This window comes from Tachypleus tridentatus, chromosome 6 (genome assembly GCF_004210375.1).
Source record: "Tachypleus tridentatus isolate NWPU-2018 chromosome 6, ASM421037v1, whole genome shotgun sequence".
In the NCBI taxonomy this organism is placed as follows: Eukaryota; Metazoa; Arthropoda; class Merostomata; order Xiphosura; family Limulidae; genus Tachypleus; species Tachypleus tridentatus.
The window spans coordinates 165618495-165751066 of record NC_134830.1 but is presented as its reverse complement, the minus strand read 5'-3'; the positions used below and the strand labels follow the sequence as shown (position 1 = coordinate 165751066).

General features: G+C 32.2%; 2 protein-coding genes and 1 pseudogene across 9 annotated transcripts; 2 read left to right on the top strand and 1 right to left on the bottom strand.

Moving 5' to 3' along the window:
- The first annotated feature begins 21665 nt into the window (after window positions 1–21665).
- LOC143254372 (uncharacterized) lies at window positions 21666–33753 on the top strand. The gene is made up of 4 exons (XM_076509446.1): window positions 21666–22480; window positions 24279–24612; window positions 26130–26546; window positions 30522–33753. Exons 1-4 carry the CDS (start codon window positions 22148–22150, stop codon window positions 30857–30859), a joined length of 1422 nt encoding a protein of 473 aa, XP_076365561.1. The 5' UTR covers window positions 21666–22147; the 3' UTR covers window positions 30860–33753.
- Window positions 33754–77226: 43473 nt separating this feature from the next.
- On the top strand, window positions 77227–104478 carry LOC143254369 (uncharacterized). 7 transcript variants are annotated; one of them, XM_076509444.1, is made up of 13 exons: window positions 77227–77412; window positions 85336–85450; window positions 85645–85683; window positions 89664–89858; window positions 90134–90184; window positions 94065–94280; window positions 96334–96387; window positions 96696–96923; window positions 97442–97477; window positions 98646–98775; window positions 99144–99419; window positions 101854–102002; window positions 104111–104478. In XM_076509444.1, the coding sequence occupies exons 1-13, from the start codon at window positions 77338–77340 to the stop codon at window positions 104191–104193; spliced, it is 1647 nt and encodes a 548-aa protein (XP_076365559.1). In that variant the 5' UTR covers window positions 77227–77337; the 3' UTR covers window positions 104194–104478. The 7 variants fall into 7 exon arrangements, with proteins under 7 accessions (XP_076365559.1, XP_076365558.1, XP_076365557.1 ...); XM_076509443.1 differs by having other exon boundaries at window positions 77234–77412; window positions 96337–96387; window positions 96702–96923; XM_076509442.1 differs by having other exon boundaries at window positions 77234–77412; window positions 96337–96387; window positions 96699–96923.
- Window positions 104479–104586: 108 nt separating this feature from the next.
- LOC143254370 (alcohol dehydrogenase class-3-like) lies at window positions 104587–129945 on the bottom strand (annotated as a pseudogene). Its single transcript, XR_013030158.1, has 10 exons — window positions 129847–129945; window positions 125987–126088; window positions 122888–123044; window positions 121378–121465; window positions 113677–113809; window positions 112299–112515; window positions 110700–110830; window positions 110246–110380; window positions 109952–110090; window positions 104587–104758 (listed from the first exon to the last, which is right to left on the bottom strand). The product of XR_013030158.1 is annotated as an alcohol dehydrogenase class-3-like (transcript).
- Window positions 129946–132572: the final 2627 nt, after the last annotated feature.

Below are 132572 nucleotides of genomic sequence, written 5' to 3'. Positions count from 1 at the left end.
TTTCATACAGACATCTGTTTATGCAAAAACTATAATTACTTTACATTTTGAAAATTTAAAATTAAAAGGCAAGCGGTACTTTGCCTATGTATGAATGGTTCAGATTGTTCATCGAAATGGAATTTCAAATACCTCCTTAATAGGCTATCAGAACAAAACAAGAACATACAGTTGTGACAGAAAGTGTTCGTACCACAGCGTCGTGAGTACGTTTTTCCTCATAACTTAAAAAGTATTATGACTAGTAAAACAAAAGTAAAGTATATTATAAATATTATATTAATACACGTCTACACAAATGTTTATGTAAATTGAACGAAAAATAAACTGTTTATAAACAAATAACCAAACATAGGAGAGGAAGAAAATGTTCGTGTGTATATTGTTTCCTTTTATATATTTTTTCTGCTTATTTCTTATCACATAATAATTCAAACACCAAAACAATAGTGTCAACCAATTTCAGTGAGGTGGCGCAGTTTCAAACGAAGTATTCGGTTTTATAAGTTGTAAAGTAGTAATAACAATTTTAATATTTTTTTTTAAATCATAATTCTAGTACAAACGATGTTTTCATCATCTCTTGAAGCTAGCTTTGTTATAGACATTTGGTGGTCTTTAAAAGAACTTATGTACGGGGTGGGACAGAAATCACAGTCAATAACACTATGTAACACAAATTTTATTCCTGGATAGTATGTGTTATTTCTTAATTGCTTATATTGTAAAAGTACAGAAAATGGCCATTATTCCCTTCAAACTTTGCTTTTGTGACCTGGATAGTAAAATTTAAAAATTAACCTATTTTCTACGTAAAAACGAGCAAATTTGCACATTTTCATTTACATAAGGTCCAAATAAAACAACTTATGAATCAAGTTTTGCATGTATTTATTAGAAAATTATATAAAAATGAACATAAATGTTTAGAAGTAAGTAGATTTTCGAGATTTGTGACTGTAATGTAAATCACTTTCACGTATCAACCCCCATATATAGTCTCCCATCATGTTTTCGTTTTACGCTCCCAGGTCTCAAAAGCAAAGTATAAAGAGAAAAATAGGTCTTTTCCATTTACTTTAGGCATAAGCTGTTGGGAAATAAAACTTTCCATAAAAGGAAGTAAATGCAGGGACGGCTAATATTATGTAAGGATGATTCAAATGCCATCCCTACTATGTTATTTATATTGAATAATTGATATTAGCCATCCCTACAGTTATTTTCTTTTCCGAAAATATTTTTCTCTATTTCTTCGTTTGATAATCCGAAGCATTCAGACTGAGTTGAACTTTGAGTCTTTTATTTCACAAATGAGATTGAAAAGTTTAAGACAGCTTCGAATGTATTTTTTCATGTAATATATATAATCTAAGGTTCATTAATTGAAGAAGAAAGATTTCAGGAAGTGGATAGTTTGAGTGGCGTCAGGATCCTGAGAAGCTGTAAAAACAAAAAAAAGCTTTATCAAGTTCTGTGCCACCTGAGTTGAAACACAGCAAAATAAGTGATTCGGTTAATTTCAAGTGATAATTAAAGTGTCTGGCAAGGCTTAAGTTTTTAGTACTTATAAAACTGCACTTTTAATAATTAACACCTGTGTTAAATTATTTATTGTACCTCTTTATATGACCCTGATTTATAAACGTATTTCTTCTTGTGTAACTAATAACGTTCATAGCCTGTCCTGTTTTTAATTATCCCTTTCTATTACTTTAAAGCTAAACAGAAAGTTAATTGTTGCGAATGTTTGAGTTGTTTCAAGCACCTTTATCTTACAATTGATAAGAATTAAAAAACAATTGTCGGTGGGCTATCTGCCCCTAATTTAGCATTGTAAGACTAGAAGGCCTCAGCTAGTCATCACCATCTACCATCAACTCTTAAGCTACTCTTTTACCAACGAAGAGTGAGATTGGCCGTAACATTATAACGCCCCTACGCCTGGAAGAGCAAGCACGTTTGATGGGAAGCGAATTCGAACCTGCGACTCTTTGATTACAAGTCGAGTGCCTTAACCACATGGCCATGCCGGGCCTCAACATTAACTGACTAACCATTCATTTTTTTCAAATAAATTACTGAAAGGTTTGTTAATTTCAAATTTTGCACAAAGCTACACGAGGGCTACCTGCGCTAGTCGTCCCTAATTTAGTAGTGTAAAACTAGAGAAAAATCAGATAGTCATCACCACACTCAGCGAGCGATTAGGAGTTGAGTTATTTAACTACCTGGCCATGCCGGGCCGAGTTCTGAATAAACATTGAAAACGTGTACTTATGAACTGTTAGCTTTAAACGCACTGGTGATCAAATAAGTTTATTTCTAAAATCCCAAATATTTGTGTAGTCTTTCTTTCCTCATCACTAAATCTTAACAAGGTTTCCAAATCTATACGTTAAATTACTTGAAAGCCATTTCTACTTACCTGGATGAAAGTTAATCATGGCCTTTATATTGAAATTTTCCATTTCTTTAGGCACTCTGGTACCAAACTGCGTGCTATACCTTTAACTATAACCGCTTCTTAACTGGCCGTCAAGTCCTGCTCCACTTTCCAACCCACTGGCGAGATCTGCACCACTTCGTGAACCAAAGCCTGTCCTATCACTTCCACTAAGTCCTCCACTACCAACCAACCCACTTCTAAGTCCTGCATCGCCTTCTAATCCATCAAGAGCACCAGGGACAAATCCTTGACCATCATCGATTCCAAATCTGTTTCTATATTCTGGTAATAACTCACTTCTGCGACCTTGACCGTTTCCGACATCTCCACGATAACCAGTGGTCAGGCCATAGTCTAAACCACCCCTATTTCCTAATCGTCTATTAAATCTGTTTCTCAAACTGCTAACAGTATGAGGGTTGAAGTAACGTCCCACACCACCACCATATCCAAACAAGCTACTGTATCCCACTCTTGGTAAAAACCTGTAGCTGCGATCTGCGTCGTTTCTGAAATGTGTACGAAAACCAGTGGCCAAGTGGTAGTCTAAACCACCCCTATTTCCTAATCGTCTATTAAATCTATTTCTCAATCTGCTACCAGTATAAGGGTTGAAGTAACGTCCCACACCACCACCATATCCAAAAAAGCTACTATATCCTCCTCTAGATAATAACCCGTACCTGCGATCTGCGTCGTTTCTGAAATGTGTACGAAAACCAGTGGCCAAGTGGTAGTCTAAACCACCCCTATTTCCTAATCGTCTATTAAATCTATTTCTCAATCTGCTACCAGTATAAGGGTCGAAGTAACGTCCCACACCACCACCAATTCCAAACAAGCTACTATATCCGTCTCTACGCAATAACCTACTTCTACGACCTCCAACGTTTCTGAAGCTCCTAGGAAAACTAGGGTCCAACTCATAATCTAAATCACCCCTACTTCCTGACTGTTTTTTACTTAAGCCATGTTTTATTTTAACGCCGCCATAACCGCTGTAACCTTCTTTTTCATTGTATTTTGCATCATTTTCGTCTTCAATGTAATCACTTTCAAAAACGTCTGGTTTACTTTCTGTAGTGTAGAACGTGACAATCAGAAACAGACCTGCAACCTGAAATAAAATGAAACGTCAGTTTCGTCTTATTTTAAAAGCCATTACAATCGTTTGTTCTGTTCCTTCGGCGAAGAAAATGTGTAGAACATATTGGTTGTTTTTTTTTAATTTCGCGCAAAGCTGCTCGAGGGCTATCTGCGCTAACCGTCCCTAAGTTAGCAGTGTAAGACAAGAGGGAAGGAATCTAATCATCACCAATCACCACCAACTCTTGGGCTACACTTTCACCAGCAAATAGTGGGATTGACCGTCACATTATGACGTTCTCACGGCTGAAAGGGCGAGCATGTTTTGGTGTGACAGAAATTCGAACCCGCCACCCTTTGATTACGAGTCCAACGCTTTAACCCACCTGGCTATGCCGGTCCTGTGCAGAATGTAAAATGAAAGATTCTCGTGTACATTAAAAACACGTGCGTACGTGTATATAACATTTCTGGTTTGTAAGTTTTTTAATATTATTTGTTTAATTTCTATTTTTAAATTTTATCAGATAAGTTGCTTTAAATTTTAAGTAAAAAACTTGTTGCGCTCTGATATAAATCAGTTTAATATACTTGGATTTAACAAGTATTATTGAAATTACACCTGACATGACCGTTAGTTAACTATAATGGTATTCCGAACCTAATTTACTGAGTTTAGTTCATATTAACTTTTTTTTTTTGTTATTGTCGAAGTATATATCATTCAAAGAGTTTTCCTGCAAATTCAACAAATATCAGTATATCTAGTGTTACCGTTTGGCTCGTTACTGGGAAGTCTTTGATCCTAGGCCGGGCATAGCCAGGTGGGTTAAGGCGTCTTTCTCGTAATCTAATGGTCGCGGGTTCGAATTCCCGTCACACCAAACATATTCTCCCTTTCTTACGTGAGTGCGTTATAATGTTTCAGTTAATCCCACTATTCGTTGGTAAAAGAGTAGCCCAAGAGTTGGCGGTGGATGGTGATGACTAGCTTCCTTCCCTCTAGTCTTACACTGCTAAATTACGGACTGCTAGCGCAGATAACCCTCGAGTAACTTTGCGCGATATTCAAAAACAAACAAACATTGACACTAAACACCAATAACGAATTGCTAATTTTAAGTTGAATATCAAATATCTCGAGCTTTTTTAATAAATATTTAATTATACTTTGTTTGATTCACGTCGTTCTACAATTGTGTTAAATTATTTGTAACCACTCATTAATCTAATTACTTAATATCAAATATAATTTTAAACAGGAGGTTAATCATAAGGGTCCATCTAGACGGAGTTATTTGAACTGAGCCTACGGGAAATATCCATACCTGATTTCTAACATATAAAATCTAATCTTCATGACTTAGCCACAGACAGGAAAGTAAATATTGTCTATTATATTGAAGTAATCTCAAGCAACAAATCCAATCTCTTGTCTCTGACGAATTAAACCATAGTTTAGCAATATTATTAAGTCTTAGCATAATCCTTAGAGCACTTACCACTGCCCTCGTATTCATATTCATGCAAAGAAGTAAAGCTGATTCTGGCTGTGAACTAGTTGGTAATGATAAAATGATCAGGAAATGTTCATATTTATATAGCGAAGGTGATATAAACCAGTCATCCTAAAGTGAATATTTGTGAGAAACAGCCATATTATTAAATATGTGTTTTTTCTTTCGTTCTTTTTAATAAAATAAATGAAGTAATATATTAAATTTGTTTTTCCCAGATATTTTGGCAGTCGATAATAAACCAAATCTCTAAACTTATTTTCTTTTTAAATTGGAAAATTCCTAATTAATTTTCTGTAAGAGATTAATTTAAAATTAAAACTTTGATGACATCTGTCGTTTGTGATGCAAGAAAAATTTGCTTTGTTGTAATTCAATTATTTTTAAGACCATATTAATAATCTTAAATCGGTTTCAAAGAAACTAAGTTCAAGATAATTAAAGGAGGCGGTTTAACTAAAAGAAAGTTTGAAAAATCATCTCCTCGATTCTTGGCTAAAATTTACTTATTAGCCAAACACTGGAAATATATGCCAAGAAAAAAACAGTGTTAAACTAATGAGTTACAGCCATCTAGGGTACAAAATAGATAAATTACATCTTATAAAAGTTGGTAATATCAAAAGTATGGAAAATCATAATTTACGTTTCGTTTCTCTTCCGTATTTTTCCTTATTCATAATAACTCAAGCTTTCTATTTTCAAAAATAAAATTTGTTATGTATTTTCATGATAAAAATATTCATTAATTTATTCTTACTTTCCCTCTAGCGAACAGAGTTATTAACATCCTTGATAACGAGAATCCCACTTGAAATAAAAATGTATCTCAGAACGGCTGGTATGGGTATTAACACTTTTATTGATAAGAAGAGAACAACGTTTCGACCTTTCTGGGTCACATTCAAACTTTATTTTTCTAACCTGATGATGACCTAGGAAGGTCGAAACATTGTTCTCTCCTTATCAATAAAAGGGGCCCGGCATGGCCAGGTGGGTAGAGGCGTTCGACTCATAATCCGAGTGTCACGGGTTCGAATCCCCGTCGCACCAAACATGCTCGCCCTTTCAGCCGTTGGTAAAAGAGTAGCCCAAGAGTTGGCGGTACGTGGTGATTACTAGCTACCTTCCCTCTATATTACACTGCTAAATTAGGGACGGCTAGAGCATATAGCCCTCGAGTAACTTTGCGCGACATTCAAAAACAAAACAAAGAGTTGAAATGTTAAATCTGACAGTTCCAGTAAGACATAACTAAAAACACATCTTTAAACATCAGAACCATTATTTCATAAAACAAGAGGGAAACCTAAATAGCCGTGGGCACTTCAAAATCTGTTAAGCAGAATTAGAGTAAATTAATATACGACGCCATTTTTTGATCTTTTTATTTGCTATATTTTCTCACACGAATAATACCAGAGGTGGGGAGTGGGCATATTTTATTCAAGTTTATTATTCATCAGGATTCTTACCGTCCTACCCTCAAATTAAAATTATTTTAGGCAGGATTAGAGTAAATCAATCTATTATACTTTTGGTATAATCGAGTATACCAATCGAAATCAGATATCAAATCGGTCAAGATGTGATGAAGCTATGAGTTAGAAGTTTGTACTTGAAATATAAAAAACAAACAAACAAAATCTTAAAGCCGTTATATAAGCCGCTGTGCCTTAGATAAAAAAAACATTATATATATATATATTTAATAAATTGCCACTTTGTTTTTCATGTAGTTTTGTTAAAGGTACACATTAAAGAATAGTATTAGAACAAATAAACTATTATATGTATATTTCAACTGGTGATTCGTAATATCTCTCTAAACAACTGGAATATCAAATTACGTCAATAATAACACATCCGACTCTTGCAGTTTTCAATAAATTGTATAGAATACACGTATAGTCGGGTCTATTCAAGTTGTTCATTTACATTTAGAAGAGGTTTTCTGGTTTAGTTGTGACATCTTTGACTGAAAACGTATTTACATTTTTTTTTACTTAAGGGCCACATAGTGTAACCTTTTGTTGTTAAATCTTAATCTATGCAGATTCACCTGTTAAAACACGTGATGCAGAAATCTCTACACACTGGCTTGTGATGATATACGTACTTAGAAGGCTCGACATAGCCAGGTGGGTTAAGGCTTTCGACTCGTAATCTAAGGGTCGCGGGTTCGAATTCCGTTCGCACCAAACATTCTCGCCCTTTTGACCGAGGAGAAGTTATAATGTGCGTTCAACCCCACTATTCGTTGGTAAAAGAGTAGCCCAAGAGTTGGCGGTGAGTGGTGATAACTAGCTGCTTTCCCTCCAGTTTTACACTGCAAAATTAGGGACGGCTAGCACAGACAGCCTTCGTGTAGCATTGCGCGAAATTCAAAAACAAACAAACTTATTTAGAACCTGAACTGAGGAGAAAGTTATGAAAATACAACCGAAGTAAATAACATGAGTTATACGGTATTGGCAAAATGCCTCGAATTCAAACGATACGCCAACAAGGAAGTGCAGCAGAAATAAGACAGAAAATCATGATAGTGAAAAATTTTCCAAAATCAAAATAAGTATTTAATTAGAATGACAAACATTATTTTGTTTCATCAGATATAAAAACAAAACACGTTTACTTCAAAGATGTCTTATCTTATAAGTGACTTAGTAAATTGTCACACTTTTATTGCAAATGTTGTGTTACATCACAAGTGTTTTAGAAAATTATCTCACGTTTATTACAAGTACGGGGCCTGGCATGGCCAAGCGCGTAAGGCGTGCGACTCGTAATCCGAGGGGCGCGGGTTCGCGCCCGCGTCGCGCTAAACATGCTCGCCCTCCCAGCCGAGGGGGTGTATAATGTGACGGTCAATCCCACTATTCGTTGGTAAAAGAGTAGCCCAAGAGTTGGCGGTGGGTGGTGATGACTAGCTGCCTTCCCTCTAGTCTTACACTGCTAAATTAGGGACGGCTAGCACAGATAGCCCTCGTGTAGCTTTGTGCGAAATTCCAAAACAAACAAACAAATACAAGTACGGTTTTATGTCATAAATGTTTTAGTTAAATATTATTTCTCTTTGCTTGCCCTTTATGAAAAGGACCTATCTTTACAGTACTACATTAAGAATCGTTAAAACTATCATCCAAAGAAAGCAAAGTTCTGCATTTGTGTATATGGTCTTCATCACCTGTGAGAGTCAGTTTCTAGGAAGACTTCTTCCTTCCTGGTGTACTGCAGGCCACGCATGACAATGTAGTTAGGGCATTCTACTCGCAAATTGAAGGTCAAGGTTTCGAATCCCTATCGCACCAAACATGTTCGTCCTTTCAGCCGTGGGGGTGTTATTATGTGACGGTCAATCTCACTATTCGTTGGTAGAAGAGTAACCCAAGAGTTGGCGGTGGGTGGTGATGAATAACTGTCTTCTCTCTAGTGTTACACTGCTAAATTATGGACGGCTAGCGCAGATAGCCCTCTTGTAGCTTTGCGTGAAATTCCAAAACAACCAACCAATCCTCCCGTACTGGTGTTTATTGAATACTTAATACTTGAATTTTGTAATATGGTTTAGATGGATGCCTATTAGTTTCAGGTTACTATGTTGTTTTTTACAGGGCCAGGGTCGTATCAGTAATCGAGTTATGCTTATTTTGAGGTTAAATTTACTGTACGTTTGTGTTTTGTGGTGTTGGTAGAATAACAAGTAATTGTATCATTTTTATTATTAGTGTGTTCTATTAGTGATATTGGTTTCTGTTTTGTGTTAGAAATTCATAGAAAATGTATTTCGCTGCTTCTGTTATTTTAGTTATAGTTTCATCTTGCTGTTGTCTGCGTTTGTGTATTGTGTGTTATTCTATTGTTTGGGTGTTTCGTGAGTTTGAGTGAGTGTTTTTGTTGGTTGTGCATGAGTTCGTGTTGGAGGTTATTGTTTTGTGATGGTTTATTTTGATCTGGGTGTGGGCAACAAAAGTGTTCTTTGTGTTTTGTCTGCTTCCTATTTTTGTTCGTGTATGTTTCTTGTTTATCTTACTTGGTGTTTTTCTCATATTTATTTTGATGTCCTTTTGGAATAAAGATGTACACCACTTACTTTGTACTGGAATCAGCCAGGTTAATACTCAAAACTACAACTTATATCCAAACAACAATTACGTTAAGTTCGTTAATCCAGTGGTTGCCAGGCTTCAACACTTGTGAAAGTCACTTTAAATTGAACACCCTCTGACGTCATATCCAGTTCAAGGAATAGCAACTTGTTTATTTCAAAAGCAAAAGTTTGAGTGAAGAGGTCATGTGAAATGTCATTACCAAGATAGATGTTTTGGTTTAAAATCAGATGTGGTCAAAGGTTTGGATTTCGCTTCATCTCGTACTTAATTCTTTTGAAGGTTCACGTCGTGTCATGCAACCGACAATAGAAAGAAGCTTTTCGATCAACCTGAATGTCAGAACGAATTATTTAGTACCGAGATGCAGAAATAGCACGAGCTGACACCAGGAAGCATTCACATACCGCTCCAAAAGAAAACCGAAATTAAAACTTTTATTTGCACGTGGTCATGTTATAGAATCATATGAAAAGTCGAAACTAATTTCCTTTTAAGTTTGGCACTGTTCTTTTATCATAAAACTTTATCATAAATTACTTTGCATGGTATTGGGTATTAAGTTTCGATACCGGTTAGTGCATAGCACTGATAGTTTATTATGTTATTTTGAATTTCACAACGTTTCTCTAAAATTTTTATGTCAATTTTTTTTACTTTTCTTTGTTCGTTTGTAAGTAACAACAAAGGTATACAATGAGCTATCTGTGCTCTGCCCACTACGGGTATCAAAACCTGGATTCTAACGTTGTAAATCCGCAGACATACCATTGTGCTACTGTGAGTATGAACTTCAGCGTCACTTTACATGGTATTGCGTATTTAACTGTTTTTGGTCCGTTTATTTATTTGAAACCCAAGAGTACTTGTGATATATTTATAACAAATTTCTTCGTTAGTCTCCACTCGAAAAACCAAAACTTACTGTATTATTGTCATGTAAGTTTTACAAGGAAACTTGTTTATTTTTATTTTAATTAATCTTTTATCATACAGTCATGAGTGGATAATTTCCAGTGCAAACGTAATTCCTTAAATGTCCTAGTAATCTTCTCTGTTATAATTAGTGGAAACAGTTAAGAAAGAACCACACCTTTAATGTATCTTTAATTCATTTTGTACGATTTGTTTACTACACTAACTTTTAAATACAAAAGTTATACATATATTACTCGTAATAAAGTTTATCTTGTTATCTATTCAAGCTCTCTTCAGACTATATTTTCTAAACGTGGATTCCTCATTTTCAAGCTTCTAGTTAATCAGAATGCAAGAACGACTCAGTTTATTCATTCCGGGACTATAATTTCGTGTTTCACCGTAAAGAAAATTCAAATACGAATCCAATGGTGTCGCTGTAATTAGATCTATGATAGTTTATGTTTTACATGTTTTTTATCTGTATACTGTGTAATGAAAGATTTTATTCTATATTAAATACATGCCAAATATGTAACCAAATGAACAGGACAACCGGCATTCCAAACAAAGTAACGTTTATACAACTGCTATTACTTAAAGCTGTGTATAAATGAGCATGGTCCTGATAGGGGTAATATTAAAAGGTAAGTGACTCTGGGTAAGTACAGAACCCTCATTATGAAATGTTTAGCATTTATCAATGTTTTCCAATTTATCGCATTGATCAAAACTAACCAAATAACAACAGTGTTGGAGGAAGGAAGAGCTTTCAATATCACCTGACTCTTCCACGTCCCAATTAAGTTCCGTCTTTGCAGCCTAAGGGAGATTTCGTCTTTGAAAGAACACGAGCATGTTCATCATGTTCTCAAAATGAAAAAAAAACAACAACATTATTTTCGAGTAAGTTTTGTTTGTTTGTTTTGGAATTTCGCACAAAGCTTCTCGAGGGCTATCTGTGCAAGCCGTCCCTAATTTAGCAGTGTAAGACTAGAGGGAAGGCAGCTAGTCATCACCACCCACCACCAACTCTTGGGCTACTCTTTTACCAACGAACAGTGGTATTGACCATTACATTATAATGTCCCCACGGAGGAAAGGTGAGCATGACCTCAGATTACGAGTTTAGTGTCTTAACCACTTGATCAGCTTAGATTTATTTATACAATTTTCAACTTCTTTCAAATGAAAATATCACAAGAATGTAAACATACTCATTCAGAACGTTACTTGTTAATAACACGTTATACCAACGATAACAAACTAGTTAACAAATAACTACCAGTTAATAATAAAAGTACAATTATTGGAAATTGTATTGGTATCTACTTGCCTGTATTTAAAAATAAAAATATCATTAAGAGATAACTATTTAACGAGTTCTAGCACTTGTAGTTAACTTAATATCACAGTAGTCGACACGTCTTAACAATAATTTTTACTGTTTTACCAATCACATTAGATGGCGCCACCATCAACATCTCTCTCTCTCTCTCTCTCGTTATTTGGGTATACCAGGAGGGTCAGGTTCATTTTTCTCCAATTTTTATCAAAATATTTTATTGTACTCTTTAGGAATCTATCTGCTATTGTTTGTGTGTTTGAATATTCAGGCATAAGCTGTGAAGAGGTGATTCTAGGTACTCTATATGCAGTCCTAAGTAGTGTATTTTCTAATAACTGTTATTTGGTTTTCAGTTGTTCTTTACTTAGGTTAATCCATGCTGGATCTGCATAATCTATTACAGGTCTTATATATATGTTTTGTATATTTTAAGGATATTTTCAGGTGTTGCTCCAATGTTTTTACCAGTTACACTCCTAGCATAGTTTGTTCTTCGACTAATTTTAGTTTTTATATTATTTACATGGTTTGTCCATGTACGTTTAGAATCATACGTTAATCCTAGGAATTTTGCAAGTGTAGCAGTCTGTTAAAGTGCTCCATTCATGTAAATCTGTGATTGTGCTTTTTAATGTTTCGTTGATTTTGAAAATATCACTAGTTGTGTTTTTGCTGTGTTTATTTTGATTCTATATTTTTGACAATATTCGCATATTCTGTTTAGTTGTGGTTGTATGTTTGTGGCTACTATTGTTGGTGTTGGGGAACTTTTCCAGATTGCTATATCATCTGCGAACTGTGACGAGTGTCCATGATTTGGATCTTTAAGTGGCATATTATTGACATACATGGTGAAGAGAATATGACTAACCACCCCTCGTTGAGGGACGCCAGCTTCTGGAGTGAAGAACTCCGAGAAAGTTCCATCTAACTTTACTCTACAGTGTCTTTTTTCCAAAATGTTAGAGAGCCAGGGAATAATTCTATGCAATCGTCCCATTTAACTCATACGGAACAGGAGACCAATGTGCCATACAGTGATGAATGCCTTCTCAATGTCGAGGAAGCAAGCGACAGTGCATTCTTTTTTATTAAAGCCATTTATTATTGTTTCAGTTAATCTAACTAAATAATCTGTCGTTTGTCTAAATTTTCTGAATCTGTTTTGTTCCTCAGGTAATTTTGATGTTATCTTCAAATATGTGGAGAGTTCATTACTTATTATTCGTTCAAGAATTTTGCCTACACAGCTGGTCAGGCTGATTGGTCGATAACTGTGTGGTTTATTGACTGGCTTACCTTCGTTATGGAACATTAATATATTAGCTTGCTACCAAGAAACTGGGATGTATCCAGAGTGAAGTGATAAATTAAAGATTGCTAACAGATGATCCAATAATTTCGGATTGCCATTTAGATGAGAATTGCTTGTATGCTGTCATTTCCTGGGGATTTGTTTTTTGAGTTCTTAACTCCTTGTTTGAGTTCTGTTAGGGTGACTTTTGTGATGAGCAATAGATTGCTATAGTCATCTGTGTTAATGGTGTTATTGCTGTTAATATTTACTGGGAAATATGGTTCGTATATCTCTGTGTTATTTGTTACATGATTGTTTACTGTATTATAAAAATATTTTTTCAGTCTGGGACATTATGGTTTAGAAGTGTTTTGTAGTTGTTTGAACTTTGTTAGTGTGCGCTAAGGTGTTATTATGTTCAAGGGTTGGGTGTGACCGAAACATCCTATGTTCGTTTTTTTATTTAGTTGAGAGCAGAAGTTATCTAATTTTTCTTATTTTAACAATTTAATTTCAGTTCTGATTTTATTTGTGATACTGTTTATTTGAGTTTTTTATCTCCTTATCTCTTTTTACCATGAACTGTCTTCTTACTTGTCTTCGTTGTTCTATCAAAGTTATTAGTTGTTTGTTTGGTTTCCATGCGTTATTAATTGTTTTATATTGTTGCTCAGGTATAGTATACGTTGCTGTTTTTTAGTAGGCACTCCGTAATTATTTGACTATAGCTGTCAGTTTCTGATTTATTATTGGTTGTATACTTAATGTTATCTGGTAATATGTTCTCTAATTCTCTTTGATATTCTAGCCAATTGGCTTTTTTGTACTCGAATTTGTCTTGTTTAAAGATTATATCTTTATGGGGAGCGATATCGAAGACACACCATATAGGTAGATGATCACTGTCTAGATCTTTTCCCATATTAAAATTTAATAGCTTTTGCCTGATATTAAAGGAGGTGAGGCAGATATATAAGATATCACTTGTATTTGTTTCATACGAAGTATACGTACGTGTACTTTCATTTAATAGTGCTATGTTATTATCTTCAATGAATTGTAATCGGTGTCTTCCATTTGTGTCTGTGGAATTACATCCAAAGCCTGTTGGTTTGTTTTGAATTTCCCGCTTTGCTAATTATAATATTATAACGCCCCCACTTGCTGAAAAGGCGAACATGTTCAATGGCGGAGTTTCTGTTCCGATCTAGTACATTATGTATTAGTTGAATGCTACCTTTCTATCAGGCCATTCCATGCTTACACGTTTAATAAAATATTTAGTGTTTGTACTTCATGTTGTGTTGTTTTGTTGGTAACTTAAATAAAAGTAGATCAGCCTGGCATGGCACGTGGTTAGGGCGCTCGACTCGTAATCTGAGAGTCAAGGGTTTGAATCCCTGTCACACCAAACATACTCTCTCTTCCAACCCTGGGGTCGTTATAAAGTGACGGTTAATCCCACTATGCGTTGGTATAAGAGTAGCCCAAGAGTTTGTAGTGAGTGGTGATGACTAGCTGCCTTCCCTCTAGTCTTATACTACTAAATTAAAGACGGCTCGCGCAGATAGCCCTTGAGTAGCTTTGCGCGAAATTCAAAATAAACCAAACCTCACACATTCCAAGATTACACTCTCTACTGATATAGATATGTTGATACATATCCAGCTATATAATTCCTCAAAAGTTTTAATATATACATGTCTTACCAACTTGGAAAAAAAAAATTCTTTAATTAAGCCACGTTATGTGTCATCCACATCAATCTCAGGTCGCATTAAGTTGGTTATATGTATAAAGTATTATTTTGGTGAAAATGTCCATTTTTATTATATATTACTAGCTGGAGTAGCTGTACCCTGCATGGAATTGATATAAATTCATAATTAATGAAAGGTTATCTTTAAACATGAAAAGTTGCCTCACATATATGTAAATATTTGAAAACAAAAGCAAAAACACGCATGAAACTGTAATACATAAAATGTGAGACCATAATGTGCATATATCTCTTCATGGACCCAACAAATCTTTATGCAAAATTTGGTAAAGGGGGCAAAGTAGTGGCGATAAACGCTCATAAAAACCGCTGAAGGCAACGTAGAAAGTAGTTACATAAACATATAACAAACGGTACTATTATGTTTCTATAGATAAGTAGTTACATGGATATATAACAAATGGTATTATTATGTTTCTATAGATAAATAGTTACATGGATATACAAGAAATAGAACTATTATATTTGTACAGATCAGTAGTTACATGAGCAGCCAACAAACAGTATTGTTACGTTTATATAGATAAGTAGTTATTGGACATACAATAAACAGAACTATTACGTTTATGTAGATAAGTAGTTACACGGATATACAAAACACAGTACTATTATATTTATATAGATTGTGAAGTGCTTCTCTTGCAATGTGCAAAATATACGTGTGAATCAAGCCCGTATTAAGATTGTTTGAGGTCCTGGTGCAATTTTTTCAGGCCCTTTGAATAGGGTAGAAACAAATTTCAAATCAGTTATAATTAATACACATTAAGTTAATTACAGAATATTAGCTAATTATTCGAAGTAAATTAGAATATAATGCATCTACCTCTTAAGGGTGAGAAATTAAAAGTAAACGATTATAATTATTTACTTGTACAACATGGCAAGTGAGGACAAACTACGTACCTGTATGTCTTTTTATGATAATGCCTCAACTGAGCCATCTGCTGTGTCCTCAGAGTGGAATCAAACTCTGATTTTAGCATTGTAAATTTGACGACTTACAGTTGTCTCTCCGGTTGAAAAATTAGGTACATAAAAACAATATTGTTATTGTACAACATTAGGAAATCATTACCCTAAAATCGATTTTACTTCGTCTTAGATGAAGCAAAACCAATAATTACATCTTCATATTTTATTAATTTAAGCAATGTTCTTTTTATCGAGAGGAAGGAAAGGTCATTTAAGCGTCCATTGAACATCAAAGCAGAGAATTCTTTTTTTTTTTCTAACTTTTAGAAATAGCTGTCTTATATTCGTAATACCACGTCAGCATTACTTTGTTTGTTTTGTTTTCAATTTCGCGCAAAGCAACACGACGAGGGTTATCTGTGCTAGTCGTCTCGAACTTAGCAGTGTAAGATTAGAGGGAAGGCAGCTAGTCATCACCTCTCCACCGCCAATTCTCGGGCTACTCTTTTACTAAAGTACAAGGGAATTGACCGAAACATTATAACAGCCCCACGGTTGAAATGGCGAGAATAATTAGTGGTGATGGGGATTCGAACCCGTTACCCTCAGATTACTTGGCGAGCATCTGAACCAACTGGCCATGCCAAACAATCAGCTATAGTGTATGTGTGTGTGTGTGTGTCTGTTTTCATATAGGAAAGCCACATCAAGTTATCCCCTAAATTTACGAAGGAGAATTCAACCTCTGATTTTAGCGTTGTAAATCCGTAGATTTACCGCTGTACCGGCGGGGTACATCAACATTAATAAAAGCAGATTCGAGTTTGTTTCTTTCGATTACTTTGGTGTATTGTTAGCCGGATGGTATTTCACTATCAAAATATTTGGCAAACTCTATCGTTTTATCGGGAAAACAACTGTCGAGATCTGGAGAAAATACTTCTCCCAATCTTTTAGCTGCCGATTTATCTGATTTTTCAAACATAGTTGAAGTAACTAAAAATGTAAAACTTGTAAACATATAAGTCTGATTAGGTTAAATTTGGTAGCATAAATAAATAATGATAAAAATAATAAACTTTTTTCTACAAGGTAAACTCGCTAGGTCTAACAGCTCACGAGTAGCACGAGCTTTATGTAATTTGGTTATTGTAATATTTCTGTCATTTCACCGCATATTTTATGGCGAGAATTTTTAAAATCTTGGTCCAGATGGTAATAAAACAGTAAAATGCAATTATAAAATATCGTATATCGTTAAGAAGTTTTAAAAAAATTTGGATAAAAAATGCTGTATCCTGCTGCAATTTATAGTGATTGTGGAAAGCAAAAATGATAATTTGGATTTATTTTGTATTTTTGTGTGGTTTTAACAACCACCAGGTGGTTACGGGGTTGGTCAAATTGATGTAGTCTGTATTGAGCGAGATTGGAACAAATATAAGACAAAATTTGAAGATTTATTGAAAGAAAGAGATGTTAAAATGGCAGTCGGTTCGACAGTAGAAGCCCCTCACTCCCTGGTGATTTATGTGTCAGTGACTGCGAGTTTGAAAACTCATAAGCTGAACGTTAATAATAAAGTTCTAAGAGAATTATGTTGTCAGCTTTTCGTCAACTATAAATGTTTTGTTTGTTCGTAGTTAATCATATAGCTACACAGTGGGTGATTTGTGCAGTGCCCACCACACTATGGAAACGTGGTTTCAGGAGTTGAAGGTCCATAGAAATAACGTTGTACCACTTGGTTGGGAGACTATAAATACATTTTCTTGTATTTTTATATTCATTAGAAGCTTCATAAAAAAGTTTATGATACATGTTTTTGTTCCTGAATTTATTTGTTGTATTTTTAAATATTAAAAATAAAAACAAAACAAAAAACATCCTACAAAATATTTCACATTTATTATATCACTTACAAGTCTAACTATCCGTACCCTGGATGGATGTTATCTTAGTGTATTACTTACTAGCTTAACTATTCGTACCCTGGACGGAAGTTTTGCTGGTATATCACTAACCAAAAGATATCTTTGTGCATTAAATGTTAGTTCCTTAAAGTGTAATTGTAACACAATGTCCATAATAAATGGAAAACAGAATACGTGATATCATAACTTTGCATGTATATCAGTGTAGACCTAACACACATTTTTGCAAGGCACAAAACAGTAGTAAAAAACGCCAAAATACCCATAAAAAACCGCAAAATTGAAACTTTTTATGAACCCCGGCATGGACCTAATAAGACTACAAACAATTTTGGTAAAGAACCATCCACATCCCATGAACTAGCTACATGGACACACAACAAAACTAACTACTGTTATGTTTGTACAGATAAGTAATTACGTGGACATACAACAAACACTACTGTTATGTTTGTACAGATAAGTAATTACGTGGACATACAACAAACACTACTGTTATGTTTGTACAGATAAGTAATTACGTGGACATACAACAAACACTACTGTTATGTTTGTACAGAAAAGTAATTACGTGGACATACAACAAACACTACTGTTATGTTTGTACAGAAAAGTAATTACGTGGACATACAACAAACACTACTGTTATGTTTGTACAGATAAGTAGCTACATTGACGCATAAAAAACAGTACTATTACACTTACATAGATAAGTATTCACATGGACATATAATAAACAATGCGCTTATGTTTATATATATAAGTAGTTATATGCACAAACAACAAACAGTGCTATATGTTTATACAGATAAATAGTCACAAGGATATATAAAAAACAGTACTATTGCGTTTCTACAGATAAGTAGAAACACTGACTGACATATAACAGACAGTACCATTGTGTTTCTACAGATAAGTACTGTAGTTACATGGGCATATAACAAACAGTACTATTATATTTATACACGTGAGTAGTCACATGGAGATATACAAATTGTGCTATTATAGTCATATAGATGAGTAGTTACATGGACAAACAACAACAGTATTATTATGTTTATACAGATAAGTAGTCACATGGAGATATAACAAACAGTAATATTTTGTTTGTACAGATAAGTAGGTATATGGACATATATCAAACAGTACTATTATTTTTCAATAGATAAGTAGTTACATGGACGTAGAGCAAACAGTACTATTGTGTTTATTTAGATAAATAGTTACATGAACATACAACAAACAGTACTATTATGTTTATACAGATAAGTAGTCACATGGACATATAACAAACAGTACTATTGTTTCTGTACAGATAAGTAGGTACATAGACATGTAACAAACAGTGCTATTGTTTTTGTACAGATAAGTAGTTACATGGACATATAACAAACAGTACTTTTGTGTTTCGACAGGTAAGTAGTTAAATGAACTTAGAACAAACAGTACTATTATGTTTGTACAGTTAAGTAGCTACAGGGACATATAACAAAGAGCGCTATTATGTTTATATAGATAAATAGTTACATGGACAAACAAGAAACAGTACTATTATGTTTTTTACAGATAAGTAGCTACATGGACATACAACAAAGAGTACTATTATATTTACAAAGATAAACACGCAAACGTCTGAACACTTGTTCTAAATTCTCTATATTTCATGTTCCTGGGCATAATTTTCCCCCTTTACCTCACGCTATATAAACAATCATATTCATGTGCCATGTTCTTTTAATGTGAACGTTTGAAGCTGTCACAGCTGTTTTGAAATGACTGAGATTGTCACGACAAGTTTTAGTAATCCCTAAATGTTCCATGAATTCTTTCTATCTGGTGATATTTTGAATGTCATCAATGTCATTGTTTGTTCTGTTTTTGAATAATTAAAAAACAACGATATTACTACAAGAATATTACTACTTCTTTAGTATTTAAAGTTTGCCTTTTATTTCACAAATTCATAACTTTATTTCGGTATCAGTTGTTTTTACATGAAATCACCTTTTATTTTACTTGACCTTAAAATTCCTGTAATCTAACGTCATCATACTTGTAAAATAATAGTAAACTATTCGAAAGCACTTTTTGGGTCTTTTTTGAAAACCGAAAACCATTATGACTTTTACACGTGGTTCTATGTGTTAACTTTTGAATCAGAATCTACAGACCACAGTTACCTTAGCTAGCCTTTGAAATTGCTATACCATTTTTGAATAGTCCAGTCTTTGCCTTTGAAAACGTCTCTCTCTCTCAAGGATTAAAAAAAAAAATAAGAAGTCCTGAAAGTCTGTATACGATGGTTAGAAACTAAAGTCCTGTTTTGTGAAACTAAGATATTAATCTGTTTCACTTTTATTTCCCAGTAACACGTTAAATACTGGTTTACACGTATACTTGCATCACATTAGAACGCTTTCCTTCATGTCGAGTAGAGTTTTTTCGAACACATGTAAATTAAGTACTATTCGTTTTTTCTAGAAAAAAGTTATGTGTTTCTTAATTGTCAACACGAACCATGATTCATAACATGTGTTTTTACTTTTAGCCTTAAAAAAAGTGAAATACCCAATAATATTTTTTTTATGGTTGTATAACTCATGTTCTAAAAGTTACCTATCAGTAAATGAGAGTGTCCACACTTTGGCTATCAGAGTTTACGGTGCACGTGAAGTCACGCAATGTAAGTAAAGAGTGACATAGTTTTCAAAACGTTAACCTACACTGAATAATTTCGACAAAAATAAGACACAATATTTATATTATAACATAGGTTATTATTGAATACTTTTGTGAAAATATTTAGTTAATCATATTTATTTTCAAGGTTAATATATAAATGTGAGTTTCAAATGACATACGATTATTTTTATACGATTACAACATGAATTTTATTCGTGACAAACAAGTGAGAACAGTAGTTTGGTTAGTTGATTGTTCTTTCTCGAAATTCCAAACAAACCACTTCTCTGTACTTTCATTCGGAAGTTGTTACTAATAATTAGACTACAGTCCTTGTTTCATAAATAAATTTGGCATTTCTAATTGTTTCAAACTTAGGAATGATTTTTCAGGAAGTATTACTGACATTCTGAAAACGGATTTCCTGTCGTATAGTTCCACTCAGTCAACTGAATTATTTTGAAACTATAACTGCTGACATCAACTCCAATGAAAGAGTGAAAGTAATTTATGAACAAAAGCACAATAATTTCATCTGACTACGAAATAACCTTTTTAACAAACACGGTATATTAATGAAATAAAATTCACTTATATATCTGGTTTTAAAACCAAGTTTTTCAAAGCAATCTCAATGATAATTAATAATGTACAAACGGATACATTCACTGTAATAACTGTCAGTCAGTCAACTTATATAGAGATCTAATATGTTATATTTAAATAAATTTGCAGTCTCACAACGTTGTTATATTTTATGTCACAACCCCCATTCTACTTGGTCTGACGTTCCTTATCTTGGCATTAGATCAGCAGGGACAGTTTTCTTTACAAAAGTCTCCATCGAAATGTTATCACGTCTACGTTAATTCTCGTCTCTTGCAAGACACTGGACTTTGCTTTCCTTTATTTGGGGCTCGATTTGCTGCAGCTCTGTTTCTGAATGGTCTGGGTACCTCCAGTTGATCCATATTCTTTTGATTTTTAACATCATTAAGTACAAGATATAGCCCCTTCTTGGAAATTTTAGACTACCAAACTAAACACATTTTTAAAATTTGAGATATGAATATTTGCATTAGAAAAAAATTGCTACACGCATTTTAACCTGCGACAAGTTTTTAGCAGCATCAAAATACTTAAGTAAAGTCAAACAATGTTAACTATAACTCTGATACAGGCCATTCCACTTCGACTTTACATCGGCTGTGGATATCACCAGATGTATTGTGTTGCATATTCGTTTCAATATAATGTTTTCAATCTTTATTATTAGAGAAACAGGAGAGGATGTAATAAGAAAAAAATTGAAAATTTAAAAGATTAATCAGCGAAAAATAAAATTATTTAATATTGTAGTAAAGAAAAACAATATATACATAAAAAGTTAAAGAAAAGTTTTCATTGTTATACAATTCCTACTAACAATAGAATATATCTAGGGTTTTTTTTCCTGTAATTAAACAAATGGAATAAATTCATTTTTAATATATTCAGGTAACTGAGGTTTTTAGGTTGTGTTTACATTGAAAATACATCGTTTTGAAGTGATTGTTTGTTTATCTCGGAATATTCAGGCAAAACAACACATTGTTTTAAAATGATCAAACGAAGGGAAAGACAGCTAGCCAGCAACACAACCCTTAGATTGCATTGGCAAAACATTGGTGTTTGCCAACAGACCCACAACCCCAAATTGCAGTGATTGTTTTATCTTTATTTAGTTTTTCTAGACAACTACGTGAACATTATAACCTCAAGTCTACACTTCATCAGGCTAAACTTTATGCCACGCCCTCTCTGCGCTGAAAAGTGAATCGACATGTGTGATTCGATATTAACAAAGTATTCCAGCCTTTGATCTCCCAAAGCCTTGTTCTGTTGTATACATCATTAGATCACGTGCTATACTTTATAATCTTGCTGGACAAAACATTTAATACGCAGAGATACAAGGCACGCGATCAACAAACATTTCTCACAAAAAAAGCTCTTTAATATTGGAAACTCTAATAAAAGTTGGTTAATGCCTTTAACTTTTACTAGACTTCGAGAAAACCCTATTTTTCAAGGAAGATAATTTACGTGGATCAACCAGTTGGACAAGGTACTATGTTGTCTTTAAGCCACAATGTTCTACATCTGCTTCTACTCTTAAAACTCAGTACTTTTCCCATGGAGATTCGAGGAAACATAAATTTATTAAAAGTAATCCGACAAACAGACATTCCTTCAGACTATGGATTACCAGATGACCATGTTGTTCAAGACGTAACAGTTGAGTCTCTCACACAATGCGTTGTCGTTTGCATGAACAATAGCGAGAACAACTGTCAAGGATTTGATGTTCAAAAACTGAAACCCACTGAGAGAAAATGTCGAATCAGTGCTACAAAACTTATCCCTGAGAACGCTGTGAACATTCCGAATGTTCGATATTATGAGGTAAGAAAGCCTTTTCCATTTTATATTAGTATATTATTTAGTATTTTGACTATCGAACGTTTATAGTTGCCAAACTGATTTCACGAGAGAAGAAACTTTAGAAAAAAACGATCGTCGTAGCTTAATTTTATGGCAACTTGTATACGTGTAACTATGGCTCACCACTCTACCTTATTTTGCTATAATTTGATCATATATGTTTTAAAGTAAAACTCAAACGTGAGGACCTGAGAAATTCTTTTTTGAGAATATTTTATGAGCTGAGCTTTTGGAATTTCGCACAAAGCTACTCGAGGGCTATCTGTGCTAGCCGTCCCTAATTTAGCAGTGCAAGACTAGAGAGAAGGCAGCTAGTCATCACCACCCACCGCCAACTCTTGGGCTACTCTTTTACCAACGAATATTGGGATTGACCGTCATATTATAACGCCGCCACGGCTGGGAGGGCGAGTATATTTGGCGCAACGTGGACGCGAACCCGCGACCCTCGGGTTACGAATCGCACGCCTTACACACTTGGCCATGCCGGGCCCAAATATTTTATGATCAGCAAAGACATCCAGTTTTAAATCAGCTATTTGACTAAACATATTAATATAACTCCCTCTGTATAGAATAAAAGACAACTGTTAACCATAAAAAGCTTTTATTCAGTTTATTTGCTTCTTAGCCATAAAGGTGGTGTACATAATAAAAAGATCCCTATGAATCTAAAATATTAGTTTAACACCTTCTAATAGTTTATTAGTTAAATTGGCTTGGGTTTTAATGCTGTATTTATCCTTACAGAAGCTTTAACGTTGTGTGCTGATAAAATTGTTAAATTTCCACAAATTTCTCAAACCAAACTTCTTCTTTAGAGATTCGATAAGTGAATTTAGTTTGTGTAATTTCCTTAGTGACCTAACGTTCGCCAAGTGATTTACAGCTTGAATGACGGGAATATTATTTTGACACAGTTCAAAAGTCAGTAAAACAATACAATTTAAATACAAACAGATGTATATTGTGACTAGTTTATAGCTATTTCTGATAAACAAATGTAGTTTCAATTATTTCACTTTGAGATCATTCTAAAAAGAAAAAAGGGTGATAATTTTGATTTATTTCGTATTTTTATGATAGTTACAAGGTTGGTCAAATTGCACGATCCTGTTTAGAGTTAGGATGGAAAAATAGCAAAAATACATAAAGTTTTACTAAACGTTTTAAATTTATTTAGTAGATTTCATACTGTAATGTCAATACATCATTACGAATTATGTGAGGTTTGTTGAGGAGGATTTTACAAATGACTCTTAATGGTTACAAAAAAGCTTGTAGAATTTCCTGAAACTACACGAAATATTTTAGAAGTTATGTTATAGAAACTATAAAGGTCAGTTTAGGCCCAGGTGGTTAAGGCCCTCGACTCATAATCTAAGGGTCGCGGGTTCAAATCTCCGTCACACCAAACATGCTCGCCCTTTCAGCCGTGAGGGCGTTATAATGTGACGGTCAATCCCACTATTCGTTGGTAAACGAGTAGCCCAAGAGTTGGCGGTGGGTAGTAATAACTAAGCTACTTTTCCTGTTGTCTTACACTGCAAAATTAGGGACGGCTAGCGGAGATAACCCTGTAGCTTTGCGCAAAATTCAAAACAAACAAACAAAGGTTAGTTTGGGCTCATGAACTCTGCTGATTGATCCGAGACGATAGCTGGAGAAAATACTAACTTACTTTTAAAATATTGTTGTTTAATTTTAATTATAGCTCTATTAACTTCAGGTTGATGCAAAGTATGTGTTCTATAACCAGGTACCAGAATCAATATCAATTAACCAGCCGACAACAGTCACGACACCAGCGTTGGCTCAGCAGTTGTCAACACTTGCTCCAATAGTCGTTAAAACAGGACAAATGTTGGACACAGATATCGATGCTGGGGGTGTTCTAAACATAGGGGGCGTCACGTCATATTTTCTTTTCAGTGGCCTTCATCTCAAGCAGTACACAGGACCTAATTTTTTTGGCCTCATTCCAACGGGTGCAAAAATTTCAGATTTTTTTCAAGGTGTGATAAATCCTTTAAATAACATCCTTTCTCTTCGTGTGTATGAGAATGGCTTGAAATCAATCTTCATATACGACAGTAAGAAAACATTTTATTTTTATATACAGAAATTATTGTTGTTCGCTTTAACTAAAACACGTAAAAAGTTTGAAAAAATAACAATAAATAATGAGTTAATGATGGAACTATTGTTGTTCGCTTTAATTAAAACATTTGAGAAGTTTGAAAGATAACAATATACGAGTTAATAATGGACTTGGTTACCAAACTATTGTTGTTTACTTTAACTAAAATACGTGAGAAGTTTGAGATATAACATTAAATAATGAGTTAATAACGGATTTAGTAACAAAACTATTGCTGTTCACTTTAACTAAAATGCGTGAAAAATTAGAAAGATAACAATAAATAAAGAGTTACTGATGGACTTGGCTACCAAACTATTGTTGTTCACTTTTAACTAAAATGCGTGAGAAGTTTGAAAATTAACACTGTATAACGAAAGATAGGTTATTTTTATTTGGTCGCAAACACGTGAAATATTTTCGTACAAGACTTTCTACAAAAAAAAATACCCTATCTTTTACACAACATAACAGTGAAGGGACAACAATGCTCCATAGATATTGTTTCCTATATGCAATAAAACCTGAGATCCAGCCCTGAATACTTATATCCATCGAGTATCCCCTGAAACTATCGTCATCACATCTGAAAAACTCACAAGTAAAGAAAAACACAACATATTTCTGTTGGTATCTTGTATAATACACTAGTTTCCTATATTATTTCTTGCTATTTCTCGGATATGTAAAATAAATGTTTACTCTGCTTATAGTCAATTGTTCTGTTTTATTTCGTTGTTGCAGAACTTAAAACACTGTTGTCTTTCATCAGTTATAATATTACGTTATCAAATATCTTCAACTACTAGTTTTCTTATCTCAACTCATGGGATTCGTCTGTTTGATAACTCAAAATTCCAGACTTTTTACTCCAACTTATGTTTTTTTTTGTTTAGTTATCAAACACTAAATTATACTTGAGTAGCAAAGCACATTATAGTAATATAACAATAATACTTGGAGAACAGTTTATAAGCACAATGAAAAATACAGACCAATGTTCTGTTGAAACGTGTGGTATTATCCACCATAAAAGAATCGTTTCTGATTACTTATTACCAGAATATTGACAATCATAGTATAAAAATGTTACATGGAAAAAATGTTTGATTTTCTAGGAGTTTATGGTATTAAAAACAATTTTTAAATGAAGACTTTATTTTTTAATATCTTGCAATATCTATTGCATCTTAAAAGTTGATCTGTACGAAACTTATAATTATTCATTATATGAGCATTGAATATTTTTACCGCGTTAAAAATTGGGAGAACATGTTATTTCACCTGATTTAGTTCTATAGAAAATCTTTAACAGCTTTTCCTTGTTTTCAAAGATTTATAAAGAAAAATAGATAACGTTGAGCGTGATTTGGTGCACAAAAACCCATAAATTCCCTTTTTAATAATTCAAAATAACGTAATTCAATTTTTTGTCATTAATCATAGACATTTTTAGATTTTTCTTTTTAGTTTGCCCTGATGGTTATTCGAAATTAGAAGGAAGATGTTACAAGTTATTTTCGGATGTTCCAAAAACATACGAAGACGCTCGACAACATTGCGTGGGGGAGGGCGGGATGTTAGCAGCCATCAGAACCACAACCTTGTTAACTGCACTCTGGTCCAAAACATCATTTAACGAATACTATTGGGTTGGAGTAAGAGATACAAACACCAACAATGTGTGGTACTTTGAAGACGGAACTCCGGTGACTGACAACACAATATGGGCTCTAAGTAAACCAGACAATGGGCTTCAAGAGGACTGCGCAGCCGCAGGGTATAAAGATCCTATTCTGGGAACAAGAAGTATGAATTTGGAAGATCTTTCTTGTTCTAACAACTACAAGTTTTTCTGTGAGACGTCTCAGGGTCCCATAACAAAAAGTAAGATTTATGCATAATTGTTATTAACATAGAAAAATGTAAGTCATTAATGTTCGTTTGTTTGTTTTTTAATTTCGCGCAAAGTTACACGAGGGCTTTCTCCGCTAACCGTCCCTAATTTAGTAGTGTAAGACTAGAGGGAAGGCAGCTAGTTATCACCACCCACCGCCAACTCTTAAGCTACTCTTTTACCAGCGAATAGTGGAATTCACCGTCACATTATAATGCCCCAGGGCTGAAAGGACGAGTATGTTTGGTGCGAAAGGGATGCGAACCCGCCACCCTCAGATTACGAGTCGAACGCCTAAACCCACCTGGCCATGCCGGGCCTAAAGTTAATGAATGCTTAAGTTAATTTTTCTGCTGCCTAAGTACCCTGCTAGGACAGCGGCAAGTCTTCGGATTTATAACACTAAAATTAGAGGTTCGATTCCCCTCAGGGTACACAACAGATGGTCTGATGTGGCTTCGCTATGAGAAAAAAAAACACCCACTTTTCTGACAAAATACACTTTTTCATTACATTTATCAAAAAAAACTTAAAAATAACTCAACTCGTTCTCTCTACCCTCGTTTCATTAATTCAAATATAAGAGACTAGATTTCGTTTCGTTGTATTTGCAGTTTCAAAATTTTACATTTGTTAAAGAGTTATCGCATGTTTATCAATTTTGTAACATGGGTCCATTGTACTAAACAAACGGATTACATGCTAAATTGAAAGTGTAATCAATGTTGAGAATATGGATTTGTGACAGTTGAAAAATAAATACACCATGAATTTCAAGAGTATTTTATTACAGAAGCAACGTTTTATATTATTACACCCCTAACTACGTTTATTACAGAAGCATGGTTCTATTTAATTACACCCTACCTCCAAACGTAACCTGTATAGGACCATGGCTCTGTGGTATCAAATAAATTATTTTATCCTTATTCTAAGAATAAACTAACATTGAAGGATGACTTTATTTTATTGGAAGATCATTCTATCACTGGAATATAATTTCGAAGTGATAAACAAAATGATCTTTACCCTAAACTGAGAGTAATGGATTAATGAAAGCATGGTTCTGTAACTGAAAGAATAATATATATCAGTGAAAGCCTGGTTGTGTGATACTAAGTGAGCTAATTAAATTAGTTGATAAAAGCATTAGCTATAACAAACTATCCATTGCGCTACAACACAGAACGAACAAACCTCGGACTCGTAATTAGCCACTACATCAACATGGATTAAAATTACCTAACTCTGTAAGAAATACCTTGTAGTATTGTGTGGCTGTCAAAATAAGATAACGTTGATAATTTTATAAACTACAGAAAAATACTTAATAGTTTCATGTTGAGCTGACTTACTACAGGTGAGCAGCGTAGAATGAACATTATTTTCGACTTAATCAACCAGCTATACACAGAGCAACAAAATGTCCTAAGCGATAGATGAACGTCCCTATAGCATACCTAACCCTGTCTTAGTTAGTTTCTTGTTCAGTCTATGAAACATTTAAATTTCAATGACGCTCAATCCCCTGTAAAACATATTACGATTGCTTTGGAAAATCACATGATATGAAGTAGCTACGTCACAAATTGTGCTATCTATGCACATTTGGTACCAAAATGTACAACATAGGAGAACCAATGAGATTAAACCAAAATTTATTCTATACTTCTACCTTTCAAGGCAGACATAGACTGTAATATTCTACCATTGTTCTAAAGTTATTCCATTCCAGAAGTGATATGACACATAGTGGCTATCGACAGCAATTACCCCACAGTATATTGACAATTCCCAAATTAACATGTTCAGTTCTTGTCTCTCTTTACTGCATAAATAAACCTAACTTACAATAACTTTGCACTAATTTATTCTTAAGAAATACACCCGTATCACCTGACAACTTGAATCAATATACTTGTAATGTGTATAACAAATGTTCGACACAAACTCTCCAGTACAGATAACGTCAAAATCATAAATAAGAAAGCATATGAACTAATAATTATTTATGTAAAAGTGCATTAATTCGCATTTAATTAACGTACATTTTACAATGACTAATTTGATTTACTGTTCAATGGTCACGATCATTGTTGCTATCATAAGGTACTGAGAACAGTTACGGTTATTGACACATGGCTCATTCCCATGTCCTATACACACGAGGTCATTCAACATCTCAGCTGCTGTCTGACCATCAAAGAATTTTGGATGGAGCACTCCTTCATATGTACACCATCCATGACCTTCTGATGTAGGAACACGAGCCTCTTTCGAAGTCTGTCGCTAGGAGACTAATTATAAGCCCTCTTTTGTTATTACAATATGTATTATAATTTATTCCAAACGAGTGTCCAATTTATTTTTTATGTAATAAAATTTCAGACAGACTTAAATGAGTTAAGTTGTAATTTTGATTTAGCAATTAATTAAATGTCGTTAGGTATCAAATTTATGAAATTTGACAATAGGACTAGTACATGAAATTTTCCCTTAATAAAATACATTTTAATATGCAAACAATAATACATTTTATAGTAACGGTTAGCACAAGTAGTTTTTACAAATAATTCTACCCTTCAGTAGCACAGCGATACATCAGCGTAATCGCACCGCTAGATACTGGGTTTCAATACCCGTGGAGGATAAAGCACAGATAGTCCATTGTGTAGCTTTGGGCTTAATTCTAAACAAACAAATACTGATTTATATATAAACGTTTTCTAAATTTATAAACAACATCAAGTCTTCTATCTCGTCTGAAACCGAATATTTTATCGACGGTTCACGATGAGTGAATGACTTTCGAGTTGAAATCAGTACAGTATAATTAACGAGTGGTTCATTATCCCTTCAAACGTGAGTTTTTTTCCACTGAAGTTATGCAACGTCAGTGCAACGCTAGAATTACTAGCGTTTGAAGCTAATTCACTGAAGTTAAATGGTGTGCAATATTTGAAACCTATAAACGTTCCTGGTCAAGTATCTGTACTTTCCCGATTATTAAGCATAAAATACAGTTATAGCTTCCGAGTTTTATAGTATACTACTGCAGCAAACCAACAATATATACTGTCTCTTCGCGTTGCATTGGTCACTTTTTATAAGTTTGAGAAGAAGTTTTTCTGGAAATTTCAGCTAAGGTAACAACAATGGTATTTTGTATACATACATAGTACATTGTGAATTCCTACACTCAAGAATCTTCTACCAACTTTGTCAGTAGATGGAAATTTCGAAATGCACGTTTAACAGTATGTTAAATGAGTTTCTAAATACATATCTAATTGAAAGAAAGATCATTATTAAAATAAAAATATGTATATTAAAATAAATATAAATAAATATATATGTGCAACTTCAAAAGTAAATCCTTATCAGTTCCCTAACTTAGATATATGATTCTCAATCGAATGCTGATTTAAATACTAAAACCTCCTTTACCGTTAAAACTTCTGTACTTGAGAACGATAGAACCAATGATCTAAACCTACTTTTATAATATTCATCATCACTGTAAAAGTTGTAGCTTGCTGTAAAATAAAAGTTTTTCTGCAAATAGTTTATCGACTACTCAAATATAATTTATTGTTATCCAAAGAAATGTTTAATAAGTGTTTTAAACTTTTGAAGAAAAACAGCTGTTCTTTCAGAATAACGCCCCCTAGTGGCTCAGCGGTATGTCTGTGGACTTACAACGCTAAAAACCGGGCTTCGATACCCGTGTTGGGCAGAACACAGATATCCCATTGTGTAGCTTTGTGCTTAATTCAAAACAACAACAATACCTCAGAATAATAATAATAAAAAACTTTATTAAATTAGTAAAAATATTGTCGATAGGTGTACTACGAAATAACAAAATCAACATAAACTTTAAGATTATTCTTACTGTGTATTTAAAAACTTAGGTACGTATTTTATAAAACACTTAAAAACTGACTTTATTTTTCTCTTCACAGCTGTTTTAGATCTCACAAGTGGGTTTCTTCCCATTTCTTTCCCCACGCTCCCATCTGAGTGTCAGATGAGTGACTCAGTGACTGCTGTCGTGGATTTGTTTCCCACTGAATCTTGCCTCTATTTTACCAAATCTAGTGTCATTCATAATCTTCATGGTGCGCTCTTCAAGTATACAGAGCTTGTTCGGACAGTTCAAGCTTATGTGACCACCAAGACGTTTCCGATTACAGCAGCTATGGGTTATTTAGATTTGACTCTTACAGATCATGTAGTACTTTTTTTTGGGAAAGAGGTAATAACCCTTGACTGGGATAACGATCAGAAAAAGTGGGTATAAACATTTAGGGTTTAAGCTGCTACAAGTCTCCATAAATCTTGAAGATGTCTCAGAAGGAGTAATAATGACACTATACTAAATACACTATAAAAACTTTTTTTTATTATTTGAGTGTTACCATGTAAAAACAGCATTTTAACCTGCAGTAGCGTATACGTATATAAATAATTATAGGCCATTTGTAATTCGTATAAATAAATAAATCTTAAAAATAAGTATGGTTAACTAAATATTTTCGCAAAAGTATTCAATAATAACCTATGTTATAATATAAATATTGTGTCTTACTTTTGTCAAAATTATTTAGTGTAGGTTAACTTTTTGAAAACTGTGTCACTGTTTACTTACATTGCGTGATTTTACGTACACCGTAAACTCTGAAATGTAAATTTTTAGAACATCACTTATACAAACTGAAAATATTGTCGTGTATTTCACTCTTCTTAAGGCTAAAAATAAAAACACGTGTTATGAATCGTGGTTCGTGATGATTATTAAGAAACACTTGTTTTCTAGAAAAACGAATAGCACTTAATTTACGTGTTCCAGGAAACTAGACTCGATATGAAAGAAAGTGTTCTAATTTGATGCAAGTGTACGTGTAATACAGTGTTTAATGTGTTACTGAGAAATAAAACTGTAACAGATTAATATCTTAGTTTCACAAAACAGGACTTTAGTTTCTAACCATTGTATACAGACTTTCAGGACTTCTTTTTTTAATCCTTGAGAGAGAGAGACGTTTTCAAAGGCAAAGACTGCACTATTCAAAAATCGTATCGCAATATCCAAAGGCTAGCTCAGGTAACTGTGGTCTGTAGATTTTGATTAAAAAGTTAGCACATAGGACCACGTGTAAAAGTCGTAATGGTTTTCGGTTTTCAAACAAGACCCCAAAAGCGCTTTCGAATAGTTTACTATTATTTTTCAGGAGAGTGAAGGGTCTGTATATATACATTCGTGACATATTACGATGATGTTAAATTACAGTCGTAAGATGTCCAGTCAAAAACACAAACAATCTCTGAAACAAATGGATGAATGACAAACTCTGGTTTACTCTTATAATAAAAACAAAAGCCGTGAACATAATATTGTTATTTCTAATGGCTCACGCTAAAATCAGGTGTTGGATTCATCTCAGTGGACCCAGCAGCTAGCCTGATGTGGCTTTGCAGTAACAAAACACACAGCTATTTAATGGATCATAAACACAACAGTGAGATATATTTTATCAATAGCCGTCACAATATTGCAATATGGAATAGTTCAAAACTAAAAAAACTTTTTTCGTGAGAGGCATGGTCATTTCAAGGTAGTTGGTATTTATGCTCTTTTGCACGAGGACCGAATAAATAATGAATATTCTTAAGCACGCGTAGCAAACAAACGCCATTGTTAACATTGCGTGACGTAAGGTGGAAAACATTCTGTCACTAGTTTAAAAGAAATAATCAAGTTTTGGCCTCTTTATAATTGATCTGTTAAGATTGAAATGTATAGGAAATGACAAAAATATCTTCAGTGATGACGAGAAAACCCACTTGTAGAAAAATATATATATATGTAAAAACGGCTGGTTTGGGTTGAGAATTTTTTTTATGTAGAGGAGCGAACAACGTTTCGACTTTCTTCGGTCATCGTCAGGTTCACAATGAAAGAAGTTGGCAAAAACTAGTAATAAAATATGACATTCCAGTTAACACCAAATTTATTAAAAACCACGCACAAAACTAAGGTCTATACTGTGTAAAAACTACACAGACAAACACCACACCAACATTATTTACAAAATACAATGTGATAACTGCCACGACTTCTATATTGGAGAAAGAAGTAGAAAAATAGAAACCAGATTCAAAGAACACAGAAAGTCACCTTCACACGTTTTCGAACACTGCAAGTCAAATAAACACAACATAACCATAGAAAACACTCAAATACTAAATAAAGAAACAAACATAAACAAACGTAAAATTAAAGAAGCCTTACTTATACAACAACTCAAGCCCAAAATAAACCAATACAAAGGAACACCTTTACACATATATTAATAAATATAATCAAACATCTAAGCACGCCCTCAACATTCCTATACTCAGTTACACAATCCCCTTCAAACATGTGGTCAGCTATCGGTCAGTTACCTCTTTCTTTCTTTGTAAACCTGACGATGACCGGAAAAGGTCGAAACATTGTTCGCTCCTCTATATAAAAAATTGTTTCAACCCAAACCAACCGTTTTTACATATATATTTTTCTCTTCAAAAATATCTCGTTGAATGTGTTGTGTTTTTCTTCTTTTATTATTGTATTATTTTCGAAAACTAAACATTTATTCTTGTAGAGAAATTAAAATATGAATAACATGTATTCTAATATAATTCACATAATTGTTTTTAATGGAATCATATGTACTTTGATAAAGGATATTTAATAATGAATAGTAAATTATATCTATATACTTTCGTGCCCACTTTCAGCTACCAGTTGCAATATATTGAATGTGAAGTGTTAAGAAATATTTCTTTTTAAGCTTATGAATAACATCCTCAGATATTCCATCGCCCAATGTTATACACATTGCAGGTATTACTCTGAAAATAACAATTTTCTAATACAAAGAGATCGACATTGAAAAGAGTTGTAATTGCAAAGATAATTTTACGTGGCATCATAAGTCAGATTGTCTTCTTATGATGAAAGTTAATTTCAAGTTTTGTAAATATGCAAAATGATATTTTTGTTTTTGTTTCTCATATATACATTCTTAGAGTAAATACGAAGAGTAAAAATTATCACGAAGTTCCTAAAAAACTAGTTTAATGGTTTATTCGATGTTGTTGCTTTTTTCAAGAGTGTTGTTTTCAGAGTTTTATTAATTCTCAATGACATTTTGCAAGTGTGAGATTTTACAATTATCACATCTTATGTTTTCACATTATATATTTTTTAATTTAAATAACATAATGTTATTTTATGCTCTATATACTGTATAAATATTTAGACTGAAAATAAATCTAGTATCTTACACAATTGAATGACCAATATTAAGATAAAGACTTGTTTTCTATTTGTGACTTGTGTTATTTTATTAGAAAATTCTATTAGAATTCTATTATTAACGGTCACCTTGGAGTTTTCAAACTCGCAGTCACTGACACATAAATCACCAGAACGACAGTTGTTATATCATCGATTATCCACAAGAAACACAGGTTTCAGGAACTGGACTGCTTTACTATTGCTGCTTATACCAATCACTAACATTTGGATGCCAAAGTTATGTCGTAAAATCAAAACAAAAACGTTACAATATTGAGTTTTATCCTAGATACTGTAACAAAACGATTGTGGATTGATCTCAAAACGAACGTGGAAGAGAAAACACCGACTTTATGCTCTGTACTATATATAACTGAATTCCTGCAATATACAACAAATAAATATAAATTATACTCCTGCATAACACTAAACATGATGTGAAATCACTCAGAAACCATTAAACGTATCCAGTCTTTCTCATTACCTATCAGACACAGAAGGAAAAGAAGTCACGAATATTTAATAAACAGGACTAAAACATAAGTAATTAAACCTACATTTTTCTAGTTAAGGTTTGTGTGATGTTGTCGTAATTATAATGCTTACATAAAGTTAGTTTTATAATAACGTTGCTATCTCACAGAGTTTACTACCATCGTACCATTTGACTATTATCCAACCAATTAGATAATGCCGCACAAGCATGATGCTTATAAATGTATAGACATGGTACTATTCTCAGCAGTAATGTGGTGAATGGTAGATATAAATATCACATTAAACATGCAAAACTCAAAGTATTCTCTAGTGAGAGAAAAAAAAAAGCTCAAAACTTCATTTTTCATTCAGAGCGATATAGAAATTCGGAGGAAATCTCACTCTTTTAAAAAGTGTTAAGAAACTCAAGGCTTGGTCTTCGCGTGATAAGAGACAAATTATTATAGATATTTCCAATGATCTGTGTGTAAGTACAGGCGTGAATATTACCAGAAAAACAATAACATACATATTAGTAGAAAACGTCTTCTGAATAATGCATAGAGCCTCAACCATCACTGATTAAAATGGTAACCAAAAATGTTTAAACAAGCGTCAGATTTTAAACAGTAGAAGGAACAAAGGATGATGGGTAATGTTATTTATGGATGACTCCAAATTCAACTTGTGAAGCGATAACACAGGTCTGCAAATTTAAGCTCATAAAAGTTGTTTTGATCATATAACGGGTTTTACATAACTCAGCTGCGCAAGTTTTGAAAATAATATATTTTCTGTCATGTAAAAATTTCATACAAAAGGGGAAGAAGAAAAAACTCTTACTTAAATCAAATTTTATTATTTTATTTACTACTAAGAATATTTTTATTATTATGTTTGTTAACAAAAATGCAAACAAATTGAAGAAAAAATTTGTTTGAATTCCGCGCAAAGCTACACGAGGATTATCTGCGCTATCCGTCCCTAAGTTAGCAGTGTAAGACTAAAGGAAAGACAGCTAGTCATCACCACCTATAATCAACTCTGTTTTGTGTGACGGGGATTCGAAACCACCACCCTCTGATTACGAGTCGAACGCCTTAACCCACCTGGCCATGCCGGATCTCAGGGAAACCGTCAATATGGAAGAGTAAAAAATGAACTTTGAAGCTGATGTTGCAACCCTATCTTTGAATTTAACGAGCATGTTATCGATAATTTTTTCGAAATTTGGATTCTTTTTGTTCCGAAACATATGTCAGTAACATCTTTAGAGGAACTTTATGTTTCTTTCCTAATTGTCCTTTCAAACTGTTCATCTGAAGTCAAGTTCCTTATCATCATTTGTACTGACATCAGATTCAGAACCAGATGAAACTGTATCGAGAGTCTTTGGTGAAGCAGATACAGCTACCTCAGGTCTTAGTAATCACGGAATCACTGTAGAACATGTAAAAATTTCAAGACAGTAAAACCATCGCAGACCTGTGTATCAAAATGGTTGTTCGATAGCAGAAGCAAATAGTAACACGGTTAAGATAGAACTTTTACAGTGAAGGATGCTGGGAATTGATATAAATGCGGACTGCATATAACCAGTGATGTTGAAAATTTTACCAAACATGATATTACTATCAGTGTTAACTGGTACTGATATATTCTTATCTATTATGTTTTACCCCAAGAACAAAATATATTTCGTGTTTTATTTAAACAAATAGAAATACCATGTATTCTTCCAGTTATTCATTTTTTATCAATTGTATACAATAATGTATTCGTGATGGTTATTCGGATCCACATTCTTGAGTATTCCATAATTATACTATTGGTCAGTTTTTTACTAAGGTTCTGTTGACTCTAATCTACATTCTTCTGTATTCTGTACATCCATTGTTACTCAGTTTTTATAAAGGTTATAATGACTCTAATCTACATTCTTCTGTATTCTGTACATCTATTGTTACTCAGTTTTCATTAAGGTTATAATGACTCTAATCTACATTCTTCTGTATTCTGTACATCCATTGTTACTCAGTTTTTATAAAGGTTATAATGACTCTAATCTACATTCTTCTGTATTCTGTACATCTATTGTTACTCAGTTTTTATTAAGGTTATATTGACTCTAATCTACATTCTTCTGTATTCTGTACATCTATTGTTACTCAGTTTTTATTAAGGTTATAATCACTCTAATCTCCATTCTTCTGTATTCTGTACATCCATTGTTACTCAGTTTTTATAAAGGTTATAATGACTCTAGTCTACATTCTTCTGTATTCTGTACATCCATTGTTACTCAGTTTTTATAAAGGTTATAATGACTCTAATCTACATTCTTCTGTATTCTGTACATCTATTGTTACTCAGTTTTTATTAAGGTTATATTGACTCCAATCTACATTCTTCTGTATTCTGTACATCTATTGTTACTCAGTTTTTATAAAGGTTATAATGACTCTAATCTACATTCTTCTGTATTCTGTACATCCATTGTTACTCAGTTTTTATAAAGGTTATAATGACTCTAGTCTACATTCTTCTGTATTCTGTACATCCATTGTTACTCAGTTTTTATAAAGCTTATATTGACTCTAATCTACATTCTTTTGTATTCTGTACATCTATTGTTACTCAGTTTTCATAAAGGTTATAATGACTAAAATCTACATTCTTCTGTATTCTGTACATCCATTGTTACGCAGTTTTTATAAAGGTTATATTGACTCTAATCTACATTCTTCATTATTTTGTACATCCATTGTTACTCAGTTTTTGTTAAGGTTATAATGACTCTAATCTACATTCTTCTGTATTCTGTACATCTATTGTTACTCAGTTTTTATAAAGGTTATAATGACTCTAGTCTACATTCTTCTGTATTCTGTACATCTATTGTTACTCAGTTTTTATTAAGGTTATAATGACTCTAATCTACATTCTTCTGTATTCTGTACATCCATTGTTACTCAGTTTTTATAAAGGTTATAATGACTCTAGTCTACATTCTTCTGTATTCTGTACATCCATTGTTACTCAGTTTTATAAAGCTTATATTCACTCTAATCTACATTCTTTTGTATTCTGTACATCTATTGTTACTCAGTTTTCATAAAGTTTATAATGACTCTAATCTACATTCTTCTGTATTCTGTACATCTATTGTTACTCAGTTTTTATTAAGGTTATAATGACTCTAATCTACATTCTTCTGAATTCTGTTCATCTATTGTTACTCAGTTTTTATTAAGGTTATAATGACTCTAATCTACATTCTTCTGTATTCTGTACATCCATTGTTACTCAGTTTTTATAAAGCTTATATTGACTCTAATCTACATTCTTCTGTATTCTGTACATCTATTGTTACTCAGTTTTCATAAAGGTTATAAGACTCTAATCTACATTCTTCTGTATTCTGTACATCCATTGTTACTCAGTTTTTATAAAGGTTATATTGACTCTAATCTACATTCTTCATTATTTTGTACATCCATTGTTACTCAGTTTTTTGTTAAGGTTATAATGACTCTAATCTACATTCTTCTGTATTCTGTACATCTATTGTTACTCAGTTTTTTATAAAGGTTATAATGACTCTAGTCTACATTCTTCTGTATTCTGTACATCCATTGTTACTCAGTTTTTATAAAGCTTATATTGACTCTAATCTACATTCTTCTGTATTCTGTACATCTATTGTTACTCAGTTTTTTATAAAGGTTATAATGACTCTAGTCTACATTCTTCTGTATTCTGTACATCCATTGTTACTCAGTTTTTATAAAGCTTATATTGACTCTAATCTACATTCTTCTGTATTCTGTACATCTATTGTTACTCAGTTTTTATAAAGGTTATAATGACTCTAATCTACATTCTTTTGTATTCTGTACATCTATTGTTACTCAGTTTTCATAAAGGTTATAATGACTAAAATCTACATTCTTCTGTATTCTGTACATCCATTGTTACTCAGTTTTTATAAAGGTTATATTGACTCTAATCTACATTCTTCATTATTCTGTACATCCATTGTTACTCAGTTTTCATAAAGTTTATAATGACTCTAATCTACATTCTTCTGTATTCTGTACATCTATTGTTACTCAGTTTTTTATTAAGGTTATAATGACTCTAATCTACATTCTTCTGAATTCTGTTCATCTATTGTTACTCAGTTTATATTAAGGTTATAATGACTCTAATCTACATTCTTCTGTATTCTGTACATCTATTGTTACTCAGTTGTTATAAAGCTTATATTGACTCTAATCTACATTCTTTTGTATTCTGTACATCTATTGTTACTCAGTTTTCATAAAGGTTATAAGACTAAAATCTACATTCTTCTGTATTCTGTACATCCATTGTTACTCAGTTTTTATAAAGGTTATATTGACTCTAATCTACATTCTTCATTATTTTGTACATCCATTGTTACTCAGTTTTTTGTTAAGGTTATAATGACTCTAATCTACATTCTTCTGTATTCTGTACATCTATTGTTACTCAGTTTTTATAAAGGTTATAATGACTCTAGTCTACATTCTTCTGTATTCTGTACATCCATTGTTACTCAGTTTTTATAAAGCTTATATTGACTCTAATCTACATTCTTCTGTATTCTGTACATCTATTGTTACTCAGTTTTTATAAAGGTTATAATGACTCTAGTCTACATTCTTCTGTATTCTGTACATCTATTGTTACTCAGTTTTTATAAAGCTTATATTGACTCTAATCTACATTCTTCTGTATTCTGTACATCTATTGTTACTCAGTTTTTATAAAGGTTATAATGACTCTAATCTACATTCTTTTGTATTCTGTACATCTATTGTTACTCAGTTTTCATAAAGGTTATAAGACTAAAATCTACATTCTTCTGTATTCTGTACATCCATTGTTACGCAGTTTTTATAAAGGTTATATTGACTCTAATCTACATTCTTCATTATTTTGTACATCCATTGTTACTCAGTTTTCATAAAGTTTATAATGACTCTAATCTACATTCTTCTGTATTCTGTACATCTATTGTTACTCAGTTTTTTTATAATGAGGTTATAATGACTCTAATCTACATTCTTCTGTATTCTGTTCATCTATTGTTACTCAGTTTTTATTAAGGTTATAATGACTCTAATCTACATTCTTCTGTATTCTGTACATCTATTGTTACTCAGTTTTTATAAAGGTTATAATGACTCTAGTCTACATTCTTCTGTATTCTGTACATCCATTGTTACTCAGTTTTTATTAAGGTTAAAATGACTCTAATCTACATTCTCCTGTATTCTGTACATCTATTGTTACTCAGTTTTATAAAGGTTATAATTACTCTAATCTACATTCTTCTGTATTCTGTACATCTATTGTTACTCAGTTTTATAAAGGTTATAATGACTCTAATCTACATTCTTCTGTATTCTGTACATCTATTGTTACTCAGTTTTTATAAAGGTTATATTGACTCTAATCTACATTCTTCTGTATTCTGTACATCTATTGTTACTCAGTTTTTATTAAGGTTATAATGACTCTAATCTACATTCTTCTGTATTCTGTACATCTATTGTTACTCAGTTTTTATTAAGGTTATATTGACTCTAATCTACATTCTTCTGTATTCTGTACATCTATTGTTATTCAGTTTTTATTAAAGGTTATAATGACTCTAATCTACATTCTTCTGTATTCTGTACATCTATTGTTACTCAGTTTTATTAAGGTTATAATGACTCTAATCTACATTCTTCTGTATTCTGTACATCTATTGTTACTCAGTTTTTATTAAGGTTATAATGACTCTAATCTACATTCTTCTGTATTCTGTACATCTATTGTTACTCAGTTTTTATAAAGGTTATAATTACTCTAATCTACATTCTTCTGTATTCTGTACATCTATTGTTACTCAGTTTTTATAAAGGTTATATTGACTCTAATCTACATTCTTCATTATTTTGTACATCCATTGTTACTCAGTTTTTATAAAGGTTATAATGACTCTAATCTACATTCTTCTGTATTCTGTACATCTATTGTTACTCAGTTTTTATTAAGGTTATAATGACTCTAATCTACATTCTTCTGAATTCTGTTCATCTATTGTTACTCAGTTTTTATTAAGGTTATAATGACTCTAATCTACATTCTTCTGTATTCTGTACATCCATTGTTACTCAGTTTTTATAAAGCTTATATTGACTCTAATCTACATTCTTTTGTATTCTGTACATCTATTGTTACTCAGTTTTCATAAAGGTTATAAGACTAAAATCTACATTCTTCTGTATTCTGTACATCCATTGTTACGCAGGTTTTATAAAGGTTATATTGACTCTAATCTACATTCTTCATTATTTTGTACATCCATTGTTACTCAGTTTTTGTTAAGGTTATAATGACTCTAATCTACATTCTTCTGTATTCTGTACATCTATTGTTACTCAGTTTTTATAAAGGTTATAATGACTCTAGTCTACATTCTTCTGTATTCTGTACATCCATTGTTACTCAGTTTTTATAAAGCTTATATTGACTCTAATCTACATTCTTCTGTATTCTGTACATCTATTGTTACTCAGTTTTTATAAAGGTTATAATGACTCTAATCTACATTCTTCTGTATTCTGTACATCCATTGTTACTCAGTTTTTATAAAGCTTATATTGACTCTAATCTACATTCTTCTGTATTCTGTACATCTATTGTTACTCAGTTTTTATAAAGGTTATAATGACTCTAATCTACATTCTTTTGTATTCTGTACATCTATTGTTACTCAGTTTTCATAAAGGTTATAAGACTAAAATCTACATTCTTCTGTATTCTGTACATCCATTGTTACGCAGTTTTTATAAAGGTTATATTGACTCTAATCTACATTCTTCATTATTTTGTACATCCATTGTTACTCAGTTTTCATAAAGTTTATAATGACTCTAATCTACATTCTTCTGTATTCTGTACATCTATTGTTACTCAGTTTTTATTAAGGTTATAACGACTCTAATCTACATTCTTCTGAATTCTGTTCATCTATTGTTACTCAGTTTATATTAAGGTTATAATGACTCTAATCTACATTCTTCTGTATTCTGTACATCTATTGTTACTCAGTTGTTATAAAGCTTATATTGACTCTAATCTACATTCTTTTGTATTCTGTACATCTATTGTTACTCAGTTTTCATAAAGGTTATAAGACTAAAATCTACATTCTTCTGTATTCTGTACATCCATTGTTACGCAGGTTTTATAAAGGTTATATTGACTCTAATCTACATTCTTCATTATTTTGTACATCCATTGTTACTCAGTTTTTGTTAAGGTTATAATGACTCTAATCTACATTCTTCTGTATTCTGTACATCTATTGTTACTCAGTTTTTATAAAGGTTATAATGACTCTAGTCTACATTCTTCTGTATTCTGTACATCCATTGTTACTCAGTTTTTATAAAGCTTATATTGACTCTAATCTACATTCTTCTGTATTCTGTACATCTATTGTTACTCAGTTTTTATAAAGGTTATAATGACTCTAGTCTACATTCTTCTGTATTCTGTACATCCATTGTTACTCAGTTTTTATAAAGGTTATAATGACTCTAATCTACATTCTTCTGTATTCTGTACATCTATTGTTACTCAGTTTTATAAAGGTTATAATGACTCTAATCTACATTCTTTTGTATTCTGTACATCTATTGTTACTCAGTTTTCATAAAGGTTATAAGACTAAAATCTACATTCTTCTGTATTCTGTACATCCATTGTTACTCAGTTTTATAAAGGTTATATTGACTCTAATCTACATTCTTCATTATTTTGTACATCCATTGTTACTCAGTTTTCATAAAGTTTATAATGACTCTAATCTACATTCTTCTGTATTCTGTACATCTATTGTTACTCAGTTTTTATTAAGGTTATAATGACTCTAATCTACATTCTTCTGTATTCTGTACATCTATTGTTACTCAGTTTTTATTAAGGTTATAATGACTCTAATCTACATTCTTCTGTATTCTGTACATCTATTGTTACTCAGTTTTTATAAAGGTTATAATGACTCTAGTCTACATTCTTCTGTATTCTGTACATCCATTGTTACTCAGTTTTTATTAAGGTTAAAATGACTCTAATCTACATTCTCCTGTATTCTGTACATCTATTGTTACTCAGTTTTTATAAAGGTTATAATTACTCTAATCTACATTCTTCTGTATTCTGTACATCTATTGTTACTCAGTTTTTATAAAGGTTATAATGACTCTAATCTACATTCTTCTGAATTCTGTTCATCTATTGTTACTCAGTTTTTATTAAGGTTATAATGACTCTAATCTACATTCTTCTGTATTCTGTACATCTATTGTTACTCAGTTTTTATAAAGGTTATAATGACTCTAATCTACATTCTTCTGTATTCTGTACATCTATTGTTACTCAGTTTTTATAAAGGTTATATTGACTCTAATCTACATTCTTCTGTATTCTGTACATCTATTGTTACTCAGTTTTATTAAGGTTATAATGACTCTAATCTACATTCTTCTGTATTCTGTACATCTATTGTTACTCAGTTTTTATAAAGGTTATAATGACTCTAATCTACATTCTTCTGTATTCTGTACATCTATTGTTACTCAGTTTTTATAAAGGTTATAATGACTCTAATCTACATTCTTCTGTATTCTGTACATCTATTGTTACTCAGTTTTTTAAAAGGTTATAATTGACTCTAATCTACATTCTTCTGTATTCTGTACATCTATTGTTACTCAGTTTTTATAAAGGTTATATTGACTCTAATCTACATTCTTCTGTATTCTGTACATCCATTGTTACTCAGTTTTATATAAAGGTTATAATGACTCTAATCTACATTCTTCTGTATTCTGTACATCCATTGTTACTCAGTTTTTATAAAGTACATTCTTCTGTATTCTGTACATCTATTGTTACTCAGTTTTATAAAGGTTATAAGACTCTAATCTACATTCTTCTGTATTCTGTACATCCATTGTTACTCAGTTTTTATAAAGGTTATATTGACTCTAATCTACATTCTTCATTATTTTGTACATCCATTGTTACTCAGTTTTTTTTAAGGTTATAATGACTCTAATCTACATTCTTCTGTATTCTGTACATCTATTGTTACTCAGTTCTTATAAAGGTTATAATGACTCTAATCTACATTCTTCTGTATTCTGTACATCTATTGTTACTCAGTTTTATAAAGGTTATAATGACTCTAATCTACATTCTTCTGTATTCTGTACATCCATTGTTACTCAGTTTTTATAAAGCTTATATTGACTCTAATCTACATTCTTCTGTATTCTTGTACATCTATTGTTACTCAGTTTTATTAAGGTTATAATGACTCTAGTCTACATTCTTCTGTATTCTGTACATCCATTGTTACTCAGTTTTTATAAAGCTTATATTGACTCTAATCTACATTCTTTTGTATTCTGTACATCTATTGTTACTCAGTTTTCATAAAGGTTATAAGACTAAAATCTACATTCTTCTGTATTCTGTACATCCATTGTTACGCAGTTTTTATAAAGGTTATATTGACTCTAATCTACATTCTTCATTATTTTGTACATCCATTGTTACTCAGTTTTTGTTAAGGTTATAATGACTCTAATCTACATTCTTCTGTATTCTGTACATCTATTGTTACTCAGTTTTTTATAAAGGTTATAATGACTCTAGTCTACATTCTTCTGTATTCTGTACATCCATTGTTACTCAGTTTTTATAAAGCTTATATTGACTCTAATCTACATTCTTCTGTATTCTGTACATCCATTGTTACTCAGTTTTTATAAAGCTTATATTCACTCTAATCTACATTCTTCTGTATTCTGTACATCTATTGTTACTCAGTTTTATTAAGGTTATAATGACTCTAATCTACATTCTTCTGTATTCTGTACATCCATTGTTACTCAGTTTTTATAAAGGTTATAATGACTCTACTCTACATTCTTCTGTATTCTGTACATCCATTGTTACTCAGTTTTTATAAAGCTTATATTGACTCTAATCTACATTCTTTTGTATTCTGTACATCTATTGTTACTCAGTTTTCATAAAGGTTATAAGACTAAAATCTACATTCTTCATTATTTTGTACATCCATTGTTACTCAGTTTTTGTCAAGGTTATAATGACTCTAATCTACATTCTTCTGTATTCTGTACATCTATTGTTACTCAGTTTTATAAAGGTTATAATGACTCTAATCTACATTCTTCTGTATTCTGTACATCCATTGTTACTCAGTTTTTTATAAAGCTTATATTGACTCTAATCTACATTCTTCTGTATTCTGTACATCTATTGTTACTCAGTTTTATTAAGGTTATAATGACTCTAGTCTACATTCTTCTGTATTCTGTACATCCATTGTTACTCAGTTTTATAAAGCTTATATTGACTCTAATCTACATTCTTTTGTATTCTGTACATCTATTGTTACTCAGTTTTCATAAAGGTTATAAGACTAAAATCTACATTCTTCTGTATTCTGTACATCCATTGTTACTCAGTTTTATAAAGGTTATATTGACTCTAATCTACATTCTTCATTATTTCGTACATCCATTGTTACTCAGTTTTTTGTTAAGGTTATAATGACTCTAATCTACATTCTTCTGTATTCTGTACATCTATTGTTACTCAGTTTTTATAAAGGTTATAATGACTCTAGTCTACATTCTTCTGTATTCTGTACATCCATTGTTACTCAGTTTTATAAAGCTTATATTGACTCTAATCTACATTCTTCTGTATTCTGTACATCTATTGTTACTCAGTTTTATTAAGGTTATAATGACTCTAATCTACATTCTTCTGTATTCTGTACATCCATTGTTACTCAGTTTTTATAAAGGTTATAATGACTCTAGTCTACATTCTTCTGTATTCTGTACATCTATTGTTACTCAGTTTTTATAAAGCTTATATTGACTCTAATCTACATTCTTTTGTATTCTGTACATCCATTGTTACTCAGTTTTATAAAGCTTATATTGACTCTAATCTACATTCTTCTGTATTCTGTACATCCATTGTTACTCAGTTTTTATAAAGCTTATATTGACTCTAATCTACATTCTTCTGTATTCTGTACATCTATTGTTACTCAGTTTTATTAAGGTTATAATGACTCTAGTCTACATTCTTCTGTATTCTGTACATCCATTGTTACTCAGTTTTTTATAAAGCTTATATTGACTCTAATCTACATTCTTTTGTATTCTGTACATCTATTGTTACTCAGTTTTCATAAAGGTTATAAGACTAAAATCTACATTCTTCTGTATTCTGTACATCCATTGTTACTCAGTTTTATAAAGGTTATATTGACTCTAATCTACACTCTTCATTATTTTGTACATCCATTGTTACTCAGTTTTGTTAAGGTTATAATGACTCTAATCTACATTCTTCTGTATTCTGTACATCTATTGTTACTCAGTTTTATAAAGGTTATAATGACTCTAGTCTACATTCTTCTGTATTCTGTACATCCATTGTTACTCAGTTTTTATAAAGCTTATATTGACTCTAATCTACATTCTTCTGTATTCTGTACATCCATTGTTACTCAGTTTTTATAAAGCTTATATTCACTCTAATCTACATTCTTCTGAATTCTGTTCATCTATTGTTACTCAGTTTTTATTAAGGTTATAATGACTCTAATCTACATTCTTCTGTATTCTGTACATCCATTGTTACTCAGTTTTTATAAAGGTTATAATGACTCTACTCTACATTCTTCTGTATTCTGTACATCCATTGTTACTCAGTTTTTATAAAGCTTATATTGACTCTAATCTACATTCTTTTGTATTCTGTACATCTATTGTTACTCAGTTTTCATAAAGGTTATAAGACTAAAATCTACATTCTTCATTATTTTGTACATCCATTGTTACTCAGTTTTTATAAAGGTTATAATGACTCTAATCTACATTCTTCTGTATTCTGTACATCCATTGTTACTCAGTTTTTATAAAGCTTATATTGACTCTAATCTACATTCTTCTGTATTCTGTACATCTATTGTTACTCAGTTTTATTAAGGTTATAATGACTCTAGTCTACATTCTTCTGTATTCTGTACATCCATTGTTACTCAGTTTTTATAAAGCTTATATTGACTCTAATCTACATTCTTTTGTATTCTGTACATCTATTGTTACTCAGTTTTCATAAAGGTTATAAGACTAAAATCTACATTCTTCTGTATTCTGTACATCCATTGTTACTCAGTTTTTATAAAGGTTATATTGACTCTAATCTACATTCTTCATTATTTTGTACATCCATTGTTACTCAGTTTTGTTAAGGTTATAATGACTCTAATCTACATTCTTCTGTATTCTGTACATCCATTGTTACTCAGTTTTATTAAGGTTATAATGACTCTAGTCTACATTCTTCTGTATTCTGTACATCTATTGTTACTCAGTTTTATTAAGGTTATAATGACTCTAATCTACATTCTTCTGTATTCTGTACATCCATTGTTACTCAGTTTTATAAAGGTTATAATGACTCTAGTCTACATTCTTCTGTATTCTGTACATCCATTGTTACTCAGTTTTATAAAGCTTATATTGACTCTAATCTACATTCTTTTGTATTCTGTACATCTATTGTTACTCAGTTTTCATAAAGTTTATAATGACTCTAATCTACATTCTTCTGTATTCTGTACATCTATTGTTACTCAGTTTTATAAAGGTTATAAGACTCTAATCTACATTCTTCATTATTTTGTACATCCATTGTTACTCAGTTTTTGTCAAGGTTATAATGACTCTAATCTACATTCTTCTGTATTCTGTACATCTATTGTTACTCAGTTTTTATAAAGGTTATAATGACTCTATTCTACATTCTTCTGTATTCTGTACATCCATTGTTACTCAGTTTTATAAAGCTTATATTGACTCTAATCTACATTCTTCTGTATTCTGTACATCTATTGTTACTCAGTTTTATTAAGGTTATAATGACTCTAATCTACATTCTTCTGTATTCTGTACATCCATTGTTACTCAGTTTTTATAAAGCTTATATTGACTCTAATCTACATTCTTTTGTATTCTGTACATTTGTTACTCTGTTTTCATAAAGGTTATAAGACTAAAATCTACATTCTTCTGTATTCTGTACATCCATTGTTACTCAGTTTTTGTCAAGGTTATAATGACTTTAATCTACATTCTTCTGTATTCTGTACATTTATTGTTACTCAGTTTTTATAAAGGTTATAATGACTCTAATCTACATTCTTCTGTATTCTGTACATCCATTGTTACTCAGTTTTTATAAAGCTTATATTGACTCTAATCTACATTCTTCTGTATTCTGTACATCTATTGTTACTCAGTTTTATTAAGGTTATAATGACTCTAGTCTACATTCTTCTGTATTCTGTACATCCATTGTTACTCAGTTTTTATAAAGCTTATATTGACTCTAATCTACATTCTTTTGTATTCTGTACATCTATTGTTACTCAGTTTTCTAAAGGTTATAATGACTAAAATCTACATTCTTCTGTATTCTGTACATCCATTGTTACTCAGTTTTTATAAAGCTTATATTGACTCTAATCTACATTCTTTTGTATTCTGTACATCTATTGTTACTCAGTTTTCATAAAGGTTATAAGACTAAAATCTACATTCTTCTGTATTCTGTACATCCATTGTTACGCAGTTTTTATAAAGGTTATATTGACTCTAATCTACATTCTTCATTATTTTGTACATCCATTGTTACTCAGTTTTTGTTAAGGTTATAATGACTCTAATCTACATTCTTCTGTATTCTGTACATCTATTGTTACTCAGTTTTTATAAAGGTTATAATGACTCTAGTCTACATTCTTCTGTATTCTGTACATCCATTGTTACTCAGTTTTTATTAAGGTTATAATGACTCTAATCTACATTCTTCTGTATTCTGTACATCCATTGTTACTCAGTTTTTATAAAGGTTATAATGACTCTAGTCTACATTCTTCTGTATTCTGTACATCCATTGTTACTCAGTTTTTATAAAGCTTATATTCACTCTAATCTACATTCTTTTGTATTCTGTACATCTATTGTTACTCAGTTTTCATAAAGTTTATAATGACTCTAATCTACATTCTTCTGTATTCTGTACATCTATTGTTACTCAGTTTTTATTAAGGTTATAATGACTCTAATCTACATTCTTCTGAATTCTGTTCATCTATTGTTACTCAGTTTTTATAAAGGTTATAATGACTCTACTCTACATTCTTCTGTAATCTGTACATCCATTGTTACTCAGTTTTTATAAAGCTTATATTGACTCTAATCTACATTCTTTTGTATTCTGTACATCTATTGTTACTCAGTTTTCATAAAGGTTATATTGACTCTAATCTACATTCTTCATTATTTTGTACATCCATTGTTACTCAGTTTTTGTTAAGGTTATAATGACTCTACTCTACATTCTTCTGTATTCTGTACATCCATTGTTACTCAGTTTTTATAAAGCTTATATTGACTCTAATCTACATTCTTCTGTATTCTGTACATCCATTGTTACGCAGTTTTTATAAAGGTTATATTGACTCTAATCTACATTCTTCATTATTTTGTACATCCATTGTTACTCAGTTTATATTAAGGTTGTAATGACTCTAATCTACATTCTTCTGTATTCTGTACATCTATTGTTACTCAGTTTTTATAAAGGTTATAATGACTCTAGTCTACATTCTTCTGTATTCTGTACATCCATTGTTACTCTGTTTTTATTAAGGTTATAATGACTCTAATCTACATTCTTCTGTATTCTGTACATCCATTGTTACTCAGTTTTTATAAAGGTTATAATGACTCTAGTCTTCATTCTTCTGTATTCTGTACATCCATTGTTACTCAGTTTTTATAAAGCATATATTCACTCTAATCTACATTCTTTTGTATTCTGTACATCTATTGTTACTCAGTTTTCATAAAGTTTATAATGACTCTAATCTACATTCTTCTGTATTCTGTACATCTATTGTTACTCAGTTTTTATTAAGGTTATAATGACTCTAATCTACATTCTTCTGAATTCTGTTCATCTATTGTTACTCAGTTTTTATTAAGGTTATAATGACTCTAATCTACATTCTTCTGTATTCTGTACATCCATTGTTACTCAGTTTTTATAAAGGTTATAATGACTCTACTCTACATTCTTCTGTATTCTATACATCCATTGTTACTCAGTTTTTATAAAGCTTATATTGACTCTAATCTACATTCTTTTGTATTCTGTACATCTATTGTTACTCAGTTTTCATAAAGGTTATAAGACTAAAATCTACATTCTTCATTATTTTGTACATCCATTGTTACTCAGTTTTTGTCAAGGTTATAATGACTCTAATCTACATTCTTCTGTATTCTGTACATCTATTGTTACTCAGTTTTTATAAAGGTTATAATGACTCTAATCTACATTCTTCTGTATTCTGTACATCCATTGTTACTCAGTTTTATAAAGCTTATATTGACTCTAATCTACATTCTTCTGTATTCTGTACATCTATTGTTACTCAGTTTTATTAAGGTTATAATGACTCTAGTCTACATTCTTCTGTATTCTGTACATCCATTGTTACTCAGTTTTTATAAAGCTTATATTGACTCTAATCTACATTCTTTTGTATTCTGTACATCTATTGTTACTCAGTTTTCATAAAGGTTATAAGACTAAAATCTACATTCTTCTGTATTCTGTACATCCATTGTTACGCAGTTTTTATAAAGGTTATATTGACTCTAATCTACACTCTTCATTATTTTGTACATCCATTGTTACTCAGTTTTTGTTAAGGTTATAATGACTCTAATCTACATTCTTCTGTATTCTGTACATCTATTGTTACTCAGTTTTTATAAAGGTTATAATGACTCTAGTCTACATTCTTCTGTATTCTGTACATCCATTGTTACTCAGTTTTTATAAAGCTTATATTGACTCTAATCTACATTCTTCTGTATTCTGTACATCCATTGTTACTCAGTTTTTATAAAGCTTATATTCACTCTAATCTACATTCTTCTGAATTCTGTTCATCTATTGTTACTCAGTTTTTATTAAGGTTATAATGACTCTAATCTACATTCTTCTGTATTCTGTACATCCATTGTTACTCAGTTTTTATAAAGGTTATAATGACTCTACTCTACATTCTTCTGTATTCTGTACATCCATTGTTACTCAGTTTTTATAAAGCTTATATTGACTCTAATCTACATTCTTTTGTATTCTGTACATCTATTGTTACTCAGTTTTCATAAAGGTTATAAGACTAAAATCTACATTCTTCATTATTTTGTACATCCATTGTTACTCAGTTTTTGTCAAGGTTATAATGACTCTAATCTACATTCTTCTGTATTCTGTACATCTATTGTTACTCAGTTTTTATAAAGGTTATAATGACTCTAATCTACATTCTTCTGTATTCTGTACATCCATTGTTACTCAGTTTTTATAAAGCTTATATTGACTCTAATCTACATTCTTCTGTATTCTGTACATCTATTGTTACTCAGTTTTATTAAGGTTATAATGACTCTAGTCTACATTCTTCTGTATTCTGTACATCCATTGTTACTCAGTTTTTATAAAGCTTATATTGACTCTAATCTACATTCGTTTGTATTCTGTACATCTATTGTTACTCTGTTTTCATAAAGGTTATAAGACTAAAATCTACATTCTTCTGTATTCTGTACATCCATTGTTACGCAGTTTCTATAAAGGTTATATTGACTCTAATCTACATTCTTCATTATTTCGTAAATCCATTGTTACTCAGTTTTTGTTAAGGTTATAATGACTCTAATCTACATTCTTCTGTATTCTGTACATCTATTGTTACTCAGTTTTTATAAAGGTTATAATGACTCTAGTCTACATTCTTCTGTATTCTGTACATCCATTGTTACTCAGTTTTTATAAAGCTTATATTGACTCTAATCTACATTCTTCTGTATTCTGTACATCTATTGTTACTCAGTTTTATTAAGGTTATAATGACTCTAATCTACATTCTTCTGTATTCTGTACATCCATTGTTACTCAGTTTTTATAAAGGTTATAATGACTCTAGTCTACATTCTTCTGTATTCTGTACATCTATTGTTACTCAGTTTTTATAAAGCTTATATTGACTCTAATCTACATTCTTTTGTATTCTGTACATCCATTGTTACTCAGTTTTTATAAAGCTTATATTGACTCTAATCTACATTCTTCTGTATTCTGTACATCCATTGTTACTCAGTTTTTATAAAGCTTATATTGACTCTAATCTACATTCTTCTGTATTCTGTACATCTATTGTTACTCAGTTTTATTAAGGTTATAATGACTCTAGTCTACATTCTTCTGTATTCTGTACATCCATTGTTACTCAGTTTTTATAAAGCTTATATTGACTCTAATCTACATTCTTTTGTATTCTGTACATCTATTGTTACTCAGTTTTCATAAAGGTTATAAGACTAAAATCTACATTCTTCTGTATTCTGTACATCCATTGTTACGCAGTTTTTATAAAGGTTATATTGACTCTAATCTACACTCTTCATTATTTTGTACATCCATTGTTACTCAGTTTTTGTTAAGGTTATAATGACTCTAATCTACATTCTTCTGTATTCTGTACATCTATTGTTACTCAGTTCTTATAAAGGTTATAATGACTCTAGTCTACATTCTTCTGTATTCTGTACATCTATTGTTACTCAGTTTTTATAAAGGTTATAATGACTCTAATCTACATTCTTCTGTATTCTGTACATCCATTGTTACTCAGTTTTTATAAAGCTTATATTGACTCTAATCTACATTCTTCTGTATTCTGTACATCTATTGTTACTCAGTTTTATTAAGGTTATAATGACTCTAGTCTACATTCTTCTGTATTCTGTACATCCATTGTTACTCAGTTTTTATAAAGCTTATATTGACTCTAATCTACATTCTTTTGTATTCTGTACATCTATTGTTACTCAGTTTTCATAAAGGTTATAAGACTAAAATCTACATTCTTCTGTATTCTGTACATCCATTGTTACGCAGTTTTTATAAAGGTTATATTGACTCTAATCTACACTCTTCATTATTTTGTACATCCATTGTTACTCAGTTTTTGTTAAGGTTATAATGACTCTAATCTACATTCTTCTGTATTCTGTACATCTATTGTTACTCAGTTTTTATAAAGGTTATAATGACTCTAGTCTACATTCTTCTGTATTCTGTACATCCATTGTTACTCAGTTTTTATAAAGCTTATATTGACTCTAATCTACATTCTTCTGTATTCTGTACATCCATTGTTACTCAGTTTTTATAAAGCTTATATTCACTCTAATCTACATTCTTCTGAATTCTGTTCATCTATTGTTACTCAGTTTTTATTAAGGTTATAATGACTCTAATCTACATTCTTCTGTATTCTGTACATCCATTGTTACTCAGTTTTTATAAAGGTTATAATGACTCTACTCTACATTCTTCTGTATTCTGTACATCCATTGTTACTCAGTTTTATAAAGCTTATATTGACTCTAATCTACATTCTTTTGTATTCTGTACATCTATTGTTACTCAGTTTTCATAAAGGTTATAAGACTAAAATCTACATTCTTCATTATTTTGTACATCCATTGTTACTCAGTTTTTGTCAAGGTTATAATGACTCTAATCTACATTCTTCTGTATTCTGTACATCTATTGTTACTCAGTTTTTATAAAGGTTATAATGACTCTAATCTACATTCTTCTGTATTCTGTACATCCATTGTTACTCAGTTTTTATAAAGCTTATATTGACTCTAATCTACATTCTTCTGTATTCTGTACATCTATTGTTACTCAGTTTTATTAAGGTTATAATGACTCTAGTCTACATTCTTCTGTATTCTGTACATCCATTGTTACTCAGTTTTTATAAAGCTTATATTGACTCTAATCTACATTCGTTTGTATTCTGTACATCTATTGTTACTCTGTTTTCATAAAGGTTATAAGACTAAAATCTACATTCTTCTGTATTCTGTACATCCATTGTTACGCAGTTTCTATAAAGGTTATATTGACTCTAATCTACATTCTTCATTATTTCGTAAATCCATTGTTACTCAGTTTTTGTTAAGGTTATAATGACTCTAATCTACATTCTTCTGTATTCTGTACATCTATTGTTACTCAGTTTTTATAAAGGTTATAATGACTCTAGTCTACATTCTTCTGTATTCTGTACATCCATTGTTACTCAGTTTTTATAAAGCTTATATTGACTCTAATCTACATTCTTCTCTATTCTGTACATCTATTGTTACTCAGTTTTATTAAGGTTATAATGACTCTAATCTACATTCTTCTGTATTCTGTACATCCATTGTTACTCAGTTTTTATAAAGGTTATAATGACTCTAGTCTACATTCTTCTGTATTCTGTACATCTATTGTTACTCAGTTTTTATAAAGCTTATATTGACTCTAATCTACATTCTTTTGTATTCTGTACATCCATTGTTACTCAGTTTTTATAAAGCTTATATTGACTCTAATCTACATTCTTCTGTATTCTGTACATCCATTGTTACTCAGTTTTTATAAAGCTTATATTGACTCTAATCTACATTCTTCATTATTTCGTAAATCCATTGTTACTCAGTTTTTGTTAAGGTTATAATGACTCTAATCTACATTCTTTTGTATTCTGTACATCTATTGTTACTCAGTTTTCATAAAGGTTATAAGACTAAAATCTACATTCTTCTGTATTCTGTACATCCATTGTTACGCAGTTTTTATAAAGGTTATATTGACTCTAATCTACACTCTTCATTATTTTGTACATCCATTGTTACTCAGTTTTTGTTAAGGTTATAATGACTCTAATCTACATTCTTCTGTATTCTGTACATCTATTGTTACTCAGTTTTTATAAAGGTTATAATGACTCTAGTCTACATTCTTCTGTATTCTGTACATCCATTGTTACTCAGTTTTATAAAGCTTATATTGACTCTAATCTACATTCTTCTGTATTCTGTACATCCATTGTTACTCAGTTTTATAAAGCTTATATTGACTCTAATCTACATTCTTCTGTATTCTGTACATCTATTGTTACTCAGTTTTATTAAGGTTATAATGACTCTAATCTACATTCTTCTGTATTCTGTACATCCATTGTTACTCAGTTTTTATAAAGGTTATAATGACTCTACTCTACATTCTTCTGTATTCTGTACATCCATTGTTACTCAGTTTTTATAAAGCTTATATTGACTCTAATCTACATTCTTTTGTATTCTGTACATCTATTGTTACTCAGTTTTCATAAAGGTTATAAGACTAAAATCTACATTCTTCATTATTTTGTACATCCATTGTTACTCAGTTTTTATAAAGGTTATAATGACTCTAATCTACATTCTTCTGTATTCTGTACATCCATTGTTACTCAGTTTTTATAAAGCTTATATTGACTCTAATCTACATTCTTCTGTATTCTGTACATCTATTGTTACTCAGTTTTATTAAGGTTATAATGACTCTAGTCTACATTCTTCTGTATTCTGTACATCCATTGTTACTCAGTTTTTATAAAGCTTATATTGACTCTAATCTACATTCGTTTGTATTCTGTACATCTATTGTTACTCTGTTTTCATAAAGGTTATAAGACTAAAATCTACATTCTTCTGTATTCTGTACATCCATTGTTACGCAGTTTTTATAAAGGTTATATTGACTCTAATCTACATTCTTCATTATTTTGTAAATCCATTGTTACTCAGTTTTTGTTAAGGTTATAATGACTCTAGTCTACATTCTTCTGTATTCTGTACATCCATTGTTACTCAGTTTTATTAAGGTTATAATGACTCTAGTCTATATTCTTCTGTATTCTGTACATCTATTGTTACTCAGTTTTATTAAGGTTATAATGACCCTAATCTACATTCTTCTGTATTCTGTACATCCATTGTTACTCAGTTTTTATAAAGGTTATAATGACTCTAGTCTACATTCTTCTGTATTCTGTACATCCATTGTTACTCAGTTTTTATAAAGCTTATATTGACTCTAATCTACATTCTTTTGTATTCTGTACATCTATTGTTACTCAGTTTTCATAAAGTTTATAATGACTCTAATCTACATTCTTTTGTATTCTGTACATCTATTGTTACTCAGTTTTCATAAAGGTTATAAGACTAAAATCTACATTCTTCATTATTTTGTACATCCATTGTTACTCAGTTTTTGTCAAGGTTATAATGACTCTAATCTACATTCTTCTGTATTCTGTACATCTATTGTTACTCAGTTTTTATAAAGGTTATAATGACTCTATTCTACATTCTTCTGTATTCTGTACATCCATTGTTACTCAGTTTTTATAAAGCTTATATTGACTCTAATCTACATTCTTCTGTATTCTGTACATCTATTGTTACTCAGTTTTATTAAGGTTATAATGACTCTAGTCTACATTCTTCTGTATTCTGTACATCCATTGTTACTCAGTTTTTATAAAGCTTATATTGACTCTAATCTACATTCGTTTGTATTCTGTACATTTATTGTTACTCTGTTTTCATAAAGGTTATAAGACTAAAATCTACATTCTTCTGTATTCTGTACATCCATTGTTACTCAGTTTTTGTCAAGGTTATAATGACTCTAATCTACATTCTTCTGTATTCTGTACATCTATTGTTACTCAGTTTTTATAAAGGTTATAATGACTCTAATCTACATTCTTCTGTATTCTGTACATCCATTGTTACTCAGTTTTTATAAAGCTTATATTGACTCTAATCTACATTCTTCTGTATTCTGTACATCTATTGTTACTCAGTTTTATTAAGGTTATAATGACTCTAGTCTACATTCTTCTGTATTCTGTACATCCATTGTTACTCAGTTTTTATAAAGCTTATATTGACTCTAATCTACATTCTTTTGTATTCTGTACATCTATTGTTACTCAGTTTTCATAAAGGTTATAAGACTAAAATCTACATTCTTCTGTATTCTGTACATCCATTGTTACTCAGTTTTATAAAGGTTATATTGACTCTAATCTACATTCTTCATTGTTTTGTACATCCATTGTTACTCAGTTTTGTTAAAGTTATAATGACTCTAATCTACATTCTTCTGTATTCTGTACATCTATTGTTACTCAGTTTTATAAAGGTTATAATGACTCTAGTCTACATTCTTCTGTATTCTGTACATCCATTGTTACTCAGTTTTTATAAAGCTTATATTGACTCTAATCTACATTCTTCTGTATTCTGTACATCTATTGTTACTCAGTTTTATTAAGGTTATAATGACTCTAATCTACATTCTTCTGTATTCTGTACATCCATTGTTACTCAGTTTTTATAAAGGTTATAATGACTCTAGTCTACATTCTTCTGTATTCTGTACATCCATTGTTACTCAGTTTTTATAAAGGTTATATTGACTCTAATCTACATTCTTTTGTATTCTGTACATCCATTGTTACTCAGTTTTATAAAGCTTATATTGACTCTAATCTACATTCTTCTGTATTCTGTACATCTATTGTTACTCAGTTTTATAAAGGTTATAATGACTCTAATCTACATTCTTTTGTATTCTGTACATCCATTGTTACTCAGTTTTTATAAAGCTTATATTGACTCTAATCTACATTCTTCTGTATTCTGTACATCTATTGTTACTCAGTTTTATTAAGGTTATAATGACTCTAATCTACATTCTTCTGTATTCTGTACATCCATTGTTACTCAGTTTTTATAAAGGTTATAATGACTCTAATCTACATTCTTCTGTATTCTGTACATCCATTGTTACTCAGTTTTTATAAAGCTTATATTGACTCTAATCTACATTCTTTTGTATTCTGTACATCTATTGTTACTCAGTTTTCATAAAGTTTATAATGACTCTAATCTACATTCTTCTGTATTCTGTACATCTATTGTTACTCAGTTTTCATAAAGGTTATAAGACTAATATCTACATTCTTCATTATTCTGTACATCCATTGTTACTCAGTTTTTATAAAGGTTATAATGACTCTAATCTACATTCTTCTTATTCTGTACATCCATTGTTACTCAGTTTTTTATTAAGGTTATAATGACTCTAATCTACATTCTTCTGTATTCTGTACATCTATTGTTACTCAGTTTTATAAAGGTTATAATGACTCTAGTCTACATTCTTCTGTATTCTGTACATCCATTGTTACTCAGTTTTATAAAGCTTATATTGACTCTAATCTACATTCTTCTGTATTCTGTACATCTATTGTTACTCAGTTTTATAAAGGTTATAATGACTCTAATCTACATTCTTCTGTATTCTGTACATCCATTGTTACTCAGTTTTTATAAAGGTTATAATGACTCTAATCTACATTCTTCTGTATTCTGTACATCCATTGTTACTCAGTTTTATAAAGCTTATATTGACTCTAATCTACATTCTTCTGTATTCTGTACATCCATTGTTACTCAGTTTTTATAAAGGTTATATTGACTCTAATCTACATTCTTCTGTATTCTGTACATCTATTGTTACTCAGTTTTATTAAGGTTATAATGACTCTAATCTACATTCTTCTGTATTCTGTACATCCATTGTTACTCAGTTTTTATAAAGGTTATAATGACTCTAATCTACATTCTTCTGTATTCTGTACATCTATTGTTACTCAGTTTTATTAAGGTTATAATGACTCTAATCTACATTCTTCTGTATTCTGTACATCCATTGTTACTCAGTTTTTATAAAGGTTATAATGACTCTAATCTACATTCTTCTGTATTCTGTACATCCATTGTTACTCAGTTTTTATAAAGGTTATAATGACTCTATTACATTATTGTTACTTCATTCTGTACATCTTTGTTACTCAGTTTTACATTCTTCTAATTCTGTACATAGTTTATAATTGACTCTAATCTACATTCTTTTTATTAAGGTTATAATGACTGTATTCTGTACATCTATTGTTACTCAGTTTTATAAAGGTTATATTGTTACTCAGACTCTAATCTACATTCTTCTGTATTCTGTACATCTATTGTATTCTGTACTCTAGTTTTTTTATAAAGGTTATAATGACTCTAATCTACATTCTTCTGTATTCTGTACATCTATTGTTACTCAGTTTTATTAAGGTTATAATGACTCTAATCTACATTCTTCTGTATTCTGTACATCCATCTCAGTTTTATAAAGCTTATCATTCTGTACATCTATTGTTACTCAGTTTTTATTAAGGTTATAATGACTCTAATCTACATTCTTCTGTATTCTGTTTTTATACATCTACATTCTTCTGTTTCTGTACTCAGTTTTTTTATAAAGGTTATATTGACTCTAATCTACATTCTTCTGTATTCTGTACATCTATTGTTACTCAGTTTTTATAAAGGTTATAATGACTCTAATCTACATTCTTCTGTATTCTGTACATCCATTGTTACTCAGTTTTATAAAGGTTATAATGACTCTAATCTACATTCTTCTGTATTCTGTACATCCATTGTTACTCAGTTTTTATAAAGGTTATAATGACTCTAATCTACATTCTTCTGTATTCTGTACATCCATTGTTACTCAGTTTTTATAAAGGTTATAATGACTCTAATCTACATTCTTCTGTATTCTGTACATCTATTGTTACTCAGTTTTATAAAGGTTATATTGACTCTAATCTACATTCTTCTGTATTCTGTACATCTATTGTTACTCAGTTTTATTAAGGTTATAATGACTCTAGTCTACATTCTTCTGTATTCTGTACATCCATTGTTACTCAGTTTTTATAAAGCTTATATTGACTCTAATCTACATTCTTTTGTATTCTGTACATCTATTGTTACTCAGTTTTCATAAAGGTTATAAGACTAAAATCTACATTCTTCTGTATTCTGTACATCCATTGTTACTCAGTTTTATAAAGGTTATATTGACTCTAATCTACATTCTTCATTATTTTGTACATCCATTGTTACTCAGTTTTTGTTAAGGTTATAATGACTCTAATCTACATTCTTCTGTATTCTGTACATCTATTGTTACTCAGTTTTTATAAAGGTTATAATGACTCTAGTCTACATTCTTCTGTATTCTGTACATCCATTGTTACTCAGTTTTTATAAAGCTTATATTGACTCTAATCTACATTCTTCTGTATTCTGTACATCTATTGTTACTCAGTTTTATAAAGGTTATAATGACTCTAATCTACATTCTTCTGTATTCTGTACATCCATTGTTACTCAGTTTTTATAAAGGTTATAATGACTCTAGTCTACATTCTTCTGTATTCTGTACATCCATTGTTACTCAGTTTTTATAAAGCTTATATTGACTCTAATCTACATTCTTTTGTATTCTGTACATCCATTGTTACTCAGTTTTTATAAAGCTTATATTGACTCTAATCTACATTCTTCTGTATTCTGTACATCTATTGTTACTCAGTTTTATTAAGGTTATAATGACTCTAGTCTACATTCTTCTGTATTCTGTACATCCATTGTTACTCAGTTTTTATAAAGCTTATATTGACTCTAATCTATATTCTTCTGTATTCTGTACATCTATTGTTACTCAGTTTTATTAAGGTTATAATGACCCTAATCTACATTCTTCTGTATTCTGTACATCTATTGTTACTCAGTTTTATTAAGGTTATAATGACCCTAATCTACATTCTTCTGTATTCTGTACATCCATTGTTACTCAGTTTTTATAAAGGTTATAATGACTCTAGTCTACATTCTTCTGTATTCTGTACATCCATTGTTACTCAGTTTTTTATAAAGCTTATATTGACTCTAATCTACATTCTTTTGTATTCTGTACATCTATTGTTACTCAGTTTTCATAAAGTTTATAATGACTCTAATCTACATTCTTCTGTATTCTGTACATCTATTGTTACTCAGTTTTTATTAAGGTTATAATGACTCTAATCTACATTCTTCTGAATTCTGTTCATCTATTGTTACTCAGTTTTTATTAAGGTTATAATGACTCTAATCTACATTCTTCTGTATTCTGTACATCTATTGTTACTCAGTTGTTATTAAGGTTATAATGACTCTAATCTACATTCTTTTGTATTCTGTACATCTATTGTTACTCAGTTTTCATAAAGTTTATAATGACTCTAATCTACATTCTTCTGTATTCTGTACATCTATTGTTACTCAGTTTTATTAAAGGTTATAATGACTCTAATCTACATTCTTCTGTATTCTGTACATCTATTGTTACTCAGTTTTTATTAAGGTTATAATGACTCTAATCTACATTCTTCTGTATTCTGTACATCTATTGTTACTCAGTTTTTATAAAGGTTATAATGACTCTAGTCTACATTCTTCTGTATTCTGTACATCCATTGTTACTCAGTTTTTATAAAGCTTATATTGACTCTAATCTACATTCTTCTGTATTCTGTACATCTATTGTAACTCAGTTTTTATAAAGGTTATAATGACTCTAATCTACATTCTTCTGTATTCTGTACATCCATTGTTACTCAGTTTTTATAAAGGTTATAATGACTCTAGTCTACATTCTTCTGTATTCTGTACATCCATTGTTACTCAGTTTTTATAAAGCTTATATTGACTCTAATCTACATTCTTTTGTATTCTGTACATCCATTGTTACTCAGTTTTTATTAAGGTTATAATGACTCTAATCTACATTCTTCTGTATTCTGTACATCTATTGTTACTCAGTTTTTATAAAGGTTATATTGACTCTAATCTACATTCTTCTGTATTCTGTACATCTATTGTTACTCAGTTTTATTAAGGTTATAATGACTCTAGTCTACATTCTTCTGTATTCTGTACATCCATTGTTACTCAGTTTTTATAAAGCTTATATTGATTCTAATCTACATTCTTTTGTATTCTGTACATCTATTGTTACTCAGTTTTCATAAAGGTTATAAGACTAAAATCTACATTCTTCTGTATTCTGTACATCCATTGTTACGCAGTTTTTATAAAGGTTATATTGACTCTAATCTACATTCTTCATTATTTTGTACATCCATTGTTACTCAGTTTTTTATTAAGGTTATAATGACTCTAATCTACATTCTTCTGTATTCTGTACATCTATTGTTACTCAGTTTTTATAAAGGTTATAATGACTCTAGTCTACATTCTTCTGTATTCTGTACATCCATTGTTACTCAGTTTTTATAAAGCTTATATTGACTCTAATCTACATTCTTCTGTATTCTGTACATCTATTGTTACTCAGTTTTTATAAAGGTTATAATGACTCTAATCTACATTCTTCTGTATTCTGTACATCCATTGTTACTCAGTTTTATAAAGGTTATAATGACTCTAGTCTACATTCTTCTGTATTCTGTACATCCATTGTTACTCAGTTTTTATAAAGCTTATATTGACTCTAATCTACATTCTTTTGTATTCTGTACATCCATTGTTACTCAGTTTTTATAAAGCTTATATTGACTCTAATCTACATTCTTCTGTATTCTGTACATCTATTGTTACTCAGTTTTATTAAGGTTATAATGACTCTAGTCTACATTCTTCTGTATTCTGTACATCCATTGTTACTCAGTTTTTATAAAGCTTATATTGACTCTAATCTATATTCTTCTGTATTCTGTACATCTATTGTTACTCAGTTTTATTAAGGTTATAATGACCCTAATCTACATTCTTCTGTATTCTGTACATCCATTGTTACTCAGTTTTTATAAAGGTTATAATGACTCTAGTCTACATTCTTCTGTATTCTGTACATCCATTGTTACTCAGTTTTTATAAAGCTTATATTGACTCTAATCTACATTCTTTTGTATTCTGTACATCTATTGTTACTCAGTTTTCATAAAGTTTATAATGACTCTAATCTACATTCTTCTGTATTCTGTACATCTATTGTTACTCAGTTTTTATTAAGGTTATAATGACTCTAATCTACATTCTTCTGAATTCTGTTCATCTATTGTTACTCAGTTTTTATTAAGGTTATAATGACTCTAATCTACATTCTTCTGTATTCTGTACATCTATTGTTACTCAGTTTTTATTAAGGTTATAATGACTCTAATCTACATTCTTTTGTATTCTGTACATCTATTGTTACTCAGTTTTCATAAAGTTTATAATGACTCTAATCTACATTCTTCTGTATTCTGTACATCTATTGTTACTCAGTTTTTATTAAGGTTATAATGACTCTAATCTACATTCTTCTGTATTCTGTACATCTATTGTTACTCAGTTTTTATTAAGGTTATAATGACTCTAATCTACATTCTTCTGTATTCTGTACATCTATTGTTACTCAGTTTTTATAAAGGTTATAATGACTCTAATCTACATTCTTCTGTATTCTGTACATCCATTGTTACTCAGTTTTTATAAAGCTTATATTGACTCTAATCTACATTCTTCTGTATTCTGTACATCTATTGTTACTCAGTTTTATTAAGGTTATAATGACTCTAGTCTACATTCTTCTGTATTCTGTACATCCATTGTTACTCAGTTTTTATAAAGCTTATATTGACTCTAATCTACATTCTTTTGTATTCTGTACATCTATTGTTACTCAGTTTTCATAAAGGTTATAAGACTAAAATCTACATTCTTCTGTATTCTGTACATCCATTGTTACGCAGTTTTTATAAAGGTTATATTGACTCTAATCTACATTCTTCATTATTTTGTACATCCATTGTTACTCAGTTTTTGTTAAGGTTATAATGACTCTAATCTACATTCTTCTGTATTCTGTACATCTATTGTTACTCAGTTTTTATAAAGGTTATAATGACTCTAGTCTACATTCTTCTGTATTCTGTACATCCATTGTTACTCAGTTTTTTATAAAGCTTATATTGACTCTAATCTACATTCTTCTGTATTCTGTACATCTATTGTTACTCAGTTTTATTAAGGTTATAATGACTCTAATCTACATTCTTCTGTATTCTGTACATCCATTGTTACTCAGTTTTTATAAAGGTTATAATGACTCTAGTCTACATTCTTCTGTATTCTGTACATCCATTGTTACTCAGTTTTTATAAAGCTTATATTGACTCTAATCTACATTCTTTTGTATTCTGTACATCCATTGTTACTCAGTTTTTATTAAGGTTATATTGACTCTAATCTACATTCTTCTGTATTCTGTACATCTATTGTTACTCAGTTTTATTAAGGTTATAATGACTCTAGTCTACATTCTTCTGTATTCTGTACATCCATTGTTACTCAGTTTTTATAAAGCTTATATTGACTCTAATCTACATTCTTCTGTATTCTGTACATCTATTGTTACTCAGTTTTATTAAGGTTATAATGACTCTAATCTACATTCTTCTGTATTCTGTACATCCATTGTTACTCAGTTTTTATAAAGGTTATAATGACTCTAATCTACATTCTTCTGTATTCTGTACATCCATTGTTACTCAGTTTTTATAAAGGTTATAATGACTCTAATCTACATTCTTTTGTATTCTGTACATCTATTGTTACTCAGTTTTCATAAAGTTTATAATGACTCTAATCTACATTCTTCTGTATTCTGTACATCTATTGTTACTCAGTTTTTATAAAGGTTATAATGACTCTAATCTACATTCTTCTGTATTCTGTACATCTATTGTTACTCAGTTTTATTAAGGTTATAATGACTCTAATCTACATTCTTCTGTATTCTGTACATCTATTGTTACTCAGTTTTTATAAAGGTTATAATGACTCTAATCTACATTCTTCTGTATTCTGTACATCCATTGTTACTCAGTTTTTATAAAGCTTATATTGACTCTAATCTACATTCTTCTGTATTCTGTACATCTATTGTTACTCAGTTTTATTAAGGTTATAATGACTCTAATCTACATTCTTCTGTATTCTGTACATCCATTGTTACTCAGTTTTTATAAAGCTTATATTGACTCTAATCTACATTCTTTTGTATTCTGTACATCTATTGTTACTCAGTTTTTATAAAGGTTATAAGACTAAAATCTACATTCTTCTGTATTCTGTACATCCATTGTTACGCAGTTTTTATAAAGGTTATATTGACTCTAATCTACATTCTTCATTATTTTGTACATCCATTGTTACTCAGTTTTTTGTTAAGGTTATAATGACTCTAATCTACATTCTTCTGTATTCTGTACATCTATTGTTACTCAGTTTTTATAAAGGTTATAATGACTCTAGTCTACATTCTTCTGTATTCTGTACATCCATTGTTACTCAGTTTTTATAAAGCTTATATTGACTCTAATCTACATTCTTCTGTATTCTGTACATCTATTGTTACTCAGTTTTTATAAAGGTTATAATGACTCTAATCTACATTCTTCTGTATTCTGTACATCCATTGTTACTCAGTTTTTATTAAGGTTATAATGACTCTAATCTACATTCTTCTGTATTCTGTACATCCATTGTTACTCAGTTTTTATAAAGGTTATATTGACTCTAATCTACATTCTTTTGTATTCTGTACATCCATTGTTACTCAGTTTTTATAAAGCTTATATTGACTCTAATCTACATTCTTCTGTATTCTGTACATCTATTGTTACTCAGTTTTATTAAGGTTATAATGACTCTAATCTACATTCTTCTGTATTCTGTACATCCATTGTTACTCAGTTTTATAAAGCTTATATTGACTCTAATCTACATTCTTTTGTATTCTGTACATCTATTGTTACTCAGTTTTCATAAAGTTTATAATGACTCTAATCTACATTCTTCTGTATTCTGTACATCTATTGTTACTCAGTTTTTATTAAGGTTATAACGACTCTAATCTACATTCTTCTGAATTCTGTTCATCTATTGTTACTCAGTTTTTATTAAGGTTATAATGACTCTAATCTACATTCTTCTGTATTCTGTACATCTATTGTTACTCAGTTTTTATAAAGGTTATAATGACTCTAATCTACATTCTTCTGTATTCTGTACATCCATTGTTACTCAGTTTTTATAAAGTTATATTGACTCTAATCTACATTCTTCTGTATTCTGTACATCTATTGTTACTCAGTTTTATTAAGGTTATAATGACTCTAGTCTACATTCTTCTGTATTCTGTACATCCATTGTTACTCAGTTTTTATTATGCTTATATTGATTCTAATCTACATTCTTTTGTATTCTGTACATCTATTGTTACTCAGTTTTTATAAAGGTTATGAGACTTAAATCTACATTCTTCTGTATTCTGTACATCCATTGTTACGCAGTTTTTATAAAGGTTATATTGACTCTAATCTACATTCTTCATTATTTTGTACATCCATTGTTACTCAGTTTTTGTTAAGGTTATAATGACTCTAATCTACATTCTTCTGTATTCTGTACATCTATTGTTACTCAGTTTTCATAAAGGTTATAATGACTCTAGTCTACATTCTTCTGTATTCTGTACATCCATTGTTACTCAGTTTTTATAAAGCTTATATTGACTCTAATCTACATTCTTCTGTATTCTGTACATCTATTGTAACTCAGTTTTTATAAAGGTTATAATGACTCTAATCTACATTCTTCTGTATTCTGTACATCCATTGTTACTCAGTTTTTATAAAGGTTATAATGACTCTAGTCTACATTCTTCTGTATTCTGTACATCCATTGTTACTCAGTTTTTATAAAGCTTATATTGACTCTAATCTACATTCTTTTGTATTCTGTACATCCATTGTTACTCAGTTTTTATAAAGCTTATATTGACTCTAATCTACATTCTTCTGTATTCTGTACATCTATTGTTACTCAGTTTTATTAAGGTTATAATGACTCTAATCTACATTCTTCTGTATTCTGTACATCCATTGTTACTCAGTTTTTATAAAGCTTATATTGACTCTAATCTACATTCTTCTGTATTCTGTACATCTATTGTTACTCAGTTTTATTAAGGTTATAATGACCCTAATCTACATTCTTCTGTATTCTGTACATCCATTGTTACTCAGTTTTTATAAAGGTTATAATGACTCTAGTCTACATTCTTCTGTATTCTGTACATCCATTGTTACTCAGTTTTTATAAAGCTTATATTGACTCTAATCTACATTCTTTTGTATTCTGTACATCTATTGTTACTCAGTTTTCATAAAGTTTATAATGACTCTAATCTACATTCTTCTGTATTCTGTACATCTATTGTTACTCAGTTTTTATTAAGGTTATAATGACTCTAATCTACATTCTTCTGAATTCTGTTCATCTATTGTTACTCAGTTTTTATTAAGGTTATAATGACTCTAATCTACATTCTTCTGTATTCTGTACATCTATTGTTACTCAGTTGTTATTAAGGTTATAATGACTCTAATCTACATTCTTTTGTATTCTGTACATCTATTGTTACTCAGTTTTCATAAAGTTTATAATGACTCTAATCTACATTCTTTTGTATTCTGTACATCTATTGTTACTCAGTTTTCATAAAGGTTATAAGACTAAAATCTACATTCTTCTGTATTCTGTACATCCATTGTTACGCAGTTTTTATAAAGGTTATATTGACTCTAATCTACATTCTTCATTATTTTGTACATCCATTGTTACTCAGTTTTTGTTAAGGTTATAATGACTCTAATCTACATTCTTCTGTATTCTGTACATCTATTGTTACTCAGTTTTTATAAAGGTTATAATGACTCTAGTCTACATTCTTCTGTATTCTGTACATCCATTGTTACTCAGTTTTTATAAGGCTTATATTGACTCTAATCTACATTCTTCTGTATTCTGTACATCTATTGTTACTCAGTTTTATTAAGGTTATAATGACTCTAATCTACATTCTTCTGTATTCTGTACATCCATTGTTACTCAGTTTTTATAAAGGTTATAATGACTCTAGTCTACATTCTTCTGTATTCTGTACATCCATTGTTACTCAGTTTTTATAAAGCTTATATTGACTCTAATCTACATTCTTTTGTATTCTGTACATCCATTGTTACTCAGTTTTTATAAAGCTTATATTGACTCTAATCTATATTCTTCTGTATTCTGTACATCTATTGTTACTCAGTTTTATTAAGGTTATAATGACTTTAGTCTACATTCTTCTGTATTCTGTACATCCATTGTTACTCAGTTTTTATAAAGCTTATATTGACTCTAATCTATATTCTTCTGTATTCTGTACATCTATTGTTACTCAGTTTTATTAAGGTTATAATGACTCTAATCTACATTCTTCTGTATTCTGTACATCCATTGTTACTCAGTTTTTATAAAGGTTATAATGACTCTAGTCTACATTCTTCTGTATTCTGTACATCCATTGTTACTCAGTTTTTATAAAGCTTATATTGACTCTAATCTACATTCTTTTGTATTCTGTACATCTATTGTTACTCAGTTTTCATAAAGTTTATAATGACTCTAATCTACATTCTTCTGTATTCTGTACATCTATTGTTACTCAGTTTTTATAAAGGTTATAATGACTCTAATCTACATTCTTCTGTATTCTGTACATCCATTGTTACTCAGTTTTTATTAAGGTTATAATGACTCTAATCTACATTCTTCTGTATTCTGTACATCTATTGTTACTCAGTTTTATAAAGGTTATAATGACTCTAATCTACATTCTTCTGTATTCTGTACATCCATTGTTACTCAGTTTTTATAAAGCTTATATTGACTCTAATCTACATTCTTCTGTATTCTGTACATCTATTGTTACTCAGTTTTATTAAGGTTATAATGACTCTAATCTACATTCTTCTGTATTCTGTACATCCATTGTTACTCAGTTTTTATAAAGCTTATATTGACTCTAATCTACATTCTTTTGTATTCTGTACATCTATTGTTACTCAGTTTTCATAAAGGTTATAAGACTAAAATCTACATTCTTCTGTATTCTGTACATCCATTGTTACGCAGTTTTTATAAAGGTTATATTGACTCTAATCTACATTCTTCATTATTTTGTACATCCATTGTTACTCAGTTTTTGTTAAGGTTATAATGACTCTAATCTACATTCTTCATTATTTTGTACATCCATTGTTACTCAGTTTTTGTTAAGGTTATAATGACTCTAATCTACATTCTTCTGTATTCTGTACATCTATTGTTACTCAGTTTTTATAAAGGTTATAATGACTCTAGTCTACATTCTTCTGTATTCTGTACATTCATTGTTACTCAGTTTTTATAAAGCTTATATTGACTCTAATCTACATTCTTCTGTATTCTGTACATCTATTGTTACTCAGTTTTATAAAGGTTATAATGACTCTAATCTACATTCTTCTGTATTCTGTACATCCATTGTTACTCAGTTTTTATAAAGGTTATAATGACTCTAGTCTACATTCTTCTGTATTCTGTACATCCATTGTTACTCAGTTTTTATAAAGGTTATATTGACTCTAATCTACATTCTTTTGTATTCTGTACATCCATTGTTACTCAGTTTTTATAAAGGTTATATTGACTCTAATCTACATTCTTCTGTATTCTGTACATCTATTGTTACTCAGTTTTATTAAGGTTATAATGACTCTAATCTACATTCTTCTGTATTCTGTACATCCATTGTTACTCAGTTTTTATAAAGCTTATATTGACTCTAATCTACATTCTTCTGTATTCTGTACATCTATTGTTACTCAGTTTTATTAAGGTTATAATGACTCTAATCTACATTCTTCTGTATTCTGTACATCCATTGTTACTCAGTTTTTATAAAGGTTATAATGACTCTAGTCTACATTCTTCTGTATTCTGTACATCCATTGTTACTCAGTTTTTATAAAGCTTATATTGACTCTATTCTACATTCTTTTGTATTCTGTACATCTATTGTTACTCAGTTTTCATAAAGTTTATAATGACTCTAATCTACATTCTTTTGTATTCTGTACATCTATTGTTACTCAGTTTTTATTAAGGTTATAATGACTCTAATCTACATTCTTCTGAATTCTGTTCATCTATTGTTACTCAGTTTTTATTAAGGTTATAATGACTCTAATCTACATTCTTCTGTATTCTGTACATCTATTGTTACTCAGTTGTTATTAAGGTTATAATGAATCTAATCTCCATTCTTCTGTATTCTGTACATCTATTGTTACTCAGTTTTTATTAAGGTTATATTGACTCTAATCTACATTCTTCTGTATTCTGTACATCTATTGTTATTCAGTTTTTATTAAGGTTAAAATGACTCTAATCTACATTCTCCTGTATTCTGTACATCTATTGTTACTCAGTTTTTATTAAGGTTATAATGACTCTAATCCACATTCTTCTGTATTCTGTACATCTATTGTTACTCAGTTTTTATTAAGGTTAAAATGACTGTAATCTACATTCTTCTGTATTCTGTACATCTATTGTTACTCAGTTTTTATAAAGGTTATAATTACTCTAATCTACATTCTTCTGTATTCTGTACATCTATTGTTACTCAGTTTTTATAAAGGTTATATTGACTCTAATCTACATTCTTCATTATTTTGTACATCCATTGTTACTCAGTTTTTATAAAGGTTATAATGACTCTAATCTACATTCTTCTGTATTCTGTACATCCATTGTTACTCAGTTTTTATAAAGCTTATATTGACTCTAATTTACATTCTTCTGTATTCTGTACATCTATTGTTACTCAGCAGTCTACTCTTTTTCAACACTAAACAACAGCATAAGACAATATCGTATTGAACACTTTTGTCTCTTGATATTGATAACATAGCATAAAGTTTTGGGACATTTTGGGACCTCTGGGTCCATCTCGGCGGTTCTGAACTCTAAACTAAATAACTTGTTAAAAAACTGAAAGCCAACCTTTATCATCTATATACTTATCAAGTTTTTCTTAAACTGTTTTAGATTTACTGCCTCTATAACATTTGGTGTCAACCCATTCCAAGGACCAGCTGCCCTGTTAAAAACATAAAACTGTTTTAACTTAAAATGACTTCTACCGTGCCAACATTTATATTTGTGTTCCCTAGTCCTACCGTTCTCACTGCTAAATTTGAATGATGATTGAACACTATCAGTTCTTTTTACGATCTTAAACACCCAATTAGATCCCCACTCTCTTTTCTTTCATTAAGAGAAAACAGTCGGAGAGAATTCTGCTTCTCCTCATATGACAATCCTTCCATCCCAGGCACCATTTTGATAATCTTTCTCTGAACCACTTCAACAATTTGATGCCTTTTCTGAAGTAAGAAGCCGAAGACTGAACATAGAAAATTTTATTAATATTTCTAGGAAAATAGAACAATGTGTATTAATTAACTGCATTTTAGTTACACGAAACGTCAAACCACAGAAGCAGAAAATTAAAAACAGAAAGGTATATGAGTAAGGATAAACACACAGTGTGAAACTGAATCATTTCGATATCGTAAAATTTTAAGTTGATTTGGTATTTATTGTAAGCAATTATTCTAAGAAGGTTTGATTTGAATTTCGCGCAAAGCTACACGAGGACTATCTGCGCTAGCCCTCTCGAATTTAGCAGTGTAAGACTAGAGGGAAGGTAGCTAATCATCACCACCAACTCTTTGGCTACTCTTTTATCAACAAATATTGGAACTGGCCGTAACGTTATAACACCCCCACGACTGAAAGGGCGAGGATGTTTGGTGTCACGAGCTTTCGAACCCGCGACCTTCAGATTTGTCAAGAAGGCACGCATGTTGAACAAGAACCAACAGATTTACTAAAGAAATCGATTAAATGAAAAATAGCTGTTTATTTACTTCGGAAAAATAGATAAAATACAATACAATAATATAAGATAAAATAAGGAACAATAATATGAAATAAAATCTGAACACAAACTTTCCTATATTTCAGAAAGAAGGCACTTCAACGTTTTTCTTCGTCTTGCTCAGGCCCGGCATGGCCAGGTGGTTAAAGCGCTTGACTCGTAATTTGAGAATCATGGGTTTGAATCCCTTTCACATCATACATGCTTCCATTAGGGACGGCTAACGCAGATAGTCCTGGTGTAGCTTTGCGCGAAATTCAAAAGCAAACAAACTCTATTGGCCTGGCATGGCCAAGCGTGTTAAGGCATGCAACTCTGAAGGTCGCGGGTTCGCATCCCGGTCGCGCCAAACATGCTCGCCCTCCCAGCCGTGGAGGCGTTATAATGTGACGGTCAATCCCACTATTCGTTGGGAAAAGAGTAGCCGAAGAGTTGGCGGTGGGTCGTGATGACTAGCTGCCCTCCCTCTAGTCTTACACTACTAAATTAGGGACAGCTAGCACAGATAACCCTCGAGTAGCTTTGTGCGAAATTCCAAAACAAACTCTACCCCTAGAACAAGGCTTTTGTTCCTCAATATAATAATAAAAACTGTTTATTTTATAGTCTCTGGAATGAGCTACATGTGACCCAATTTTTATGTCGAAGAAGTTTTCACAGACACCTGTCTCCTTTTCACAATTTATGAATAATAGCTTTCTGCACGTGCACGCCATGGTAAATACAACAACAAACTGATATTCTTCTATGAAACAAGGTATTGTAAAGGTAATTAATATTCATACGATATCATAGTTGAAAGCTGATGCTACTTCTATTATATTGTTGTACTGTAAGATCTCACGTTTGAACGTTTTGAAACGAGCAAGAAACGTATACATAGTATTTAAGTATTTAAATAGCTTCGCATTTACAATGAAAGGCTAGCGGGTCTACAGTCTGTACAGCTGTTTTTAGTTTTATTTAGTTCTTTTAATACCCACAATCTGACAGTTTGTGAGAATAGCATAACATGTGAAAAACGCGACAAGCACAGTTATGTGTATCGTAAACATAATGTGTTGTCTAGGAGACTTGTTTGCTCACGTTACTATTTTCCATTTTTGTACGCTAACGATGCATAACATGGACGTCTGAAGAATTTAGTCCAGAAGAAATTAGTAGAAATGACGATACTGGACAGTTTTTACCTGAAGGATTTTCTTCCAGAAGTGATCATTTCTTCGTATCCCTAGAAATTTGGAAGATAAAAAAGCCATGATAGTAAATAAATAAAATAAATACAAACACCTTCAGAAGCACAACCAATGTACGAAATTAACATTTTTTTAGTAAACTTGCAATATGTAACATCTTTCCAGCATGGTTTATCTGTAGTTCATAACATTCAATATTTATGTAATACACAAATCACGGAAAGTAAGACTTTTGACCAATCTAGATTTTTTCTTTGTTTAGTGACACTAATAGTTTCGGTTTACCAAAGGAAAGTCATCTGTTAGGACAGCAGTAAGTCTTCAGATTTACAGGAACTCGATTCCCACGGTGGATACAGCAGAGAGCGCGATGTGGCTTTGCTGCACAAAAAATACACACAAACTCATACACCAAATGAAAAGCAAAATCAAAAATACAATATGGTAGAATATCCAATAATCGAAGGAAAACATAGTTGCTCTGTATTTTACCTGTATGGTTTCAAGCCATTTTTCCACATTAATTAGAAAAAGTCTTGAAATGAGCTAGTTTCTCCTGGGTTTTCAACTGTCGTCAAACAAAAATAGAAATATTTAATATTATATATGTTGGTATATAGATACGTATACGTATGTAAAGATCAATTCTTATATTTTCCTTCGTGATTGTTTTTTAATTTCGCGCAGAACTACACGAGGGCTATCTGCGCTAGCCGTTCCTAATTTAGCAGTGTAAGGCTAGAGGGAAGGTAGCTAGTCATTATCACCGACCGCCAACTCTTGGGCTACTCTTTTACCAACGAATAGTGGGATTGACCGTCACATTATAACGACCCCACGGCTGAAAGGGCGAGCATGTTTGGTGTGACAGGGATTCGAACCCGCGACCCTCAGATTACGAGTCGAACGCCTTAACCCACCTGGTCATGCCGGGGCCTAAGTACAAAGAGAGCCACAGAGAAACTGTGCGACACGGGTAGCGGACTTTGATTTCACACGGTAAATGAAGCTCAGATAGCCCATGGTGTAACTATGCGCTAAGAAATGGTAATTATTTAGGTCTGGAGCGATATCATAAATAAGTTATGAAGAATAATGAAATCATCGAATAACGAGACAATAACAGTAATATACATAAAAATAATTTCTCATAATTAAAAATCTTTGTTTGCCTATTTATTATAAAGTCCGCGCCATCTAGGGCAGTACATCTGAACTAAATATAAACAACTTTCTTGGGGTATATTTAATTCTTGTGGTGCAAAAACACAAATACGTAATTTGTAGCAACGAGAAACCCACTTGAAGTAAAATGTATTTCAAGACGGCTGATATGGGTCCTAAAATTTTTATTACAATAAAATTAAATATATTATAATTTTGTACTTTATATATAAAATTAAATAAACATTAAATTAAATTAAAATGTATTTTAATAAAAGTTTTAATACCCCTACCAGGCGTCTCGAGACACAAATACGTAATTTTAACTACATTTATTACTTTATTACTTAACTACAAACAGAATGGAAGAGGATAACTTTTTGTAAGTTTAGCTTATTTCTAGATTATTTTGTCTGTATAATATCTTGAAATTTCTAAAAAAAAATTATTAATACAAATTGCTTTTAAAATATATACTGTTATAAATATAGAATAAAAAAATTAACCTCTTATAAATAATGTAAAGCATATACTCTGCAAAGTGTTCGGCGCTTTGATCGTGTAGTTTTGATGCAATGATGCAATTTCATTTTCAAAAAGTTACTTTTTAAAACTCAATTAGTCGCAGATAGCCAGCCCTCTTGTAGCATTGCGCAAAATTTCGAAAACAAACAAATTCAATTAACAGAAAGCACTTCAGTCACGTTCATGATTTTTCTGCTTAATAACTCTTTGATATATTTGTTTCACACACAATATTAAGATACTTTACAATAATAAAAAGCATGCGTAAGACATGCTTTCCAATAAATGTGCAATAGTTGAGGTAAACCTCAAAAATGTCCAAATTGAAATTATCCCATTCTTGTTGATACACTTTAATAAACTGAGAAGAGAAAATACAGTGAAGATGAAAACCTAATTTGCAGAATAAAGTTTTTGGTTAAACCAAATGTCCATACACCACATACTTTTTAGATGAACCCTTCCATGGCGAAGCGACATTTCTGCGGACTTACAGCGCCAAGTTTCGATATCCGTGGTAAGCATTGCACAGGTAGCCAATAATGTGGCTTTGTGCTTGATTAAAAATAAATAAAACCCAGTAGCCCACAGGTATGTTTGCGGACCTACAAAGTTACAATAAGGTTCCTATACTCCTATATCAGGAAGACTGATAGCTCGTTCTGCAGCTTTGTATTTAACTTCAAAAAAACATCAAATCATTTGAGGCAAAGTTAAAATACTTTAATTAAGCATTATTTTTTGTTAAATTTTGCCGGCAAAATCCCATGATACTTGGTTGTTTTATTGCTGCGAAACTTCTTATTAATTTCTCTAAATATTTAAATATATATGTATTTCACACCTACTGAATGGATTTTAAATAAACTAGACCAATTTTGGTGCCATGGGCATACAATATCTTATCGCTAAGTTTTCTGCTTTTGGGTTTCGTTTGTATTGCCCTTAATTTGTGTTATTTTCTATTAAATTTTAAAAGACTTTGTTGTTATGGAAAATGGAACTTTTCCCGACTTGAATTAGTTATGATCAACTGGGAAGTCACTCACTAAATAAAAATGATTGTACAAATAGTAAGTTTATCCCAGAAGAAATCAACTTCATGACATCAGGCTTTTGTATGCGCGTCAAAGGTCAATGACTTCCATTTCATTGCAACCAAGAACTCGGGATTAAGATCAACCAATGTCCGATGTATCCAAAATGGCTGTTCATTTTCCTCTCCTGAGAACCATTTTCAGTATTGTACTGAGAAGCGTGAACAAGTGGGCATCATTACAATAATATGTCATCTGGCAAGTCTGACACCAAATGGGATAGTCTGTATGTGGCTCCCACGCCATTTTGAACCAGAAAACTCAGTGCCAATTTTGTTCAAAGCATTCAAAAATTCCATTAAAAGATTGAAAATGCATTGTTGGATGATATTAACAAATAGAAGCTATCTCACCAACATGTGTGACAGTAGGCAACAAATGGTGATGTAGGCGAACCATTTGGCACTGATGATTCTCTCTGACATTATGGAAAGACCAGAGATCATGCAGAAATGGTTAAAACTCATTTATCTGGCACTCTGGACAAACAGTCAACGATTTGCAGAAAAGTAGAAAAATCAAAGACTCTGGGCGTGCCTACAATGCTGTGTCCACGGTTTTGAGGAATTTTTATTCGATGATAAGCAAGAAGTCATGAGTGAGAGATTGTGGCAAAGAACTTGGTTTCATATAAGCGAGACAAATTAGATCACCTACTCTTCAACATTGAATAATGTACTGAAAGAATCCTTTCTTGGAGTGTTTCTGAGAGTCAACTTATTGGAACAGCTCATCTCCAAAATATGTCTGTATCTGGAATATAAATAATCTTGTTTTAGCTTCCATTAAACACATAAGCAAAGCACAACTTCAGGACTGTGAGACAGCTACCACAGAGTTACAGCGTAAATTCATCTTGATGGAAAATTAAGCATTTTCTAGGTCGAATTCAAGACTCAGACGAAAGTATTGCAAAAAGTTTGGCGGTTATTGGTGATGACTAGCTGCCTTCCCTCCAGTCTTGCACTGCAAAATTAGGGACGGCTAGCGCAGATAGCCCTCGAGTAGCTTTGCGCGAAATTTAAAAAAGAAACAAACTTTTACAGCAGAATTATCGTGTGAAACTCACTATCTAAATCTGTTCAACAACGTTTCTATAAAAAATTTAGTGATTTGCGTTTGATAGTACAATCATAATATGAGCAGTTTCTATTTCATTTTCAGCCAATTTTAACTCAAATTGCTCAATAATACAGACTGGGCCGTGGTTTTACAGAAATGCCACATTGAATTATGTGCTGTGTCAACAGCGGGAAATTGAATCCCATATTTTAGCGTTGGAAGCTCGTAAACTTACCGCTCTCTCATCAAATTCAACATTGAAGGGAACACTGTATACAAGAAGTTCATTTCACTGTTTTTTGTTGGTTTTTCTCTGTTTTGCCTATTTAAATAGTTTATATTACAGAATAATATAAAACTTGATGTCAACATAAAATACAACATATTAGTTGTTTTGTCAAATTATGGATACGCACTGAAGATAAATGTTGTGCTGTACCAGCATCGGCTTTCTATACTTTAAGCATATGTCAATACTCTGTATTGATAGCTTCTAGTAATATATTTTTACAGTATTACTTTATCTTTTTATAAGTTTTGGACATACGATGCATTCAAAACAATTATCAAATTATCATATCTGCTTTTTCTATTATTAGTTTTTCAGATTGTTTTTACCACATATTACAGTTGAATTGGTTATAAGAAAGTAAAAGGTGAAAATGTGTCAGAAAAATATGGTTTCATTATTATTTAAAGTTTTTCATAAACTCTAATTTGTGAATAATTGTGAGTAATTAAATGTTCATGTCGATTTATATTTGAAAATATCGATACAAATGAAATTGTATTTTATCTTTCTTCGGGTTTTCAAGAATGCCGAATCATTGTACTGTGTTGGCGCGGTAGATGAGGTCTTTCTTATTAAGCTGCACGTGGTGTGAGAGGTATCTGGTGGCCATTCTGAGATAAATTTTAAGAAAATCGATACTGTTTTACGTGTAACGTCATGGTTGTTAAAACTAATAGGCAAACATTTCAGACAGTAATGGCTAATAAAAAGAAAGGAGGAAAGGCAACAGAGGTAATTAATTTATTATTTCAAAGAAAAAAAACAGATTTTTAGGACTTACTATTTTATTTAGAATTTAGTAACTGGCTTTGTTATCCAGTAGCAAATTTGTTAAGCCTAATAATGGTGCCTACTAGTATCTTTCCGTTATTCTTCCAAGTTTTTAGGCTTAAGTAACTCAGTAATTGTTATTTGATAAGATATTTTAATTAGGTGTATTTATTATGAATTATTGTTGACCTCGAGTTCTAAAATAAATTAATTTTGCACGTATGCCAATCTTTAAAGTTAAAATTTTTATATCTTGAATTACTACTGTCTTTGTCTTATAAATTATGAATATACTCTTAAAACGTAGAAGTTATACGTTATGTAACGTGTAGGTTTCACGTTTATGAATTAGGACTAATGTGGGTATGTGCAACAAAAGTATATCAAAATTTTAACCAAAATGAATATTCTTTGCCTAAAGTTAGACACTGCCTTTTGTAACACTTTGTATATATGAATAACTTTTTTTTATAAATCATTCAATAAAAGGCAGGTACTAGAGAATGGTTAATTAGCCATTAATTAATCTTTTTTGTTAACCAAAAGACGACCTAAGAAGATTGAAATATTCTCTGCTTATCAGTAAGTGTAAATGCTCATATCAGCCATTCTGAGATACATTTTTATTTCAAGCAGATTTCTCGTCATCAAGGATGTTCTAGTAATTATTAATCTGGTATTTTTACATCATGTTTGGAAAATTTCATAAAATATGGTTAGTCAACTTGAAGGCTCAGCGTGGCAGGGGACCTTCCTTTATTCCTCTTATTCTTATGTATTGAATATAACATATATAGTATTGGGTGCAATCACTGAATATTTCAGGGACTTTTGTTGACTTATTGCCAAGATATCATGCTTTTAGTACTGATACCGTAATTAGTTGAAGTATCAAACATATATATTCAGCATCATGCCAAACATTAAAAGTTGTTTTTCAGCACCAAGAGGGTTAACAAAGTTTATTGGATAACCAACAAGGTTTCAATAAAGGAAAAATATTTTGTACTTGTTAAGGACCCACATAAAAGACTAAATGTATGGGATATAAGTTAGCAAATTAGAAGATTGGCTGGAAGGAAGAAAGGAGTGGGTTGTTATAAATGGAGTTTGGTTAAACTGGATTAATGTCAGAAGAAGTGTCTCAAGATTCAATCTAAATGCCATTGTTCTTTATTTACATCAGTGACTTAGGAGAAGAAATGGTCATTAAACTACTTACATTTGCAGATTCTACTAATCTTTGATGTTAAGAGCATGCTGTAGATTTACTAAAATTACTTAAGTAAGCTGAGTTAATGACAGGTGGAGTTTTTGATTATTCAACTGTGTGAGAAACCTAAAAAAAATTGTATTAACTCCACATGCAAAATTTTAAGACTTGACAACAGAGTTCAAAGGTTGCAGCTAAAACAGGACCATTTGCTACAATTTATTTGTTCTATATGTTAATAAAAATGTTTAATTACCTATACTAATATAATACATAATTGAAATGTGACTGTATATAACAGAATAAAGTCAAACATGGTCAAGGTGGAAGGCTAAAGGTTTTTTATATTACTAGATGTGTTACATATGCACGTGAAGTGCATCAGTTTTATGTAATGTCAGCTAGGCATGACTGGAAGATCATTATAATACAAAAATATCAAACGTATATTTAAATATAGTGTTATGAGACTTGAGCTGCTAAGACTAAACATTTGTATTTTTTGTGTAATAAGCAGTAACTAGTAGGAAGAAAAACAATTTAGGATCATTTCCTGTCAAATCATCCAGATTTTAGAAAATTTTCCAGGTGACCCTTCAGAATGCCTTGAACAAATTCACATGTGCTCATCTACCCACGTAATGACAAATTGCCAAAGATTAGGTCAATATCTCTAATAGATTCTGATTTACAGCCCTGTAAAATTTAATTTTTATTTTTTTGGCAAATTCATTTTTGGGCAACTTTGACTGCTTAAAACTATAAGAGTAATGGTGATAGAAAGCTTAAATTTGCTACACTGACTGAATTAATCCCACAGAATTCAAAAATGGTCTCCAACCAAGTTTCTCTCTAGGATTTTCATAATGAGGCAGTAAAATCACCAGAAAACCCAAAATTGTAAAAAATATTGGTTTATATAATAAGTCATAGCTCTAAGACTTAATATGATACAAAGCTGAATTTTTGTTCAAATTTCCCATAACATATCAGTTGATAAATCAGCAATTGTTGTTATTAAAAGTCTATTAGATCTGTAAAAACATGTTGCATGCAAATTTTTATGATTTAGCTAACAAATAGCCCTACTTCAGGCCACAGTTTGACCATGTCACCATTTATTCAGCCTTTTCAGAATTTTACCATGTTCTTACATCTCTGAATATGATCTACAAATAAAATCAGGTGTTCAACCTACTTTTTGAGTTATAATTTTTTAAAGTATCCTCTGATCATATGTTTATTTAAACAAAAATTCATTTCAGGTGTGTTACTGTGTGCAAATATATCCATACAATTTTGAAATAATTTGTGAATCCCATTGAAATATTCTAATCAGCCTTTACCATATATTCGTACATCTCTGAACATGATCTTCAAAAAAATCAAGGTTGTGAAAAATAATAATCAAATTTTAAGTGTCTGATATGTACCACTGGGCAAAGGACCACATTCGGAGCATTCAGTTCTTTCTTGTCAATCAGGAATCAGTCCTGCAGAATTGTGTAAAGTTTGATCTACTTGAGTGCTTTGAAAAATACAAAACTATGACAGGTATTAGGTCACATCATAGCTTTATTCCCCACTCTACCAACAAATTGTACATGAGAAGGCTATCAGATGATGATGTGAACACAGTTGTAACTGTTGGTAGTAGCAGTGAAAGTGATGCTGTAGCAGCTCAAATAGGGTCTAATGATAACAATGACAGTTATCAACCAGGGAAATATGTGGCATGCATATACGATCATGAATGGTCTGTGGGAAACAAAATGTAAATCAGGTGAAAATTCCAATGTGTTGATGTCATTTATGAAGAAATCAAGAAACGAACTGTTCTCATGGCCTGCAAGGTCACATAAAGATGAAAGCTGGATTCCTTTCCAACATATTCTTTGTCTGGCTAGTGCACCTACCATGCAAGGCAGTAGTGCTTGCCACTATGTTCTAAATCAAAGTGATCTCAACATAATCAAACTCAAATTTCAGAAATTTATTCAAGTTGTCTGAACAAAGCAATGTTTATTTGGTGGTGTTAAGGTGGTGTATTGCCAAAGCAGTTTTTGAAACATTTTATTGTCACAATTATTTCAGTTTGGTGTGACTAATCTTTCTCAGTTATCCCCTGTTGTAGCACTGTGCTTTTTGTCTCATTTACCTTTGTATTTATTATATTATGAATCTTAAACTCAGCCATATCTGCATAACTCTAGTGCATACACACTATATTTGCATTGCCATGTGATCTAACTAGTTATGCAAATAAACTTGTTCAGAAATGAATTGTTTCTTTCAACTTCATTATTTAACATTGTGAAAGGCTGGTTAGAATATTTCAGTGGGATTCATAAAATTCAGACAGGTATTTTTTAAAATTGTATGGATATATTTGCACACAGTAACACACCTGAAGTGAATATTTAAATAAAAAATGCATTCAGAGGATATTTTAAAAAAGTATAACTCAAAAAGTAGGTAGAACACCATCTTTATTTTTTTGTAGATCATATTCGAGATTTAAGAATATATGGTAAAAATCTTAAAAGGCTGAATAACAGGTGACATGGTCAAACTGTGGCCTGAAGTAGGGCTATTTTTAGCTAAATCATAAGTTGCATGCAGCTTTATTGTTTTACACAGATCTAACAGACTTTCAATTACAACAGTTGCTGATTTATCAACTGATATGTTGTAGGATATTTGAACAAAAATTCAGCTTTGTATCATATGTCTTAGAGCTATGGCTTATTAAATAAACCAATGTTTTTTTACGATTTTGGGTTTTCAGGTGATTTTACTGCCTCACTATGTAAATCCTAAGAGAGATAAACTTGGTTTGAGACCATTTTTGAATTATATGGGATTAATTCAGTCAGTGTAACAAATTTCAGCCATTACTCTTGTAGCTTTAAGTAGCCAAAGTTGCCCAAAAATGAATTCTCCAAAAAAATACAAATTGAATTTTACAGGGCTGTAAATCAGAAATCATTAGAGATATTGATCTAATCTGTGGCAAATTTTCATTATATGGGTAGATGAGCACATGTGAATTTTTTCAAGGTATTCTGTGGGGTCACCTGCAGCCCCCTGGATAATCTGGCATGGAATGACCCTTTATATTGTAACTTTTTGTGATGTTTGTTAAATGATAGCTCCACATTAAGTATGAAGTTTTACTGAACACATTTTAAATGTATTTAGGAGATTTTAGAGATTATAAAAATATTTGAGATGCTTGGAACAGATTTTTTTAATCATAACACAAAATCACTTTACACTCAGATTGGTAATGAAACACTATTTTCAGTCAAAAATCTTCAGTAAAAATTTCATTTAAAAATCTGACTTTTTGTGTACAAAATACTTGTAATTTTTACTTTGTCTTCCAGTTTTATGAAGATACATATGATATATCAAAAATTGGTGTAAATACTTAGTGATAAATGTGTAGACAGACTTGTGTGTATTGTACTCGGCCTGTTGCAAGAGGGTTAATTGATATTTTAATCTATTTCTGTTGACAAGCTTATCTTACTGTGATTTGTAATTTGTAATCCCACAACATGGATTGTATTAATGTGGAACAAAACTTCAGAAAAGCAGTGTTAGAACTTCAATGAAATTTACAACAATGCTACTTCATACACCCATTAATATGGGTTAAATTGTTTAGCATTTGAAAGTTAAACATTTAGAAATCTTCTGCAATATGTAACCACACTGTAGCAGATGTATGGAGATGAAATATAACCCTTTCACTGGGCTTGGTATAAGATATAAAAGTTTGTGTACATATTTTCATACGTTAGTAATTGCAATATCTTTTGACACAGCAGGAGTGTCTTCACAATTTCATAGTTTTACTAAATATTACAAGTATTTAGTAACAAAAAATTCAGTTTTTATAGAAATATTTTTAATAGATTTATTTGTGAAAATAGGCTTGTTACTGGTTTTAAGTGAAAAGGAACTTAATGTGATAATTAAACTATTCTTTGTCTCAAAACTCAGATATTTACATAGCCTCTAAAACCTGAATACATTTCAAATGTTTGTTTTGAGTAGGACTAAGTTATTTTGTTTACTCTATGTAGGTCTTGCTTGACAAACCTTGTAACCCTCATTTAAAAAGAAAATACAATTTTTTTGCTACAGTGAATATATAATACACCAATACAATCAGCCTAAGTAGGTTAGACTCAATGATATATTTATATTTTGTTATATTGACCTTCCAGTTATGCTTGGCTTAACAGTACATAACTTGCATTGATACAATGTATGTGTGGTTGTTACATATCCAGTGATAGAAACTGGTCATTAGTTGTAACCAAGTGACCCTGTCTTGGCTGAACTGCAGTGGAGTAGTATTTTGTAAGTTACATTTCAGTTATTATCTATATAAATTATTAAATCTATTTTTCCTAAAATATAAAATGATAAATGAAGTAAAGCAAACAATTTTTTTGCTAGGACATTTGCTGCTGGACAGTTTGCTCAGCCTTTTTTGAAGGATTTTTTTTTAGGTTTCATATATACTGTTGATTAACCAAAAAATCCTAAATTATACTGATACCATATTCACTAATTTATTTATCTTATTGACAGATGTATTCTGATTTAAAAAAAAAACTGAGCAAACTAAAGACAACCGTTGTCTTTAAACTTGAACTGAAAGAATGTGGTAGCTTTTTCACATATTAAAATGGCTGAGAAGACCACAGAGGCCATTCTGAGCTGTTGATTGGTTATTCATGTCATGCACAGTAGCAAGGGAATATGAGGTCATCTCATGAAATGGGAAGTTGAACAGGGCCACCATGTTTGATTCAATATATGAACCATATCTCAGCAAAATAAAAGTTATAATTTTATATTCTAGCTTGTCACTATTGTTAATTTGAGTTCCTGATTTGTATGAAATTATACTTGCTATTTTGACATCACATGTTTAATTTGAACCCAGTGCTGCATCCGACATACCATATGACTCACAAAAATTGATATTTAGGTGTGTTCTTTAATATTCACTTTCAAACTAACAAATCTGTATATGAGATTAAATTATAATCTACAATTTGATTCCAAACTTACTTAAATTCAAAAAATAATAGATCAATAAAATTTTGAATGTAAAACAAACGAGATGGTATGGCCTTCGACCCATGATGTGTTACGAGAGGGTTAATCACGAATAAAAAAAAATCATGAAAAATATTAATTTTAATTTGCTGCTAATTGTATAATTGTGAACAATTGGTTAACTGTATGCAGGCTGCTAAGAAATAGAACAGTTTTTACAAAGGATTTTTGTTTTGTAAAAATCATTCATTATACTATTTTAATTGCAATTTTTTATATAAATTAACTTTTGAAAACTGTTGATGTATGACTAAAAGTTGTAATGATTAATTTTTAAAATTAGCTAGTGATGCAATAGTGACATTTTTAACTGTTGATAGTATTCTAATAATTAGCTGCTGAGACTTAACTCAGTTACTGTATGTTCAGTGTATGAAAGCTGAGTTAATACATTGCTTTGCAGAAACTGGGTTTATTTTATTGGAGGATTCTTCTGTCATTAAGTTACTATGAAACCTCTATACAAAAACAGTACCATTATATTATCATACAAGTTATTTTAAAATGAAAGTAGTTGATTTGTTGTTGTTGGAAATGTGAAACTTGCATACACTGTAGCCTTAATTATATATTTTATAAAATGACTTAATATTACAATTCTGTGAAGCATTTATGGAGTCAGTTTGAGTGAAAGGTTTTTATAAAAATAGACATGTTTTCATCTTAATTTTTGTGTATTATTTACACAATCTAACATTTTAAATACCAAGTTGTTTTTTCTATAAAACTATTTACCCTAAAAGTAATTGCAGAGAAGTGATTAAAGTACTGTGAAAGGAAAAGTTGAGTGATATGGAATAAAATAAATACAAAATTTTGTTCATTTAAGTAATCGGAAAATTTCAAATTACTGGTCTTAACACAAAACAGCCACCATTTATCATATTTGAGCAGTAATTTACAGCTGGAGCCTGTTCCCTGTAGAACTAATGGAACCGCAATTTCACACAGGGTCTTGGGCCAGGATAGTGTAATTTTAAATGTTATTTCATTAATTTTTGTTTGACAAAGCTGAGCAGTTTATAATTTTAACTATCAACACAGGTGCAGTCCCTAGGACTGCAAAGTTTTAAGTCATTTTGTGCTTGTTATAGCTTTCATGCTGTTTGAAATTGTTCACAAAATTAGGCATGTTATCAGTAAACATTACATGACTCATAAAAAAAAAATCATTCTTTTAAATCAAGTCTTGAGGTTTGTTAATGTTTTTCTTGTGCCTTTATTTTCACGTTGCCTATCCAACATGCAAAGTAATTTTCATTTTAAGATTAAAAATATTTTTATGCATCAAATTTTTAGATTTCACCTGCAAAATTCTTATGCACAGATAGTTTTATCAGAAGTTTCTTATAAAATATTTTATTTTCACTGACAAATCTTTGTAGGGTTCGATCAGTTGGACCAGTCTTGTAACCACCACTGAAAATTAGGAAATGAGTATAAATTGTGAATTTTTCATACTGAAATAACTGTTATAAAATTATTTAAAGAAAATGTAAATGCAATGTTTGCTTATTTGTTCTTCTCAGGCTCTGAAGAAGGAACTGGAAAAGAAAAAACTTAAAGAAGAGGAGGAAGAAATGGAATTGGAAGACTCTGATGATGAGATGGATGAAGAGGACTCTGACTTTGATTCAGATCTTGGTATGCTGAAGTAATAGTTTCAACTTTAAACAGTTGATTAACTTCTGTGGTCATTGTTGTAACTGTATACACAGTTTAAATTAGCATTAGATTTTTTTATGCTTATGAAAATCCAATATGTAAAAACTAAATATTTTTGAATTTGGTTTTGATTGAAAAAACTTTTAAACCTTATTTCAATTATCTTTTTTCAGATGACGAGGAAGATGAGGATGAGGATGATAGTTTGGAAGGTACATTTTTATATAAAATCTGTACTAAATCTTTAAAAAAATCTTTCCTTCTCATCATATGCTTTTTGACAAAAGACATTGTTGGAAAATGTGTATATTCTAGTTATGACACTAATATAATTATTCAAGACATATTCATGAAAATTTAAAAAATTTTAATGTGGAGTAATAATTTGGGTCATTGTTAGAACTTGTATCCCAAAATCTCAGTCATGGCTGGAATAAGTTTTATGAACATTTTTACATTTGAGTGTATAAAGTTACACTTATTATTGGTCATATGTAAACTATATTTACCTACAGTTTTTCCAGATGAATCAGAACCTGAATGATTTCCAGCTACTGTTATAGCAATTCATCAAATGTACATTTACGATGTGTGATCAGAAAGTTCTGAGACTTCACTTTTGTTCCGAAGAATAATGTACATACATCAGTATTATATGTTATCCCCTTCAAAGTAATCTCCCTCAGCTGATACACACTTGTTCCCAAAGTTCCTGCCATTTTCGGAAGCAATGCTGAAAGTCATCAACTTTTATGCGACCAAGTTCTATTCTCACATTATTAAGGATGTATGGAATGTCATCAAATCCTTCCTTTCAACTTAATTTTGATTTTTGGAAACAAAAAAAAATCACACTGGTAAGATCGGTACAATACAGGTATGTATCACAGGAATGATTTTCTGCCAAAAATTCTTGAATAGGCACAGCAGTGTATGAAGACATGTTATCCTGATGAAGAAACCAGTGGCCATTCTTCCACCTCTATAAAAGGCCTGGTTGACCGTCTGGTCATGATGAACAATACTTCAAACATCAAAAAACATGATCAACATTGTCTTCACATTTGATCGAGACTGTCGTGCATTTTTCAGATGTGGTGATGATGGAGATCTCCACTGGGATGACTGAAGTTTCATTTCAGGGTCATAACCGTATACCCAGTAATAATGATATTGATGAAATTAGGATCAATTTCTAGCCTTTTCTGATCCTCCCGAACTTATCGACAGTGAAACTTTTGGTCATCGATCAGCAGTGTTAACAAATTTTGCAGACACTCAATGCATGCAAAGTTAACATTTCAAGGATTTTTGTTCCTTCTTTACAGTTTTTTACACACAACTTGATGTCAGACACGTTTTTTTGTCCATTTTTTGTTACGATGGGGCAAGAGATACATCTGTCTTTGAACACATCTTTTGCAACACTGGTATAAGATTTGAAGAAATGACTTGTTCGTGGGTAGATCACTAATTGTACTATGTACACACCTCAGTGAAGCTTATTGCCTCTCTACTGACACCTGTAACAGAAGATGTCTTAGAACTTTTTGATCAGACCTCGTATACTCAAATGATAAATTCATTCAGGATTCTTAAAGTTCACATCTTGGATATGTGATTTCCTAAACATTAAAACTGTAATCTTCTATCGTCAAATATCTGCTTTCCATTGTAAATAACTTTATATCTAAATGTATTCAGTATCCAGTCTTTAAATACTTCAAGCAATAACAAGAGTATTTCACATTTATGTAGCATAATTACAAGTTTAAATGTAATTTTCAATAAACAGTAATTTGAAGAAGAAAACTTTTATTTCATTTGTGGAGATTGGGAATTTGTTTAAATATTTCCTTTTGGGTCATTCCATGTCAAATCATCCAGATTTTGGAAAATTTTCCAGGTGACCCCCTCAGAATGCCTTTAAAAAATTCACATGTGGTCATCTACCCATATAATGAAAAATTGTTAAAGATTAGATCAATATCTCTAATAGTTTCTGATTTACAGCTTTGTAAGATTAAATTATTTTTTTTTTATTTTTGGGCAAATTTGGCTGCTTAAAGCTACAAGAGTAATGGTGGTAGAAGGCTAAAATTTGCTACACTGACTGAATTAATCCCATAGAATTCAAAAATAGTGAGACAGTAAAATTACCTGAAAACCCAAAATCGTAAAACACATTGGTTTATTTAATAAGTCATAGCTCTAAGACATATGATACAAAGCTGAATTTTTTTTTTTAAAGTATTCTCTGACCATACGTTTTTTACTTTAAAAAAAACTTCAATTCAGGTGTGTTACTGTGTGCAAATGTATCCATACAATTTTGAAAAAAAAATTATGAAGCCATGTTAAACAGAAATATCCAAACACAGTAAAGAGCATTTATTTCGGCGATGGTGCAGCTTCACAATACAAGAATTGTAAAAGTCATGCAAATCTATGCTACCATTTTGAAGATTATCAGTTGTCTGCTGAATGGCATTTTTTGCCACCAGTCATGGGAAAGGTCCATGTTATGGAGTCGGGGGTACGGTGAAGAGGCTGGTGGCTCATGCAAGCCTTCAATTGCCTATAAAAATCAAATTTTAAGTGTCTGATATGTATCATTGTGCAAAGGACCACATTCAAGGCATTCAGTTCTTTCTTGTCAATCAGGAATCAGTCCTGCAGAATTGTGTAAAGTTTGATCTACTTGGTCACTTTGAAAAATACAAAACTGTGACAGGTATTAGGTCACATCATAGCTTTATTCTACCAACACATTCTATATGAGAAGGCTATCAGATGATGATGTGTACACAGTTATAACTGTTGGTAGTAGCAGTGAAAGTGATGCTGCAGCAGCTCAAATAGGGTCTAATGACAGTTATCAGCCAGGGAAATATGTGGCATGCATATACAATCGTGAATGGTATGTGGGAAACACAAAAGATAGATCAAATGAACATTTTGATGTGTTGGTGTCATTTATGAAGAAATCAAGAAACAAACTATTCTCATGGCCTTGTAAGGTCACGTAAAGATGAAAGCTGGATTCCTTTCCAACATATTCTTTGTCTGGCTAGTGCATCTACCATGCAAGGTAGTAGTGCTTGCCACTATGTTCTAAATCAAAGTGATCTCAACATAATCAAACTCAAATTTCAGAAATTTATTCAAGTTGTCTGAACAAAGCAATGTTTATTTGTTGGTGGTGTTAAGGCTAATATATTGCCAAAGCAGTTTTTGAAACATATCATTGTCACGATTATTTCAGTTTGGTGTGACTATAATCTTTCTCAGTTATCCCCTGTTGTAGCACTGTGCTTTTTGTTTCATTTACCTTTGTATTTATTATTTTATGAATCTTAAACTCAGCCATATCTGCATAACTCTAGTGCATACACAATATATTTGCATTGCCATGTGATCTAACTAGTTTTGCTGATAAACTTGTTCAGAAATGAATTAATTCTTTCTTGTGTTTCTTACAACTTCATTATTTAACATTGTGAAAGGCTGGTTAGAATATTTCAGTGGGATTTATAAAATTCTGACAGGTATTTTTCAAAATTGTCTGGATATATTTGCACACAGTAACACACCTGAACTATATGGATAGATGAGCAAGTGTGAATTTTTTCAAGGCTTTCTCTGGGGGTCACCTGTAGCTCCCTGGATGATTTGACATGGAATGACCCTTTTAAAATTGAGAAAGTGAAAATTACATATGTCAGACTTTGGTACCAAAATTATTAACATTCATTGATAATACAGCAATTTAATTAAATCTTGAATGTAGCTCTGCCAGAAAGTGGTAGCCAGTCAGCCAGTTTAGTTTGCCACTACAATTCTGGGGGGAAAAGAATGGAACCTGTGAACTTAGATTTGAAACCATTTAGTATCTAAATTTGATGTATGATTTCAAAATTTGCATTCATTTCTTGTGATCATAGCATGGTGTCAATAAGATTTAAATAATTGTTACTGGCAAAACTTTGCTTGAAGTGTATTATACTTTTACCATACTAAAGCAGAATACTTCTGTTGCAGTGTTACAAAATTCTTCTCTTAACTAACCACAAAACACTTTCAAATTCTGCTTTGTAGTGTATGAAACTTAAGTTTACAGTCTTTAGATACTGAACATAGCATTTTGCAAGTACGTAGTTTTTTAGTTTATTGGAATTTCTTAAATTTTCAGAAGAGAGTGAAGATGAAAAACCAGCCAAAGGTAAAAATGCCCTTGCAACAAAGTCACCAGGAAAAACTGCGACACCTGTTCAGAAAAAACAAGACAAGCTACTGACCCCAGCTCAGAAAAAAAAGGCTGAAACTCCTAAAGGAAAAGGTCAAACACCTGTTGCAAAAAAAGGAATGGAAATCAAAGAGATGGAAGGTAAATATGCAAAAATTTAGGATGTTATAAGCAGTACAAGTAAAACGAATTCAGCATTGAAAAATAATGCTTAAGTTTTATTGGAATTTTACTTAAAGCAATTTCCCCTTACATAAATTGGTAAGCACTGTCACTTGAAAGTATATAGTGTAAAAGAAAGACAGTACAAGTTCGTAATATCAAATAACTGCAATATCTTGTTGAAACAAAATTCTTATGTTGCAGGAAGTGGGATGTAAGCAGTGTATAATGTAGTGTATTTTCATATTAAACAGAACAGGAAGATGATGACAAGGATGGTGATGAAGATGATGAAAGTTTTGAAGGTAAATGTTGAAATATTCTGAAACTTGCACCTGGAGGTTATAGTGCATGTTTCGAACATTATTTTCAAAATTTTAATTAAATAACATACAAATGTCAGTGAGATTGGCATCAAAACAGTTTAATTTAAAATTATATGATTTATTTTTTAAATTAAAACGAAATGTAAAGAGAAAATATCAGTTTTTGTCTTATTGGTCAGTTTCTATTTTATTACACCCACTATACGACACATAGAAGTACCTAACAAATTAGAAACTCAAATTTGAGATGTGGACAAGCTAAATTTAAAACAAGAACCTCCCACCTTTATGATTGGCTGAGATACACTGCTGGCCAAAATCTTAAGACCAATAAACATAAAGAAAAAATATGCATTTTGCATTGTTAGACTCAACCACTTATTTGAGTAGAGCTTTGAAAGATGAAATAAGAAAAAGGAAAATAAATATATTTTAGCATTTAATAGGGAAAATGTGAACACTATGAAATTAGCCAAAATACTAGCTGATCAAAAGTTTAAGACCATACTGAAACAAAGCGTTAATTTGTAAACAGGTAACGAAATTTAGTCAGTTATGTTCAAGCATTAGCATTGTCAATATCTCCCACTGATATCTCCTGTGTTACATTGGATAAAAACAAAGACTATAAAATTTACAGAGTTTGAACGTGGCAAAATTGTGGAGCTGTAAAAGCAAGGTCTCTCTCAACATCCCATCGCTGGTGGGATTGTTGAACCAGATTAAGACCCTTGTGTATGCAGAATGCAGCTCAAGAACAATAAGATGGGATCTTCAAGAGCAAGGCTTTAAAAACCATAAACATTTTCAAAGGCCATGCCATGAAATAGCTGTTAAAACTTTTCAAAGAAGCACCAAACATGGGACATAGAAAAGTGAACAAAGGTTTTGTTTTCTGATGAGAAAAAAGTTAACCTGGAAAGTCCAGATGGCTTCCAACGTTAGGCACGATAAAGATATCCCACCGGAGACATTTTCTACATGACACAGTGGAGGAGGTTACATCATGATCTTGGGTGCTTTCTGCTTCAGTGGAACAATGGAGCTTCAGGTTATACAGGGGCATCAAACAGCAGCTGGCTACATTAGTTTTCTACATGTCCTATTTCTTGTTCCTCCTATTTTTAACACACTTTCTACATATCCTATTTGTTTTTTGTTCCTCCTATTTTTAACAAGTTATAAAACATGTGCTTAAAAAGCCATTGAAGGTCCAGTGTTAACAGTTCTTAACTTCAGTTACACTTTCATTGAATATTTAGAAATTCCACACTACTTCCTTGTGGCTAATTCATGTGGACATATTCCAACAAAAAAATCCTCCTCACTGGTCCACATTGGATGAATTCCCACAGAAGAATCTTCATAGCTAGATCATATGAACTATTCCAAAGAAGAGATTGTGAAACTATCTTATACTTTGTTTTTGGTTTCTTATCTTATAAAAAATGTATTTTTATTTTAATTACAAAGAAGTGTATATAGGTAACTTGTGGAAATGACTGGATCTTTTAGCAGGTCAACACTGCAATCCACAATACCTGCACAACAAAGGATTTTTTTCACGGCAAATGACGGACTCTTTTGGACCATCCAGCATGTTCGCCTGCACTGAACCCCATTTGGGGGCGGGTGGCAAGGGAAGTCTATAGAAACAAATATCAGTTCCAAACAGTGCATGATCTTTGTGAAGCCATCATCTTCACCACTTGGAATAACATTCCAGCCAGCCTTCTGCAAATGCTTATATCAACCATGCCAAAGTGCAAATGTTTGAAGTTATTTGCAATGATGGCTGTGCAACTGACTACTGAGACCTCTTGTTGGGCATTTCCTACCCTGTTTGGGACTTGTTTTTGGTATGGTCTTAAACATTTGACCAGGTAGTATTTAGGCTAATTTCATTGTTCACATTTTCCCTATTAAATGCTAAAAAGATTTTGATTTTTATTTTCACTTTTCTTATTTTCATCTTTCAAAGCTCTATTCAAATAAGTGGTTGAGTTTAACAATGTGAAATGCATAATTTTTTCTTTATGTTCATTGGCCTTAAGATTTTGGCCAGCAGTGTATCTATATTTAGCAAATCTATAAGTGGCTCTGTCCTTCAAACCAATCATTTGAAAGCTCTTAACTAGTACCACCTACTACAATAGTTCAAGTTTATTACCAATAAAAAGAGAATTTTCCCTTCTACATAATTCTGACAGTTGTTTATAAGTGACTTGAAGACAAAATAAAATTTTCTGAAACTGTAGATGTGTGATCGGTAAGTCATTGGTCTGAATAGGAATAAAATTATCTTCAATCCACATTTATTTAGAGACCTTCTAAATTACATAGAGTTTGAGGATCCCAATGCAGTAATTTGATCTTTATTTTTCAAATGTTAATGTTTGAAGCCTACAAAAGTTCTCTACACACCACACTCGCAAGTCTAAACTAGGCTTAGTTATAGTATATATGCCTGAGTGCAGAATTTCATAACATGGGTACGTACACAAAATCAATATTTCTAATTTACTTTCTATGTTTTAAGAAATGTAACCAAAATTTAAACTTTTGAGTTAATATGTATATTTATACACATTTAACTACAGTAGTTGAATTAGCTGACTTTTGTAGGACAATATGTAGTTACACCTACAACATTTGTTCTAATTGTCTAAACGGGTAAATTTAAAATCACATACCACTTTTGAAACATGACAGCTTTAAAACAAGGTAGTAACTTTTATAAGTGTGTAGCCAAATAACACCATACAAATGCTGCAAAATTTGACAAACATCAGATAGGTGAGCAATAATATTGAAACATCTGTGATATAAATGGATCAAGGCTCAGAACCTACAATGTTTATTGGACCAGTGCAACTTTGAACCATATAATAAAGGGTTTCACACATTATGATTGCAGTTTTATTACTCTTGGAAATTTCTTTTGTAAGCATTAGTCCAGTATTGTGTTCCTTGAGTAAGGACATATGAATGACACTTCTGCTTGCATGTAGGTTTTTGCTGTCAAGGGTGTTGTACGTAGTATGGTGTGCTTCTTGAAGACCGGCTCAGATAGGCAGTGACTTGAGCTATATTTACAGTGTTACAGAATTTATGGAGTATGTTTAACAGTTAACTGTCAGGGTACATACTTTGAAACCTTAATGAAGAAAAAACCGTTGCTCATTTTATTTCTGATTTTACAATTTTTCTTTTGTTATCTACAGGCTGAAGATTCAAGTAATAAATGTAATAACAGAAAAAATAGTTTTACTCAGTTGTATAACCTCTAGAGCCTCGTAAATGAATATATAACTTTTTTCAAAGAAAAGGGAGATGTGATTTTTTTGAGACTAAGAAAAGCATTTTTAATCTCAAAATGAAAATCACTCTGTTGTCACTGATGTATAAACTGTGACATATAAATGTTGAATCAGGTCAAATGAGCCTAGGTAGTGTCCATATTTTTAAATTTTATTAATGTAAAGATGGAATGAAACAAAAATGGTAACATGTTCATATTTGCATTGTGCAGAAGTATGTGGTAAGGTATTTTTCTTTAATTGATGGGTTTCTATGGATCAGTTATTGAAATTCATTTTTGGACATTAGGTAATTTTATAGTAAATTTTTTAGCTTTATTTTGAACAAGTAAAGGTATTCTACACACAGTACTGAACCTATGTTATTTCAAAATGTCCAGTGACTTGCATAATGTATATTTGAGAGTTAAAATTCTGCAGTAGTGAGCCTTTTATGTTGCAAGGCTTAATTCATTTCAATGAAAAATTCTTGTCTTTTTTAATCATTCTTGAGTTAAGTCAAACTGCTCTTATACATGTCAACTCGTCTGAATATTTAGATGAAGATGAAAGTGGGGAAGATAAGAAGGTAGTTAAAGACAAACCTATGACACCAGCTCAAAGGAAAATCCAAGGAAAACAACAGATGTCAGCTCAAAAGAAAATTCAGGGTAAAGCTGATACACCATCTCAAAAGAAAACTGAGACCCCTAAAGGATTTAAGAGGAAAGGACAAGATGTTAAAGATCAAAATGCTAAAAAAACAAAGGGTTTAGGTATGTGATTCTAGTAGTGGTTAATTTATATGTAGGATAATTGTATTAGAAGGCAAAAAAGGCCTTGTTTATTGTTTCTTAATCTATGAAATTTGTGTTACCTGTCATTGGTTTTAGTACATTTTTTTAGGTGATATTACAAAAAGTTTGGGAAAATATTTATTTTGGTGTATGGGTAATTTTTAATTAAGGTGAACATAATTGACTAATATAACACTTTCACATTTCAAAACAAAATTAGCCCAATTAGGTTATGTTAGCATTTTGATAACTAGTTTATAGACTGAGTTCATGTGTTGTTTGTGCCACTAGACATATAAGTTTATTTACGTGGTTGGTATATCAAGCTTTCTTTTACCTGTTCTGGCACTGCATGAACAGCTGTCATTTTTTTTTATTTAAGTGTATTTTGTAAATTGAAACTTCAAGTAGAAGTTGCTAACCTTTTCTGCACAAAAACGTTTTGAAACCCTATGATTATGGGCAACTCTGTACAGTATATGTCACAATATTACATTCAAAATTTAATTTTGAAATCTTAAAGCATTTCGTTGATGTGAATAATTCCATAGAGAATGTGTCATATGTTAATCTTAGCATTGTCACTTTTTTTGTCATTGCTTTTATCTCACCTATAAATATATTGGTTAAATAGACAAATTTATTTTGTTCTAGAAAGTTTTAATGGGTTTTTCTTAAATGTAAGCAAAAATGTTTCAGGGCTCTGACAAAGGCCAAAGTGTTACTGAGAAATACCCATTGACATATGTCAGATGCTAAATGATACCAAAAGAAAATGAAACCTCAAAAGTAAACAAAAATGTAAACTAAGGATTATGAAAATAATCCATCATCTTCCAGGCTAAAGGCTATGTTGCTCATAGGCCAAAACTTAAGCCTAGAGGAAGCATTTCGATACTAAACACTAATCAAAGCCTCTGTAGGACCCAGAATGAAATATATAAGCTACTTAGTATTAAATAAACAAGAAAGGGTGATCATACCAGCATTTTTTTTTAACTCCTCAGGCTTAGATTAATGTTATTACTGGTGATTCATATTCCAGTGACAATATAAGGAAAACACTTTCAAAGGTAGATATGATAAGCATATATAGCTCATAAAAACGAGAAGTGGGCAAGAGTATTTATGTTCTGTAAGTCACTAAACAATCAAGAAAACATCTTGATAGTACTGGAAGTACTGCAACCATATGCTTTTTTTTTCAAAATATAGCTAATCAAAAGGGTGGTGCATCTTTGACGATGGGAAACACAGAACCTATACATATTTTGTAATGAACAAAATGTAAACGTTTAAGTTTTAGACAGTGTGGTTAATGGTCACAAAAAAACTCTCATGACTTGTATATCTAGGATCAGGTTGTCTTAGAACTTGGAACCATCTAGAAGTTTTACTGATGGAAATAGATGCAACTTTTCATGTGGAGGCTATCAACCAGCACAGTGTCACATATATTTTTATTACTGCGATTAAGAGTCTGATCACTAAAGATGGGTGACACTGGAACTGTTACAAAAATGTAAATTAACAGAACTGTGCATCAGTGGATGATCCCTATTAAATCTCTGAAGAATAGACCAAACTATATCTGAAACTTTGACACCTGTGGGCTCAAGTTTCAATTCATCTTGTTTACATTTTCATGAACTTCATTAAAAACATTGCTCCAACACTAAATATGCACACCCTTTCAGCTGTGGGGGTGGGGTGTTATAATGTGATGGTCAATCTCACTATTCATTGGTAAGAGTTGGCAGTGGATGGTGATGACCAGCTGCCTCCTCTCTAGTCTTACACTGCTAAATTAGGGGTGGCTAGTGCATATAATCCTTATGTAGCTTTGCACAAAATTCAAAACATAGCACTAAAACAAAGAGTAATTGTTGGATAACTAAATTTCGTGGGTGCTCGCTTAACTGGAAGTTAAACACTGATTTCAGACTTTGTATATGATAAAAACAAGTGTTAGATATAGAAAGTTAGATGATCATTGTATTTAAATGTATTAAGTTTTTTTCATATTAAACAGAAGATGATGATGAGGAGGAGGAGGAGGACGATGACGATGATGAAAGTTTTGAAGGTAAATGTTAAAATGTTCTTTGTATATTTTGTTAATATAAATCTATGATTCAACAAACAGGTGGTGTTTTTAATTACTAAAATATGCTTTTTGATAAGTGAGGACATTTTGCACATACTACTAGACACACAAACTCTGAACGTTTGTGATTAGAAGTTGTTTCCAAATGTCTGGTGGTAATTTTTATTACAGGTGATAGTATATCAAACCTTAAACATTTCTGCAGCAGTTAAATATTCATACCAGTTTTTTAAAATCATATTTTTTTCATAAAATGGAGAACAATTGTATTGATTTGCTTGATTTAGAAGATGAAGATGAAGATGAGGAAAGTGAGGAAGATAAGCCAGTTAAAGGCAAAAAATCTCTGACACCAGCTCAGAAGAAAAAGCAAGAGATGTCAGCTCAAAAGAAAATTCAGGGTAAAGCTGGTACACCATCTCTAAAGAAGAATGAGAAAACAGAGACCCCTAAAGGAGTTAAGAGGAAAAGACAAGATGATGCTGGTGTAGATGCTAAAAAAACAAAGGATTTAGGTATGTGATTCCTTCATATTTGTAGGATAATTGTATTAAAAAGCAAAAAATGGTTAGTTTATGTATGTATGTATAGGAAACAAAAAACAATTATAAGATGTTTAACCACTGTTGTATAGTATTGTTTGGTAAAATTGTTTGTTATTGTGGTTTTATATCAGTTTTATTAGATTATAATTAGTTTTGTAATTAAGGAGTTTTTGTTTCATTTTATTATTATTCTGAAAGATGTAATTAGTAAATCAACACATCTCAAGCCAAGTGATGTTTTTTGATAAAAAAGATAGATTTGTAGAGTAAGTTTGTACCACAAGTCATATCTGTAGTCCATTCAAGTCTGTGGTTAGTACATCAATCTTTATGTATTACCTAACCTGGAACATGAAATATATTACAGCTAAAAAACTGAATTAAGGAGAGAAGACCCCCAGGTAAAGTTAAATTAGTATTACTGAAACCCACAGCTATTACTTGTTTATTGTATGGAGCGTAATCTCAACACTGTTTTATATTTTCAGATGATGAAGCCCACAGGTTGACTGAAGAAAGAATTCGTAAGTTATCAAGATATTTGTTTGTTTTAATACATATTTCCATATTTGCTTTGACATTTACTGATATTTTTAGTCATCATTGTGAATTGTGTAACAGTAGGATAGAATTTCTAAGACTAAGTCTCTTGCATATTTTCTTCACACTGCTTAGTTGGTTTTGTAAATACTCTTGTTACTTTCCACCAACTATCATTTTTTTTAATTTAAGTGTATCTTAAACTTTGGTAAGCTTTTAGCAAACATTAGAAGCTCAGAGAAATACAGAGAATCTGAATTTGTTATTAAATTATTGTCACTAAAGATCTGGTTGAAAATGTAAAAAGTCAGGCTTTAAACTCTGGTTAGGCTTGAGTGTTGGGTGATTTTTTTTCAAGTATAAAAAATTCTTTTCCATTTTAATTTCCATACTTTATTTACACAACTTCCAGAACTTCCTAAATTGTTTTGCATTTTTTCTGTAAAACATACTTTGTATAATATCTTGTTCTTCATGCTCTAGTGTTAACAGTCTGCAATAGTAATTGGAAATGCACATTTGTTTGAAATACAAATTATAACTATAATTGGTCATGACCATATACTGATTCTAAAACATCTTAAAGTAGACAAAATTTGATTTTAATTGTGAAATGACAAGTTTGTAATTGTTATTCAAATTGCAAGTTGGGCATAAATTTTGTTATCAACCATGATCTGTTTATCATTTCTGTCATTTTTACAATGCTAGAAATTTGACAGTCATTGCTAAACACACAAATATTTTCACCTAGTCAACTAAAACCAACAAAGGCATCTTCTTCATCAAAAGTGACTAAACTATCATTTCTTTGTCCTCTAGTCTTTAATAACAGATATTAACTTGTATGTTAATGTTTGTTACTGTTAACACTGCTAACAGCTATGTTAATACACATTTGTTCTTTTAATACCATTTTTCTTTTAGCCATTTTTTGTCATTTGTTCCTATCTAATAACATTCACTTTAAAACTGTGTAGAGGGCCATTATGTAATACCTTGTAAATATCTTTCACCTAAAATATTTATAATAAAGATTCTCAAAAGTACATGGTGATTATGCATATACATTTTATAGAAAAATTGACATATATATAATGTGTTTTTGTTTTTTTGTAAATGCCCTTTTTAAATTATCTGAATCATTTGCAGGAGAAAGAAATTATAGGACTCTGTTTATTGGACAGTTACCAGCCAGTACAACAGTAGATGAAGTTAAGGCCCTTTCCCCAGACATCACAAATTGTAGAATTCCTATGAGAAGCAGCAGAAAGGGCACTGTGTATGTATTTAAGCTTGAAAAGGATTTTTAGTGAACACTTTCATCTTGTGTATTTACTTAGTTTCTGCTACTCTGTCAATGTTTATGAACTAACCTTGGTTCCATTATTAAATAATTGTAGGGCTTTTAAAAAATTTTATATTGAAATCCATTAATTTATTTAAAATATTCATTTTATTGAACTGACATAGTCACCATTTATGTTACTGTATTTTATGTAAAATGGTTTTCATATTAATGTCATTTTAGGTTATCAGTCTAATTTCTTAGTACTTCTATCATGTAGTCTCAACTTGTATTATCCTTTATATAGCTTTTGAGAAGTTTTGTTTCAAGACGTGGTCTTTTATTTTTGTGCATGATTTTAGGTATGCATTTGCAGAATTCAGCAGTGAGAAAAAAGCAGAAGAAAATTATGAGAAACTGCAGAAGAAGACTGTTAGTGGGAAGCAAATTGTAATTGATTATACTGGTGAGAAAAGTTCAAACTACAAAAAATCACCTGTGGCTAAAAAGACCATGGACAAGAAGGTTTTGTTCATTGGTGGAGTAGCCTCTGATATCACAGTTGAAGATCTAGCTAAGGTGTTTCCAAATTCTGCTCAGGTCGATTTTTCCAATCCTCCTGGGTCCTACCCTGGCAGGTAAATATTATTGTAGGTGCAACACTAGATGTTAATTAGCAACTATTTGTAGGTACTTAATATAAAACTAATTAAAAGTACTTTGGTAAAGTTATGCACTGCAAGTCAGCCCTGAATTAGCACTGTTACTTCTTTGGAGTTTAAGAATGCATCCTAAGCACTTTAACTTAATGCACCTGTGCAAGTCAGCAGAAATTTGAAGACAAAATACTGGACACATGTTACCCACTTGCAAAGATAAAAATAATTTGAGAAATGAACTTCTAATATACTTAGTTTTCTTAAATTTTCTCTCAAAAATCTTCCCATGCAATGCACAAGTTTCCTAAATTGTAGTTGTATGTTCTACAGATAAAACCGTTATCATAAAGTGCTTTATTCAGCTGTGAAAAAATACTAACAGATGAGTACTTGATTTCTGACAAATATTTTATTGCTGCTTGCTACATTTTCTGATGTTATTGGTGTGAAATCTTGTGATTGATGGAAATGACTACCAAACAACATACAATTTGTACACAACTGTCTGCCATTAATTTTCAATGGATTTCAACTATGACATTAACCCTTTTCAATGGGCATGATATAACAAAGTTTGCATACACATTTGCACATGTTAAGAATTTGTACTATAGCTTTCGATGCAGTATGTCCATTTTCACAAAATTTGGTAACCTGTAATGGTTAAACGATTTTTTTTTTAAATATGAAGTCTTTCATCATTAGTCTGAGTGCAAAGTTATGTTATGGTTACAAAACCAGTTCATCCCAAGAACCTCAACTATTTTTTATGTCATTTCTATTAAAACTTCCTAAATACATTCCTGACTGTGGGGTCTGTTAATTGGCCAACCTGATAACCATCATTTAAAAAAATGCTTGGTCTAAATAGCTTAAGTCTTGTAGCTATATATCTAATGTTGTCTATCTTGTGACTTTTCAATCATGCCTAGGTAACATCACATAACTTTCTTTTGACATGATGCATGTGCACTCGTTACATGACCAGTAATATAAAACTGATATTTAGTCTTTCCTGTCTTGCTTTAGTGGATTAGTATTTTGTAATATAGTGTTGCACTTCAGTTGTGTATTATACATGTATATAGATTATTATAACTTAAAAAAAATTATATTTTTTTGAAATATCAAAGTATAGCAAACAATTCTCTTGTAGCTATGACATTTTTTTAGTGTGCAATTATTTTTTAAGGTTTATATATAGTTGAATAACCAAACAAAATCATAACTAACTACTGATTCCATAGAATTTCACTATAACTTGTTGATCTTGGTAAATAATCGTTGTCTAAAAACATGAAACTTAAAGCAGACTAAAGACACAACCTACCTCTTAGAAATCTTAATTTTAAAGAACATGGCAGCTTTTTCACAGAGCAAAATGGCTGAGAAAACCAGTAAGGGGACATTCTAAGCTGTCAATTAGTTACTTGCATAATATTTAGGAAAATGTTTGTAAGGGACCATTTTGAAAAATGAAAGATGAATGGAGTTATTGTGTTTCAGTACAATAAGCCATATCTCAAGAGGTTTCTGTTTTATATTCTGGCCTCTCTATTAGTAATTTCAGTTCTCAGTTTGTACAAAGCATGTGTGTGTGTATAATATGACTTAGTATTTTAACATCATAAGCGTCTAACTTTGAGCAGTGCTGCATTCAATATGTATTTACTTTTGAGAAATTAACTGATGTTAGTTTGAATTATGATACACAATTTGATTCCAAACTTGACTAATTCATAAAATATTTTAGTTCAATAAATATTCGAATGCAATTCAGCAAATTTCAATAATGATTATGGCATCAGTCAAATCAGTTGATCTGATATAAAGTTAAATATCCCACAAATCAATATAAAATAGTCTGACAGTTTTTGTATTCCTTGAGTGATGTACATTTTAAAGAAAGAAAACAAGTAGTTTCAGTTTCAAAATCTTCAAGGAGTTTATCTCCTGTTTGAAATTAATATTTAAGGTATCAAAGTTTAGTAGTTGATACACAAGCAGGTTATTTTATTGGTTTATTTATAAACATGACAATTGGACCAAAGAAATACATTCATTACTTTTTAGTAATGATACCTTAAAAACAGAAGCAAACTTTGTTTATTAGGAAAATTGTTTATTTTATCCTATTGCATATTGTTCTACCTTACCTGAGGATAAATAAGAAATGTGATGTATGTCATGCTTTTCAGTGAGCACAAACGTGTCCTTCTTTAACACTAAAAGAAAAAATCACATGAGGAAACATGCAGTGTAAGTTGTAGTTTTCATAAACAACGAAGTGCTTTTTCTATTATTAACTGAGCAGTAACATCAAATTGGCTACAAGAGGACTGCTAATGATAGGTGGAAGTTGGTTTACGTCGATCAAGATTTCTTGAAAATAATGTTTATATTTCTGAATTAGGAATGTATATGTGAAATTTGATACTGAAGAAGCAGCAAAAGAAGCATTTTTAAAAGCTGAGAACTTAAAGGTTAAAGGCAATTCTTTGACGGTACTATTTGCACATGCCAAGATGAAACCAAAGAATGTGAATCCACGTAGGAAGGACTGTAAGTATTATTTCATATGAAATTTGATCTTAAGCAGTATGTAGTTTAAAGTTGTAAGATTACAAAGTAATTTTGCTATAGACTTTTAGAGGTAAAGACTGACTGATTAAAATCGTTTTCTGTCATTCAAGCATCCGGTTTTTCAGTAATCTGTTAGTAAATATTCTTATGAGCTTTTCCAGTGAAAGGTAATGTTTTTGTGCATAAAGATATAGTTACTAAGCATATTAATTTTGTTTCTCAGTGAATGCATAAACTAAGTTTTTTTTATATACTAATTTCACAATAAAATGTCATTTTTATTTTGCCTCTAGTATGTTTAACTGTTTTGTAACACTGATATTGCAACCTCATTTTTATTAATGTGTAATTTTTCATACTTGCATTCTAGGTACAGTTACCCTGCCTTTGTGTTTTTCTTTGCTTGAAACAAAATGCCTTCTCTAACAAATGTTGGATTTTGTGAAACTGAGCCTAAGTGTTGCTAGTCAGTGGTATGCGTCATTTTAAAATAGTAAACAAGGATAAGACTTAAGATCCTTAATCCTTGCTGGAAAGACTCAGCTCTTGCATATATCGCAGGGAAAAGTACTGTTTTCAGAAGAAATTACATTTGTATTTTAATTTTAAAAAGCCCTGAGTGGTACATTTTATTGGTGTAGGCTGTAAAATAAAATTAGAGTACAAAAACAATCGTTTGGGGAAAAAAATACTTTGATATTTTGGGCTTAACTTAGGCCTCAGGTGAGTGTCCAAGTATGGCACTGTTAGTCAACCTCATGATGGATATTTTCTTGGATAATAATATCTATTTAATCCTTTTGTGATAATATACACGAGTTCATATACACCTTTCCGTATGTTAAGTAATTTATACTATAAATATTGATGCAGTATGGGTATTCTGTACAGATCTGATTTTTCAATGAAACACTTGTGTGAAATTGAAACTGTTTTGTTACTAGTCCAAGTGCAAAATGATTAAACTATTCCTTGTCCCAAAAATTTCATTATTTTTGTAACCTTTAAAACCTAAATAAATTAAACATTTGAGTATATTGTTTAAAAGATTTTGGAGACTTCTAGTGTTAGTCCTCATTGCCATATGTCTGTGCCATACCTGACAGTCTAACCTGTGGTTTGTTTACAAAAAGACTGAAATAAAGACATACTCTGATTTTCAAGGTCCATCTTGTTGACAAGGATAATTTCTTGGACCCCATTTCAACAATGATTGCATGAAAGTCCATAATACCTGCAACTAGCAACCTTATGCTATTTGTATAGAACAGTGATGGTATCCATTTCATTCTCTAGGTGCTTGAAGTTTTTGTCAGTATGATAGGTAACCTTATCTGTGAACTTTACCTTGTTGCAGAGTTTGTCTTGCCCATGGCATGGTAACCAACAATTATGTTGAATCCCTTTTGAGAAAATTTCACAACATGCTGTGTACTAGGTTTGAAATGTTTCACCCATAGCATGAGACTTGTTGCACTTTATCGAGGTACACATAAGCTCCATCTAATATTATTTTGTAGTGCCATTTTTCCCTGGGTAATTACCATTCATTGTTGTTTTTTTTGCTTTTTTACTGTTCTTTTTCTTGCTGACATGGAAGCAACTTACTTGTATGTGATTTGTGTTGATTTTCAAGATATACCTGATCTTGTTACAATTATTGCCCGAGACACGTCTTTTGTCACTGATCTTTGTCTTCATTGATTGTCACAAGGTCCACATTTTGTGGTTTCCCAACATTATTAAATACAAAGGATATAAAAGTTTACATACTTTACTAAACCTCAGTCAGTTTTTTTGATGGCATAACACCAAACAGTGTTAAAATGTCATGCTGATGCATGTCATTTCAACTTTATATGGGCTGTGGTGGTTGTCTGATGTGAACTTGCCAATTGGCTTGCTCAATACTCAATATTCATCTTAACTCGATTGTACAAACTATTAAGATATTAGTGAAAGAGTGAAAGTTCTGTCCAAACTAAGACTGGGATTATCTTACATTTGCAGCTGTTTTGAAATTAACAGAAATAAAGGTAAGCTTAGATTTGTGTGCACCATTAGCTAATATTTCTTTCACTTTCCAGTTGGAAAAAGATCAGGTCCGAGGAAGCCGAAATTCCAAACCAAGAAACAAGAAGAGAGCGACAATGACAGTGATGATGAATAAATAAAAAGCCATTGATTCATTTTTATTGTTGGAGCATTTTATGTATTGTTTGACTTCTTTTAAATCCACAATTATTGTATGAAAGGGGGTTCATCATTAAATAGTTTCTTTTATAATAATGAAACTTTCTGTAGAAGTGCTATGAGTTTGAATCTTAGATGTAAAAATTGGATGTGTTAAAAATTCGTTAATTCATTTTTTCACTTGTATAACGTGCTTGTTTTAGTTGTTAGTGGTTGTCCTTGGGATTTTATTAAACCACATCATTAAAGGTGATTTCAGTTAGCTTTTCTGACTGTTTTAGAATGACTTTTGGACAATTTAACCTTCATGCCCAGATTCTAGTAAATTATTGTGCCCCTTTTGGAAAGCATTTGACAAGTACACTTAGCATTTTCTAGATCAACTTTATTTTGCAACTTTAAACAAGACTACAGCAAAAAAAAAATTATTTGAAAAGGCTTCAAACTAATGCCCTAGGATACTTTATAAAGTGTTTTGTCATAAGCAAGAGTACCGGTAGGAAGCTGCCTTGTTCTAGTTGAACTTGACAACGGTGCGAATCCTAAAAATATGATTAGGTATTATTTAATAACATTCTTAACTGTTTCCATTTATAAAATATCAGTCTTTATGTTTTACAAAGTAAACTTAATATTTGAGACTACTAGAGAGTACCTCTTTCCTGTCGAGTTTTGGTTATTGTTTTAACGTTTATGACAACACTTTAAATAAAGTAACTTTTAGTAAACAAGTAACTCAGCTTTAGTAGTCAGTCAATCAGGGTACCATCTAGTAACTCAATATTTTCTGTATCAAATCAGAATTCCAGTCTTTCATTAATGTCTTGATTGACATAAGCCTATAAATTTGTATACATTAAAAGTACAGCTTTTCATATTTTTTTTTATTCAAAACAAACAAACAATAGGTATGGGAGTCTGAAAATTTTAAGCTTAAAAGAGGTTCTTTGTTTACTAAAGTTTGATAATTACTTATCCATACATACTTCTGATCAAAGTAGGCTACATTCATCGTAATTAAACAAAATCAACCTGATTATGAATAAAGCTAATTACTGTTCTTACGTTTCTAAAGCATCTGAAACCATTGTTTGATATTAATGGTGGCTAGTAATCGTGTTAAAGTTTCTTGTGGGTCTAAAGGTCCATTATCGTTTATGAAGATTATAAGCATCTAATATATTTCGTTTTACTTATTTTCACACAATCTTATTAATCCCTAATGGATTTTACCTTCAATTCTGTGGTATTACAACTTGCATAACAATAGGTAAAAAATATCATTCCTCCAAACACCTATTATCTACACCAGTAAATAAATAAATATACTTAGCTTTATTTAGTTATTTTACTTTTTTCCGTAGGGTTGAAGAAAGCCTATTCGGTCATAATTATGAAAACCAATGCTTATAAAGCCACCTTTATAAAAGGTATCGTGGAGACACAATTGGTATTACTTTTTATTTTTACTTTCCCCCTGGTGGACACAAGACTCCCAATGTGTTTCTTTGCATTAAAACGAAACATTTTCATGACCACTTTTACTATAATTTGTGCATAATGTCAGAATTGGCCATTTTATATCGAAGTATGGGCTTTAAAAGGATAAGTCTTGCAGTTGTAGCATATCCAGTGAAACTCACTACGGTTGCTCTTCCCTTTAATCTTGGCCAGGCGGATAAGGCACTCGACTCGTAATCCTTGGGTCTCGGGTTCGAATCCCCATCACACCAAATATGTTCGCCCCTTCAGCCGTGTGGCGTTATAATGTCACGGTCAATCCCACTATTCGTTGGTAATAGTGGGTGGTGATGACTAGTGACATTCACTTTAGTCTTTGCTAAATTAGCGATGGCTAGCGCAGATATAGCCCTCGTGTAACTTCCAAACCAAACCCTTCCATCTTAGGATGGTGATTTAACGATAATGTTGAATTTGACCTGGTGTAAAGAACTCGTTTTCAAGGACTTGGATTGAGCAAGAAATTATATAAATTGTTAGTTTTACAATGCAATTTTTTTTTTAAAGTTACTGTATGTAAGGTTAAAATATGCTGACAAAGAATGCAAACAATTTGATCTCGCCCTGTAGTCTTAATTTTGTATATTACCAACAAGTACTTCAAAATATCTGGTCGGGTGATAAGGGCGCTTGACTAGCAATCTGAGGGTCGCGGGTTTGTCCTTTCAGCCGTAAGAGTGTTATGTTAGTCAATCCCACTCTTCATTGGTGTAAAAAAATAAAAAGCTCTCAAGTAGGCGTTAATGGTGACTAGTTTTCTACATTATGGTTAATTGATGCTAATGTCCATCAAATAGTTTTTGTAAAAAGTTATTCGCACCAGATGATAAGACTTAAATTTATATTGTTTTTACCCACTTTTTAGTGTTAGTATTGGAAGTGGACACTCGGTTCCGTTAAGTTAATTTCGTGAAAAGATTACTTTGATTTCAAAATTGAGTAAGTGTACACAATTGCAGGGATGCCAACCGTTATCATTTGAGCGTAATTATTACAATTTTGGTGTATACATTACGACTATACGCTCATACAAATATTACGACTTGTTGCAACTCCCAAATTATTATATAGACCTGTACAATAAAGTGATAAATTGTCCCCCAGGGCTTGAAAGGGGTCAAAATAAAATATCTCGTGAGATACAAATAAATTTTGACAATAAATAAAAGACAGTCCAAATGGCTACTTGCGATAATAATGGTTGTGCTTGAAATAATGAAAAATATCTCCAACGTCTAGCAATATTTTGAGCGCGGTGCTTCTCCGTATTGGATACCTTAGGGAATCCATAGTGACGTCATCAGTGCTTGTCAGCCAATCAGTGCTCGCGTAGGTGGGTATTTCTCGTTTTCTAATGCGATCGTTCACAAGATGGAAAAAAAAATCCTCGTTCACCAGATTGTCTTGTTTCTAGCAAATCTAAAAGGACTAATAAAACTGAATCAAAAATTCAGGAAAGAGTATAGTGCAAAATATCTGATCAAAAGTCAGTGACAGTCGTGCGTTTTGTATAGTTTGTCATATCGATTTTTCTGTGGCTCATGGCAGGATAAACGAGTGTTCCAGGCATACAAAATCTCACCAACAAAAGGCTGAGGTGAAGACAAAAACGATTCAGATGACATTTATGAGTAAAAATTCAGAATATGAAACCATAAATGCAGAAGTGATGTTCAGGCAATTTGTCATTGCTCATAATTTACCCCTAGCTGTAGCCGATCATGTAGGACATCTTTTCAGAAAAATGTTTTAAGACTCCGATATAGCGAAAAAATATGGCTGTGCTAGAACCACAGTCATTGTAAAAATGTTGGGTTGTGAAGATGACAAAATGATTTCAAGCATACTGAACGGGCTCTGTCTACAATCATTTGAAATAGTTGGCATCTCTGCAACTATGATAAATTGAGATATATAAATTACCCTGATATGTGATCTTATTGCCATATAAAATATAACTGATAGTCAATTTTGATATTAGTGTAGAAGTCTGTAAGTTCTGGTGAGATAATAAATTGATTAGTTTGGACTATGCTTTTATACTGTTTAGAAGTTTTGAGAAACTTGTAAACAAATAGATAAAATTACAATGTGCTATTTTTTCTTTTATACAGATCGACCCCATTTTTTAAACGTTTGTAAAAGTGATAGGATTAAGGACAGTAAACAAGTAAAACCCTAGACTAAGATATTGTGACAGCTGGTAAACTTGAACTATGATAATCCCGTACTTTAAACCAAATTTAAAAAATGTCCAGCCAGGTCGTGTGCTAGTACAGAGTCGAGTCTCGCTGAGTAGGTATTTGGGTATTGATGTTAAATACCCAGGAGGGTCAGGTACATTAGACCTCTTCCTCCCTCCCGAACGTTGATTGCGTCTGTCTTTCAGGGATTTGTTTTATAATAGCTTTGGGCCATAGTAAAAGTATAACACCATACTCAGGCACATTTCAGGGCACAGTCCATGCATGGACGCACAAGAAAAGTTTTTTTTTCCTTTAATTATTTCTTCCTTTTTTTATTTTAATACATTTTATGTATTTTTTTTGTATTTTTCATATATATACATATATTTCTTTTTTATTTTCATTTAATATATATATTTTTTTTTTTTTTGTATTTTTCTTCTTTTCCTTCTTTTGTTGGTTTTCTCCATGGAGAAAATGCTACTACTACTAGTAGTAACCATAAAATAAAGAATAAAAATAATAATAATGAGAAAATTTAGGATCATTAAAAGAAAAACGAGGATTAAGTGTCTAGTGCAATGTGGCCAGCTTGTGCAACATTCCTTAAATAAATGTTAAAAGTGGAGAGGTATTTAGGACTATTTACATCATGTACATGGTATCTGTCGAGATCCCACATAAAGTTATTCTTATTGAAATATTTTAGTGCATTATGCAAGAGTCTTTCAGATATTGTGTCTATGTTTGCATACTTGTGGATGAAGTGCTAGTACAGTAGAAAGGTGGTTGGTTTGTTTTGAATTTCGCGCAAAGCTACACGAAATGTATCTGCGCTAGCTGTCCCTAATTTAGCAGTGTAAGACCAGAGGGAAGGCAGCTAGTCATCATCCACCGCCAACTCTTGGGTTACTTTTTTACCAACAGGTAGTGGGATTGTCTCTCACCTTATAACGGCTGAAAAGGCGACCATGTTTGTGACGGGGATTCGAACCCGCGAGTCGAGCGCTCTAAACCCTTGACCATGTCGGGCTAGAAAATGGCTTGAGTTATTGGCACGTTCTTACCCCAGTCCAATCTATTACAACATTATCATCTTTGACTATCAGGATAGAAATAACACGGTTAGCAATAGTGGTCATAATGTTATTTGCTTCTCTAAGCGAACCAAACGAATTATCTCCTTCCACAATTCCATTAAATTATCTTAAAACTTACTCTGGAGAAATCGGACAACTAGGATCAAGTTCATTGGCCACAAACACAATTGAATTCGTGCTTTCTCTTTGTGATCCGAAGCAAGTTGATTTTGTAATATCCTTAATTTGTTACAGTTAGTGGTTTATTGAATGAAAACCGAAGAATTAAAAGCATAATGCGACGTTTAATGTACTCCGCTAGTTTCTGCAATTTCTTCTGGCGGTTTGTCACCAACATTTGATAGAAATAGTTTCTTTGTTGATTTACTGATAAGTGTTGTTAACAGTCGTTCAAAAGATCGGTTAGGTATCTAATGTTATTATTACTCCCCTTTCAAAGTTGGATATATTCGTTTTTACCGATTGTCTTGCACATTAGTCATCATATGACAGTACCATTTACAGGACAACTGCTTGACACATCATATGATTAGTAATAATTATATATTGTTAGTGTGTGTTGTATTTCGCTCAAAGCTACAGGGAACATCTGTGTAGACGTTTTAGTATTTGAAGTGATACACTAGTGTGAAGGTGGCTACTAGTCATCAACCCGATCATTGGGCTACTCTTGTCAGACCGAATAATGTAGAGATTTGTTGTGTTTTGTTTTGTTTATTTCGGGAATGGAACATGGCTCTGTACTTAAGCTGCCCGCCAGTATTTATGATTTTAATATGTGGATGAATGACCCTATATTTTGATAAGTTTTAAGAGAACAAAATTTGTTTTTTGGAATTATTTTCATAAGAAAAGAATCCATTGGCTTGTTTGTTTATTGCTGGAAGTTAATATTGTGAAGTAACTTTTATCATTACAGTATACTTACGATTTCCCATCAATCATCAAATCGAAAGCTTTGTTGATTTCTTCAAAGGCAATGGTGTGTGTTATTAATTCCGCTACGGGGATACTTCCTTCCATGTAGCGATCTACGAGTTTGGGGATCCCCACATTACTTTTGTATCCTGGAAGTTGGAAAGTACGTTATTTTGTAATTAAAATTACCCACACTGTTGAAAACATACAATACAGTATAGAAGAACGTAATTCAATTTTAACACCTGCTTCAGAGGTCTGTAGTTAGACTTTCAAACACGACTGTACAGTATAATCTGATTACCTCCAAAGAAACTTCCCGTCAAGGTTCTGCCTAGCAACAGCTTGTAAGGCGGGAAAGCCAATTGTTCTTCAGCTCTTGTAACTCCAACAATCATCGCAACTCCCACACTGGGTGGCTCGCTTCAAAGGCTGATCTCTACGAGTTAAGAAAAACAAAATATATTTTAAAATGGTTCTGGATTTGTTCTTTATTTTAATTGTAATGCATTAGACATATCTGAGTAATTTACCAGTCTAAGGCGTTTTTGATATTTTCATTGCACAATAATCAATTGTAGGCTGCTTTTAGATACAAATGATGTTCATAATTGTATTTTCCATAGCTTTTTAAAACTATCCCCAATACATGTTATTTCTAGAATATAATTATATATATATATAGAACCATTCAGTACACTTAATCAACTTAGCCAAATAAGATATAAAAATATATCAAACACGTGAATTTCTTGTACCATCGTTTTCACGTTTCCAATACATTCAAATGTAAAATCAACACCACCTCCAGTCATTTCATGTAAAACCTCTTCAATTGGTCGGTCAAAATCTGTTGGATTCAAACATTCTGTGCATCCGAATTGTTTAGCTGTAAGAAAGGGACCGTTTAATAATTAGAAAGAAAAATATATATATATATGTATGTATGTATTGTTCCAGTAAAAATAAGCAAAGATAAATAATTATTGTACAAACAACAGACATAAATAAACTGAGCCTCCCTCTCGACAAAGTTCACTGTTTTTCACAATACTAAACTTAAATACATGAAATTATCAAAACAAATGATAATTATCTCGGTTTCAGTTTATTTATGTGGGAACTGTGTGATTTTATTAAAATCTTAATCCAGTTTTTATTTTTTTTAAATAAAACAAGCTGATGACAACTATTAAACTAAATTGTTAATAAATCGAAATGAAAATAATCCTATTGGAGATTTCATTTTCTTAGCTTCATCACTTTTAAGGAGGCCTGGCATGACCACGTGGTTGAGGCACTCGGCTCGTACTCTGAGGATCGCGGGTTCGAATCCCAGTCACACCAAACATGCCCTTTCAGCCGTGGGGGCGTTATATGTGACGGTCAATCCCACTATTCGATGCTAAAAGAATAGCCCAAGATTTGGCGGTGGGTGGTGATGACTAGCTGCCTTCCCTCTAGTATTACACTGCTAAATTAGGGAAGGCTAGCGCAGATAGCCCTCGTGTAGCGTTGCGCAAAATTCAAAAACAAACAAACTTAAGTTTTTAGATCATATGAAATGTTTGATTTTAATGGGGTTTTTTATTTCAATATATTTTATTGATATACAGTTAATAAGCACTACTATGTTACTGTTGTAAATCTTAGAACAGTAACCGTTTCAAACTTAAAGCCGGTGAACTATTGAAACTCGGGAGAACTAAAAAATACAATCAAAATTAAATTGACTACATATGTTTTTTTTTATTTTCAATACATCACATTCTTTCGGCGTTTAAACTAGTATTTTAAATTATTATACTGCATTTATGAATGTAATTTCATAGTGTCTTTTATCTATAATTCAGTATACTGGCTCACCATTGCCTCAATAAAACCAAGACTTAAATATTCGTGGCACAGTTAGCCTATTGTATAGCTTTGCATTTAACAACAATAGAAAACAGCATTGAACGACAAGCTTCTTAAACAGGGACTTATGGAAGATAAATTTTGAAATTATTTTAAGCTCAGTGGTCAAATAAGAGGATAACTTGATTGTTATGTCTCAAATCTAATTATTACACAGTGTTGTCTGACAAAAAAATTCTAGATAACATGGTGACAAAAACTGCCAAAAAGAAAAAAAGCTAACAAAAATAATGTTATATTCTGTTTCTGCTAAAGTTAACGACTGCTTTGTGATAAATTTTAACTAGGGGCAGTTTCTAGAATTTAATGTGTATTCTTGGTTCGGTCTCACTTCATATTAAAAATCAAATAAAATATATTTTTAGAACTGTTGCGTCACAGGTGTGAGTAGATAGGATATTATGAAAAATCAACCACGTCCACGAAATTTATATTCCTACCTTTCTCAAACTTGTCAGGGTTCATGTCAATGCCAATGATGCGGCTGGCTCCACTGTCTTTACATCCTACTACAACAGACAGTCCTACTCCCCCCAGGCCCCAAACAGCAGTGGTTGACCCGGGTTTTACCTTCGCAGCGTTGGCTGCAGCACCGTAGCCCGTGGTAAAACCACAACCAATAAGGCATATGTCTGTCATTGCAGCGTTAGGGTTCACCTACCATGTAACATTACATCCTTTATAGCCTTACATAGTATGAGAACAAAATAATTAAACCACTCATACACAAATCTTACGTAAGAACTGCAGGAAATTTCGTATTAATAATGCTTCCTGACATCACTTACCCTACAACACCTAAATGAAATAATCCACAACAATTATGGTATGAACACCTTTTTTAAACTGACGAAACATTATAATTAAACAAATTTATTATGAGATGTGTTATTAGACCCATTACATATTGAACACAACATTCTTTATTCAGATGGACTCAATAACTTCGTGTCTTTTGTTTCGTTTATAAAGAAAAATGTATAATTGCATTGCAACTAAACCTTGCACGTTATTGCTAATGAGGCCCTTCCCTCAATATAGAGCTAATAATGTTGGCAGGGATGCGATACACATACGAACATTATTTGTATAGAATGTAGTGTTAAAAACCAATAGCCCTGATACAAATATATTATAAAAGTATAATTAAAAACATGTACAGTTAATGTTCACCATATCTGCGACATAAATGTTGTTAAGGAGAACATTCTAGCAGAAACACTTTCATCGTTAATAGGCAAGAAAATTATTCCCACAAAACTAAAGTTAATAAATAAATATATAAGACGAAGTTGAGGTTGAGTTTATTAAGGCTAGAAAGGAAGGTTAGGATATATTTTCTCATTACCTAGAGCGTAACAAAATTAGCCCTAATTGGTTTGAGTTACGTGTTATATTTAAATCATCAATAAATGGCCCAGAACCAAACCAGTATGGGAAGCGATTAGGCTTAACTTCTTGTTTACGATAACGTTGTACTTGGTTCGCCCCCTGTTTCTTTTCCAATTAGCAATACGGCTGACTTTGGTAAGGTTTAACAAACACGAATTGTTTTACATATAGTCTGTCTGACCTTTCTTGCATAGATAATAAATCAACGTAGCTTTTAGACATATATTTCGTCAAGCTTGCTTGGTTTAAATATTCAAAACCTTAAAGATAAGATATAAACCATATTAAAGACAGGTGGTGCTAGCAGTCACCTATATACATCCACAGACATATGATGAACTGTCTTCATTCCATCGCACTGTAAGCTTACTAAAATGCACAATTGCGAAATGTTTACATCACTTCTTATTGCAACACTGTGCTTACCTTGACGACGGCAATATCAGGTAAAACTGTATACTCAGAAAAAGTACTGGTACCCAGAAAATGGTGAATCTGTTTTCCGTTACAACTGAACCGCGTGGTGTCATCAGGCATCACTCCTCGTGACTGGGAGTCACTGCAACAAGTAGAATGTGTATATATAAAATCAGTGATGACGAGAGAACCTACTTGTAGAGAAAAATATATATGTAAAAACGGCTGGTTTGGGTTGAGAACAATTTTTACGTAGAGGAGCGAACAACGTTTCGACCTCCTTCGGTCATCATCAGGTTCACAAAGAAAGAGAGAGGTAATAAATATAATCAAACATCTAAGCATACCCTCTACATTCCTATACTCAGTTACACAACTCCCTTCAAACATGTGGTCAGCTATCGGTCAGTTATCTCTTTTTTTCTTTGTGAACCTGACGATGACCGAAGAAGGTCGATACGTTGTTCGTTCCTCTGCATAAAAAAAATAATTAACGTTAATTAACTTGTTTTGGTATGCACATATATGTATATACTATATATGTAAAAATATGTGCATACCAAAACAAGTTAATTAACGTATAAATACAATTAGCATATTTGAGATACATGTTTAACAAGAAACAAACTTGACGCACAAAACACGCATTAGAACAAGCAAAACATGCGAATAAGAAACAAAGACGCTTATTTTTAAGACTTAAAAACAAAATCGTTTAATATAATAAAAGTCAAATTCATAATTGCAAATTAGCTAAAAATATTTCAGGTGAAAATGAGCTTGCTGCTCCCTAATGGCACAGTGGCATGTCTGTGGACTCGCATCGCTAGAAACCGGGTTTCGTTAACCGTGGTGGGCAGAGCATAGACAGCCCATTGTGTAATCTCATACTTAATTCCAACTAAAGAACCGAACTTGCTTTTCAATTACAAAAGCATTGAGTGACTAGCTTTCAGTACAACTGTTTTTTTTGTTGTTTGTTTATTTCTAGCCGCGACTCATAGAACGACTTCAAATGTGTTTGTTTTTCATCAAATACAAACAGTTGTCTCATAACTCCGTCATTTCTTGACCGATTTGAGATACATTTACAGTTTTTGACTCAGGAGATCAACCCCTTCAAGTGATATTATGATCACGCCAAAGTTCTCTTACATTCGTTTACTGCCTCAAGTAATTTTTTTAATTTTAGTAGGCTGGTAGAGGTACTGATGTGTAATAAAATCGAATAGGATAAACTCGCGTTCCATGTTTGGTATTGCTGGCGATAAAAAAAAAGCAATAAAAAGGAAAAGTAGAGTCTCATGGATTAATTTACACCTAAAATAATATTTAGTACCGCAGCTATTAAAGATTCCCTCATTTTGTTGTTGGAATCCTGTGTTACTGAGATCAGTTCTTTTGGAATATCTCTCAAGTACTATTTTACCAAAGATTATATTTTTTTCCTTACATATGATATAAGTATTAGTTCTAGATTTTTTCTGTATCCACTTTTGCAAAAGAAAGCAGCTACGTTTGTCATCACTGTTGCCTTGGCCAGGTGAGTAAAGGCATTCGACTCGTAATCCGAGGGTCGTGGGTTCGAATCCCGGTCGCACCAAACATGCTCGCCCTTTCAGCCGTGGGGGCGTTATAATGTTTGGTCAATTCCACTATTCATTGGTAAAAGAGTAGCTCAAGAGTTGGCGGTGGGTGGTGATGACGAGCTGCCTTCCCTCTAGTCTTACACTGCTAAATCAGGAACGGCTAGCGCAAAAAGCCCTCGAGTTGCTTTGCGCGAAATTCATGAAAACAAAATAAACAAACTGTTGCCTTATCAACTTTGTGTTTGTTTGGAAGCATGTTTAATTTTATAGACAACAATCATAACAACTGACATATGATATTAAAGCTATTAAACGTTTAGAAATTATGATGAATATCGAAGATAAGTTTGTCTCTTCAATATAATAAACATAAGTACAATTTTAAGTAATATATGGAAATATAAAAACAAGTTGTTTATACTTTAACTAACATAAACAAAACTGATTATAGAATGCTTGCAACTAAAGATAAAAAAAATATTTTAATGTCGAAAAAATCAGCGTATAATCTTACGTATTAATTTACCTACGTTATGTTTCTTAAAAAAACAATTATCAACTTGTAGTTTTCAGTGTTATATCAATATTGGAAATACATCGACTGGTGTCTTATTAGATTTCTCTTCGTTTAAAAAAAATGTCTAACTTATATCAGCAGTGTTATATAGGATGAAAATATTTGTAAAATAACTACAAAGCTGCTGTTTATTTTTTTCTTATATAAACAACTGTTTCACTTCTATTTTTATTTTTTTCTTATGCGTTTGTATAGATATGTTCGGTTTTCAAAACGCTGAAGGCCTGGCATTGCCGGGTGGTTAAGGCACTTGAGTCGTAATCTGAGGATCGCAAGTTCGAATCACCGTCACACCAAACATGTTCGCCCTTTCAGCCATTTGGCGTTATAATGTGTCGACCAATCCAACTATTCCTTGGTAAAAGAGTAGCCCAAGAGTTGGTGGTGAGTGGTGATGAATATCTGCCTTCCCTCTGGTCTTACACTGCTAAATTAGGGACGGCTAGCGCAGATAGCCCTCGTGTAGTTTTGACCGCGAAATTCAAAACAAACAAACGAGGTTTCCGTTACGGCAAGTTCCACCTATTTTTTCATTAGGTTACACGATTATTTAGCTTCTCAGAAACTACTACTCGTATTCGTTTTCCCATTTTTGTTACCCAAGAAATTGAACATTATTACCTTTCAATTCGTCTACCGAACAGTAACTTTCTGCTTTTTTCTTCTCACTCAAGAAGGAGGTCTAAGGTGATCAAATGGAACACGATCAAATCATTACCGATTTTATATCCAACTATAACTATCCTTACCCAGCGTTGACCTAAACAGAGGGCCGATATTTAGGTATTTTTAAGTAGAAAGAACCAAATGAATATCTCGTGATATTGACATTTTTTGCGAACAACGCCCTGCGTGGTTGGTTGACGTTACTTCGAAAATGCTGCTCTGGTTCGGTCTCAGCTTTATGATAAGTGGCTTGTCTATTTCGTTCGCTGTCAAGGCGTGTTCCTCTTTCTTGTGGAGTCTCACTTTGTCGCTTTTGTTACATATGTTTCACTGCTTGTGATTGGTAAACTGTTTTGTTGTGTTTTTTTTTCTTTTCTAGACAATTGACGCTGAGGTCAGAAATGTCTTTCGTGCCTAACTTCCCTCCCAAATAAAGTTTAAAAAATATTTCACAACTTCGCAGATTCAACCTATGTATTTTTTTTTTTTTTTCAGAACTTCGAGAGTTCAACTTGTCTATTCTATTTTTGTAGAATTTCGCGGGATCGACTTGTCTATTCTACAACAATATTGGTCTCGTTTGTCAGTAGACACGACAAAGTTTAATGGATTTTTATTCTGATACCACAACGGCAGCTCACCTCTCAGTTGTTGTTGTTTAGGGCCCGGCATGGCCAACCGTGTTAAGGCGTGCGACTCGTAATCTGAGGGTCGCAAGTTCGCGCCCGAGTCGCGCCAAACATGCTTGCCCTCCCAGCCGTGGGGGCGTTATAAAGTGACAGTCAATCCCACTATTCTTTGGTAAAAGAGTAGCCCAAGAGTTGGCGGTGGGTGGTGATGACTAGCTGCCTTCTCTCTAGTCTTACACTGCTAAATTAGGGACGGCTAGCACAGATAGCCATCGAGTAGCTTTGTGCAAAATTCCAAAACAAACAAACAATTGTTGTTGTTTTCTTTGACGTCATTTCCATGTAAATCAGATCATAAATGGAGTTCGTCTTCTCGGTGAAAAAAAAAAAAAAAGCTTTCATTGAAATTAAAAATATGAAGTCACAAATATGAAACCAGAGTGCACTAATTCCATCAAATTAAAATCCGTGGCAGGAATTTAGGTTTAAACAATATTTCAAACCCAGTTGTATTTTGGTACCTGTAAGAAAACCCAGGTGGTCAGAAACTTTTGTTTCTCTTCACCCACGCGATGAGAGAAAGTTAGTGGCAAACAAATTTTTGGGCCACTGAGCTTATTTTGACACTTGGATTGTTGGGATGGTGTTTGAAGACGTAAATGCCAGAAAAGCTAAAACGTTGACTTGGACAAAAGGATAATTTGTCATGATCTTGATTGAAACTTGGACAGTGAATGTGATGACCTTTGATGTGTTGCTTGAGGTTTGGAGAAGCAATGAGAACCAGATCAAGTACATAATTACTAATCTTATATTAAGCATATACCTTTACTATATGATTTAAATGTGGTTTATAGGCCTACTAAAGGCCGGATTAAGGTTTTTATTGACCCTAGGCTTTTCAACTTATAGACCCTTCCTCGAGACAGAACCTCTACGTGCAATAGTTTTATAGTCATAGCTTGAGACCCCTACTTAATGTGAGGCCCTGGGCTTCATCCCGGTAAGCTCACGCTTTAATCCGGGGTTGGGCTTACTATTATAAGGGTTGAAAGGTACAAACAAATAGACACAACCTTAGCTTTACATATTAAATATGTCAACTTATTCCCTTGAAAAGTCAATTATAATATGAAACAGGTTGCGCCTAGTACAGTACGAAATAATGCGAAACAGCTGACGTCACCGAGATTTATCACTCATACCACAAATCTTTGTTCAATCTGTAGATGTGAAAAACAGGTAATTACGACGATAAAAACATAAACAAAATGTGATGCTGGTGTAGACCAGAGAAGACGTTAACATCACAAAACTATAAAAATTATGGAACGAAAACCACGAACAAAAGTCCAATAAAATGCACTTTCAATGTGATATTAATTAAATACAATAATGTATAAAAGAATATACTACTATTTTTGTTTTCTGTAACTACGTTATACTCTATTATTATTTCTTTATTGTCAGTTTTGTTAACAATTAATTAAGATGTCTCATGTGTATATTTTATTCTATAATAAGTGAATGGTTTTAAAACCAATTTAAACTGCGTGAAAATACTCAAATTATGAAACAATGCATTTTAATTAATATAAGTATCATTATTATTCATTGTCGGGTTGGTTTCCAGTTCCGATTTAGCTTGTTTTTCATAGACCAGCAGTTTACACTAATTCTATATTTCAATATTCCTTAGACAATATTCAAATGGTTACTCTTACTGGTTTGGTTTGAATTTTGCGCAAAGCTACACGCTAGTCGTCCCTACTTTAGCAGTGTAAGACTAGAGGGAAGGCAGCTAGTCATCACCACCCACCGTCAACTCTTGGGTTGCTCTTTCACCAACGAATAGTGGGATTGACCGTATTATTATAACTCCCCCCACGGCTGAAAGAGCGAGATGTTTGGTGGGACAGGGATTTGAACCCGCGACCCTCAGATTACGAGTCAAGTGCCTTAACCACCTGGCAATGCCGGGCCTACTCTTACTGGTCTATACGTTGTTGTAAAATACCTTTGCGATCTAAAGAAAATTGTTAGTTCGAAACTTCATCATTTTAATGTCCTCCGCTGGTACAGCGATAGGTCTATGAATTTACAACGCTAAAATTAGGGGTTCGATGTCCCTCGGTGGACTCAGCAGATAGCCCGATTTGGCTTTGCTATAAGAAAACACACACACGTCCCCTCAAAATAAAAATATAAAAAAGAAATTTTGTGATTGTTTAACTTATTCGTTAATTTTGATACACGGACAGAATAGTGTATAACATTCCTGCTTTCCAATAACAGGAAACAGGACCAAGGGTTCGCCATTATCTATATGTACATACACACACATAGTCTACCAATAAGTAAACAGACACTAATTCCAGAAAGGCTGTCCGTTTATCAATCGAACGAGAATGAAAAAAAAATTATAACACTATTCTGGAATGCAGTGGAACCTGACTTGAATATGGTTATACACCGTATTTACAAAATCTGAAACCTGAGCAAATAAAAATAAACACCCACTCCTATAGAAGAACCAGGATGGAAGTGTTCCTACAATTATTATTTTTTTTATATATATGTGTGTGGGGAATCTTTTTACGTGAATCTATCAAGGACAGACCACACATACTTTGTAGAACTCAAAATTAAACGATTAGTCTGACTACGGGAAAAATGACAGTAACCTGACCTTGAGATAACCATTTTGTGACTCTGGCTGAATGAGTAGGCACACCCATCGAACACTACTTCATCTGGTAAATTAACTGTTAAAATAAACAGATGGAATATTTTCTCGAGAACTGTGACGTTTCGAGCTCCAGCTACCAACCATATGGCACCGTCTGTTCAAAACAGAAGCATAACCGTATTTTATCGCGGTTTACAGGCGGTTCAACGAGAGATCTTCGAGTAATAAAAGCCAGACTGACGTGTCCAAGAAATGCAAACGCAGGTGATCCACTGTTTGAGAAATGTTAAAATCTGGACTCGTCAGAAGAAAAAAGAATACTGTTCGAAAAGACAGGAGGGTGAGAAAGCGCCTTCGATTGCTACTGTTGCCGACATACAGTCTTGCCTGGTGTAAAGATGGCTTCCATCTAACTAGTTTACTATTGTTGAACGTGTTTTACACATGGTGTGTAATTACACGTACACTTATGTTCTAAAATAAGCAGCTGATTAACACTTGTCCTCGTAGCACAAGAAGTATCTTAGACGGGATCTAGGAGTCCAAGTCGTGTAGAAGTTATTATTTCTCGATATTTCCGAATTACCGTGAACAGCGATCATTTCCAGCTCATCTTCCAACAACGAGACCGTCAAAACACGATTAATTAATTAATTCTTAGGATATTTTCGTTCATCGGGTAGCCGAGTGTATTCTGAAACTTATACTGAATTGCACTTGTATTTATACATCAGAATTACTTGCAAGCGGTTGTATGCCAATTGCTTCCCATAACTATACTTTTTTGTATTAATATAACCGACAAAATAGGAAAATAACACATATTTCTTATATTTTATAAAAGAATGAATTACGTAGAGAATCAATTACCAGGTTTGGTTTGTTTTGAATTTCGCACAAACCTACACGAGGGCTACCTGCGCTAGCCATCCCTATTTTAGCAGTGTGGGACTAGAGGGAAGGCAGCTACTCATCATTATCCACCGCCAACTCTTGGGAATAGTGGGATTGACCGTTCATTATAACGCCCCCACGGCTGAAAGGGCGAGCATGTTTGGTGTGACGGGGATTTGAACCCGCGACCCTCGGATTACGAGTCGAGTGCCTTAACCACCTGACCGTACTGGGCCTTACGTGTGATAAATTCTCCTTTTAATACAATTTATACGTAAAAATAAAACATTTTTATTACAGATATACGCATCATAAATGCACAACCGCGCCAGTTAAAATGTAACACTGTATAATTCAACCATTGCTACAGTAGTAAAAAAAGTGTAATTTTATGTTGTTTGTTAGTGCGTATATCTATAATAGTATGTTATATGTTTACACAGTAATCTCGTCAGAAGTGTGCAAAACTGAATAATCACCTTTACGCCTATGGCATAATATATGAAAAAAACAAGTTTTATGTGCGTAAAATTGATCGCAAGACAGTTTTGCTGCATAGAAAGCACCATAGCTAGTTAAGTGCCTGAGAAATAGCTAATTTTATGTTCCATTTTACTCACCCGAGGGTAGAAAAACAAACAATTAAGGAAGAAAAAGTTTGTCTACCTGAGCTGAGGACATATGTTGCTGTCGGGTCGTCGACACGAGGAACACTCCTGACATTCTGACAACCACAATGGAATAACATGGTCACCTGGAAGAGAGATATGATGTGAAATATACTCGCCAGCTGATAAATTCTATGTCATTTTAAATATTTCTGTTGGAAGTGTTTGGGTTCCATTTTGCGCAAGGCTACACGAGGGCTATTCGTCCCTACTTTATCAGTGGAAGACCAAAGGGAAGTCATCACCACCCACTGCCAACTCTTTGGAAAGGGTTATTATGATGAAAAGAAAATAATAAAATTTAAAGTTCTATGTTACGATTATTGCTTTCAAAATGTACATGTTTGGTTTTCTCAAATAAAGTAAGATTTATGCAGTGAAGTGATAAGAAAGATCTAATAATTGGGATAGGCGAAACTGAAAAATATGAAATATTTACAGATAATTCAACCCGGCTGTGGGAGCGTTATTATGTGATGTTCAATCCCACTATTTGTTGGTAAAAGAATAGCCCAAGAGTTGGCGGTGAGTGGTAATGACTAGCTGCCTTCCCTCTAGTCTTATACTGCTAAATTAGGGAGGGTTAGCGCAGATAGCTCTCGTGTAGCTTTGCGCGAAATTCAAAAACAAACAAACAAACATTAAAGCGATTACACTTAACAATTAAGGGACTAACGACATGGCTACCGCTTGACATCAAGAGACAACAGTCAATGCAAAATGCATGCATTTCAGTACAGAGGTCAGTGGATTTGATTTTCGAAAACAGGGACGTGTATAAATAGGTTGTTATTAGTGAAAAGACAACGCTTTAAACCAAAGATGAAAATCAAAAACATTCTTTTAAACACATTGCCACATTGTCAATCCATGTGAGCTCTCTCATGGATAAAATAGAGTTTACTTAGAAAGCTTAAAGTAATTTAATTTTTGATATTCATTTCGACTGAAACGAACATTATCCTAAAAGACAAGGATGTACATGTGTAAAAGGACTTATTTAAGAAATTAGCCTCCGTTCCCCTTAAGCTCTCCTTTACGTAAATAGTTAGGTGGTTAGGGGGCGCTGGCATTCGTAATCTGAGGATGGTGGGTTCGATCCCTGCCACACCAAACATGCTCATTCATTCAACTGTGAGGGAGTTATAAAGTGACTGTCAATCCCACTATTCGTTGGTAAAAGAGTAGCCCAAGAGTTAGCGGTGGGTAGCGATGACTAGCTGCCTTTCCTCTAATCTTACACTGCTAAATTACAGACAGCTAACGCAGATAGCCCTCGAGTAGCTTTGCGCTAAAAGGTTTGTTAATTTAGAATTATGTAAACCATTAAAATATAATTTATGTATCTGTAGTAAATCAATTGAATAATTGTAATTTCCATTTTTTTTATCCGTTTCTATCGCAAGTATTGCTGTAAACCCGTTTCTATCGCAAGTATTGCTGTAAACCCAATTCGTTTTGAATCTTTTACAACATTTGTGAATATAAAAGTAACGGGTTGAACTCACCCGGCTTCACTTTTGTCACCTCGTTTCCGACACTTTCCACTATTCCAGCACCTTCGTGGCCAAGGATACAGGGGAAGTTGGCTTTGGCAGTAGGGACACCTGGATCAACTCCATTTTTCATGTGGAGATCTGTGTGGCAGACTCCTGTAGCCTCGATCTACACAGATGGAATGTTCAAGAATGAAATTTTAACTCATTCGAAGTCTTTTTATAAATTGACACTGGACATGGTAGCCTAATCCTTACGAATATTCTCTCGCTGTTAGAGTGGTAAGTCTAATTATTTACAACGCTAAAATCAGAGGTTCCATTTCCCTCGGTCGACTCAGCAGATAGCCCAATGTGGCTTTGTTATAAGAAAAACACACACCTTACGAATAATAATTATTCTGGAATATTAACTTAACCACTATGATAGTTTAAAAACTAAATTACTGTATTCAAGTAAAATATATTACCAAACTACATCATAACCTTCTAATTTAGCTCGATAAAACTTATGCTGAAGGGGGCCTACAATCCCCACAACTACTTGATAACCATCCCCACAACCATCTTATTTGGATTTCAATGAATCTTCCGTTGCTTAAACATTTTTCATTTGCAATTTGATGTATAATTGGAGCGACACAAAGTAACACCATTACCTCTTGGTATATTTCTTGCAGTTCCCCCGCCTCCTTCCCGTAATAGCGTGTCTTTCGTTGTTTTCTACATTTTGTGGAATTCCATTTTTGTTTTCCTACCACGAACCAGGCGCCTATGATTTTAGAGAACCTAATTTTTTTTCAAATCACTTCAGATTGTTTCTTTATTGACTAACACCTTTACCAGAACCTCATTAAAAACAAAATAAAAAGCAACTGATTTTCGCACCATTTGTGAAAAAGGTGTCAAAAAAAAATACAGATATCGACATACCATCAATATTAAGTGAATAAGTGTACAGATCTTGTTTCGATAAAGCAACATTAATAGAAGAAAAGATTGTTTATTTTGGCATTTCGCGCAACGCTACTCAAGGGCTATCTGCGCTAGCCGTTCCTAATTTATGTAGTGTAAGACTAGAGGGAACGCAGGTAGTCATCACCACCCACGCCAACTCTTGGGCTACTCTTTTATCAACGAATAGGAAGATTGACCGTCACATTATAACGCCCCCACAGCTGAAAGGACGATCATGTTTGGTGCGACGGGGACTTGAACCCGCGACCCTCAGATTACGAGTCGAATGTCTCAACCCACGTGGCCATGTCGGGCCAGAGGGAGAGAAGGAAGTGGTTTGTAAGTGCAAGTATGTACGATGCTCGTGGGAAATGTCCTCGATGTCAGTGAGGATGCAACAGTTTAGATTCAGAGGTCGAAAATGGCACAAAAGGCAGATTGGAAACAGTCACAGAGCAAGTCAAAGGCATGAAGAAAGTAAAAAGGAATGACTGATTAAGCTATTCCATTAAAGAGAGATGAAGATTAAATGTCTAGCCATACTTCTGAAGATCCCTTGGAATTCGTGGACACCAAAAAAAACAACGGAGATCAAAAAACTGAAGTGTAAAAGCAAGACATTCAAAGCACCGTTGTTGTTGTAGTACTCCAACACAGCGCGGGAACGAAGTCTATACAATTAGACAGTTTTTTTGGCATCGAATTCGCAGTGACATCAATTGACGAAGCTCGACGGATGACATCAAGTTTCAGTGTTCTTGACAAGAACCATCTATTGCTAGCGTTCTCTGCTCGACTGTATTAAGGATTGTACATATCTTGTTACTCCTAGGAGATCCAAGTCGTTTCATGAATGTGATTGGAAATTATATTTATAAGAAATATGATGATAAAAAAACTATTATCATCTGCCAACAATGTGCAACAAGCTGCCAGAGAAAGGTTGTACTGTTGTGTTAGTCGATGAGAGAGATTGAAGATTGGAGAACAAACTTTTAAAAGAGCTAGATGGCGCTTTCATCGATTGAGCCAAGAGACCGAGTGGGTAAGTCAACAACACAACACCACATGTACATCATCTAAGTTTGTTACTGTGTACGGTGGGAGTCAGAAACTTGAGATAGCGTCACTAAATCTGCGAATTTTTTCGCAAAACTTTGTGTGGAATTTTAGTTCAACCTTAAAACACTAAAATAGTTTTAGCTCATTCCAGAATGATATTAAGGTCTGCCAAACGGTCCAAATCTTTGGTGCCTAGCCCGTGAAAACACTGTTAAATACAAAGTTATCATACATAAATGTTCTTTTCTTTTGTGATCATAGGCGTAGGGGCTGGGAGCAGTAGCCCCTTGTTTGCAGTACATATGGTCATTCGGGCAAAAACTATACAGTTCCCCTTCTGAAAATTTTCCTGTACGCCTGTGTTTGTAATGATGACTGTTATCCCCCCTTACAGTTGTTGTAGGTTTATTAAATATGTTTGATATTTATATTATAAACCACGCATATGGAAATTAAGCTACTCACATAAACTAATAAGTAATGCTTACTAGAAAACAACATTAAAAATAACCAAGTCATAACATAATTGTCATGAGACATTAGTATTATGCCTTCTATATTTTAACATTAATTTTGTCTCGTTCCTTGGGTATTTAAAGGCTAGAAGAGTGTGTAACAGTAGTATTTCAACCAATTTTTATTCGTCATATCCGTTTCCGACGACGCGTTTTGCTCAATCTAGACCTCATAAGGGCAGCTGGAATACAAACACGTTAATGGTCAGCACACTATAAAAGTTATTCGTTGCAAAAACAATTGTCATGGTGTGAAAGCCTTTTTCAAGTTGGCTAAGAATGATTATAATTATTTTACTTGTTAAACAAAATATAATAGGCCTAATACGAAAATCATGTTTTTTATTTTTTTTTACATTTATATCCGAGCATCCCATTTAATAATATTTTCCCTCACACATTTCCCTATGAAATATTTCCCTTCATTCGTCTGATTTTCCCAAAAATTTCCATTCCCGTGAGAGCACTGTAATTTGGGTTGTCTCCTTAGCTGATTCCACATGTTTATTACATATCACAAATCACCCAGCACTGGAACACTAAATCAGTTAAATAACTTGATGAATATTTATCTCACCTTGACTCGAACTTCTTTACTTTTAGGTGGCGCCACCTCTATGGTTTCTATGGAGAGCGGTTTCCCTGCTTCCCATGCAACAGCAGCTCGACATTTTATTGGCTATAGAATGTCAAAAAAAAAGACATTTATTTTCAAAAAATTGTCCTTTTTTATGTAGTTACACAAAAATGTGAACGATTCTATAGCCTAACGAACAAAACTTAGCTATTACTGCGTAATAATTGAAAGAAGGTTTGTACATTTATTGTTTGTATAAATTTGTCGTTAAACTCTTTATTAACAAGTTTTTAGGATTCTTCTATTTCCCAGATCATAACAAGTTCTAGTATTTTCCACCTTGGGGACTTAATATGAACTATGTTAACACTCATTGAATATAGGAAATATAACAAGTATAGAAGTAAGCGTTGTTAACTGGATGTGAGGACTAAAAGAAAGTTAAGGCACATTTGTTGGTGGCTTTAAACCTAGCAATCTACCCCTTTACCATTGTCCCTCCCTATATCGTTAAAGTATGTTTGCTAACAACAAAAAATTCGAGTTATTGCTAGTGGTGCCCCGAGAGGCCCTAAAGGAATATATGCTAAAAATAGAGGTTCAGTATTCGTGCTGGGCACAGGGAAGATAGTGTACTGTGTCGCTTTAAGCTTAACCAAAAACAAATAAACTGCTAGGACTGAAAATAACTTTTAAAAAAAGGAGGAATCTTCTCTGTCAAGCTGTCACCCCTTCTGTTTCTGTACTTTTGCTTTACTAAGAAGACCGAAATGAAATATAAATATCAAGCTTTTGATGACGTAATCTGAGTTAATTAGGTCGCTACACTTTGAAAATAAAAATAATATTGTTTCTATTAATCTTACAATATAAATTAAAGCCTGAATTTAAAAGTAACAGATTTAAGAGTTAACATATAAAAAGAAAAAAAAAGAGAGAAATAAATGATTTTATAGTGTAAACAGTGTTAGAACGCAGTTTCGCATGGGCATCGCGCAGGCCAACCTACGCACAGCAAAAACTTCTTGCCGAGTTGCGCCTTGCGAAACTCGAAGTTGTTTTCAAAGTATGAAAGAATTACGAGGTGACAACTTTCTTACCAAAGGATAGAGTTATTTGTGTCCTTGACATGCGATTTCGAGGACTTCCGTGATTAAACATACTCTGAACTTGCACAACGAATTTAGTTAGACTAACCATTCGACTAGAAAGCCTAGCATTGCATAATCAGTGAGGAGGGTAACTTAGTTCATAAAGAGAGCAGTTTTCCTTGTTATAAACTTTTGAACATTCATTTCTTTTTAATTATACTAAATAAATGGAAAAACGTCTTTAGACATACTTCACTGTACTAGAAAAATTTTAAATTTTGGACAGAAATTGAAGAAATAACTCAAATTAGAAACTGTATTTTCTAAGCAGATACTCTAATTTATTCTCGGCTACGTAAGTAGTAGGGCCCAGCATGGGCAGGTGGTTTGAGGCGTTTCAGTCGTAATCAGAGGGTCGAGGGTTCGAATCCCCGTCGCACCAAACATGCTCGCTCTTTCAGCTGTGGGGTCGTTATAATGTGACGGTTAATCCTCTATTCATTGGTAAAAGAGTAGTCCAAGTCTTACACTGCTAAATTAGTGACACATAGTCCTCGTGTAGCTTTGTGCGAAACTCATAAACAAACAAACGTAAGCAGTAAATGATGAAATGAACAAAACTGTTACTTTTGAGTTTCTGTACAATTTTGTGGTTAATAGCTTTATATTTCCTGAAAAGTTTGTTTGTTTGTTTTTAATTTCGCGCAAAGCTACTCGAAGGCTATCTGCGCTAGCCGTTCCTAATTTAATAGTGTAAGACTAGAGGAAAGGCAGCTAGTCATCACCACTCAACGCCAAACTCTTGGGCTACCCTTTTATCAACGAATAGTGGGGTTGATCGTCACATTATAAAATCCCCACGGTTGAAATGGCGAGCATGTTTGGTGCGACCGGGATTCGGACCCGCAACCCACGGATTATGAGTCGAACTCCTTAACACATGTGGCCATGCCGGGCCGTTGCATCTAATGTCGTGATCAGTTTGTAATATCGTACAAAAAACAGGAATAGACGATATGTAAGGAAAACGTTTCGATTTTGCGGTGTCCGCTAATTCTGTGGACAGTTTCCAACGTCGTACTATAGACAGTAAGAGACGATTTGTCGGACTGTTTGGTTTGTTTTATTTTGAATTTCGCGCAAAGCTATACGAGGGCTATCTTCGCTAGCCACCCCTAATTTAGGACTACTCTTTTACCAACAAATAGTAGGATTGACCGTAACATTATAATGCCCCCACAGCTGAAAGGGTGAGCATATTTAGTGTAAAGACGATTCGAACCCGCGACCCTCGGATTACGAGTCGAACGCCTTAACACGCTTGGCCATGCCGGGCCCTTCCTGAAAAGATTTTGCTGTTTATCGAATTGGAAGAAAGCCCGTCCAAGCCAGGTAGTTAGTGCACTCGACTCGTAATCTGAGGGTTGTGGGTCTGACTCTCCGTTGCACCAAACATGATCGCCGTGTCAGCAGTGGGGGAGTTATATGTTACGGTTAATCCCACTATTCGTTGGTAAAAGAGTAGCCCAAGAGCTAGCGGTGGGTGGTGATGACTGACTGTCTTCTCTCTATTCTTTCACTGTTAAATTAGGGATGGTTAGAGTAGGTAGCTTTCATGTAGCGTTGAGCGAAATTCAAAAAAACAAACAACTCTGTTGGAAAGTGTTGTATTTTTGTTAGTTTGTTTCCTCGATCAGTAAAAAATCAACGACAATAAGCTTTACATATAAATTTATGACTGTGTAGTTGCAGTTTGTTTTTTTAAAGAAAAACCCTTTTAAACGATGATTTGATACTTAACTTGAGAATTATAAATTTTAAGCGTAAAGTAAACCTTAACAATCATGTGCTTTAATTTTTACAACTCAAAGTATATTATTGAACAATAAGGTGACGTTGCTTTTTGCAAAGTGAAACCTCTCTATACATACTAGTTAACGATTCAAATACAAACTTTTTTTTCCGGTAATGTATTTTTTACATGATTCAGAACAATACGGTTTCTGTATTGTTTCGTAAAAGCAACTTTTTTTTTTAACGCCACTTTAGTAGCGGAGTAACATGTTCATCCATCAGGTATTCTTTTAACTCATTACTGATTTATAACACTACGCAACACAAATATTGTTCCTGGATAGTATGTGTTATTTATTAATTGCTTACGTTGTAAAAGTACAGAAAATAACCATTATTTCCTTCAAACTTTGCTTTTTTTGACCTGGATAATGAAATTTAGAAATTAATCTATTTGCTATGTGAAAACGGGCAAATTTGCACATTTTCATTTACATAAGGTCTGAATAAAACAACATATGAATCAAGATTTACATGTATTTATACTAAAGTTATACAAAAATGTTTAGAAGTGAGCAGTTTTTCGAGATTTGCGACTGTAATGTAAGTCACTTTCACGTATCAGCCTCCAAATTTTGTCTCCCATCATGTTTTCGTTATACGCTCCCATATCACAAAAGCAAAGTTTGAAGAAAAAAATAGGTCTTTTCCATTTATTTTAGGCATAAGCAATTGCGAAATAACACTTTCTGCCCAGGAACAAGAAAAAGTAAAAATTGTGTTACATAGAGTTATTCAATACGAATAAGAGAAGAACATATATATCACGGCGGTCATAAACATCTGTTTAATATCTTAGTAAAAGAAGAGTTAAAAACCTGAAACAAGAAATCAAATACTTAGAATAAATCAGTAGATCTGGTTAAGCTTTAATTTCAAATTTCCTAAGAACCTTAATCACAAAGACAACCATACCTTGCCTGTCATTTTCTAACGTTTTGTTCCACTGTCTCGAAACATGTCGTGTCCGCTGTTTATATACAACTATTCCTTCAAAACGTCACGTGACTCTGAGGTGAAACAAAATACTGCAGTAAGTTTCCTTCCACGAAATCATCTGTTAACGATAAACGCGTATCTCGAACAAACCAATAGTAATCAATATGAAAACCGGGGACATTTTTTAGTTAGTTAGTGAATTAAAATTTTTGGATATACTTCATACGAAACATTTCATTTCAGTAAAACTCCAATTACACTTTATCAACATTCACCTCTGAAATGACTTCAGTACAGTCATGAATAATGCCGATACCAACTTTTTTTTCGCAAGCAGGATATTCTATATTAAACTGTTAATAATTAACCACGTTAGCATTCACATTTTAACATTTAACTTAAATAATAAACTTGTTGTTGGGCACCTTTTAGCGTGAATGAAATGCTGAAAAATTATTTTTCGCGGTCGGCTCTGAGCGAAACCAAGAGCACAATTAACCTCTTTAAAGTCCATGAATTAATTTCGACTGATATATTAACTTAAACTTTTCCTTCATTGAGGACGGGTAGTTTTGCTTGTACTCAGTAAAACACACAACAGGGGCCTAACGTTAGAACATACAACATACAAGGCGCCAATTTACTAAGCACTCGGTAGAGTCCTCTGTTGACATCTATTTCATTCAACAATGTAGAAAGGAACAACTAACCCCTAACTTTGTAAATGTAAAACTATCAAAGAAATTTAATCAATGCACAAACATTATCCAAAATTTACAGAAAAAACTACTTAAAGCCATGTTGAACATGAAATACAAAGAACTAGATGACTTACAAAAACAAAAAATGATTCTAGATCATCAACTGGCATGCTGCATTAAAAATAGACTTATGGACTTACACAACGAAACAAACCAAATCAACACTAGGAATGACAGGGACAAAAAGATCTGCCACAACAAAAAACTAGAGAAAACTAAGATGCAAACAACAGAAAAGACACCAACACAACAAACCGTTGACTAACCTCATAGGCCTGGCATGACCTAGCGCGTTAAGGCGTGCACTTCGTAATCTGAGGGTCGCGGGTTCGCGCCCGAGTCGCGCCAAACATGCTCGCCCTCCCAACCGTGGGGGCGTTATAATGTGACGGTCAATCCCACTATTCGTTGGTAAAAGAGTAGCCGAAGAGTTGGCGGTGGGTGGTGATGACTAGCTGCCTTCCCTCTAGTCTTACACTGCTAAATTAGGGACGGCTAGCACAGATAGTCCTCGAGTAGCTTTGTGCGAAATTCCAAAACAAACAGACTAACCTCATAATTAATAGATCCGACCGATAATTAAACACAGATGAGATGCTTCTACTTAACAAAGGGCTCAACTTCGCAACAGCACCTAGGTATATCCAAACCTCAGAAATTAAAGCATCTTTAGAAGACCTAGCCAGAAGACTTGTGCTACTTTCTACAGAAAACAAAACAACTAAAAAACAACCGAAAACAACCAACAGAAAGAAGACAACTTCAAAATTCTATTGACATCCAACAGTCAAACTTCTCAGGAAAAATTAAAAATTTATATTTTCCAGAAACACCTAGAAACATCTTAAACGATTCTTTCAAAGAATTTTCTCACAAAACCGTCAACATAATTTCACAAAACAGAAAACTAAAAAACAATCTTACAAAAAGAGGCATTAATTCCATTAAAAACCTAAAACAAGACAAAAACATAGAAATTCTAAGAGCAGATAAAGGAAACGCTATAGTCATAATGAACACGAATGAATACATTCAAAAAATGAAAAACATCCTATCAGACACAAACAAATTTAAACCAATACACGCAAATTCAACAAAGACACACGAAACAAAATACTACTAAAAATGAAAAAAGCCAACACAATTTCACAAACACTTTATTCCTACCTATGCAAGACCGACTCACGCACACCACAAATATACGGCATCCCCAAACCTCACAAACCAGATTGTCCACTACGACCAATAATGTCACATATGAATCGTTTAATTACAATCTTGGTAAATACATAGCATGGGCATTCTCCAAATATGTAAGATCAGCCAGCTTATTCATCAAAGACTTTTAATTTCAGATATAACCTTAATCAACTTAATAATAAAGTTTTAATGGACAGTTTCGATGTTATATCCTTCTTTACAAAAGTTCTAACCGCTGAAGCCTGCAAGATAGCCTTAGAACTCTATATCCGAGACCCTAACCCATGAATAGTTATTTCCAGCAACCAATTAGCGACTGTCATAGAATTCACCAGGATGAAGACAAGCTTCATGTTCAACAACCATAACTATATACAAACAAATGGCTTAACCGTGAGCAACCCAGTATCACCAGTTCTAGCCAATATTTTTATGACACAAGTTGAAACACTAGCAATTAACACAGCATTACGTCCACTACTATACTGGTACGGATATGTAGACGACACGATTGCGGGACTCATATCTACAGAACATACACTTAATTTTTTCGATCACATTAACTCTATACATCCCAACATTAACTTCACATGTGAACAGAAAGAAAGCAATCAAATATCATTTCTTAACCTCAAAATTACAAGAATCGATACACAATTTAAAACAGAAATCCACCGAAAAATCACCCACACTGGACTATACATGAAACAAAACAAAAACTCAATATACTAAGAAACCAAA

What these genes read in the sequence shown, in the direction of transcription:
- LOC143254372 (XM_076509446.1), top strand. Translation starts at nt 22,148, where the DNA reads ATGTTGTCTTTAAGCCACAATGTTCTACATCTGCTTCTACTCTTAAAA. An exon ending in ATCAATCTTCATATACGACA is followed by an intron (nt 24,613 to 26,129) that starts GTAAGAAAACAT and finishes TTTTCTTTTTAG; the next exon opens with TTTGCCCTGATGGTTATTCG. An exon ending in TCAGGGTCCCATAACAAAAA is followed by an intron (nt 26,547 to 30,521) that starts GTAAGATTTATG and finishes TTCTCTTCACAG; the next exon opens with CTGTTTTAGATCTCACAAGT.
- LOC143254369 (XM_076509444.1), top strand. Translation starts at nt 77,338, where the DNA reads ATGGTTGTTAAAACTAATAGGCAAACATTTCAGACAGTAATGGCTAAT. An exon ending in TGACTTTGATTCAGATCTTG is followed by an intron (nt 85,451 to 85,644) that starts GTATGCTGAAGT and finishes ATCTTTTTTCAG; the next exon opens with ATGACGAGGAAGATGAGGAT. An exon ending in TAAAAAAACAAAGGATTTAG is followed by an intron (nt 96,924 to 97,441) that starts GTATGTGATTCC and finishes TTATATTTTCAG; the next exon opens with ATGATGAAGCCCACAGGTTG.